The 122,123-nt window shown below is 52.7% G+C and overlaps 7 protein-coding genes across 11 annotated transcripts; 2 read left to right on the top strand and 5 right to left on the bottom strand.

The window, feature by feature from the left end:
- Positions 1 to 3,762: 3,762 nt before the first annotated feature.
- On the bottom strand, positions 3,763 to 21,848 carry KIAA0753 (KIAA0753 ortholog). 3 transcript variants are annotated; one of them, XM_061604754.1, is made up of 17 exons: positions 21,369 to 21,848; positions 21,159 to 21,220; positions 18,419 to 18,567; positions 16,807 to 17,383; positions 15,778 to 15,884; positions 15,570 to 15,632; positions 14,979 to 15,197; positions 13,892 to 14,060; positions 11,867 to 12,084; positions 11,500 to 11,669; positions 10,810 to 10,911; positions 9,686 to 9,773; positions 8,263 to 8,415; positions 7,494 to 7,575; positions 6,818 to 6,953; positions 5,899 to 6,132; positions 3,763 to 4,729 (listed from the first exon to the last, which is right to left on the bottom strand). In XM_061604754.1, exons 3-17 carry the CDS (start codon positions 18,512 to 18,514, stop codon positions 4,612 to 4,614), a joined length of 2,532 nt encoding a protein of 843 aa, XP_061460738.1. In that variant the 5' UTR covers positions 18,515 to 18,567; positions 21,159 to 21,220; positions 21,369 to 21,848; the 3' UTR covers positions 3,763 to 4,611. The 3 variants fall into 3 exon arrangements, with proteins under 3 accessions (XP_061460738.1, XP_061460737.1, XP_061460739.1); XM_061604753.1 differs by lacking the exon at positions 21,159 to 21,220; XM_061604755.1 differs by lacking the exon at positions 10,810 to 10,911 and having other exon boundaries at positions 21,159 to 21,845.
- TXNDC17 (thioredoxin domain containing 17) lies at positions 21,665 to 24,273 on the top strand. Its single transcript, XM_061604756.1, has 4 exons — positions 21,665 to 21,868; positions 22,242 to 22,323; positions 23,302 to 23,377; positions 24,058 to 24,273. Exons 1-4 carry the CDS (start codon positions 21,712 to 21,714, stop codon positions 24,121 to 24,123), a joined length of 381 nt encoding a protein of 126 aa, XP_061460740.1. The 5' UTR covers positions 21,665 to 21,711; the 3' UTR covers positions 24,124 to 24,273.
- A 1,333-nt stretch (positions 24,274 to 25,606) lies between these two features.
- On the bottom strand, positions 25,607 to 33,961 carry MED31 (mediator complex subunit 31). The gene is made up of 5 exons (XM_061605498.1): positions 33,955 to 33,961; positions 33,258 to 33,497; positions 31,312 to 31,389; positions 30,107 to 30,203; positions 25,607 to 26,610 (listed from the first exon to the last, which is right to left on the bottom strand). Exons 1-5 carry the CDS (start codon positions 33,959 to 33,961, stop codon positions 26,409 to 26,411), a joined length of 624 nt encoding a protein of 207 aa, XP_061461482.1. The 3' UTR covers positions 25,607 to 26,408.
- A 14,419-nt stretch (positions 33,962 to 48,380) lies between these two features.
- SLC13A5 (solute carrier family 13 member 5) lies at positions 48,381 to 68,480 on the bottom strand. 2 transcript variants are annotated; one of them, XM_061604658.1, is made up of 12 exons: positions 68,407 to 68,480; positions 63,034 to 63,162; positions 62,363 to 62,499; positions 61,515 to 61,735; positions 58,834 to 59,002; positions 58,400 to 58,522; positions 57,630 to 57,842; positions 56,485 to 56,606; positions 56,054 to 56,172; positions 52,882 to 53,043; positions 51,074 to 51,211; positions 48,381 to 49,263 (listed from the first exon to the last, which is right to left on the bottom strand). In XM_061604658.1, exons 2-12 carry the CDS (start codon positions 63,130 to 63,132, stop codon positions 49,135 to 49,137), a joined length of 1,632 nt encoding a protein of 543 aa, XP_061460642.1. In that variant the 5' UTR covers positions 63,133 to 63,162; positions 68,407 to 68,480; the 3' UTR covers positions 48,381 to 49,134. The 2 variants fall into 2 exon arrangements, with proteins under 2 accessions (XP_061460642.1, XP_061460641.1); XM_061604657.1 differs by lacking the exon at positions 68,407 to 68,480 and adding an exon at positions 67,971 to 68,171.
- Positions 68,481 to 83,455: 14,975 nt separating this feature from the next.
- XAF1 (XIAP associated factor 1) lies at positions 83,456 to 91,768 on the top strand. Of its 2 annotated transcripts, XM_061604866.1 has the most exons (8): positions 83,456 to 83,853; positions 84,368 to 84,503; positions 85,161 to 85,217; positions 87,375 to 87,570; positions 88,060 to 88,127; positions 89,159 to 89,500; positions 90,485 to 90,551; positions 91,592 to 91,768. In XM_061604866.1, the coding sequence occupies exons 1-8, from the start codon at positions 83,471 to 83,473 to the stop codon at positions 91,603 to 91,605; spliced, it is 1,263 nt and encodes a 420-aa protein (XP_061460850.1). In that variant the 5' UTR covers positions 83,456 to 83,470; the 3' UTR covers positions 91,606 to 91,768. The 2 variants fall into 2 exon arrangements, with proteins under 2 accessions (XP_061460850.1, XP_061460851.1); XM_061604867.1 differs by lacking the exon at positions 85,161 to 85,217.
- A 498-nt stretch (positions 91,769 to 92,266) lies between these two features.
- TEKT1 (tektin 1) lies at positions 92,267 to 99,991 on the bottom strand. The gene is made up of 8 exons (XM_061604868.1): positions 99,883 to 99,991; positions 98,720 to 98,927; positions 98,003 to 98,168; positions 97,257 to 97,385; positions 96,216 to 96,359; positions 95,165 to 95,387; positions 93,356 to 93,552; positions 92,267 to 92,546 (listed from the first exon to the last, which is right to left on the bottom strand). The coding sequence occupies exons 2-8, from the start codon at positions 98,907 to 98,909 to the stop codon at positions 92,387 to 92,389; spliced, it is 1,209 nt and encodes a 402-aa protein (XP_061460852.1). The 5' UTR covers positions 98,910 to 98,927; positions 99,883 to 99,991; the 3' UTR covers positions 92,267 to 92,386.
- A 2,886-nt stretch (positions 99,992 to 102,877) lies between these two features.
- Positions 102,878 to 118,859, bottom strand: SMTNL2 (smoothelin like 2). Its single transcript, XM_061604791.1, has 9 exons — positions 118,250 to 118,859; positions 110,273 to 110,363; positions 108,656 to 108,832; positions 107,165 to 107,218; positions 106,415 to 106,478; positions 106,111 to 106,281; positions 105,088 to 105,205; positions 104,795 to 104,946; positions 102,878 to 104,548 (listed from the first exon to the last, which is right to left on the bottom strand). The coding sequence occupies exons 1-9, from the start codon at positions 118,685 to 118,687 to the stop codon at positions 104,422 to 104,424; spliced, it is 1,392 nt and encodes a 463-aa protein (XP_061460775.1). The 5' UTR covers positions 118,688 to 118,859; the 3' UTR covers positions 102,878 to 104,421.
- Between the last annotated feature and the right edge of the window lie 3,264 nt (positions 118,860 to 122,123).

The raw sequence follows: 122,123 nt of genomic DNA, 5'->3' as shown, positions 1-122,123 counted from the left end.
CAGCGGCAGTGGGGCGGCGAGGACCTTAAGGCAGGGTGGGCCAGCGACCCAGGAGGCCGTGGGGCAAGAGTGGGGGCTCCAGGTACCACTTGGCCCAGGTGGCAGCAGATCAGCCACGCCCAGCCCAGGTCCATGGCAGGGGCCTTCGCTGCCCCACCTTCTGATGTAACACTCCCCATGCCTGAAATCCTGGCACAGGCAGGTGTGCTCCTCTGCACCTCTGGGGGGGGGCTGCAAGGCCAGCCCCCCCTGCTGTCACTTCCTTGCTGCCCATCCTCAGGGCTGCTCTCCAGGATGTGGGTTGTTCTCCTGCCAGGCTCGTCAGGGATAAATGCGTGCAAAACAGTCAAACAGCTGCCAAGTTGCAGGCTCCCAGTGGGGCAAGCCTCAGACTGGCTCCAGGCAAGGGCCTGGAGGGGCCCAGCTGGAGCAATGGGGAGCAAAAGCCTTTGGCTTGGGGAGCGCATGGCAGAGGCAGCTCTTGAGGGAGCCGGCTGGGGAGGGAGGTGTCCCCGGCTGGTGAAACGCTCTCTCTGGCGGGTGGGGGCTGCCCACGCATTTCAGGGTGGCAGCAAACACGGGTCTGGCTCCAGCTGCGCGTGCAGGGCGACTCCCAGGATTGCACCTGTAGGAGGAGGTGTGTGGCTCTTGTCCATGCATGATGTCTGGGCCTGGGATGATTTTGCCTACAGCTAAAAAGGGAGTGTGTAAGTTACAAGGTAACTTGTGTAAGTTACAAGCTTCACAAGGTGGAGTCAACATCACAATAGACACAAACACACCCAATAAAGGCCTTTGCCTGGGCACAAGCTGGCATGGGAAGAACTGGTAAACTGGTATTTTCTGTGCAATGATTCACATTTCATCCACACTTGCCTTATGCAGCAACACACAAGACAAGGAGCTGCTTCCACTTTCGACCTGAGTGGATCCCACTGGAAGACTATCAGAACGGAGACCATGCAAGTCCTGGGAAAAAAGGGTTCCTCTTGGAGCCTCCCACTCTCCCCCCATGAGCTGGTGTGGATTGCTGTGCCTCTTCTGACAGCATGGAAGGCCTTCCTCATTCTCTCCTCTTCCTCTCAGAGGGGCCAATCACCCTTTGCCACCCCCCCAATCCCCCCCCCGTGTCCTGCTCAATCACTCCACTGATCCAGCCTCACCACAATGGCTCCTGCCTCTAGCACACCAGGCAAGGTCTGATTGGCACTCGTTTGTTTTGCAATGCAGAAATCCAGGTCTGTTCATTCCAGAGGAGAAATAGACAGGTCGTTTTGAAAGCCTGGCCTCCACGGCTGCATCTCACGCACATTGTCAAAGGCTGAAAGAGGAACCCCCAAAGGTTACGACCTGGAAAGGAGCCACTGACCCCCTTGGGAAGTCCAGGAGCACTCCAGCCCCACAGGGCTAAAACATTTACAAAAGGAGGGCCGGAGGGGGAGAGATTGCCTCCCAACAGCAGAGGGTGGAAGGAATGGCCCCGCCTGGGCAGGGCCTCAGGGCCTGAGTGGGGCAGAGCCCCGGCCTTGCATGCAGAAGGTTCAAGTCCCCAAAGGCATCTCCACAGAGACCCTGCCCAACCCACTCCTGACACCAGCAGTCCACCCTAGGCTTCTCAGATGCAGGGATGGACCGCTGTGGGAAAGAGGCTGCCTGCCTACAGGCCCCCCTCCTGCTTTGGACCAGCTGCAGGCAGGCTCTGCTCGGCTTCAAAGGTCCCCCAAGGGGCAGCTCCCCCACACACCACTCTGCCTTCTCCCTCCCTCCTTCTGCTGGGGATCCCCATTCCAGGCCTGCAGCCTGCACTCTTGCCAGTTCCGGAGTCTACCAGAGTTTGGCACGTGCCCATCTCTGTCAGCCAGCCTGGCTGCTACAGCTCAGCAGGCCAGGAGACCGGATGGGACCACTTGGAGGCCCAGGCGGAGTGGAGGCTTGGATCCCAAGCCGTTTCAGGTACACCTGCTCAGGTGGCTATCAGAGGGCAGAGAGAACTAGCCCCCCCTCGCTCACACGGCCCCTTCTGGCTTGCAGAGCTTCAGCCCGATTTCCAAAAGGCCCACAGGAGCCTTGTCCCCCAGGACAAAGCAGGAGCCCTCAGCCCTCCTCTCCAGAGAAGCAGGAAGCAAGCAGGACTGGCAAAGAGGAAGGTGCCTGCTGTCGCCTTGCGGTTAACGCAGGTCAGTCTGTCTGTCTGCCTCACCTATTTCGGCTGCCACTTTGGGGAGCAAGCCCAACATCGCCTTTGCCTGACTGGTGCCTGCGCAGAAGAGTCACCCCCAAGACCAGCCCACCTCAGCGGCATCTGCAAGTTGGTCCAGCTGGGCGCAGGGGCCGCTCCGCTGGCTCATTACTTACAAGCTTCCCGTATGGATGCCCAGACTGTGATGGGAGCCAGCCAGCACCTCCCACCCGCACCCCTCCCTTCAAAGCTAAAGCTGTCACCACTACAGGGGAGCGGGCAGGCTGCCCCCCCTCTCCTTAGGATGCTGGGCTAACCTCTCATTTTCTCTTCAAAGCCCCATGATGCAACGCACACGGCAACTGAAGTGTTTGTGTTTCATGCCTGGAATGACTGGATGACTCACACCAACTCCTGCAATGGACTCCCCCATTTCATTAAGGGCAGGCAGGATTAGGCTGCAATAGGAGGAATCCCGCCCCGCGCCCAGACAACAGCAAGGCATTCCAAGCCCTCCATTGCCCCACTGACTGACCAAACACTGCCCCAAAGGGGCTTGGTTCTCTTCTTAATGCTCAAATTGTTATATGGATAACTGCCCGTCGTCACCACCTCATGCCAAGCACAGAATACTCATCAGGAATGACTGCTTTAGAGCAGGACAAGATCCAGAAGAGCAGGGCTCCTGGATCAGATGGGGGTTGCGCACAGTCCAAGACCCTGCTTCCCACAGTGGCCAACCAGATCCTTCCAAGAAGCCCACAAGTCCTAGGGCACAAAGGCAACAGCATTTAGAGGGAGACTGCCCCTAAACCTGGAGGTTCCATCTAGCTATCATGGCCTTCCAGAAATTTGCGTAATCCCTTTTAAACCACAATACAAGAATGAAGCAACGAGAGACAGAAGAGCTGCCACAAGATGAAGACCCGTTAAAAAAATAACCAAGTGGGGACTAGTAGCAAAACAGATAGTTGAGTAATACGGGGGACTTGGAAAAGATTGTTCTGAAAGAGGAGCTGGTCTTGAGGGGGAAGGAAAATGCTATGACAGCAACCTTTAAAAGATGGGGCAGTGGGACAGAGAGACTTGAACAGTAAGGACCAGAACAGGAAAGAGAGAGAGCAGCCAAACGCGCATCTCTCAAAGCGTACCCGGAAGGAAGAGTGGAACTGGAGGGGACTCAGACGCACAAGGCCACAACAACTCCTTTGATGGTCTCAGCTGACGCCAGGAGGAGTCGACCCAAACAAGCGGCCAAGGAACCTGCAGACGGGCGACCCAGGAAGGCAGAGCCTCGTTCCCGTCGGCTCAGGCAGCCGTAGCAAGAAGCGCTGCATCTAAAGGAAGAGCGTCAGGACAGGCCCTCCTGCCAGGCCTGCTCAGTGGGAAAACGTCCCAACGAATGATGGCCAAGGCTGCAAAGTTATGAAAGATGTTTATTTAATAAATCCGGTGTTTTTTCACATTTATCATTTTATTAAAATGCACTGGCTGAATGTACAAAACCTGAATGTGTCATAAATAGCATCTTTATACAAAAAGGTGATGTGCAATAACTTGACAAAATCATGCAAGGGTATAACTAAGATTTAATTTTTTACTTTATTTTAAAGAAGTTATTACAGCGAACCAGAATCTTAGCCTGAGAAATGGACCTTGGGGCCCCCAGAGACAGAGAGAGTTCAGAGGGGCGGCTGGTCCTGCAGAGCATCCCCTTTCCTCCTGGATGGCAAGACAGCAGGCAGGCCACAGAGGAGAGGAAGCCAGTCCAATGGGAGGGAGGGAGGGAGGGCCTTCAAGGCCTCCCTCACGGGGATGCCTCTCTCACCCAGAGCCCTGCACATGGCTCACGGGGCAAATGGTACACACCAAGTAAGAGATGCCGAGAGGTTGCTCCATGGCTGAAGCCAGCGCCACGGCAGCACACAGCAGCTGTTGTGTGGCCAGAAAGTGGAGGGCTCCCTGGGCCAACCAGAACATCCCAGGGGAACCCAAACATGATGGGCAAAGGCAGCCCTGCTGTTGAGCAGGTGGAAACCCTGAAGGCGTCACGAACCAGGGAAGACCTGCTGGCCGTGAGGGGACTGTCTGCCATCCCAGGAACCACCTCTGCATTTCAAGGAGGCCATGCCTGGAAGGCGGGTTAAGCAGGGCTGGGAGGAGAGCAAGGAGGGGAGGCAGCCTAGGATGGCTGGTTTCGGCTGGAGTCTCCGCTAATCAGAACACACCCGACATCCTTCACTTCGCTTAGCCTGCATTGCGCTCTCCCCAACCCCCTTCCCCAACATGGCAAGCGCAGCTAGAACAGGCAGACACCATCCCTGGGATGTAACCCACTTTAAGACCCCTCCAGCCCACCCCCACAAAGTCTTTCCTGGGGGGACCTGCTGGCCTGAAGCATGAGCATGAGCAGGAGGAGGCGGCGGCGGTGCTTACTCAGCCGCCTGCAAGAACTCCGAGGTGAAGACGGCTTCCGCATAATCCTCACACAGGCCCTGGAGCTCCGTTGCTACGTCCGCCAGGGCTTCCTCCGTCAGCTCCTCTGCCAGGCTGCAGGGGGAAGGAGGGAGATGTTCACAGGACCTGCTCAGACCCACTGGAGGAGGAGGCCCGTGGCTGGTGGCCAGGCTGGCTGAGGCCAGACCAGCCTTGCTGAAAGGGGAGCGTGAGGGGGGCAGCCTGGCCATGCTGCCGCTGGGACTTCCGTTGGGTGCTCATTCCCCTGCAGCCCCTTGCTGGCCGGCCCAGCTCCTCCAAAGGCAGCACCGGGGCCACAGGAGGCTGGCGGAGCCTCTGCTGTTGGACCCGCTGACTACAGAAGCTCAGAGCCCCAAAGGCACACCCCAAAGCAGCAGCAGCAGCAGCAGCAGCAGCAGCAGCAAAAGAGCAGCTATGGGACGCCTGTGGGCGGGGCTAGCCAGAGCCAGCCTCCCTCCCTCTTGTATTTGGGTTTCTGGCCCTTTCACAGAGAATGAATACCTACATGGCACATCCCCACCCCCACCCCTCCCTCCGTCCCTCTGCTATGCCCCCACAAGTGGCTGCTTCCCCTCTGCCCCACCCACCCCACGTACCTTGAAAGGATCCCACCACACGTGTGTGAAGCGAGTCCAGGAAATGCAACCCCCACCCCACCCCCACGAGGAGCTGGAGAGAGCAGCAGGGAGGGGCAGACACCCCAGATGTCGAAGCCAAGATGGATTGTGACCGCTCACTCTCGCACCCTCTTTGGAACGGGGGGGGGGGGGGGGGAGAAAAATGGCTGGCCTGAATGCCCTGACCCTGGGTGGGGGTAGCAGGCATCCAAAGGAGGAGCCTCTGTTGGGGCTCTGTGAGCCTGAGGGTGCCCCAGAGAAGGGCCAGCTCCCCATCTCTGGAAGTACAAAACCCGTCTCTTGCTCAGGAAACGCACAAGGCTCCTTGGCAGGTGCAGAAGAGGGATGTTCCCACAGGGATTTTTTTTTTCTCACCCTTGCTTTTTTTTTTTTAATTATTATTTTTTAACCATCTAGCACCTGATGAAGACTCCTGGAGAGCTCAAACGCTCGCACACTGTTTTGTGATACTCTGCTTGGTCAAATAAAAGTATTGCATTTTCCTACATGCTGGGCATATTTTGGGATGGTGTGGGGCGCCCCCTGGTGGCGCCACAAGGAATCCCAACAGCCCCAACCCTCCCCTTAAGTCTGTTTCCCAAGTGAAGTGAGCCTTGCCAATACCTCTCCGCGATCTGCCATGGGTTGAAGTTCCCCACCTCCTCGTGGGAAATGCACTTGAGGTGCTGCTCGTAGCGGGTGCCATAATCACGGATGCTTTGGAGCATGCTCTTGGGAACAGAGAGGAAGATGCCAGCCTCCTTCGGGGGGGCAGCGTGCCACGGCGAAGGCTGCTGCGTCCCGTCCCTGGACTCTAGCAGCACCTCCTCAGTCCCCACATCCTCCTCCTCAGCAGCACTGGAAGCACAACGGCACAACATGAGGAGGGGCCCCTTACACTGCAGAGGCTCCAAGCCAGACTCAAAAAGAAGCCAGCGGTCACTGACGGCCCCCTCTGGCCAGCCAGGCTGCCTTCCCTTTGGGCCGGGAAGCCCCTCGTCCACTGACCTTGCCCTGGCTCTTTCACTGCCCCAGCCGGCCGCCCTGCCCTGCAGACACCTGCCTCAACCCGGCCCCACTGGCTCCAGGACCCTCAGCCCTGCTGCCCCCCAGAAAAGGGGAATCTGGCAAGAGGGGGAGGAGGAGACGGCGGGGAGGAGGCAAGTGCAAGGAGCAGCCTCCCTTTCTCTGTCTGTCTGTCTTGTGAGCATCCTGAGGGTCCACTGGGGGGACCCAGAATGCTTCCCAGGCTCTCAGGAGGCCGCTTGTTCTTCTCCCGCAGGGGCCCTTCCCTCTCTGCCCTTCCTCACTCAAGCTTCCCTCCCGGGGGAGCCTCTCCGTCTGCCCCAGAGCCCCAGCCACTGCAGGGGCCACTGAGCTCTCTTCCCTCGCAGATATGGGGCTCCTGATGTCACCTGACCTCTGGAGCATTAGCATGTCTGTGAGTGTCCTCTTGCATCACAGCAGCTCAGCCAGGCAGGAGCCAGGAAGATGCCCGGCATCAATGGCACAGTTGCAGCATGCCCCTCAGTTCCTGACTCACTTGGTGTCCAGGGGTCTTTCCAAGACAATGTCCGCTTGTGGCTCTTTGTGACTCTCCTGCTTGGTCATCTGGATGGGATGGGGAGCCCACCCAGGCCCTTGGCTGCCTGCTGCTGCTCCTGCTGCATTCTCTCTCTCTAGGAGGAAGAGGAGGAGTCATCCTCAGGAAGATCACCGGCCTGTTACTACCACCCGGAGAGCTCTGACACGTTTCCCAAGGAGGGTACATGCCCCCCACCCCATTCTTCGTGCCCCCAACCCTCACTACTTGTTGGAGGCACGGAGCCCCTTGGAGCCCGAAGCCTTGCATGGCTCGTCTCCAGGGCAAAAGAGCTCTGCTCTTAGCCCAGCTCACCCTGAGCACCCCTTTCACTTCAAGGGGATTTGAGTGAGGAAGCCCCCTTTCTTGGGCCCACTCTCATCAAAGGGCCAACTTGTTTACCCCACCCCAAGAAGCTAGTTCCCCTCCCCGCTCCACAGCTGCCAACATACAACCTCTTATATAGGGAACAACAAGAAACTGCAGGAAGCAGAAAGGCTGGCCTGGCCGGGCCACCTCTCCCCGCCTCCACTCCCTTGGCTGTGTTGGCCCCCCTGCCCCGCCCCACCCTGTGCCCGCCACCCTCAACTCCCCTTGCTTCCCACAAGCCCAAGGGCACAAAGAGCCAGAAACTCACCCCATCTCTCTTCCTGGGCCCAGAATTCAGGATCAGAGTAAGTGATCCGGTTGTACCGTCTGCGCACAGCCTCTTGGGAGCGCTTCAACAACACACACCAAAGCCCAATGTCACTCAACGCATCATTCAGGTGGCTTCACCAGGCTGGGGAGCAGCCAAGAGACACACTGGCCAAAGCGGCCTCCTTCGCTCTCCAGCCAGGGCTCACTGAGGTGGGGGTCCCTCCCTTGCAGTAGAGCTGCAGAAGCCTCCCGGGTTGGGCAGGGCTGCTCCAGCACAGCAGAGAGGGCAGCTAGCGGGTACCTTTCAAGAGGGCCTTTCTGGGAGTTGGAGGGGATTTCCCTGTCTGACGCTTAGCTGGGTCACGGAAGGGATGCATGACGGGGACCATCTGAGAAAAGGGGGCTCTTTTCTACGGTGGGAATCAGCCAAACATGCACCACATGGGGGCTCCTCCAGCCAAAGCATCTCCCTGCAAGGTTGGCGTTTTCTGACAAGGGATTGCCCGCTGCAAGGAATCCCCAGAAGGGATGGGGAGAGGCCTTGGGGTGAGGCATAAAGCACAGCCCAGGCTACCCCCGCCCTTACTGGGGACAGGATTCCACTGCTCCTAACAGAAGCACCTTCCAGGCCAGCCAGTCCTTGAGGGCCGTCAGCTCAAAAGGAGGCCTGGGCAGCTCAGCGCCCCCATCAAAGCTTGGCCAGCCAACGAATCAGCGCCAGGGCAGCAGGTGTCAACGAGGGACAAGATGCTGGAGCCCAAACGCACCTCAATTTCCTCCAGCCTTCGCAGCATCGCCTCCAGGTCAGAGTTGCCGGGTGTGGCGAGAGCCTCGCGCTCAAATTCCTTGTGCTGCTGCTCCAGAGCAAAGTCCAACATATCTTTATTTGGGACATCAGCGGCAGCAGCAACAGCGGCAGCCTGAAAATGTACAAAGCAGAGGTTTGGAGCGCATCTTGGGCAGAATTTAGAAGAGACTTTCATTTAAAGGGATGGTTTTGGCCTTCGGGCCAGGCCGTCTGAAGGGCCACCTGCACCCATGTGTACCAGCCTGAGCCTGAAGGTCAGCACCTGAGACGCTGGCTCTGGTCCACCACGGAAGGTGGTTGGACTTGTTGGGTACCAGGGGCAAAGCCATCTCTGTGGTCCCCCAAATCTCTGGAATGCCACCCACCCTATTGGCCTTTAGGAAATCCCCAAAAACTTTATTAATTCCAGTCTGTATATTCAGGTGGCTTTAAGCTTCTTATTATTTAAAAAGAGCATATCTGCTCCACCTGCTACTATTATTTTGGCATTGTTACATTTTTTTTGCTGCTGTTACTTTAAAGCTTGGTATTTTTGTGCTGCATTTTGTTGGTTTCATTGTAACCTGCCTTGGGAGGGCCGGTACCCAAGAAGGTGGTCTGGAAGCCCACGCAGCAGCAGCAGCAGCCCCCCAGGCACCAGGGAGCGATGGGGGCTGAATGAGGGGCCACTTCCCCAGTGAGAGGAGAGAGACCCACATTACAGACAGGATCTCTGCCACCTTCTGGGGATGGAACCCAACAACCGAATGAGGCTGGAAATGCAAGGCGTGTGGGGTGGGGGCAAGGGAAGAAGCCTAACAAACTGCGGGGGGGGGGGAAGAGAGAGAGTTTTACGCATCTCTCTCTGCCCTGTCAGCCACACCCAGCTGCTGCTGCTGCTGCCTCTTCCACCCAACGCTCCTGTGGCATCCCTCACCTCCACTCCCAAGCCTGCCCCAGCATCTCATGCAGGGGTGGGGACCCTGTGGCTGTCCAGGCCCCCCTCACTGTCCCTTGGGGCTCTGCCAGGCCGCCACTCCCCTCACTTGCCTGCATGGCCTGTCCTTGCCTGGACATGAGAGTCGGACTGAGCCAACTGCATACAGAGGAGCGAGTCACGCCTGCTGCTGCCCTCGCTTTTGCCTCTGGCCCCGCCCAGCACTGGCACGCGGCCTCCAGGAGGCTGTCCATGAGGAAATGCGGCCCTTCCCCAAACCTGGTGCCTTGCGGGGGGCAGGAGGGGGGCTGCTCCTGTGTGGCAGGCAACAGTTGGCACACTGTTGGCCCCAAACAACTCTTGGTAGTGAATGTGGTGGGGGGGAGGCTCTCAAGTGCCACATCCAGTTTGTCACTTAAACAGGAAGTGACATCGTTTGGGTCGTCCCCACCCCCCATTGCCCTACCTGTGCTTTTGCCAAGAGGGGCTCCAGCCGCTCCCGGACGGCTTGCTCGACCATCTCCGCTATCGGGGCTGGAGGGGCAGCATCATCCCTGCGGGGGGTCAAAAAGATAACACAGTGGAAGTCTGGTGCTTACTATCATGTTGCTCAAGTGGGCGCCAAAACAGAACACACAGAGGTGAACAGTGCGCCAGACTCTTATCATTCACAATCGGCAGAGAGGAGCTGGATCCAAGAAAGCATCCAGAACGTGTCCCACTACTTAAATGCGACCCTTTGCTTGGGAGCACAAATGGGAGGCCTCAGGCTTTTCGTGCCTCCGGTCCTGGGCCGTGCCTGGAACTGCAAACCTTGTGCGATGCCATCACCCAGGGGGAACTGTTGCCCTTGTCCCAGGGCCTGATTCTCCTCCCTCCACATGCGGGAGTGCGTAGGAGGAGCCATGGCTGGAGATCAGGGCCTCTTCCAGGCCCAACCTCCTAGGAGTAGGAAGCCCTCTGCAGACATGGCCAGCTGACCTGCGCTCCCTTTCAGGCCAGCTCTGGAGATTACATGCAGAAGCACAGCAAAGAGGCGAAGATCATAAAGCCAGATTAGTGAGTAGCTACAGGATCTATTTTGACCTTGAGAACTCCCAGAAGTTATGGAGGAGCCGCTGTGCTGAGGTTTGCAGGCTACAGTGCCAGGAAGGGCACCTGCGGAGCCGCCGGGCTCTCAGGTCAGGCGTCAAACAGCGGCGTTTGCACACTCACTTTCACAGGCGACTCGTGGGGACTCATGAGGAGGGCTGCCTCCTTGTGCCCCCCCCCCGAAGCAGGCAAGGGGTGCCCATTGGGGGAAGAGTTCCCTGTAGTGCAAATTCAGCCTACATATTCACTTCCACGTAGGGTCCAGGTGTGGGCATCAGCACATTTTGGCTTTTAGCTGTGGCTGAGGTCTATCCGCCCCTGCCTAGCCTTCAAAATCAAAGCCAGCACAGACATATTCCCAAGAGAACCATCTAGCATGGCAAAATGAATGACGCTGAGGGCGCAAGGAAGACAGCCCCAGGAGCCAGGAATGAGGCTGAAACGATTCCCCCACCTGCCTGCCCCCAGGAGCGCCCCACAAGCCCCTCCCTTGCCAACCTGAGCACTGCTGCGTTTCCAGGGGCGGCTGGTTTCCCTTCTCCCACAGCTCTCTCCCTCCCTGCCACTGCCTCTCTGCCTCTGGGACTTTTCTCTGGATGCCTGCAAGGAATATTGGGGACAGGGAGAGAGAGAGGCTGCTGTTCTTGCTGCCTTAAAAAGCTGGGCACCGGCTGCATCACACGCTGGCCAATGTCTGGATTCTGCTAGTGGAGGCTTCCCCAGCCTAGTGCCCCCCAGCTGTTTGGGGCAAAGCTTCCACCAGCCCCACCTCGCACAGCTGAAGCAACGCTGGCACGCAGGCGGTCCCAGGCTCTGTCCCTGCTGTGGGGATGGGAGATCCCCATCCTGTGATGCTGCAGAGCCACTTCCAGGCAGTGCGCTCCGGGCCAAGGGCAGGACTCGCAGTGAGTCCGCTTCCTGCGCTCCTGTGGCAGGAGGGAAGAGCCCACGTGGTGCGTGCAGAAGGCCCCACGTTCAGTCCCCATGGGCGGCATCTCCAGGCAGGGCTGGAGCCGTGGAGAGCTGCTGCCAGTCAGTGCAGACAACACTGAGCAAGATGGATGGGGGGGTCTAACGTGGGACGAGGCATCTTCATGTGTTCCAGCAGAGCAGACAGGACTCATCACTGGCCTGACCCATCAGACCCGCTGCCCCAAGACAGGCGCCTCTGCAGGAGTGCCAACGTACCGCTGAGGCGAGGTGAGGGGGGAGGCGAGGCTGGGGGGCATCCACGGGGCCCTGCTCTCTCGAACAGGTGGCTTCGTCTCCTTGAGCCGGAAGGAGATGGTGGGCTCTTGGAAGCGGGCCTGTTTGGCTGGAAGCTGCACAGCTTTTGTTCTGGGAGGTCGACCAGTTCCCTTTAGAGGAATACAAACAGGAAAACAGTGTGCGCTGCCAGGCACCTCGAGCAGTTCCCGTCAAAACACTGCTCACCTTTCATTGCAACAGCTATAATTCTGAAGGCAGACAGGGAAAAGCCCAAGACGTTACCGCATGGGAGAGTCCATGTCTGACAGCACCCAGAATTAAGCGGCTGATGATTATACGTCTGTACCTGTGGTCTGGTGGGAGCCAATACTCCTCTCTTCCGAAGGGCGCCCCCCTCAGGGCCTGGGCCAGCTTTCACGCTCCTGGGTTGCCCCAAGGCTGCCTCCCACTTGGCTTGCACAGTTGCCTCTTGCTCTGGAGCAAGCAGGCCCTCCTGGGCTGTCGTGTTGCAGGAACTGCTGTGCTTGTCTGGTGCCAGGGTCTCATCCAGCTCCGGAGGGTCATCTAAAGGCAATCATCACAACACTGCTTCAGCAGAGAAACCCAAAGGTCTCAGATGCCGCCCTGATAAAAACTGGTGGCCAGAGACAGACAGCACAACCTCCAGCGTGGGTGTCACTTAATTCTCTCTCCTGGGGTTGGAGGCAGAGGGATGGAGAGACTGGATAAGGGCACAGAGGACCATGTTCCTTCCAAAAAGAAAATACAACAGTCTGGGGACCATCTACCATGGATTTTCTCCTGCTCTCTGTCGCACAAAAGTACTAAGCCCACTCTAGCGCTGGAGGATCAGTGAACATCATCATTTTGTTTAGGTGAAACTACCTGGCGGCAAACCCCAACTCAGACCTCCGCAGCCAGACCCCTCAGCGTCTCTGCCACGGAGAAGGCCCTTCACAGAACAGAGATCCAAGTTATTGTTTCCTCTACCTCAGTTCACTGCCCCAAGGCACATGCAGTCCTAACACAACAGATCTGCTAAGGCTATGAGCTAAATCAAGGGGCGAGGGGGTTGAGTTGGTTTGTTGTTGTTGTTGTTGTTATGTGCCTTCAAGTCGATTATGACTTATGGTGACCCTATGAATGAGTGACCTCCAACAGCATCTGTCATGGACCACCCTGTTCAGATCTTGTAAGTTCAGGTCTATGGCTTCCTTTATGGAATCAATCCATCTCTTGTTTGGCCTTCCTCTTTTTCTACTCCCTTCTGTTTTTCCCAGCATTGTCTTTTCTAGTGAATCCTGTCTTCTCGTGATGTATTCAAAGTATGATAACCGCAGTTTCATCATTTTAGCTTCTAGTGATAGTTCTGGTTTAATTTGTTCTAACACCCAATCAGCTGATACTGAAAAGAACTAGTTATCTGAGTCTGGTATTGAGTACTCGCCTGGTGGCAATTTGTGACCAGGCATATCAGGCAGGTAAGTGGGCGACTCCCCTCTGAGGAAGTGGTGGGCAGGCTGGCGAAGGAGGGAGGGGCACAGCACTGCTTCTCCTGGCCAGTCCCCTCGGAAGAAGGAGGAGCTTCACTTCCTCCACGGCCGGGATGGCAACACAGCAGAAACAGCGCGCTCTGCCCTCCTGTGCTATCTGGTTGCCCTTGGCATCTTTATCAGCTTGCTTTTAGCTCATGAGGTGGGCCCATCTTGTGAGTAAGAAGCAGGCTGGCAAAAACCCAACACTTTAGTGGGGGCTCGGTAACAAGGCTGAGCAACCTCTTGATGAAATCTGCACAAGTCACTCTTTTACCAAAGCCATCGTAAGAGAAGTGGCAGCTGGACGAGGCCAAAGGGGGGGGGGCTCTAGTCCAGCGTCCTGTTCTCAGTGGCCAATCAGAGGCCTAACAGGCTCCAACATATTCAGAGGCGTCCTGCCTCCCAGAGCGGAGGGAGAACATAGCCTCATTATCCCCCATGAATCTATCTAACCATCTTTTAGAGCCATCCTGGCTGGTGGCCATCACTGCGTCTTGATGAGAGTGAACTTGGTAGTTTAACTTTGTGTTGGGTGAAGAAGCCCTTCCTTTGATCAGGGAAACAGGACTTTACTTTTTGCAGCTTAGAGTGGCTTCAAGCCTACCTCTGCATTCAGCTTTCCCCTTCTAGACACCCAGGCTGGATCACAGTCGACAGACTATCAGTCACACCAACATGAGGCGGAGCTCACTTGGGAGTCTCTCACCCCACCTCAGCTCACCATAATTACAGGAGAACTGGGCATCTGTGCAGACCGAGATCTCTGATGGGGAGGTCGCTGTGCAGAACATAAGCAAGCATACAAAGCAACCAAACTCAGTGCCCAGCAGACCCACCAGGGAGGAGCCTCCTGGCTACCGGTGGCCTCCATGGCTCCAGTGCACAAGCCTTCTTCTCCCTCTTTGGCAATCTGCTCGCCTCCATCACGAGGGCAGCTTGAGATGCGGAGAGACACTTCTGCCCTCTCTTGGGAGACTCCTTTCTGGACAGCAGAGAGTCCAAATCCTGCCACAACAATTTGCATCTTGGAGTAAACATGCACAATGTACTCGTTTCCACCTCCCGGATGACAAAGCGCAAGTTGGTTCTCTCGTTATCCTCCTCTAAACAGAAAGTTTCTAACTACAGGAGTAATGCAATCTTATCCTCATATTCTCTGTTTGCTGCAAGGTTCAGAAAAGAGAACTTTGGTTAAGCCTCCGGAAGTATTTATTTTATGTATTTATTTGCAGATTCATAAACTGCTTCACAACAAGAAGTTGTGTATAATAAAATAAAGTAAGAAATATAAAATACAAAAGATTTAACAACTCAATAAACAGAAGACCATTTCTACAGTTATAGAGTCATTATTCCATAAAATGGCTGAGTCACACTTGGAAATGCTTTCTCAGACACAAATGTCTCCAACCGTTCCTAAACATCAAGATGCTTGGCACCTGTCTAATTTCACTTGGTAACTGATTCTAGAGGGCTGGAGCTGCAACACTAAAAGTCCAATCTCTAGTGTACTCTAAGCACACCTCCGTGGCATGCAGGGCTCTCAGCAGTGCCCCATCTGAGCAATATATTTGCCAGGCAGGGATATGCGGGGTGATGCATTCCCTTAGGCAACCCATTCTCAAGTTGTTTAAACAACATTTGCACAAATATTTTTTTTTAGAAAAACTGAAACAAATGTCCCTTAGGACAGGCTGCTAGGAGATAATCCCACTTCCTTGTGTCGTTACAATGGGGGTGGCAGCCCTACCACCCTAGTGCCCCAAACCTGAATGCCACCGCAATATGCCCTTACGCTGAGCAGGCTCACCTGCGTGACTCAGATCTCTGCCTGTAGGAGGCAGAGCCTGTGTGTTTCTCTGGCCACAAAGGGCCACTCAGCAGCACCCCCTCTTTACCCCCAGCAGAGGAAAAGCGACTGACCTCCACTTGCAGCAGGAGGTCAATGACGACGTCGGGGATGGAGGAGTCCATCTCAAGCTGGGCAGAGCAGAGGGAGAGCTGCCGGATAAGGTTGCCCAGCTCCTTGCAGTGGGCCGGGATGGGCTGCTGCTCTGGCTGGTCAGCAAAGTGAGTGGCAAACACCTGCAGGGCCCGGATGGCTCCTCTGTGGGCTGCTGCCAGCCTGGCCATGGCTCGCGACTGCATCACAAAGGAAGGAAGGAAGGAGGCATGGACTCAGCTGGGCCTTTGGCAGTCAGCTCTGGGCAGCTGCTGTGAGAAGAGGCTTGCTCTCGGCCAGGGCCCTTCTCCAGGACAGTGTGTCCCTTTGAAGGAGAGACCACAAAGCTGATGCAAGGGCTTCACGGTCATCAGCACAAGGAGGAGCCCAGCACTGCACCGGGGCAGAAGACTCCTTTCAGCTGCGGGAAGGCTGAGCAGCACCCTGGACCCCCTCACAGAGGAGCACCCCGAGGCCACTGGAGACCTTTCAAGGAGGCTCCAGCCCTGATGGAATGGCCTCACCCTAGCCACACGCTTTTTCCTGGCTCTCTGGTGATTTCAACCTCTTACCTTCTTTGTGTGCTTGATTTTACGAGGGCTCAGCTTCTCCAGATCTTCCTGGATTTCTTTTACCTGTTGCAAGAATATTACAAGCTGATTAGCTAGATCAAGCAAGCCCTTGCACAGAAAGGCTTGTATTCATTGCTCAGACTAGAGGCTCAGAAAAGCCTCCATCGGAGGTGGAGCAGCCTCTCCCAGGCCCAGGGCTCGCTCTGACCTGTTGCTGAAGCACGTACAGCATCCGGGCAGAGCGCACAGCCTGCTCCTGCCTGCGGATGCAGACGCGGCGCTCTTCATCGGGATCCAAGATCTCCTCACTCTTCTCTGGAAAAAAACATTGTTCAGCAAACACGAGCGAGGGCTGTGGCCTTAACGCACGGACATGTTGGAGGAGAAAACCTGAATGGCTGGCATGAACCCCCTCCCCGCAGAGAGACACCCCCCAGTTGCACTAAATGCCCCCTCTCGGCTCCTAGCACAAGCAGCCAGGGGGAGGGGAGAGAGAAGGTGGCAGCAGCTGCAGTGCCTTTTCAGGCAGTCTCTCACTGCAAGATGGAGATGTGTGGCATCCAAGGAGGCTCTTGGGATATTTGCAACTAAAACAAACTGCAACCTGCCTTTTCACCCAACGGAGGCCCCAAGTGGTCATCTAGCGGCTCCCCCAGCGGCTTAGAAGGTTTTCCTCTGCGGCAGGGAATGGGTCCCTGGGCTTGGATCTTCCCCACAGAAGGCAGAATGCATAGGGACCCACGGACTGGGACACAGCTTGGGCCAGAAGCCTCCTGAGGCATGGAAGGGGCCAGCGAGGACTAGGCAGATACACAGCCCACTTGCTTTGGAACTAGGGGCCACTTGAGCTCCGTGACCAGCAGCAGCAGAGGAAGGTGTGGGGAGGAACCACCACAGAGGCAGGCAGAGGGGCAGACTCCCCTCAGAGCACTGGAGGCTCACAGCTGCATTCTCCCGGAGAACCTTTCGCCCATTTCCCAGAACCAGCTCCAAGAGGTCTCCTTATGGAAAGTGCATGCACTACGCAACAGCCCAGCCAGGGGAAGCGGGCAGGGAGGCCCCAACCCTGCTCCATCGGAGCCACCCACACCCGCCTTTGGCTCTTCCCGGCTCCTCATGGCATCCCTTCCTCTTCCACGCCACCAGACTCGGTTCTCAGTTTAAACGCAAAGTTCTGACTGGATGGGGGTCCAAGGCGGGGCTCCTGGTCCCAGGGGAACCCCCCTTGTCCCCTTACCTTTTTTTACCAGCTCTTCAATTTTCCGGATGTAGTTCTGAAGCTCCTTTTGCAGACGCCTCACCTCCAGGGTGCTTCTGTCTTCCTCCTTTTTGAGGGCTGGGGCGGGTCCCGGTCCCGGGTCGTGGGTGGGTGGCGAGTCACAGAGAGAAGGCTCCGACTTGACCTGAGATGGTGTATAGAGGTAGACTCTTGCTCCAGAGCCAGTTGTCTCCACCTTGGAGCAGCGGCCCAGCTGGCCTCCATACTTCAGGGAGGATACGGATGTGACTCTGGCAGACTCTTTGCCCCGAGGGCATGTGGCTGGGCCTTTCTCCCTCTCAGAGAGATGCCGCCTCACCCGCTCTTCCAAGTGCTTTCGCTTCACATCCCTTCTGGCCAGCTGAACGGCCAAGTTGAGCTTCTCTTCCGATACAACAGAAAACTCCACAGAGCTTTGCAGGTCAAGGCCGTCACCAGCTCCTTCGTCCCGTTGAGCCTCCGGCTGCACCAGCTTTTCTATGACGATTGGGCGGGGGCTGCAGTATCGGACCACCAAATTATCTGGCAGAGCAGGAGCATGCCGGCTGAAATGGAGCTGTGCCAAGCACCAAACAGCAAAAGGGTCAGCCTGAATCCCTTTACAGCTCACTATAAAGCAGGCTCTTTTGCATCCCCAGCGCACTGTCATCGTGCCCTTGTAGACAACTCCTGTCCTCCCCTCCCCTGGTCAGATCATTGGATTAGCACTGAAGGGGCCCATGTTCAAACGACCCCGCAGCCATGACACTCAAGTGAGCAATCACAGGCCCATCACCCTCTCTCAGCCAAACTATACCTCACGGGGTGGCTGTGAGGAAACGAGGGGCATGTGTGGGAGGAACAGTTCTTGCCACCAGAGGTGCCCTCTGTTATTCCATTTGTTCCTCACCTTTTAACCTCCAAGGAGTTCAAGGCAGTGTAAGTGCTTCTCCCCCTCCCCATTTTATCCTTACAATAACCCTGTCTCTCAATGTCTATATACAAAGCTGTCACACACAGAGAAAGAGAGAGAGAGAGAGAGAGAGAGAGAGATCATTTTACTCTTCAACCCTAGCCATGTCTACTCAGAAATAAGTTCTACTGAATTCAGTGGAGCTTACTCCCAGGCAAGTGGAATTAGGATTGCAGCCTTTGTGCTTTGGTATCCTCCCAACCCAGAGGACACAAAGCAACAGTGTGATGAACCCATCGAGCTGGTCCACTTACATTCACAGTACATTGTCACAAATTCCCATGACCCTCTCATGCCCACTTGGGAGTAAGATCTCCCACTTCAGTGGGACTCATTCCCCAACAAGCACACAGCAAAATGGAAAACTATACACAAACACACCCAGGCAGGACCTTATTTGCTGGATTTAATGGCAACCAGCACCATGTGATTGTTTTCTGGGAAGGAGTGCCCACCTCTCCCTCACTAAATTTCCCCCGATTAAGTTCTAGTGGTACATCTCAAAAACACATGCCAAGCTCATCAGGCCAAAGAGAGATGCCTGTACTGGAAAGTGCCCTGGCATGCTGGCACCCCAAGGGAGTATTCTGAGACAGCCACAAAGCAAACCCAGCAGAAGTAACAGACATTGGGCAGTACCTGCGTCTGGCTCTGAGGAGCCTTCCCATCACTTTTGTCCAGCTGCGGATGGGATTTCAAAGGCATGCCAACCGCAACTGGCTTCCTTGGGCCCATCACACTGGACCAAGTGGAGATCTCCCGTCATCTGTGGGGATGCTGCTGAAATACTGAGAGACAACAAAAACATTAGAACTGCCTCTAACATACACACACTTTTCTAGAGCCTATTCTCTTCCAGTTTACCTGTTGGGCAAAACAAGATCCAGATTTCCTGATCGTGCCTCGATGCACAGTCCAGTTCACCAAAATGCTGCATCAGCACATAAAATGCTCCCAGGAGGAGGGAGAGAGGAGGATGGAAATAAAGTGAGCAGAAAAGAAGAGCCTAAAGAGTCTTGCTGGATCACACCCAGGGGAGCCCAAATGGACAGGCGCCTCTGGGAAAGCCCACCGGGAGGACACAAAGGCACCCCCCCGCTCCCCTGCCTTGTCCCCAGGGTCTGGCATTCAGAGGTAAGGCTGCCTCCTGTACTTTTAATGGGGGGGGGGAGGAACACCACAGCCTCTCCCAACATTTTCTCTTCCATACAATAATTTCAAAAATGTCCAGGAGGCCTGCAGTTTTCCCTTCCCCCCCCGTGCTTACTCTGCATCCACCTCTATGGAAGGACTACTTTGAGGAGAAGTTGGTGCCCATGACCCACAACCTGCTACAGCAGAGGATCCAGAGGAAGGCAAGCTCCAGCCTGCTTCCTCCGTTGGGGGGGGGAGAAGAAATGCCAGCACTTTCTTCCGGGCTCTCCCAGCAAGGGGACAGAGCTCTGCCGCCATCCTCTGACTTGGAAGAGGAGATTCTGCAATGCCTCTGGCTCCCCACCTCACAGAAGCCACAGGCTGCAAAATAAAGGCAAGAGTTCTTTAGCTAGCCAGCCACAGGAGCCTACCACACTGCAGGCTGCTCGGCCTACGTCAGACTTCCCCACAGAGGCAACTTCTCCTGGAGCTGTCCGCAGTTCTGGATGTGCTCTGCTTGACTTGGACTCTTGACTGGACAAGACCAGCTTCCCCTGAGAGTCTCAAGCTCCCACAGAACTAGAGCTGGAAGATGGCAGACCATTCTCCCTCCCCCCCCCATCACAACTACCAATTCTCCACAAGTGTTTGTGCCCCTGAGGAATGCCAATTGGTGGGGGCAGTAGAATTGGCCCAGGGACTACCTGCTTCTATCCTCAGATTACAACAGAGCAGAGCAGGCAGACACAACACCCCATGTGGTTAGCTTGGCAAAACAGAGAGTGTAACACATACATGCGCAGGCTGAGCCTGCAATCCTTTTTATTTGTCCGAAGATTTTTATCATGCTTTTTGACCAGAGTCCCCAAAGAAGCTCAAAATAGTGATAAAATGAAATGGGTCTGTTAAGTTTCTAGCTAAAGCAAAACAAAGAGAGCTGAGTAAAACAACAAGCCAGGCCCCAGATATGGGCTACTTGCTGACTTGCCACCTTCACTGTGCTTAAATAGTTTGAAAACAAGATTAGGCAGATTCGTAGAGGAGAGGTCTGTCTGCAATTATTAATCACAATAACTAAATGGTAAGGGTGCATGTTCAAAGGCAGATTGTCCGGGCAATCAGAACGATCAAAGGGATGGAGCGACTCCCCTGTGAGGAAAGGCTGCAGTATTTGAGGCTCTTCAGTTTAGAGAAAAGGCGGGAGCCGCGGAACAGAGGAGACATGATAGAAGTGTATAAAATTATGCATGGCTTGGAGAACGTGAACAGAGAAAAGTTTTTCTCCCTCTCTCATAACACTAGAACATGGACATTCAATGAAACTGAATATTGGAAGATTCAGGACAGACTAACGGAAGAACTTCTTTACTCAGCGCATAAACTATGGAATTTGCTCCCACAAGAGGCAGTGATGGCCACCAACTTGGATGGCTTTAAAAGAAGATTAGACAAATTCATGGAGAATAAGGCTACCATCAACTGTCCTGTGGGAAGGATCCCAATGACTTTTTAATACGTTAATATTGTTTGTTGTGACTTTTTAAAAGGTGTAGCTTATCATTCCTTTCAATCTGCCTTGGAAGAACATGTATCCTGAAAAGCTGGCTACACGTAATTGGAATAAAATAATATAACTGGAGTCTCCATGTTCAGAAGTCGTCTGCCTCACAGTGCAAAACAAAAGGAAGGAGAAAGCACAGAGGCAGGGTGGCTGGCTGGCCGGCCACCTTCTCTTTCGTGGCTTGCTGCTTGCAGGTCTGTGGAAAGGACACAGGATGGTGAACTTGCCTTTGCTCTGATCTGTCCTTATGAGGCAGCCCTCATGCGCCTGGTGCCCCCCAGACGTCACTGGGCTCCAGCTCCATCAGCCCTAGCCAGCCGCGCAGCCATGGGATGTCAGGGCTGATGGGAGCGGTGGCCAAAGGCATCTGGAGAGTGCCAGGCTGGCAAAGGCCGCCTCTGCAGCGTCTCCATGGCCACCCTGACTATGGGTTGACTTCAGTGGGTCTAGGACTAGCCTTGACAACCACCCTGCTGCTTGGGGGACATCTGGGCCCCCCCTCCAGTTCCCAGCATGGCCACGCAGAGCCAGCCAAGTGCCAGAGGAAGGCAACGAGAACGGCCTTGACGTGCCCTCATGGTGGCTAAGGGGCTCGTACTTCGAGGGGCAAACACCCGCCAGCTGAGTGAGGCTCGCTGGGGTGACCTTTAGGCCGGGCAGTCACTGCCTCTCAGCCTAACCTACCTTACAGGGTCGTTGTGAGGATAAGACGGGGAAGGGGAGCACCACGAAGGTCCTTTGGGCTCCTGGGACGAAAGGCGGGGTGTAAATCCAGCAACAGCGTCTGGAGGGCTGGCGGCGATGGTTGGGGCCAAGCAGAGCCTCCATGCGCAGGAGCAGTCACTCTGCTTGCCTTCGCCGTGCGTCTCTTCCCTTGCTTAGCCCGACACTTACCAGAGAGCTCCGCGGCGAGCCAGCCTGCCTTTCCCCCTCCCCGCGAGGGACGAGGCGGAATCCCCCCGCCGGAGGAAAAGCCCGCTAGAGGAGGAAGACGAGGAGCCGCTTCGGCCTCCTCGTCGCGGTTTCCTTGGCAACCACACACTGCGAAGGACGCCGGGAAACGGACCGCGGAGTACGGGGGCCGGCGGGGTCCAATTCCGTTCGAAGCAGGCTCTGCGCTCCCTTGTCCCCACGCGGCAGCCGTCGCTGGGTGGGCGGGGTGGGGCAGGGCCCGCCCGCTTTCTCCCTCCCTATCTTCCCGCTTCCGCCCTCTCTCGCTCCCCAGCAGACTCTCGCCATGGGCGGCTGGGAGGAGGTCTCCGTGCACGGCTACGCCGAGTTCGAGCGCGCTCTGCGGGAGCGCCAGCGGCAGCGCGGCCGGGTCATCTTCGCCTACTTCAGCGGCACCAAGGACCCGGAGAGCGGCGCCAGCTGGTGCCCGGACTGCGTCGCCGGTGGGTGCCGGCCTGGCCGCCTCGCCGGCATGTATTTGCATGTAGTAGTCTCCAGTCTCGCCTCTCCGGCGGCCTCGGCCTTCCTGTAAAATGGGCGCAACAATACCGGCCTGCTGCACCGATTTCGTGTCATTGCGTTTATCTAACAAGCGTTCATAGCCTGTTTCATATCTAATGATGTCTGAACTCTGAGCAGAGCGGCAGCGTAAAAGCAATCAAACGACGTGATGCCCGCGATGCACTCGGAGGCGCTGAAGGCTCTCGTTGAGGGACCAGCGCCGGCTGGGAGTGGGCTGGTGGCTTCACGGCATGCTAAGTGCACCAAACGCTTGTCCTGCCAAGAGGGTAACACCGCTCTTTTGCTTTGTTTCAGCTGAGCCCATCGTGCGGGCTGAACTGCCGAACCTGCCAGAGGGATCTGTGTTCATTTACTGCCAAGTAGGAGACCGAGCCTAGTAAGTAGCGCAGCTTGAGCAAATTGGGGAGCACGCAGACTGACTTCTGAGCAGGGAACCAAGGCAGCGCTGTATTTCGTTCGTGTAAATACCCTAAAAAAGTATGCTGTACCTGATTTCAGGGATCTTCTTAACAGCTGGTATAGCAGTGGGAGGAGAGACTGGCTTAGAGCCCAAAGTCTGTGAGCTCAAATCCCTGCTGGTATCTCCTGGGTGTCACTACAGTGAGTGGCTCAGGGGTTACCTGCTGGTTTGGCAACAGTGATCCATGCTCTGGTAACCTCCAGGTTGGACTGTTGCAATTAAATGTACCTGGGGCTTTCCAGACTGTACTGTTGCAAAGATGGCCTCCTTCTATACAGGCCAGCCTGAGAATTAAGATCAGCAAGGGAGGCCTTGTTAGCAATTCCATTGCACTTGGAGGTCCATGAGAGGGTCTTCTCTGTGGTGGCCCCCAGACTTTGGAACTACCCCCTTTAGATATGCACCTGGTGCCAACTGTGCTTGTATTTTGAAGACATGCTGACACGTCTTTTTACCCATGCTCGTGAGAATGTTTGAATGATTGTTCCCCGCTTTTAGTCATTTTGTACTTTATGATGGAGCAATTTTAGCTGTTTGATTATTTATGTATTGTATTTTAGAGTGTTAACCTGCTCTCAAACCATCTGGTAAAGGGCAGGTAATAAATGTACCTAATAAAAATGTGTGCTTTATTGATAGCTTTGAGATAAGATGCAATAGGGAGAGACTTTGCCCTCCTGTCTTCATGGAAAAACAAAGACTGTTTCTACTAAGTCAGATGAAATGTAGAGCCTTTTTGCCCAGCCCTCATCTTTCCAAATAGCCAGTTAAGATACAAGACATGAGTGATTTGACTTCACAAAATGCTTATCATGTTTTCCCCCCTCAAAACCTTCATGATCTTGTCTAATCCCCTTTAAAGCTGCTAATACTGATTTTGATTATTATCCACAGTTGGAAAGATCCAAACAATGAATTCCGGAAGAATCTTCACCTGACTGGAGTGCCTACACTACTTAAATGTGGGACTGTAAGTATTTTTAAGTTTTCTGAATGACGGTTTGGAATAGGTATTAATATAGTCAGGGGGCTCTGTGTTGCTTATTCCACTATTGCCCAAATAATTTTAGTGCTTCTTTAGATCTGTGCTTTGCTCTCATTCTTTCTGAAAAGCTCTATGCAAATATTTACAAACCAATGCAGTTATTCGTTAAAAATATTGAATCCAAACCTATGCATGTTTACTCCGCATTAAGTCCCACGGAGTTCAGTGTATCTGACTGGGACTGTCTTCCAAGTAAACAGGACTACATTAGTTTCTTATTACAGCTGAATTACGTTTCAGCAGTTGTAACTGGAGCCATAGTTTATTGATCCAGTGAGGGATTGTTGAGAAATCTGGCTTGAATATAAAGCCTGCTTGAAAATAAAGCCTTGAAAGCCTGCATACCTTAACTTTGGACTCTGCCCTTCAAGCTCCCACACTTGTTAGCCAATGCTTAACTGCTTCATTACTGTTAGCTCCTTCAGTTGCATAGCTGCATATACAGAAATCTATAGAACAACCTTGTAGTAAGTGTGAAATTCAAGCTGTGCAGCTATTCAAACACCTGGCAGTGTGACAAAGCAGTAAGGAATACTTATTTACACATGGATTTTGATTTCCTGGCGCACGTTTGGCATCTCAACCATTTGTAACTTCTCTTTCAGCCTCAGAAGCTGGTGGAGCACGAGTGCTTTAAATCGGACCTTGTGAAGATGCTGTTCACAGAATAAGTTTTTTCTGCTTTAATAAAGAAGGGTGCTGCTATCAACCGATGAACTAGCTGCCTAGAATTACTTGAGAGGGGACCATTATGTTTTAAAGTGCAGGGAGATGAGTGTGCAGCCTGTAAGCCAACTGATTTGAATAAAATCTTCTAAGAACCAGCTTGTATGTCCAATTAAAATGTCTGAGGCTGGATTACATCAGGCTGTGACATCCTTCCCTGGTTCTCCCTGTCAGGTTCCCACCTGCTTGTGGCTACTGCCTTTCATTAGGCACCATCAGGGATACCACCAGTCCGGACCGTCCTTTATATGGTTTCTCACTCCGCTCTAGCACAGATCTCACTAGATCCCCCTGCTAGGCAGCACCACCAGTCACGTCCTATAACCAATACTCCCACAGACTTTGCCTCAGTCTCTCTCTAGCTGGTTACTTTTGTGACTGCGTGCTTATGCTGTTCCCAACCCCCTTGTATCTTTATAGATAACGCATACAACTCTGGGTTGCTCTGGATACTTGAATTGTTATTATTCCTCCCTCCACCGCTGCCACCATTAGATACTGTTTCTGTTCAGCCTTGGTAATTACCTTGCCCTCCCTTCTGGTATGTATATCCCCCAGCCAAGGATCAGGCCTTTGATAAACCAAATAAGTATTTATTAAATATCAGAAATAACAAGATTAGTTTTAGAATGTTTCACAAGCGTATGGTTTCATCCATTCCTGTTTTGTACTTGACTTATTATTAATCAGAACTCCAACTCCCTCTTTCTCCACACTCCTGACCTCCACCCTCAAACACCTCTTTCTCCATACTCCCAACATCCACCACCAAACACCACCTTCTCCACCCTACTAACGTCCACACCACCAAACACCTTCTTCTCCACCCTACTAACATCCACCCAGATTCAACTGTCATTCTTCCATTTATACTCCCAGCCATTCAAACGCTCAGCCAATCATCCAGCATTCTACTGCTCATGTACTCCCCCCTCCTCTTTCACTCCACTTACCATATGTCTTCTATATAAACAGCACTTACCATATTTACACTATAAGCAGGAACATCACACAGGCCACCTAAGAGGTTATCTGGAGAATGTTAAAAGCACAAGCCAAAGTACATTCAACCCCGCTTGAAACGGATCTAGAAAACTGGTCTCATCCAAGAGAGCCTGGATCTAATTAGCAACACACACCCCAACAACCTTGCCCCAAAAGGGGACCTTAGCGACTTAGTATTGCATCAGAGGAACATTAACTGCTGTACAAGACTTAGGGCTCCCTCATTGGACTGATGACTGTTCACCAAGCCACTCAAGGAGTTAATGGGCCACAGTCAACTATGTTCTACTCAGAGTAGACCCACTAAAATTAATGACCTAACTTAGTCATTAACTTCAGTGTGTCTACTCTGTGTAGAACTAGCATCGAATACCACCCAATAGAAATAAAAACCTCCTACCTTAGAAAAGTGCATCACCAAACTGAAGCCAAGGTTTTTATTACTATGTATATACAATTTACATGGTGTGCTAAACACTGTAAGATTTACAGAACTTTAATAAACAAAGACACAGCTCTTTGCCCTCTGAGTTTACAATCAAAGACAACTAGAAGTGAGGATAGGAAGGACTGAGAGCAACTACAATGATACTTCAAGTTGGGAACAAAAATTAAGTCAAAAGCCTCAGAAAAAGGAAGCTTTGAAAGGGGCATGATTGAAGGAGGAAATACGAGAGGGGATTCTGTGTTACACAGAAGGAAGCGGTCCTCTCTGACCAATCACATGCTAAACTTGTGGCCTTTTCCACCCATGAATCTGGCAGGCAAACAGATGGGATTGCTTACGCTGATTTTTTAAAATTATATTCAGGACCTGAGAGCTCTTGTCTAAGGAAGAAGCAGCTCACAGACACAAGGTTTTTATTTTTTCAGTGGACTAATACAAAGCCAGCACAATGTGACAGCTTGGAGTCTCTTTTATTTGCCAGCCTCCTCCTCGAACAGCATACGAAGAAAAAACACTCTTTGTCACCTCCACCTCACGGCGGGGCTAACATACACGCACACGAACCACCCCTGATCACCCACCCTCTAGGGAAACACAGCTGCACCTTTAAATCTGGAGGGACTGGGAGCCTCTTGTCACTTCATTTGACATGTCATACGGCTGTCAAAACGCAAAGCCATCTCCCCGCCGAGTTGCATTTCCGCCAGGCAGCTACTTAACCAGGGCAGCCACATGCTGTGTTGGGTCCAGAGGGCCCCGCCGGGTGCGCCACAGGCCTCACTTGACGGAGGTGCTGTTCTGCTGCTGCTGCTGCTGCTGCTCTGCCAGCGCCTGCTGGAGGCGCATCCGCTTGCGCGAGTAGTGCTGCCAGTGCAGGATCTGCTGCTCATCTATGAACTTGGCACACTGCGCGTTCACCAGCTCCTTGCGGAAGTGCTCGTACTGAAGGAGCTCCAACATGTGCAGGCACTGGGGGTACCTTCACCACAAAAGAAGGGCCAGGGGCAACGTTAGGGGGGGCTTATTGGAACCTTCTCCCTTACCCACCACCAGGGATCTACATTATCAAGACACTTTCCATATATCTAAATCATATTTAGTGAGCAAGCATGCATGTCGGTTCGTTTGGCAGCTAAACACACACTATACCACTGGTGGGGAACCTTTAGTCCTCTGAATGTTGCTGAACTACAACTCCCATCAGCCCCAGCAAGCATGGCCAATGGCCAGGGATAATTACGGGAGTTGTAGTTCAGCAACAGCTGGGGGGCCACAGGTTTCCCACACCTGCTCTAAACAAATAAATGAACACCAAGCAAGAACGAGGCAAAGGCTAGTAGTTACTGGGCAGAAAAGTGTTTGCTGATGCCTGACAGAGCTAATTACTCATGTGTACCACACTACTTGCTGTGCCACCCGGCTAATGCCTGGTCTCAGGAGCCAGCAATTTTTGCCCATGCCATATCCTCTGTCAATGTAAAAGGAGGCTTCAGCTCAGTTTAGGTGATCCTCTAACCTTGGTTTGGAGGACTGAGAACAAGCCAAAGGTGCCCCCTCCTCTGAAAAAAGCTTCACTTTCCCTTTACATTTTTCAGCTAACCATAGGTTGCCAAGATAATAATAATAATAATAAATTTAATTTTTGTGTCACCTATCTGGCCGAAGCCACTCTAGGCGACGTACAAACTAAAATTCAGTAAATTACAATACAATACAGATAAAATACAATAAAATCAGAACGATCATTAATCACAGCAGCATGAAATCAGTTAGGGCGATCAATAGATAATAAAATATCCCAAAAAAGTTAGCCCTCCCCGGAATTCCTGAAGGCCTGTCCAAAAAGCCAAGTTTTTAATGCCCGGCGAAATATATCCAGGGAAGGGGCATGGCGAAGATCGAATGGGAGGGAGTTCCAGAGAGTGGGGGCCGCCACTGAAAATGCCCTCTCTCTAGTCCCTACCAACCTAGCTGTTTTCGTTGGTGGGACTGAGAGAAGGCCCTGTGTGGCTGATCTGGTTGGGCGGCTTAATTTGTGGTACTGGAGGCGCTCCTTCAGATAAACTGGGCCAAGACCGTATAGGGATTTAAAGGTTAATACCAACACCTTGAATTGGGCCCGGAAAACAACTGGCAGCCAATGTAGGTGAAATAATACTGGCGTGATGTGATCACGGCGGCAGCTGTTTGTAAGCAACCGAGCCGCCGCATTCTGCACCAGTTGTAGTTTCCGGACCGTTTTCAAGGGTAACCCCACGTAGAGCGCATTGCAGTAGTCTAATCGAGAGGTGACCAGGGCGTGTACCACCAGTGGGAGCTGGTGAATAGGGAGGTAGGGTTGCAGCCTCCGTATGAGATGTAATTGGTACCAAGCTGCCCGGCTCACTGCCGAAATCTGAGCCTCCATGGACAGCTTGGAATCAAGAACCACCCCGAGGCTGCGGACCTGATCTTTCAGGGGTAAACTCACCCCATTAAACTGTAGGTCAACAGCACCCAACCTCCCCCTGTCACCCACAAGTAGCACCTCGGTCTTATCAGGATTGAGCTTCAGTCTGTTCCTTCCCATCCATCCACTCACGGATTCCAGGCACTTGGACAAGGTCTCCACAGCCATCTCTGGTGAAGATTTAAAGGAGAGATAGAGCTGCGTGTCATCTGCATATTGATGACATCGCAGCCCAAAACTCCTGATGATAGCTCCCAGCGGCTTTACATTGATGTTAAATAGCATGGGAGAGAGGATAGAACCCTGTGGCACTCCGCATGTGAGGGGCCAAGGGTCTGAAACCTCATCTCCCAATGCTACCTGTTGATGCCTGTCAGACAGAAAGGAACGGAACCACTGCAAAACAGTGCCTCCTATTCCCAATCCTTCCAGGCGATCCAACAAGATACCGTGGTCGACGGTATCAAAAGCCGCCGAGAGATCCAGGAGAACAAGAAAGGTGGATTCTCCCCCGTCTAATGCCCTCCTCATATCATCCACCAGAGCGACCAAGGCTGTTTCAGTACTATGTCCAGTCCTGAAACCCGATTGGTATGGATCCAAATAATCCATTTCATCCAAGTGTGCTGCCAACTGGCCAGCCACCACTCGCTCAATGATCTTCCCCAAAAATGGCAGATTTGAAACGGGGCGAAAGTTGTTCAAGACTTTGGGATCCAAGGAGGCCTTTTTCAAAATAGGTTTTATAATTGCCTCCTTGAGGGCTGGTGGCAAAACACCCTCCTTCAAGGATGCATTTACCACCGCCCTGATCTCTTCGCCTAATTTCTCCCTACATTTCATAAGAAACCATGATGGGCAAGGATCAATCAGACAGGTGGTAGGCTTTACCGTTGAAAGCACCTTGTCCACATCCTCAGAAGGGAGAGGCTGGAACCGATCCCACAGAACCGGACTGCAATTGGTCAACTCTGGCTCCCCCACTGCATACACAGCGTACGGAATCGAGTTCTTCAGGTGCTCGACTTTATCAGCAAAGTGCTTTGCCAATTTGTCACAGGAAGCCTTAGAATGTTCCAAGGGTTCCTGAGCAACTGGACCGATCAGGCTTCGGACCACTTGGAACAGCTTCCTGGGACAGCACTCTGCGGATGCAATAGAGGCAGCGAAGAAATCCTTCTTTGTTGCCCTCACTGCCACCTGGTAGGCAGCTATTGCTGCTCTAACCTGTGTCCGAGCATCAAATCCAACTCACCCTCCGTATCAGAACTGGAAGGCACTTATGTGGAGGATCCTCCAAAATTCATCCAGCGAGTCTGATGGTTTTTAACAGATTATATGTGCAGACTTTAGTATGCTTGTGTATACTATATTCAGACTTCATTTTACACCCAAGTTATTTTAAGGGACACTTAATGTAACTGGGTTTTTGAAAATTAAAAATAATCTAAATTTAATTAAAAATCCAATTTTTTAAAAAACAGTTTTTATCTATCCAATGCTAAAGTTAACTATGAATGCAAGGGTCCTTTTCCTCACACATTATGCAAATTTATATGACTTTAGCTGGATGCCTAGAGACTCTCTTATGCACTGGCATAAATACTGTGGGCTGCGTCCTACTCCAAGTAAGACTACTATTGGCTACCACCCTACATGCCCCCCAAAATCCCCAACAAGTATGCCAAACAACTTTTTCAACTTTGTCAAGCCTGAAAAGGGTCAAGCACACATTTATACTTCAGCTGGGTGATGGGTAAACAGAATGGAAAACAACAGGCTTGAGTCTTGCATGCTGTTTGTTAACAACCAAAAACCAGCTCTGAGCATTTACAGAGAAAAGCACATGGTACAGGCCCTCGAAAGACCACGGCCCTTTGGGAAAACATCTTTCCACCCTACGATGCCTCATTCTGAGCCTTCAAAATTTGTGCCCTTCTGGGAGGTCTAAGTCATGGGTTTTTTGCATAGCCAAATGAGCGCGAGGCTAATTTAACAAAGCAAGATACACAATCATAACTCTTACTTCAGGTATTTGGCATATTCTGGTTCCTTCCAGTAGAGCAGGTATTTAAGGTAGTTAACAAATGCTTTGTCTTTGAAGAATCCTCTCTGGGCAAGAACTGGAAGAAAGACACACATTAACTTACTTAAAAAGTGGGTATTCCCTGTTCATCCTCACAGCAATCTGTAAGCAGTCAGTTATTCCCATTTTACAGATGGAGAAAAGAGGCTGCATGACCAGGACAAATAAAACAACACATACACACACCCTCCAACCCTCAGCACATACTTTATCCATGAAGTCACAAAGACCACCAAAGCTGCTACAGAAACTGAGAACAGCTTTGCTGGAACAGACCAAGGGACCATCCAGTCCTGCTGTCCTGTTTCAACAGTTCCAGTAATAACATGCTAACTTCTCGTGTGCATTTGGACCCCAGGTGCACTTTTAATTGTGTCATTTAAACATAAGATGACCTACAAGAAAGTCCTTCTAGGACAATGTCACAAACTGTCATCCCATGCACAGTCCCCAAATTTCAACCAGTTACCACTTACCATTTTCCTTCTGGAAACAAAATACACTGGGGTCCCAATATACTCCAGAGATTGTGTTGTACTCGGCATGCATGGGGAAGGGGCCAAATATACTGCTCAAGAAAATTCTTCCTCCTCTTAATAAGTGTTTTTTGGCTCAAGGTCCTCTGGTATTGTCAAGCACACTTGTGCTAACAACAAAGACAAAAATGGTCTCTGGAGAAGACAAAGTTACCTCACTGGAAAATCTCATTGGGGTACAAATACACTCCAAAGATGACCAGTGTTGTTGTTTTTTGCCAGGTCTTTACGAGGGCTTTAATTTGGGTTTGTCTGTATCTTTTTTACTCTGTAATCTGCCTTGTAGGTCTTGGCCGAATCAAGCAAATAAATAAAATAAAAAGATTCAAGTTAATAACTTCCTTTGACATTAATTTTAAAATATTCTGCATCAGTGTACTTATTTATTTAACAGACAGGAATGGTGAACCTGTGGGCTCCCTCCAGATGTTGCTGGACTACATCTCCCTCATCCCTAACCATTGGCCATGCTGGCCACTGGAGCTAACGGGGGGGGGCAGAGTCCAGCAACCTCAGAAGTCCCCCCACCGGTTCTCAGTCCCTGGCCGAGGAGGCTGGTATATTCATCCAAATCACATCTCAAGCTGCACCTCCAATCTGAGGACTTACAGTTCAGGTAATTGGGGTTTGCCAGGCACTGCACAAACTCCAACTCCAGCTGGAACCGAAGGCGATTGCTGGTATCATCTGAGGCACAAAGAGAAGAAAGGGGCATGGAATTACAGAAGAAAGGCAGCTATAAAACTGAGCAAGGCCAGGCTGGGGGCCACTAGGGACAGAGCTGGAAAAATGTTTGGGATCCCCTAGTGCTACCCCTGCACAGGACTCAAAAGCAGTCAGATGCTTCAGTGCCAGAATTACGGTTTTAGAAGTCCAGGCAGCTACGCACATGGCTTCCAGGGATTGGGTGCACAGCTTAAGTGCTTCTAACCCCCCCCCCCAGCACACAAGGAGCACCTCAGAGCCAATGGGGCCTTCCGCAGGACCAGCCAGCACTACTTAAGTCTCCACAGATGCCTCTCACTAAACACCTCTCTCTCCTTTGGCCATTATCCACACCTGCAGCACAAAGGCTAACCAGGAGTGCCGGATTGCACTGTCCGGCAGGGCCCCAACATCCTGCACATCCTTGGCAGGGCCAGGCTGGAGAGGGAAAATACAGACTGCCTAGCCAACCAAGGACAGCACGGAGACTTTGATGTCGGCTGCCTGGACTAGCAGAGATCAACAGGAGGGTCTTTTTAGATTTCCAGGAAAGCCAAAGAGCTCTTCCGGCAGGTCACAAGCAGCGAAAGAGCCACTCTGTTAATGCACATGTCTGCTGTAATTTATTTATTTATTTAAAATATACATAAACTGCACTTTCCTATAAAATATCAGAAGGTGTTATACAAACTAAAAACATGCTATTACAATAAAAACATTAATCACCTCCATATGAACTGGATGGCAAAGAATCTCAGATCTGAAAGGTCTGTCTGAATAACAGTTTTTCCAAATACGTCTAAAATCAAGCAGGGGTGACTCCCGCCAAACTCCTATTGGCAGGGAGTTCCACAGGGCAGAGCCAGCCACACTAAAGGCTCAGCCAAGGCCTGCCAAACCTCAGGGGCACGGGGGACCACCATCAGAAGACCTCAGCGATCAAGGCAAAGCATCAGGAATCAGATGGTCCTTAAGATACTTTGGGGCGAAGTTATTTAGAGCTATGTTAAATAGCAGAAGGAGGCCAAGGGGCTCAACTCACACAGCAGGCCACGAGAAGTCCAACTGCTCCCACAGAAAACAAGTCACTCTCGCACATCTACTTTTCACAGGTTCTGACCACCGTGCAACATGCTCCGCCCCTGAATTCTAGTTCTCCTGGAAGGGGAGTCCCAAGTTCTCCCCCACCTCCTGTGTCGGAGAATGGGGACCTCCAGGGACCACAAGCATCATATCCTGGGGAACTGCAGCCTAGGAAATGGTTGTGGGGCTGCCCATCTGGGACCCTCCCTCTAACGCCGCATTTGGCCATTCGCATCTGGCACCCTCCCCCAAAAGGGCTTCTGGGGTTAATGGCTCCAAGAACGGCGGCCAGGGAGCAGGCACTGGGGGCAAGGCATGCCTCGCGGGTCCCTTCCCGGGGCGCCCCTTTCCTTTCACGCCCCTCAGCAGCCGGGAAGGGCGACCCAAGTCGGCAGCTCTGCCAGCCCGGACGAGGCCAGTCAGGCGCTCCCGGGAGGCCCGCAGCAGACCTCGGAGGCAAGGTTGGCGCCCCCTCCAAAACCTGGCACTGGGGATAGACTCCCTCGGCACTGGGAGGCTCCGCTCCCGACTCTCAAGGCAGGCGGGGGCGGCCTTTTGGAACCGGGCCCATCCGGACCAGCACCCCCGCCCAGCCTCCGCCTCCACGGCAGTGTCCAAACCGGTCCCCCCACCTGGTGGCAGCGAGTTCCGCGAGTGAACAGGAATGTCCCGGATTTAAATAAACTCATGACCCAACAGCGGACGGGACTCGAGGCGGGGGAGGAGGCTCCGGCTCCCTCCTCGCCCCCGAACCGCTCAGCACTCACCGCTCTCCATGGCGGCGGCAGCAGCGGCCTCCTCGGAGTCTCGGCCACAAGAGCAAGATGGCAGAGCTGCCGCCTGCGCCTGCGCACTAGAGCCCGACCCCAGCGCATTCTGGGAGGCTCTCGGGCGGCGGCGGCGGCCATGTTGCCGTTGCCAAGGTAACGGGGACGCTCTGGGCCCGCAGTGCCCTCCTCTTCCCTTAGGGGACGTTATTGCTGCCTCCCCCGTCGCTGGATCGTCGCCTTGCAGCGGTGAGCGGGCTTGCGTGTTGCAGTGAACCCCGTGAGCCGATGCCGTCGGGAGTCACGTGCTCCCAGCAGGGTCACCCATGGCGGTCAGGTCAAGGGAGAGGAACCAGACAAACAACGATCCAAGAATGTTCTCAACGGCAGAAGAGGCGGAGGATAACAATGTGTGAAGGGGGATGAAGGCTGCAGCAGATAGAAGACTTCTAATCGTCGTGGTACCCATGTCATTGGATCAAAGCCTTTTTCTGTCTAGATTGTGTGTTGATCGTGGTGCGCCGATCTCCCCACGTAAAACGAATTCACGCACAGGCGTCTTCCAACCAAACCAAACCAAACCTCCGATGGCGATCAACAAATGGCGACGGGGGCAGGACTGTGAAATCCAGAAGCCCCTCGTCATGGACCGGCACATGGGCGGTGGATAAGACCTCATCTTGGAAGACAATCTCACTGGCCATGAGCGATTGCCAGTGAAATGAATGATATTGCTGCCTCCGTGCAGCGAGCACAGACCGGCCTGCAGAGTGGCCCAGGGCTGCTTACTCTGAGAAACCATACGCTGCCTCCCCTCCCGCTGCAGCAACAACCACTGCAATGAACACACACCCCCGCCGCCGCCTCTTGTGGCAGGGCATTACCCGAGCCCACTGCGCGCACCCTCCGCCTGAAGGGCTCCCTGGCCCAAGGCCAGAGAAACTGGACAAGGGAGGGCAGGTGGGCCGGGGGGGGACGCCCTGCTACCGCCCCACCAGGAGGTGGCAGGGCTGGGGGCCAGAGGCAGGCTGGGCAGGGGCAAGGAAAGGCAAGTTGGCAGGAGCAGGAGCATCGGCTCCCCTGGCCACACACCTTCCCGCCGCCGTCATGTTTGCATTCGGATGACCGCAGCCAATGGCCAGGGATGATGGGAGTTGTCCTTGTGATGTCCTTATATTTTTATGACTGTAAATATGGTAAGTGCAGGTTTATTAAGGTATATATGGTAAGTGGATTGAGTTAGAGGGGGGAGTACATGGGTTTGAATGGTGAAGAATGCTGTATGATGATTGGCTGAGCGTTTGAGTGGCTGAAGGTATAAATGAGAGGATGACAGTTGGTTCAGGGTTCTGTTTTGGTGGGAGAGTTGAGAGGAGAGTGACTGGGAAGGAGTTGAAGTGGGAGGCAGTTGGGATTGAGTTGACAGAGTTCTGAGGGAGGTTTGGATTCTATTAGGCTGATATTTGGACAGAATATATATAACTGGAAACATAAGAGTGACACTATAGGAAACCATACAGTTGTTAAACATTCCTAAAGTAATCTTGTTATTTCCTAGTGTTATCAAATAAATACTTTTATTGGTTTACCAAAAGCCTGATCCTTGGCTGGGGATATACAGACCAGAAGGGAGGGCAGGGTAATGACCAAGGCTGAAGGGAAACTGTATCAAATAAATGGTGGCAGCAGTGAAGGAAGAAATTGTAACATCGTCAAGAATCCAGAGCAACCCAGGATTGTATACTTTATAGACAAAGATACAGGGGGGTTGTGGACAGCAAGGACACCCAGACACAAAGTAACAAGCCATAGGGAGACTAAGGCGAAGTCTCCAGCAGTATTGTTTACAGGGAGTGGTTGGTGGTGCTGCCTAGCAGTGGGATCTTGAGAGATCTGTGCTAGAGCGGAGTGAGAAAAAATAAAAATGACGATCCTGACTGGTGGGTCCTGAGGTGGTGCCTAGTGAAAGGCGGTAGCCACAAGCAGGTGGGAACCTGACAGGTGGAGGTCTGAGGTGGGATTGTCACATGTGGTGGCTGTAGTGGTGGGATAAGAACAAAAGAGAGTCCCTAAAAAAGTGGTGTGACTGTAAAGGAATAACAAATAAAGATTACTTGTGAGTGTGTGGCAAAGAGTGTGTGAGCTCCAAGAAACATGGCTGAGTTCATGAAGATGAAGGGAGAGGAGCTGGTGGGGAAATGTATAGCGTTTCATTTACCTCATGAGGGTAAAGGGGTGGATGAATTGTGGGTGGCATTAATAACATATACGTCAATCCAAACCAAAGAACCTGTAAGAGAAGAGACCCCAGAAGGGTGCTTAAGTTATCCTGCCTATGTGGAGTATTTAAGAGAGAAGTTAAAGTTGGAGGCTGAAAGGTTGAGAATGGAGGCTGAGGTACAAGTGGAAAGGTTAAAATAAGAAAGAGAGAAGTTTCATTCTGATGAAACAAGGAAAGAGAGAGATGAAACAAAAATAAAAATCACTCCAAAAGACTTTGCTGTATATGAGCCTGGTCAAGATCCACAAATTAACCTCAAAACATTTGAAAAGGCAGCTCAGATGTGGGGGCTACCTGACGATAAATACATGCAGTATTTATCAAATTTAATTAAAGGGGAATTGGCTGAGGTGTATCAGTATTTCCCCTCAGACAGGCCAGTGACATATGCTGAATTCAAAGAAGCAGTGTTTAAAAGATTTAGATTGGGGCCTGATTATTTTAGAAAACTGTTCAGAAACTGCCAGGTACAGACAGGGAGGTCTTTCGTGGATCTGGGAGCAAAACTGATAGACATATTTGGAAAATGGCTGACAAGTGCTAAAGCTCAGTCTGTGGAAGAGGTGAAAAACCTCATGATATTAGATCAGTTGTACCATAAATTGCCGACTGAAATTAGGTTGCTGGTGAAAGATCGTTCCCCTAAATCTGTGCAGGAAGCAGCAGAGCTGGCAGATCATTTTACCTCAAACCAAACTGGTTGGATGGGAAAACCACAAAGAGATTTTAAACCAAGACCAAATAACAATGGCAGAAAAGATGTGGCACCACAGAGAGTAAACCCTCCAATAAAATCAGAAGGGCACAGGATACTTCAGTTTGGGTCTGTGTTTCCTAAAATGGAGGAGAAACTCTGATGCAGATGTGGTAAGCCAGGACATATCTGTTTTCAATGTGAGAATATAAACCCCGTCAGTAATCCTGTTCAAGGAAGAACAGTGAAAAGTGAACTGAGAGAGGGAGAAACGAAGAAAATACAATTCTGTCAAATAAGCTGGTCAAATGTCCAAGATTTTGACTCAAGCTTGAGAGAATAAGTGTGTGTGCAAGGGGCAAAATATTGGGCTTTGCTGGACGCTGGTGCTGCTCAGACCTTACTGAGGCCAGATTTGATAAGATCTGAAGAAATTTTACCTCAGGAAAAGTTGGTAATTCAAGGTGTGAGAGGTGAACCAGAAAGCATTCCCATGGCCCTAATAAAACTGAAATGGAGAGGAAAGGAGGAGACTTATAAAGTGGGTATCAATGCCCAGCAACAAGAACCTGTAATTTTGGGCAGAGATGTTATGAGGGCACAAGGAAAAAATTATGTGGTGACCAGACAACAACTTGGCAAAGCAGCAGAAGCCATTTTATCTGACACTGAACAGAACAGGGTGGAACCTGTAATGGAGCCTGAGGTCGTCATAGCAACCCCTAGTGTGCCTGGAGTGAATGAAACTTTGTTACAAACGTTTTCTACTGCAGAAACACAACAGTTCAGGGATGAGCTGGAAAATGATAGCTGTTTGAAAATAATAAAGGAAAAAGCCCTTCCACAAAGAATCCCCTTTACAGAAACTCTGAGGGATCAAACTGTGTGGGAGAATGGTATACTGTATAGGCTGTGGTTACCTAATGAGAAAGAGAACTACTGTGAACCAGTTAAACAATTGGTTGTACCTAGCAAATTTAGATCCAGATTGCTAGAGGTAGCACATGATGTTCCTTGTTCAGGGCATCTTGGAATAAAAAAGACCAAGAAAAGGGTGGCTGCACATTATTATTAGCCAAACATTTCTAAAGATGTCAAACAATATTGTTCATCATGTATCATATGCCAAAAAGTGGGAAAAGGTGGGGTAAAAACAAAAGCTCCACTGAGATTTCCTATTCCATTGGTGTGCTATGTTGTGAAAGAAACCTCACCCATTTGGCACCTTTATGGGGGGAAGGACTTTGGAAATGCACCACCTACATCTTCAGCTAAAAACTACATTAGTCCTCAGAGTTCTCTTTCTTACACACCCACGAGGCATGGGCGTAATACAGCCTGTGGGGAAAGAAGAAGGAACCCAGATTTCTTGATGGAAATACAATTAAGCATTGTGAAATTCGAGCCTGAGGTATATCCTGGCGAATCAGAGTGTGAGGTCAACTTGTTAGAGCAACCGGTTTCTCGTCAAGTGTTGGTGGTTCAAGATCTTGAGATCAGAGATCGTGACTTCCGGGAAGGGTGACTTCGCTTGTGCCTGCTTTTGAGACGGGCTCCCGCCTCAAAAGAAGCTTATTCAGATATAAATCAGTCAGAACATTTTTTTTTTTGACTGATGAAATTTCTCCCGGGCAGGGAGAAACGTAGAGATCAACCTCAAAAGCCTGTTTTTGTTGGGAGGACTGGATTTCATTAATTTATGAGAAAAGGTCCAGCCAGCAATGCCGGACGGACTTCCGAACAAGCTCTATCTGATTAATGCGATACGTTTATCTTTTCTTCAAAGAGAAAACGGACTAACAGGCAAGCACCCTTCTTTCTATTATTTTTTTTACTTGGTTTAAATTGTTGCAGCAAAAAGAGATTTGTCAAATGAATCAGCTTTAAAGAACTTCTGGGTGAGCTATAACTCTTCTCTGTTATTCACGAAATTAACAGCTTATCTCTGTTTCTATTGCAAAAAGCTGTCCTGGAAGTGCATTCTAAAGATATAAACAGAAGAGGGATTTCTATTCCGAGGAACATTATATTGTCTGGGACTATTCTCTTTTTGGTCTATTTTATTTTGACGAATCTGCTTCTTCACGACGCCACTAACTGTTTTGATGCTGGGAACTAAATTTGTTTTGTATTCTTGAACATAGAGAGATAAGGCAGGCTGCTCTGTTTATACTGTGATGTCATCAAGCCTGGAATATTAACCCAATTGTTGCTGAAATAAGAAGTGGTTCTTCTTTATTTTTGTTTTGTTTTGTTTTCGTGGTTTTAAAAATGGCAATCAAGAAAGTGGCTGAGAATCTGGAAGTAATTATGTTTCAGAAAATAATGGATGATTGAGATAACGAAACAAACCCTGCGACAGGGCAGTAAGGAGCTGAAAATTGAACTGAGCAAAATGACGCAAGAGCTTAAAGAAATAGGGGATCCTGTGAGAGAGGAGAATGAGATCAGAGATGAGAAAAGAAAAAATAAAGGGAAGATACAAGCCCTGGAGATTGGAACAAATGTGGAATTGGAAAAAGATCTGGAGTTTATGGATATTAGAAATAAAATCTACTGTTTGGAATTTAACGTTATCTCTGAAGAAATTAATGAAGATATTAGAGATAAAGTTATCAATGGCTTGGATAATCTTGTGGACTGGAATGACGTGATGGAGCTTGATATAGAGAAAATCTATGGAATTAACTGCAGCCATGTGACAATGGAAAAACTCTCAAGAGATGAGCCAGTGCATTTTGTAAAAAAGAAGAACAGAGATATGACTTTACAACAATATTTCAGCAACTTATTCAGAATTGATGGCAAGAAAATATTTGGGAGAGAGGAAATTCCCATCAGACTCTTATTATATGACTATGGCTATGACAGCAAGATTATTATGGAATACTGATAATGGAAGATTGGACACTGAAATTACTGGACTTAACAGGACTATTGAAGATGGAAGATGGAATTAATATGGATAATGGAATAATGTCTATTGAAATTATTGGACCTAACAGATTTTGATGAGATGGATTAATCGATATGTTTATTTGGACTATGGTTATGACAATAAGATTATTATTATTATTAACGAGATGGATTAATCGACATGTTTATTTGGAGAAAAATTGATAGATATATTTCTTAAAGAATTGAAACCTCTCTTTGACTTTTTGTGGAAAGAATAAAGTAATGTTTATGAGATTTGATGATTAATTAAGATAACTACTGGAGGAAAGTGATTTTATAATATAATTTAAGAGACAGGATTGTTATATATTGTAGACCTATAACTGATTTGATCTGCGACAAATGGGAAGTCAACATTTTATTTTTTTTGTTTAATCATTTTTGTTTTGTTTTGTTTTTTGTCTTTGAATGTTTTATGATTTTGTTTTGTATGTTTTATGAAAATTTGAATAAAAATTATTGTAAAAAAAAAAAAAGATCAGAGATCGCTTGGCTACATCTCAGATGAATAAATTTCTCTACCTTTACTGTAGTATGGAAATGCTTAGAAAGGCACATTCTAATATGCTGACAGTCAAAGTGTTGCATGTGCATCCTGAGTCGGGCAGGTCACAAGAGTGTTGTTTACGAGTGTCATTAATGCCGCTTCGTCTCAATATTGATCAGGATGCCCTGTTTTTCTTGAAGGATTTTTTCACTAGTCTGTCTACAGAAGTAGAAATCCTAATGACTCCAGATTATGAGTTTAAAAAGCCTCCTGGTGCAGACATAACATGTACCTTACCCAAGCATCCCAGTAGTTTAAAGGAGCCAAGCCCAATTATTTCTTTCTCATTACACAAACGAGTGAGTCAGAATGGAAGAGTGCTTGAGGAAATCAGGAAACAAGTGAGAGCATTTGTAGGTATGGCTGGTTTTTATAGAAAGTTTATAAAGGGGTTTGGAGAAATAGCAACCCCACTGCATGAGTTAACAGAGAAAAAGTGTGCTGAGTGTGTGAGATGGGATGAAAGGTGTCAAAAAGCTTTTGACCAACTGAAGCAAGTGCTGTGTCAGGGTCCAATATTGATAGCTCCGGACTTTGAACAACCATTTATAGTGGCAACAGACACATCTGATCTGGCTCTTGGGGTTGTGCTGGTGCAAGAGAGGGAAGGCATCAAGCATCTCATTGGTATAAATGAGAGGATGACAGTTGGTTCAGGGTTCTGTTTTGTGGGAAGTTGAGAGGAGAGTGATTGGAAAGGAGTTGAAGTAGGAGGCAGTTGGGATTGAGTTGACAGAGTTCTGAGGGAGGTTTGGATTCTATTAGGCTGATATTTGGACAGAATATATATAACTGGAAACATAAGAGTGACACTATAGGAAACCATACGCTTGTTAAACATTCCTAAAGTAATCTTGTTATTTCCTAGTGTTATCAAATAAATACTTTTATTGGTTTACCAAAAGTCTGATCCTTGGCTGGGGATATACAGACCAGAAGGGAGGGCAGGGTAATTAGCAAGGCTGAAGGGAAATTGTATCTAATGGTGGCAGCAGTGAAGGGAGAAATGTAACATCGTCAAGAATCCAGCAACCCAGGATTGTATGCTTTATAGACAAAGATACAGGGGGGTTGTGGACAGCAAGGACACCCAGACACAAAGTAACAAGCCATAGGGAGACTAAGGCGAAGTCTCTAGCAGTATTGTTTACAGGGAGTGGCTGGTGGTGCTGCCTAGCAGTGGGATCTTGAGAGATCTGTGCTAGAGCGGAGTGAGAAAAAATAAAAACGACGATCCTGACTGGTGGTGTCCTGAGGTGGTGCCTAGTGAAAGGCGGTAGCCACAAGCAGGTGGGAACCTGACAGGTGGAGGTCTGAGGTGGGATCGTCACAGTCCTCTATCAGCATCTGGGCACCCGAGGTTGAGGAACACTGGCCTGCACTGACTGGCAGAGGTTCTCCAGGGCTTGAGGCAGGACTTCTTTTTCAGTCGTGCCTGGAGATGCTGCCTGCCTGGGTCTGAACCTGGGGCCACCTTTGGCCTGCAAAGCAGTTGCTCTGCCTGTGAGCTCAGACCCTTCAAGGAGGGAGGAGGAGGAGCTCATGGTGGGGGGGGGTTCTCTAGAGCCCGAGGGATTCCTGATGGCAGTCATGTCTTTCCATTTCAGAGACCTGTTTGATCAGAGCTGAGAGAGGAGCCAGAGAAGATGGTGCATGCAGCGTGGGAGGCAATGCTTGTCCTTCCCTCCAGTTGCTCTCAGCTCTTTTTAAAAACTGTCATTGTCTCCAGCCATGAAGAATTTGTTCACATAAAAATTGCCAGAATAGGGCCACCCCGCAGCTTCCTGGCCCCCCTTGGCCTTTCTCTCGGTGTGGGAAATGTCCAGGTCATGGCCCAAGCATTGAATCCCCCTCCTAACATGGGCCGCCTTTGTTTGCCTGGAGGCGGCTCTGCTCATTTCTTATGTGGTCCCTCAACAACGCTACAATCAGGGCCACAGATTTAAATGTGGATCCAGCCCGGTCCTGTGCCTCTTTAATCACAAGGCCAGCACTCAGAGCTCTGTGGCAGGGCACAAGTCCCCAGGCTATGGATGGAAAGGTCTGTCAATTTTGGTTCCAGGGCCGGCTCCAAAGGGCAGCCAGGTGGGGCCCTGGCCTTATGGTGGGGGAGTAGTGCTCCCCTCCTGTGGCAGGCTTCCTGCCATGGATCGCAGGGAGGGAGCTGCCCCCTTACTTGCCCTCCCCCCACCTGCTCACTCGCTCGCCCTCTCCCCCTGCTCGCTCATTTGACCTCCTGCTCATCCACCCGCCTGGTGGGTAGGTAGGTAGGTGGGGCACGCGTGTTAAATCTTAAATTCAGTTCTTCCCATTTCTGCAGCAATTTGCATTTTTTAGAAAAAAAGTCTTCATGAAAATTCTCCAACATTTTACTGCGGATGTCTCCTAATCAACACATTTCTATAAGTAGTTTTAACAAAGGTACACATTTTTACAAGCCACTTCTCATTATCTAATGCATTTTTGCATATTATTTTCACGTATATATTCCTTTTTATGCACACTTTCCTCTCATCTATGCATTTTTGTAATTATTGTTTAGTTGGCAAACTGCATCACAAAATTCTAATAAATGCACATTTCTAAGGATGGCTGTGTTTTGGTGCTTGTACTGATTCGGAAAGTGCGAACGTGATAAATTCTGCTTAAAACACAAACAGTATCAAAATTCTCACCCATCCCTACCCCAGACATGCCTAGGATTGCAGCACTCCTAGGAAGGCACCCAGTGCCTTTCTGGAGGAACTCTTTGCTTGAAAGGCAAGCAAGGCACAAAGCATCACAGGCCCATTTCTGCCCATTTGTAGTGGGAAGGTGGCAGTGGTGGCATGCAAATGGCTGGCCTTGCAGAGCAGAGCATTTCAAACAGCCCTCTTCCATCATCACAGACTGCTTTCGACATGCAAATGTTTCGGATGCAGGGTCTGGGGATCCTACAAAGGATTTCATTTTTACACCAATCACGTTTCCTATTGTGGGCCTTCATTCATGAGTCAGAGCCTCCCTGGGTTCATTTGAATGAAATTTGGTTGCAAGGCGCTCTTCTCCACAAAGGGGTCCAGATGCCTGGCTGCTCCTTGCAGTGTTTCAAGGTGAGAGCCATAAAAGGGACTCTGTGGATGGTTTCCAAAATCTGCCTTGCCTAATGACCCAGATTCTCCCTGTACAAGGAGGCTAAAACAACCCCTGTGGTAACCCACAGTGCTAAACAAGCGAGATTTCACTGGACATTCCTTGGGTCCATTATTTTTAAAACTGCCATTTATGCAGCAGCCTCAAACCACCCATCTGGCCCTTTTTAGAAATGGTTTTGCTATTTTTGTACTGTGAGATATTGTGTCACTGTTTCAGTAGTATCCTATAATCTTACCCATTCCGATAGAACATGTAGGAAATAAGTTAGAAAGGCTTCTTAAGTTGACTTATTCTTAGCTTTTGTTGATATGACATGAGAAGGTATCTCTTACACAGAGCGGTTTTAGCGGTTAAGAAACTATCATCTTCACAAAGAAAGAATGAAGCCCCTCCCTAGTAAACACAGCTTCCGCCAGGCTAAAAGGAGGAGAGAGAAGCCCACCAAAGAAAGCCACAAGCTCACTTGCCCTTCAGATTTCCTTCCCATGTGTGACTTTACGAGGTCAGTGCCCTGGAGAAGGCTTTGGTACATGTGCCAAATAAAACTTCAGCATTTTTTACTCCCAGCCACCAAAGCTGGACCAATTTTTTTAAAGGAAAAATATGGATGACAAAGAGGGCTCAGAAAGCTGTGTCTCTTCTCTAAAACTAGTTCAGCAGAATAGGCTAAATATGCAAGAGAAAGATCTGATTAAATGGAGTGAGGCAGCAAATTTAGGGTGTCATGAAAGAGCAGCAAGCTGTTACTTCTTAATGTATTCTTATTGCAGTTTTACTTCCAGAGCAAGGTGACTGTGGAATGTTCTGGGTGTGAATGTGACATTTGCTGTTAAGAACACCCAAAGCGCCCCTCAGCAGCTGGTTCAGGCCAAAGGGGGCCCACCTAGTCAGTCAAACATCCTCATTTTCACAATGGCCAGCCAGATGCCTCAAGGGGATGCCCCAAAGCAGGGCCTGAGCACAAGAGCAGCTTGTGATTCCTAGCAACTAGCATGGAATAACAGTGTGCTCTTTCACCTCAGGGAGCAAAAATGTTTTGGGCCAGCTCTGAGCTGTGGGTCAAGAGGTCTGGCTGCATCAGGCATGGGAGAAGCTCCTGCAACCCCTATAAGATTTTACTCCTGACCCTATAACTCCACATAGCTCCACTCCACTGTTGTGTGTGTTATGTGCCTTCAAGTCGACTATGACTTAAGTTGACCCTATGAATCAGTGACTTCCAACAGCATTTATTATAAACCACCCTGTTCAGATCTTGTAAGTCCAGGTCCTTGATGGAATCAATCCATCTCTTGTTTGGTCTTCCTCTTTTTCTACTCCCTTCTGTTTTCCCCAGCGTTATTGTCTTTTCTAGTGAATCATGTCTTCTCATTATGTGTCCAGCATAACGCTACTAGTGATAATTCTGGTTTAATTTGTTCTAACACTCAATTATTTGTCTTTTTCACGGTCCATGGTATGCACAAAGCTCTTCTCCAACACCACATTTCATATGAGTTTATTTTTCTCTTATCTGCTTTTTTCACTGTCCAACTTTCACATCCATACACAGAGATCGGGAATACCATGGTGTGAATGATCCTGACTTTAGTGTTCAGTGATACATCTTTGCATTTGAGGACCTTTTCTAGTTCTCTCATAGCTGCCCTCCCCAGTCCCAGCCTTCTTCTAATTTCTTAACTATTGTCTCCATTTTGGTTAATGACTGTGCCGAGATATAGCATGGTGGGCTGTAGCCAAAAGAATCCAGCGTCTCTGTGACTTCCAAAGAAAGCTGGATGAAACCAAAATGTAATTTTGGCCTGCGGGGTCTCTGGACCCACCCCACCCCCATCTTCTGTCTGCATTAAACCTGGGCTGGACTGTTCTCTTGGGCAGCTCTAGAGAGATGCAGCAGCAAGCAGAAGGCTGCCGGGGTGGGGGTAGGCAGGGAACCCACAAAGGGGGGTGTTGAGAAGGCACCATCAGTTTGGTCAGGCCAAAGAACAGCTGGCTACAGTTTCAGGCCTCGGGTTATGAAAGAAGCCAGCCAGTCCAGTCAGAATCAGTCCTTGCAGCCATAGGACTGTGGCAGACTCATCCCACAGAAGGAGGGACCCCGCGATACAGATGGCTCATTGCCTTTGTGGCCACTGACACAACCACAGTGAGGCTATTTTAAGCCCCTGCTGCTTTAAATAACTTCACCCAGTTTGGTGGTCAGTTTTATATAGCAGGTTCTTCCAGCCCCTGGCAATGCAAGTGTGTGCAGTTGTGTACATCTGGTCCCTGTTGACATGGTTGGCAAACTGGAGATTTCAGAGTTAAGGTGCTAGGGGCCTTAACTATAAAGATCATGTAGGACTCTCCAGAGACTCTCCAGCAAATGTCAAGCAGAATTCACAGAGAATCTCGCTTGCAACAGGGCTATAGAAGGATGCTTATTTATAACTAGCCAGGCTGCAGGCTACAATTTCTTCCTCTTCCTCTGTCATTATGTGTCAGCAGTAGCAAGATCACAGGGATCGCTTGCCTGCAAAGGTGCAGAGAAGATGCTTGATTAGAGGCTTGACTGATCCTGCCACCAGTTGTGTTCTGGGGCAGGAGACCAACAGGTGATGCTGCACAGTTCACAAAAGCTCTGTTGTATTAATGCCTTTGATTTGCACACAGGGCTCTGGCAAAATGTGGGACAGGCTTATCCATCAGGCAGGAGAACCCAGTTAATTTCTCCCCACAAATTACAAAGGAGCCCTGAACGTGCTTATAACTTCCCAAAAAGCCACAGGGCTCTGCAGCAGAGAGAGAGAAAAGGGAGGAGCCCACTCACTGCGGCAAGAGCTCAGAGACACCCAGGACGGAGGCTGTTGCCAGAAAAGTTCCCATCATCATCATGCCTCCCCTCCTCCTCAGAAGCAGGCAGGCAGGCAGGCACACAGCTGGGGGTCTTCTGGATCAAGACCTTACTCAGGATGCCCAAGTGGGCTGAACTACCTTTCACCAGCTTAGGTTGATGCACCACCAGCAGGCAGGCTCTCCAGGCCAAAGAGAGCCTGGCCAGTGGCCACAGACATCCATGCTCGGGTCACATGTCCACTCTGATCTGGATGCAGCACTTGAGGCTGTCTCCAGGGAGGGGTCTAGAGCACCATATGATATTGACACAGTGCCTGGAGTGGTTTGGCTGACCTCTTGTTTACTTGACCCTTGCCTATCTGGCCACCTCTGAGAAGAGCCTGGCTGCCTCTGGGTCAGGCCAACAGGGCCCATCTACTCCAGCATCCTGTCCTCACAGTGGCCACCCAGAAGCGCCAAAGGGAAGCCCCCATCCAAGTAGGACATAAGGGCAACAGCCGGGCCTGGCCCAGCTGTGAACCCCAGCAACCGGTACTGAGAGACAAACTGCCTCTAGGAGAGGGGGATTGACAGGGTGGGTCCAAGAGACAATGATATACACTGTCAGTTATGAGGCTGGATTAACACTGCATTTTTTAAATTCAGATGACATTTTCCCCCTAGAAGTTTTTAGGAATGAAACAGACACGTTTATTCAAAGATGTTCTCTGTATCTGGTGATTTGGAACAATGTCTAGGATAAATGGCAAACTTGTGCTTCTTTTCAGCATTCTAATTTATATAAACGTTTTGTTATTCACAACAGTCCTGTCTTTGCTTCCTGTCCCATTTCAGAGCATGGCGAGGAGGTTGCAGGGGAGCGCTTTTGCTGCTGCTATCGCACCCTCGGCTATCGGTCAGCTCCTGATCAGCTCCTTGTCCCCTGGGGCTGGGCAGACCTCCAAGGCCTCTCCCAGGATCTACAACCTCCAGGGTGGACTGGGCACCTGGGCACTGACAGGAGGCAAATGGTGAACCAGCAGGGTTGGGACCAGCAGCCCACAGAGGTGGTGCACTCCTATGGCAACGCCTGGGCAGAGCTCTTGGAGCCGAGTTCAAGGCAGAGATCCGAGGAGCAGCTTCAGCTGTGCGAACTTCAGGCAAACAATTCCGAGAAACAAGAGGGCTGTGAAGTAGCAGGTTACGTTCCATGGACAGACACACACCCCGTCTGTAAATAGTGTTTCAAGGCCTCCCAGTCCTGGCAAAAGTAGCCCACCAAAGCACTCCACTTTGGTACAGTTTGCAACTAAATGTTTTTTTGGGGGGGAATAAGAGCCTGCTCTGGAGGCAGCTTTGGCCAACCTGCCCGTGGCATTGATTATGTGCTTCATTTGCTGCAGCCTGTTCATGATGCTGTTTCTGAAACTCCCTCAGAGGCCTGTCTAAACATACAGCAGGTCCCCTGCTTGAGTGCTGCAAGCGCCTGTCGGGTGGAAATCACAGACTCTGTTACCTGAGATCTCTTCTCAAAGGCCTGACTTTTCCTTATAATAAGAGGGTTTTCAGCCAAGAAGAATATGAAACCACTGAGTTTCAGTTCTGCAACATGGCAAATTTATTCTGGCAAGGATATTTCCCTCTCTGCAGCTTAGCTGGAAACATCCAGAGAGAGATGGCGTCGCGGCAGAGGGCGGATGGCCAGGTGCCAGCCTGAAGGTCTTTCTGAGGACACTCCTTTCCCATTGGGAGCAGGACCACATCTCGCCACCTCCTCTAACTCATCGTGGGGAGGGGGAGTGAGGCTGCCCCATTCACCAGGGATCTGCCTCCCCCTGGCAAATCATGGGCCCTGCTTGTCCCTCTTGGGTGTGCCTGGTGTAATGTTGCTATTGTGCTTTGCTAGCCTTTGTCTTAGGGTTCAGCTCCCTTCCTGGGCTGCTGGGATCACTAAGCAGATGGGCGGATGCATCGGAAGCGGCCTTAGACAGAATCAGGCCATTGGCCCGTCTAGCTCAGTATTTTCTACTCTGACTGGCAGCAGCTCTCCAGGATTTCAGGCAGGGAGTCTCTCCCAGCCCTCCCGGGAGATGCTGCCTTTGGGGACTGAACGTGAGACCTTCCTCGTGCAACGCAGAGGCTCTACCACCCACTGAGCTATGGCCCTTCCCACATCTTGACTTTAGTGCACCTGCAAATAAATGCACACATGTGGATGCTAAAACACCTTAAGGGCCATTAACTGCCAACCTCCAGATTAGGCATCTCCCCTCAAACTTATGCCAATGTTTTGGGCTGTTTGGTGCCACCCTCACTCCATTGTACTGGCATGTCAAATGGGGCCTTATACACAACACCAAAACCCCCAGCATTGTCACATCTTCTGCAGACCTATGGCAAAAAGTGTTGTGCTCATTTTGTGTTGTTTTGTGCCCCACCCAAAAATGTGCAGAGGGCATCCCCAGTGGTGGAAAACCTGCCTGCCATTTCTCCTAAATGTGGGAATCACAGCCGTTGCATGGCTGTCCTGCTGCGGGCTTCCCAGAGGCATCTGGTTGGCCGCTTTGAGAAGAGGGTGCTGGGTTAAATGGGGTCCTTTGGCCTGATCCAGCCACAGGGCTCTTCAGTTGTTCTCACGTTCAAAGGCACTGGGACAAATTAACACGCGCCGTTTGTAAATTTACAAAATGCAAATGGTATTTTATTAATATTTAAGGCAATTAAATAACAATGTCAAATATATTAGGCTACCTGTGTTTAGATTCCGGCTGTCCTGCAACTCCTCCCTCCGCCCATATTCCCCTCTGCCCCCCCTCAACCGCTGCTTCCGGGGGGGAGAGGAGCTGCCCAGCGTGGCCCGCTGCTTTCAGCGCCACACAGCTTCCCCTCCAGGCCACGCTGGGCCTCGGTTTGCATGGGAAGCAGCGTGGCATCCTGCCAAGCAGGCTGTGGTGTGGCCAACGTCCTCCAACAAGCTCCTTGGCCAAGGATTTGTGCCCCGTGTCTCCGTCAGGCAGGAGCTGCCTGTGCAATGGCTACATGGCAGGCCTGTGGCAGGCAGGTGGGGAGGCCGTTGCTCAGCTCCAGGCCGGCTTGGCTGCCCCTTAAGACTGCGAGTCCTTTCCCTCCCTTATGCAAAGGCAGCAGCAGGTTCTTTCTTGTCCCACTGTAAGGCCTTTTTTTAAACAACACCAAACCCGTATTCTGTCCCTAGTTTGCTTGGAAACACCATTGGCCTCATGCTGCTCCCAGGAGAAGATGCCCCCAAATGGTTCCCTCAGAGACCCTTCAGAAAGCCGCAGGGACAGGCCAGGTGAGGCTGAAACAGTCTCAACCCGAAAGAAGAGTGGGCGCCGATGGGCTTGCTAAGGCTGGAGGACAGGCTTGGGGGACGGCGGCCGACCAGGCGGGGAAGGCCCCTGCAGCCACGCCTCTCTGGCCTCTCTCCTCACTTCCCAGCTGTGGTGTTTGCCCACGACGGAAATGTGTCCAGGTGGAACATGGCCCGCCCCCAGCTGTTGATGGCCAGGGTTACGCAAAAAACGCCGATGATGTTCATCACGATGCCAGTCTTCGCCTGGAAGGGAGAGGCAAGGGAAAGGGGAAGTCCAGGAGTGTTGTGGGTCAAGGGCAGCCAGCAAACCTCGCAGGGAGGGGAGGGAGGAGGTTGTCAGAGCCACAGCCCGTCCGTCCCAATCGCAAGAGAACTGCCCCCTTCCCAGAGTGAGCACCTCGTCTGGGAACACAATGTGCAAACTCTCTTTGCTCTGCCTGTTATGCGTTCTAGGAAGTTTTGAAGAGCACATTGAGCAATTTGGAAAGAGGCGCCTTTCAGTGCAATCAGTTGCGGAATCAGAGTCAAGCCTGCTGAGCGTCCGTCATGCCTCCAGGTCAGCCAGTCCCATCTACTCTGATTCTAGCTGAGCCACGGATGCAGCCAGATTCCTTCAAATCAGCAGGAGACAATGAGCCCCACTTCTCCCATTTGGGCCTCCACTTGTCCACTGGGCCTTCCCCCCCACCAGCAGCTCCCTTCCCTGCTAGCAAACAGCCTGTCCTCTCCCTAGGCTGGGGGGGGGAGGGTTCCTTTTACTAATCTCAGTAAATTAGAAGTGTTTGCTGCTTTGCAAGAGGATAGTTGGGACTTGGCAGGGGGATATGTCCTACTTTGGGGCACTTCCAGACTGTCACTATTTTGCAGGTGGGATTTAGTCACATACAAGCAAATCCAGGCTGCACAATTAAAATGGTTTTGGCACTGTTGTGCAACAAACCCCTTCTTTTTTAAAAAACAAACTTTTTTTAGGAAGCAAAGTGATGGGAAAATGCACTGGTAAGTGTGGGGACAACACTTGCTTTGATGCAGCATCATTTAACCTCTCCACAAACAAATCAGGATGAATGTTCAATAAACAGGTCCTCTGGAAACCAGTCTTGGATTTGGCTTTATCAACAACTTTCGTGTGTGTGAATGGCTACTGTTAATAATATAATGATTGTCACTGGCACTTCCTGCATTTCCTTTCCTTCTGACCTCAGTGTTTACAGTCAGGCACACACATCTTAGATTTTATAGATGTAGCACACACACATTCCCACCTCATGCTCATGATAACTCTTCCTGCATAGGATGAAATCCACAACTGCTGTTGCTATCATCAATTGACCACGAGATGCCGTTGGTTTTGCTACAAGGGACTAACAGGACTAAGTAGCTACTGCCCCTCTGGAAACTGTTTTGAAAGTGTCACTTAAAACCCTGTCTTTGTGGAGAGTCCCCCAAGTGGACTAGCAAAGAAAGCAGAGCTCAAGGGCAATTCCTCAAATGTGACTTCATGCAACACAGAGCTTTTTGATGCCAAGTCTATCTTTATGTATCTTCTAGCAGTTCTGCACTACCTCTGGATTGGCTCCAAACTGGCACCCCTACATCTAAACCCAGGGTCTAACTTCACATTCCAAAATGAGGTGGAAACACTAATATTCCTGCTGAAAGGGTCTACTTTGCGCAAGGCACACCTCCCAGGGTCTGCACTGCACCAGAGGAAGTTTCCTCCCTGGCTTTACAAGCACTGCCATCTGCAGAAGTCTATTGGTTGCCTGGGGCAGGGCAAGGTTGGGGGTCAGATCTTAATGACCCCTTGAGGCAGCCGTCCCCAATCTGGGGTCCTCCAGAGATTTTGGATGACAATTCCCATCAGCCCCAGCCAGGACGGCCATATTGCCTCCTTCAGCACAACTGCGCTGGCTGATGGGAGTTGTCGCCCCACACACTTGGAGGGCCCCACATTGGGGAGGGCTGCCTTTGCAGCGCCAGCAGAGAGCAGCCTCTCAGTAGCCGCCAAGGACCAGGCAAGGCCTCGGCAACAGCACGGCTGCCATCTTACCATGTCAGAGACGCGAAGGTGTCCGTAGGAGAAGACGATGGCGTTTGGAGGGGTGGCGACGGGAAGCATGAAGGCAAACGAAGCACTGAGCGTGCAAGGGACCATGATGTAGAGTGGATTGACCTCAATGGACTGTGACTGGAGAGAGAAGACAAGAGACCCTGACTGGAGGGGCCCCGTGGGGCAGTCTGCCCACCCCCTGCACAGGCAGCCAAACCCACGGGAGAACTGCACTGCCACCTGGGAGTGGTGGAGGGAGTGGGCCAAGGGGTTGGCCCTGTTTGGGGAGGCCAGCAAGGGCCTCATGGGTGACGGAGGAGCCTGAAGGGTGCCATAGCACCCCAAATGCCTGGTGCAGGTCCTAAGGACACCAGAAGAGCCTGCTGGATGAGGCCAAAGCAGACCCACCTAGTCCAGCATCCTGTTCTCACAGTGGCCAACCAGAAGCCCCTGGGAAGCCCACAGGCAGGACCTAAGTGTGACAGGAATGATTCAGGAATATGTTGCCTCTGACTGTGGGGGGAGAGCATAGTCATCAGGCCTAGTAGCAATTAATAGCCTTGTTCTCCATGGATCTGTCTCATCTTTTAAAGCCGTCCACGCTGGTGGCCATCACCGCCTTTGGTGGAAGCCAGTTCTGTAGTTTAACTATGTGCTACTAAAGAGGTCCTTCCTTTTGCCTGTCCTGAATCTTCCACATTCAGCTTCATTGGCTGTCCACAAGTTCTAGTGTTACGAGAGAAGGAAAACAAACTTTTCTCTATCTCCATGCCATGCATAATTTTATACACTTCTGTCATGCCACCTCTGACTTGCCTTTTCTCTAAACTAAAAAGCCCCAAATGCTGCATCCTTTCCTTGTAGGGAAGATCCTGCATTCCCCTTGATCATTCTGGGTGCCCTTTTCTGAACCTTTTCCAGCTCTACAATACCCTTTTCAAGGAGAGGCAACTAGGACTCTACACAATATTCCAGATGTGGTCACAACATAGATTTATACAATGGCATAGTTATATTGGCAGTTTTATTTTCCTAATGACCCTTAGCAAGGAGCATGCCTTTTTCGCAGTTGCCACCCACTGGATTGACATGTTCAGAGAGTTCAGAGCAAGTGGCATTCAGAGCCATGCTGCTTCCAATAGTGGAGTAAGAACACAGCCATCATGGCTAGTAGCCATTGGCAAGACATGTTCAAGGCCAGTGACTGCAGGAGGGCGGTTGCCATTACAGGAGTCCAAGAGGTGCAAAAGGGTCCCTCAAATGACTCTGCCCTTTGCAGCCCAGCGTGCCTGGAGCCACCTCCTTGATGCCACCTCTGGCTCCCTTCAGAACTCTGCAAAGCTCTCCTTTTCCCTGAAGCCTTTGTCAAAACAACCTTCTGCCCTGCCCTCCCCAGCCTCATTCCCTACTGAAGCTAAGCCTACGCAGGCAGAGCTGTGGGGAAAGGTTGCCTTCTTCATTCCCTCCTGCCTCCATACACTTCCCCCTCCTCTGTTGAAATTCCTGGTATTGAGTGATTGACTGTACACTCGGTGGGGCAGAGACCCAACATGTTTTCCTTTGCAAAGCAACATTTACACTGGAAAGAACAACAACTTTCACTTGCCAGTTCTGGTCCTTAGATCTTATCAAGGTGGTCCAAACCTGGCCCTCTGAGGAGCACTGGCTGGCCATACGCGTGAGGAGGGCCTGCGTCATCCATGCCCTCGGGGTTTCCCTCATCTTATTCTGAGCTGCTTTGAGGGGAATGGACGGCAGAACAGAGCCACAAAGATAAACAAAGAAATAAGGAAAAAGAAAAATGTTACCAAGGATGCAAAGACGGGCAGGAAGAGAGTCGCTGTGGCCACGTTGCTGGTGCATTCGGTGAAGACGGCGATGACCAGAGAAAGGATAATGGCGATGGCCCAGGGGGGGATGCTGTGCAAGGGGGTCATCTGGTCCCCCAGCCACTTGGACAGTCCTGAAGCCTGGAGAGGGTGTGGAGAGGGAGAAAGAGAAAATCTCTTGGTTCAAAAGCGAAGCATCTCCTAAGACTGAAGCATCTCTCTCTCTCTCTCTCCCCCTCACACACACACACACACACACTTTTCCCTTCACAGGCAAGGAAAAACAGCAACCTGGGAGGGAGAAAGAGGAGCCCTCAAAACTTGCCACCAGATGGTTCACTCCTGGGCAGTGCAGGAGGGTCCCAACAACAGCTCTCGGCCAGCATGGCTAAGTAGAACCTCCATGTTCAGAGACAGGATGTCTGAGCACCAGGTACTGCGGGGCAAACAGCCAAGAATGGGCTGCTGCCTTCCTTCATGACCAGCTTGTGGGCTCTCCAGAAGCACGAAGAGAGAGCCAAGCGAATGACGCTTGAATTGGCTGATCCAGCAAGGCTGCTCCGAAGGGTGAATTGCCAGAGCCTGCTTCCCTCTGAGGCTATCACAGGCTACTTTTTAAAAAAGACAAATAAACAGACCTAAGGCCTTTGACAGTCTATTGTAGTCATTTAGCAGTCAGGGGTCCCTGACCTTTTGGGGCCAAGGGCGCGTTTGGGGACTTGGAAAAACCCATAAAAGGCCGAGCCAGCGATGCCCCAGAGGGTGCAGCCCCAGGGAGGGGGCACACAGTGCTCCTCTCCCACTCCTCATTTCAAAGGGACGTGCACTGGGGAGCTTCCTGGTGAATTGGGCCCTCCCTACCCTAGACTTGGGGTCCAACTGGCCATCCACCAGGAGCCGGCTGCAGAGCCACGGCCGCCTTTGGGCTCTTCCACCTCCCGTTCAGCCAGGATTTGAACAGGCGCAAGCTGAGGAGGGCAACGCCTTGCACTGTGGCGCAGCAGTGGGGCCGAAGAGCCTCCCTCAAGGCACTGATGTGGCCGGTGGGCCGGAGAGAACACAGCGCCCTCTTTGTCTGACTTTGCTGGGCCAGGTTCCTTTGGGGAGGACAAGGGAGGCCTGTTCTAGGGGGGTTACTGACTGTCCCCATTGAAGGGCTGGTAGTTTTGCATTAAACTTGCAGTTTGAAGCTTTGTCAGATGGAATAACCACAGAGCCCAATTAACTATCAGAGGCCAGCTCCCTAACAAGTTAGAATTAGGTCAAGTTCTCCCTTGTCCTGGTGCAACCAGAATGCAAATGGACGCTGCTGGCAGGTTTGAGTTTGGTGCCAAGTGGCAGTGCCGAGGGCACATCCCCCCAAAGGCAGGAAAACAGCACACAGGGAGCACTGAATTAATTGTTTCCATGAGCCGTGGATGGAATGGTGATGGTCACCTTCTGGAAAAGCTGGATCTCTCGGAGGATAGCTCTGGGCTCCAATTTGCATCCTGCCAACATATTCTTGGCTGCAGGGAACAGCCAGCCCCACCAATGCTGTGGTTCATGTGGAGCCACTGCATGTGGCTTCACTGCAGGAGAGCATCGAGCCCCGACATGCATCTGGGGTTTCCAGGGAGACTGCCAGGTTCGGGGTCAGCTCAGCCAGGACCCCTTGAAGCCCCACATGGCTCAGGAACTAAGTCCAGCCTTTTGAACCTTGAAGTGCCTTCACCGCATGGAGATTTTCCCTCTCTCTTTCCTTTTCAAAGATTTCCCAGAAAATGTGGGACACGCCTCTGCTACTAATGGTTTTATTTACTTATTTATTTAACAAAATTTGTACACCACTCGATTGCAATAAAATCTCTAGGTGGTTTAAAGAAAATTAAAATTATCAATAAAACAGATGAAACAAGTAATTGAAAAGATAATAAAAATTAACAGTAAACTAAAAAAGATTAAAACATGTCAATATCTACGTGTCTGGATAGGCTTGCAAAAAATGTTTTACCAGGCACCAAAAAGAGTACAGCAAAGGAGCCTGCCTGTTGTCAACAGGCAGGGAGTTCCAAAGAGTAGGTGCTGCCACACTGACAGACTGATTTCTTACAAGTACTGTGTGGCACCTGTAACAGAGCCAGGTCCACAGACTGAAGTGGTTGAGAGGGCACATATAGGGTCATTCAATCCTGCAAGTCACCTGGTTGCAAGCTGTTAAAGGCTGTATATACCTACAGAAACACCTTGAATATGGCCCAGGAACATATCTGCAGCCAGAGCAGAGCTCTGAGCAGAGGTGTTATATGCTGACAGGGTCTCACTCTGGTCAGCAACTGTACTGCAGCATTCTGCACTAACTGTCATTTCTGGACCAAGGACAAAGGAAGCCTCACATAGGGTGCCTGGTAATAATCCACTCCTGAAGATTATCTTTAATCCAAAAGTTAGAGAGGCCATTATTCATACTTCCTCAGAGATCCAAGACCCTGCTACGACGTACAGTTTCAGAAGTGAATTTCAAATAGACTGGGGCTCACTTAGTTGGAAGGGAACGTGTACTCTGCACATGGCTAGAGTTACTCATTTGCTGTTTTCTTCCATGTCCGAAGGCTGAGCCTTTTCACTGAATGCACAGCTGCCCTGGCTCAGCAGCCATTTGGAAACAGGGTCAGGCCATGCAATCTGCAGGACAACATCCTGCTCCATGAGAAGACGTCACATGGCAACACGTGGCTGGCTCACTGACCCTTCTACCTTCTGCCACCACCACCACAGTTGCACTTGAGATGTCAGGCGGGACTCTGTGCCCACAGAATAATTTGGTGAAGCTAACGATGGGATGAGATGGGAGAACCTGAAGAGTCATTTTTCAAGATTTTGCATGCACAGTTGTATCCCATCCTAGTCTCACTCAGTTACTTACTTACTTGAAAATAATGAACATGACTAACTGGGATTCATTAATTTACATGGGTTTTCTCTGAGTAAAACGTCGTTCAATAATGATGCCATCTTGGAGCGAGCCACGTGTGTGGTGCGCCCCTCCTTTCCTAAACTAGATGGCAAAGTTCATACTTTGCAGGACGCATTTGATGCCCGCTCCCAGCCAGCCTTCCTCCTGCCACCGAGTCCAAATGTCCACCCCTGACAGGCAGCGCAGAGGACCTACGTCGCTTCCGTTGGCCAAAGCAAAGCCTCCTCCGAGCAGCAGAACGATGCTCCAGGGCATCTTCCTCTGGACCACCTTCCAGTCGAGCAGCGGAGCTGGGAAAAAGGGCTCCTTCATAGCTGCAGACAAGCCAAAGAGGAGATGTGACCGGGGGGGGGGGGCAATGCAGCTGGCTCCACGTGCCAAGTACCAGCAGGTGGCTGTTCGAGAAAGAGGTGCCCACTAGGCTGGATGCCACTATGAGAGCCGCAAGATGTTATTCCCAAGCCACCTCATGAAGAAACTGTCTATTCAGGGCAGAATTTGGCCTCAACAGCTGGTGGCAGGACCCTGCCCTCGGACAGAGCCTCCTGCTTGCTATGCCGCTTCTGAGGCGGCCACTCAGCCGGCAAAGGCAGGAGCCACTCTGGCAGCTGCTCCCTTTCCTTTACCTTCCTCAGCCTCTTCCAGATCACAGCTGCTCTGACTGCAGAAGCCGCACCTGGGCCGAGTGGCAGGAAGGATGAACAGGAACAAGGCCACAAAGATGGCCACGGTGGCATCTGTCACATACCTGGAACACGTTTTGGAAGGTGAGGAACGGGGAGCGGAGCAGGCGCCAGCCCAGTCCCCTCCCCCAGCCAAAAAAGGGAGAAGCCAGCTGGTGGAAGAGCATGGCCCTCTGGCCAGGATCCCTGGTGATGTCAGGAAGGCAGAGAGCTCTTGCGAGACAGATCAGGACCCCACACACTTCAAAGGCTGCATATCTCTTTAGGCCTCTGCCAGGGGACCCTTCACAAAGCAACCAGAGCTTGCCTCCATGCATAGAAACATGAAAATGGCAATGGACTGCCTTCAAGTCAATTCCGACTTATGGCGACCCTACAAATAGGGATTTCATGGTAAGCGGTATTCAGAGGAGGTTAACTATTGCCTCCCTCCGATGCTAGTCCTCCCAAGCTGGCTAGGGCCTGCTCAGCTTGCCACAACTGCACAAGTCAGCCCCTTCCTTGTCCACAACTGCCAGCTGGGGGGCAACTGGGCTCCTTGGGACTCTGCAGCTTGCCCATGGCTGCCCAGGTGGCAGGGCACTAACCCCTGAGCCACTCACTGTGGGGTGATCTTTAGCTGGCCCTTGATGCCCAGGAGACACGAGCGGGGATTTGAGCTCACAGACTCTGGACTCCCAGCTCCATCTATGTCTGGAGTGTCAGCACTGACTGGCAGCAGCTGTCCAGGGTTTCAGGCTTAGGGGGGTCTCTCCCAGCCCTACCTGGAGATGCCAGCCGGGACTGAACCTGGGGCCTTCTGCATGCAAAGCACGTGCTCTGCCACCCAGTGTCCAAACACGAACTTTTCAGCACCTCGGACAGCGCCTCGAAAGTTCAGATAACTCTGAGCAGGTCCCACGGACCCACTGACATTGGAGCCCCCCATCTCCACTGGCCTCCGGGCAGCCGCCTTTCCCCACTGCCTGGATTGCACACCACTGGTGCTGAGCCGTGTGCCTGAGGGTCACAGGGCTTGCACCATCGAGGGAGGGCCCCCAGCACCACCAGCTGAATCAGCCAGCAAAGCAGCAGCAACACACACTCACTCCTTGTCCTTGTTGAAGAGGAGAGTGGCCCATCCTGGGACAAAGCCAGGGTCTCTGGTGAACCAGAGGAGGATCAGCAGCGTGAAGACCAGCAGCACGTTGACCTCGGCGAAGGAGACCGGGCCCAGCTTGCGGTGCTCCTCCTTCAGGACATGGAGGGCAGCCTTCTCCTTCTCCGTCCTTTGTGTCCCACACCCCCAGGTCTTCCGGAAGCTGAAGGCAGAAGAGAATGGTCGAGCCAGGGGGCAGAGGCCCCTGGGCAGGAGACAGACTGACCTCTGGCACTAAAGCCAGGGGACTGAGCAGGGAGGAAAAGAGGGGATCTGAACTCTAGTGCACTTCTGCTGGGACACACAATGGGCCCACCTCCCCCCACTGCTGCCTGCAGACTTCACCCCCTTTGAAACAAACACACAGATGGGCTCTCAATGCTCCCAAGCGCCACCGCTCCTTTTGGTCAGGTGAGCTTTGCGCCATCATGGGCTGCTCAGCCAGCCTTTCTTTGTCCTCTCCTGCACTGGGGAGTCCAACCGGAAGGACTTTGTTGATGGGCCCAGGGGGACTTTTTTGGCAAAGTCTTTTGCCTTGTTTGTGTGCCCTCCAACATGGGTAGCCAATGTGGTGCCCTCCAGATGTTGCCAGCAGGCTCTGAACTCCCAGCAGCCTACCAGGCCAAGGGTCGGGGCGATGGCAGCCAGAGTCCAGCAATATCTGAATGAGGGTTTCCAGCCGCAGCTTAAATGTCAGTCATACCCTCTCCCAGCTCTTACTGGAATCCCATGAAGGAAAACTGCAGCCAGAACCAGGCCAGCATCAGCATCAGGAGCATGTTGGGAAAAGCGAAGCCAAACCAGGAGGCAAAATTCAAGATGTCACCGTTCTCAGGGAACAACCTGGCAGGAGGGAGAGGAAAAGGGGAGGGGGGAGCCCCATTGGTTTCCTGACCGGCCACGCCATCAGGAGGTCAGCCGAAGCAGGGAGGCAAGGCCTCCATCCCCACCTGGATTGTTGAGGGTGCCAAAATTCATGGGAGGACCCCTCCTGTCCTTCCACCAAGGAGGATTAAAGGAACACAGCCTCAGTTTCAGGGCCCATGTGAGGATCAGCCCCAAAGACCACAAGGAAAAACTTCCTACGCGCTGGTTTTAAAAGCCACAGCAGTGCCAGGACTTTGCCGTGTCTTGGCAAGGAGGGGGGGACTTACTGGTTCATCTGGCCTTTCAGGACCAGGTTTGGCCCCGTCCCAGTGAGAGTTGCCGTCCCGCCGATACTTGCCGCGTAGCAGACGCAGAGGGTCATCCCCTTGTTGACGCGCTTCTTGGCTTCCCTCTCTTGCTGCTTGGAGTCCTCCGGGATGTGCCCATTGCCCACAACTGAAACAGAGACAGTGGCTTGGCCTTTTAGTGCAAAGGGGCGGGGGAGAGTCCAGAGGGAACCCAAAAGCCTAAGAGCGGCATTGCTGGTCCAGGGGAGAGCCACCTCGCTCAGCATATCAGAGGCCTTGACAAATGTTAATCCTTGGGGCTGGTTTCCATTGGGACCACACTGGCCGAGTAGGAAGAGTTTCAGCCTTCCTTCTGTTCTGCAAATTTGTATAAATGAGCAGAGATCCTGCGTGTGCCAGGCTGTGCATTTGCCTAAGTGGCGGGCTTTTACCCTGCATTGAGATCACTGAGACTTAAGACTTAGTAGAATAAGAAAAGCTACTTTATTTATAGAAATACATAGTAGATAGGAAAGGCATACCTAGTTCTCACTAACTAAGTTGGAGGCGCAATGCCCAGGTTTGGGAGTCGCTCTCACGGCCCAGGAGGGAGAATGCAGAGACAAAGGGATGTGTCCTGTCTCTCGGTCAGTCAAAGAAGAGAAGGAGGAAAGGGCAGAAGGAGGAGGGGCAGGTAAGCTTCCCGAAAGACTTAACAGTCTAGCCACAGAAGGAAGTCAGTCAGAGCATCCCAGGTAAAGGTAGTCAAGCCTCTCCATCTGGAGGACCCTGACTCTGTCTCCCTTCTGGAACATAAACAGAAGAACAAAACAGGAGTTGCTCCTGCCCCACTTCCGACACCCGCACCAGCCGTGAACCTGATGAAAACCAGATGCAGAGAAAGAGAGATCAATAAGTGACAGAATAAAGGCTCCCATTGGCAGAAACAGGAGCTTTTTTCTATCACTAATTGCAGCATGTGGGAGGGGGGAGTTCTAACTGAGATTGTGGCTCATGGTGGGAAAGAAGGGCTAAGCCTCCCCTGGCAGTGTGCTATAGTGGTTTGGGTGTTGGACTAGGATGTGGGAGACCAGGGTTCAAATCCTCACTAGCCCCAGGAATGACCTTGGGCTAGGCACTGCTCCTCACCCTAACCTACCTCACAGGGTTGTTGTGAGAATAAAATGGGGAGGGGGAAAAGAACCATGTACACCACCTTGAGTTCCTTGGAGGAGGAAAGATGCGATATAAATGTACTAGATGATTATGATAAAGATGATAAGTCAGCTCCTCCTGCGGCAAGGATTACATTTTGGAAAAACCTTGTGCTACAAGCCATGAAATTAACATCATGTGTTGTTAGTCCCTTATCAGGAGTAGGGCATGAAAGTCGTCATCACCGCCTGTTGTCTGCTCTCAGTATCTGGTATTGAGAGGTAGACTGCCTCACAACGTGGAGGGTCCATTACATGTCATGACTGATGGCTGTTGATTTGCCGACTCTATAGAAAAGCCATCTAAGCTTGTGGCCATTTTCTCCTCAGACGTAACCCTCACCAAACTAAATGGGTCTTACTCTCTAGCAAACTTGCACAGGATTTCTGCCTAAGAAATGGAGAGACTTTGGTCACATTTTTTTCAGATTTTAATTAAATTTATTTGTTGGCTTTGCTCAAATTCCAGAGAGGCAGGAGCCCGTGTGAACCTGTTGCAGGAAAATCAACAAAGATTCTTGTGGCATCTGAAAGATCAGCAGGTTTATGGTGGAGTCTGATTTGATAGAAGGATCCCTCTCAGTTGGCAACAAGAGGAGATCCTTACGTCAGCAGACAGAGGAAACAAAGGCAAACCCCTGGATCTGAAAGGCCTGGAAATGCAAAACGTATGCCACAGGGCAGTACTTTTTGTATCTCATGGCCTTTACCCTCCCCACACCCAGTGTCCCCTCCCCTGCCCACACTGTGCCATTTTTCTCTGTGTGGTTTGTACCCAATGTTGTGCACATCTCTCTGCCTGCCAAAGACAACCCTTCATTTACCATCCAGGAGCATAGCAGCCTGTTTGCCTTTCAGGTAACATGAGATTCTAAGTGGCAACCACTTCAGCTCTTCCTCCAAGGTTGGTGAGTGTGGCCCTTTCTTCCCTAGAATCAAGATATGCCTGCAGTTTCCCCATGAGCATCCATCCATCCATCCATCCATCCATCTTAAGGGACCACTTTGCCCCATATATCTCTGCCTGGCAACTCCAGAGGAGGTGTGCTTAGGATGCATTAGAGAGTAGGCTTTTAGTGTTGCAGCTCCAGTCCTCTGTCCAACCAAAGTTAGACAGGCAGTAAGTGTCAAATGCTAACTGATGTTTTTTGTTTAAGAAGGCTTTCTCTAAGGTGTGACCCAATCATTTCTGAAATATTAACTGTACATCTGTAGGAAGGGTTTGAACTGTTTTTAGAGTTTGTAGAAATAATTTTCATTGCTTTTAGAATTTGTATCTTTAGCATTTTATTTTATTTTTATTTTGTACAATGCTTTGATGGCCTTAGGCCATGAAGCAGTTTACATGTTTGTAAAAATAAATAAATACTCTGATGCTGAGAATCCCACACAAGGTTCAGAATTGCCTTTAGGACAGCAGCAGCAGCAGCTTCCCCTAGCAGTCTGCCGCCAGCATTGTCCACTTACCCAGCACTGTCGAGAGGCCCGTGGCCACCTTCCCTTCCTGTTCGTTCCTGGGGTTGGTGTGGACAGCAGTGGCCGCTGACTCCGTGATGGCCAGTTCCGGCTCAGAGCTGTTCATCTGGTCTAGAACGGCCTGGACAATGGGCACCATCATGGCGGTGGTGGCCGTGTTGCTGATCCACATGGAGAGGAAGGCCGTCACCCCCATAAAACCCAGCATCAGGCTGCAAGGGCACACAGGCAGGCTCTGAGTCAGCTTGGAGGAGATAGCATACCTGCTGGTCACCTGGGGCAAGCAAAGATCACCTCCAAGTGACCAAGTAGAGGCTTTGCAAGCTTTGGCTCTCATAACACCTCTTTTAGACCAGAAATGACAACACATACAGGTGAAGGTAGACCGGCTGGTAAAAATCCCGCAGATTTAACTGTGAGACCCCAGGGTCAGAAAAGGGCAATCTGGATGGGGGGGGCAGTGGTTGTGTGCTGGATATCCCATTCCGGCAAGGCATGCAGAGCTCAGCTGAAACTGGGCCTCACCTGGAGGAGGGTGCTCAATTCTGGCAGCCCCCATGGCAGGGCTGAAGGTGGGCCTCTAAAGATCCAAACGCCCTGACCCAGATGTCAAGCCCCTAAAACTGGAAGCAGGGCTGGAGGATGGAGACCCCCTGAGCATGTGATGAGTGCAGTTCGTAAGTCCCTCCTGCCCTGACCCTGCACGCCCGGGATGAGACAGAAAAGGGTCTTCAGGCCAGCGAGTGTGGACTTGAAACCCCACCCCACATCTCTGGTGTTTAGAAGGTCACCCCCAGCCCAACCCTGCCAAATTTGGGGAGAGGAGGAGAGTTACTTACAGGGCAGGCTTCACCCCGACGATCAGCAGCACTCTCAGGGCGATCCGCTTGTGTAGGTTCCAGTGCTCCACGGCCACGGCCACAATCAGACCCCCCACGAAGAGCATGTTTGTGTCTTTCAGGTATTGCATGCACACCTGGGAGAGGTGGGGGTGCAGGAGATTCAACTCAGCCCCCGCCAGCTTTTCCTCTGCGCCTGGGACTGGCCACCACCGCCACTTTGCTGGAGCAGCCAGACAGCAGATGCTGTGCTTTCCCAGCCCCTGTTGGATCCCTCCCTCTCTGCTGCAGCACCCCCAACACCATCAGGGTCTGCACTCGCAATGCCTGAAATACCTGAAATGCCCTCTGGCCATGCATAGAATGCATTTGCCTTACTAGGATGGCCACAGCTTGCTTCTGGGCTCTGTTCCTCTCTCTACGGCAATGAAAGATGGCCCAATCCAGTCCACAGCCTCCTCTCTCCATTCAGTCCAATCCAGTGGCTAAAGTGCATATCTATATTTTTATTTTTCCCCCTATCCTTGCTCCCTCCCAGCTTCTGGCTTCCTGGGCTCAATTGTGGACTTTGGCCAGCCTAAAGAGGTCCCTGGTTTCAGTCAGTCTAGGAAGAGAATTTTTTAAAAAAAATTGCAGAAGGGCATTTCTCTTCTGCTGCCCTTGTTCCATACCTTCTTGGACTCCAGAATGCCAAACATCGGGAACAGGATGACGGGCAAGAGAGCCGTGACAGCCAAAGGAATGACCTCCGTGCACCAATACACAGCCATGAGAATGATCACATAACCACACCGGGCCTCCTGCAGGGAACAGAGGGGGGAAACGAAAGGTCAGCCCAGGGAGACGCCCCCTGCAGGACTCTGGATCCATCCGGGGCACAGATCCAGGGATCCTCTTGTCAAACTCCGTGGTTGGCCCCAATGGCCCCAGGAGCAACTGGAAATGGTCGAACTGGTGCTCCACCCTCCAGGAACTGGCCACCCACCTCAGCTGCCCTAATTCACTGGGGACAGGCTTGGCTTTCCATAGGAAATCAATGGCCTTTCTAACTGCCTACCCAGATCTATAGTGGGATTAAGCACTGAGATTTTCCCCCTAAGATATTTTACTGCACGAGACAGAGAGCAAGATTGTGCACACACTCCTCCACATCTAGCAGCTGACCAGGCGGGCAGTACAGAGGCAGGTGCCTTCTACTAAGGATTGGGCCATCCACCTCAATGTTGTCTACACTGACCAGCAGTGACTCTCCAGAGTTTCCGGCAGCCCTACCTAGAGATGGTGGGACTGGCCCCGAGACCACCTGCATGCCAAGCAGGGGCACTACCACTGAGCTCTGCTCTTTCCTTGGGAATAAAGCAAGCTCCCAGTCCTCAGGATTCTGCATACAGAACCAAGGGAAGGCGCCGTCTGCTGAGCAGGACATTGATCCTTCTGGCCAGGAGTCCTTCCCAGCCCTACCTGGAGAGGCTGCCGGGGACCGAACTGGGACCCTTTGAATGCCAAGCAGGGCTCTGCCACTGCACCACAATGGCCCTTCATGACTCTCCCCCACACCCAAGGGCAGGAGGGTAGCTCAGAGGGGGCAGAGGAGGGGCCCCTGCCTCCCCCACAGTTCTGCCTGCTGCTTCCTGGCCCTAGAACCTGCCGCCAGAGGCCCCTCACTCTGCCCAACGGAAGGGCCGTTTGCTAGCACACCTGCGCCAGACAGAGCAAGTTATTGCAGAGTGAATTTGCACCACATACAAGAGTCAGAAAAGATCAGCAGGGGTGGTGATGCGGGAGAAAGACTCATTCCATGATCCCAGCATGAGGGCATGGGTGTTACCCCCCTCCCCTGTTCACATGTGTCTGCAGGAGGATTCATCACTCAGAAGGAGTCTCCGCCAAGCCACAATTATGGTGCCCACAACCCAGACTTTCTGGATTAACGTTGTGCAAACAAGCCAGATTAAACTGCTAATGAGAGACTGCAATCGTCTAGAATTTGTCAAGTCAATTTTCCTGTGGGAAGACACTGCCAATTAACTGCCTGTAAACAGGGGGTCTTGGGTGCAAAGACCTCATGCTGTGCCCAAAATGACTATTTGTCAGAACTTACTTAGGGTAACAAAGGGATCCACCACCTAATACTACTGCTCCCCCCCAAGAAACAGGTGACCAAAGGCAATGGAATTTAACATTGACCCTGACCTGCCTGCTTGCGGGGGGAGGGGCGCTGTTTACTGTATGATAACAAGAGTCTTAATCTGTCCTAAAGGTGCTGCAAAACTGTCTGTTGTCCTTGTTGCTACAGGCTGCTCAACCGTTGCCCTTTCGGTTGCTACTCTGGTCATTCCAGGTTTTATTGTGATCTGATTGCTCTGTCAATGAAAAAAAACCAAAGAGAACAGGCTATCAGGAGCTCCTTTTTAAAAAGAACATTCTCAGAGTCCTCTTACTCAGCAAACAGTTTCTCCTGTGACTTCGGTGTGTAAAACCACTAGAAATAGCAACAGGGAGTCCTACAAACTGTGTGAAGAAGGTGCTTGGGGGCATTCTGGGTCACACCAATTCTAGAAGCATCCTTCATCCTTGGGATCTTCTCAATCGTCCCAGCGTGCTAGATACGGAATAATGGGCTCAAGTGACGGGAAGCCAGATTTCAGCTGAACATCAGGAAAAACATCCTCACTGTTGGAACTGTACGACAATGGACCCAATGACCAATGGAGATGGTGGGCTCTCCAACCCCAGACGCCTTCAAAAGGCAGCTGGACAGCCACCCGTCGGGGATGCTTTAAGTTGGATTCCTGCACTGAGCAGGGGATTGGACTTGTTGGCCTTATAGGCCCCTTCCAACACTTCCATTATTTAAAATATTGTTCTTACGTTTGGGAAGGTTGGATGGGAGAATGTTAATGGGGCCCGAATGGCTGCAAATGTTCCTCAGGGGAGGCAAGTATAACAACATAAAGACATCTTGGCTTCTTAATTATAATAGCAATATTCTTGCACACCTTCAAAAACAAACCCTAGGCATATACAGAACAGATGAGAAGACCAAGGAAGCTTATATGCATCATATGCACATAAACCTTTTGAATCACTCAGGCAGCTGTGATGCCTCCAGTGCTTAGAACGTCTAGCATCAATCATAGAGTTGGAAAGCACCCAGAGGTCATCCAGTCCAACCCTCTGCCAATGAAGGACAGCCTCTGCTACAGCATTCCTGACACCTTTAACCAAGGAGAATCCCCCAACTTTCCAGGCAGACTCAGGAAGTCCTCCTATTGTTCAGTTGAAAGCCCTTCTCGTGTCACTAGGACCCTTTTGTGAGGGGATCCTGTCCTCGTGAGCAACTATGGTTGTTGACACCTCCCAGGCCTGATATCAGGATCTTACTTGGGCAAACAAGCTTTCCTTTCTCTGAATGCAAGCCCAGTGTGACCTTCCGCTTACTCGTTCTGCTTAAAGAAGAACCCTGTGCACCCACAGCCTTGCACCTTTCACCAACACAAATCGATGTCTCCATGCCCACTCGAAGTAAATAATTGATTTAAAGTTCAAAAATACAATTAGGCTTAGAAATTAACACAAGTTGAAGTTGGGGAAACTGAAGAAGAGACACATTGGCTGGTAAAAATAAAAAAATAAGTAAACAAATAGGAAATGGCAGGTCACACAGATCATCAGTCCCCTGCCCTCAGTTGATAATAAAACTGCATCTGTTAATGGGATGGTCAATATTTATAGAGCACTACCAGGGAGTGGGGTGAGGGGGTTATGCAGAAATTGCAGGTGGGTTCAAGGGGCAAAACATCTCACAACTGACACCACAGCAAGAAAGTGCTGGGGGCTGAGCAAATCCAGGCAGAATTTGCTGTTGCGTGCCAAAGGAATCCTGGGCTTGCTTCAGTGGTCATACGGCTTGCAAGGGAGCCTGGCCACATTCCTGTGCAGAACTCAGACTGCATGCTGGACAGGCCTTTGAAGCTGCTGCTGCTGCCTGACCAACCTCCTTGTGCTCCATGTGGTCGAGATCCACCCTCCCAAACTCCCTCTCAACATGCCCATTGGGAGGTGGGCCTCTGCTTGGTTTGACTCTTCTGCCAACACTAATGAGCTTCCTCCCAGCTGAGGGTGCACCATTCAGGGCTGGTGCAGAGCGTTCCCTTTGCAAAAAAAACCACGAATCAAGGGCCCCTTCTCCCTCTCTCCTTCCATACGCCGACCTGGTCTGCTGTTCTCTTTGAATCAGAGGCCTGCCTAAGCATCCTCACAGGACTGGTTTGGAACTACACCAGTCATCACTTGAATCAGAGCATATGTCCAAGGATGAAGAGAACACCCTGGTGCTTACGCAGAGTGCCTGCCCTTCACCACAAGTAACCGCAAGGATTGCTCAGGACCACATTCCATCTCTAGGAGCAGCAGCTGCTGCCACCAGGTGCCTACAAAAGAGACAGCGGTAGACTGCCTCTGAACAGAGAGGTTCCACTTGACTCCTATCCATGAATTGGGCCGAATCCCTTTAAAAGCAATCTAGGGTGGTGTCCATTTGGGGACAGTGAACAGGAGCCCTACCGGAAGGATGGGCTTGGATGGAGAAGGACTTGTTCTTGCCCATCATTAATGGCCAATTGGCTTCAGGGAGTTGACTGCCAGTTTGGGGGAAGGCCCAGAAAGTCTCCAGCACCTTCTCCAGACTAGTAATAGTTTCATCAAAGTATTTTCTCTCTCTCACTTTCTGGGAGGGGGAGGAGGAGGATCCCCCCAGGCTAGCAGGCAGCCCCTCTTCACTCCCCCGCCCAGAAGCCCCTCCCCTCCGTCCCCTGTATCTTCGCGGAGGGAGCCCGGAGGGGTCTCCCCCCCCCAGTCGTCACTGTCCCCAAAGAGGCAGAGGGATTGGAGCGACCCCCGCGGCCGGGGAGGCACCGGGACTGAGCTCTGCTCCCCCTGCGCTAGAGGAATGGCCGTTGCTGCCGATGCCGGGGAGCGGGGTGGGCGGGGCCCAGGGGGCCCAGAGGCCGCCTCCTCCTCTTCCTCCTCCTGCGCTCAGGTCCGGCTCGCTGACGGGATTCCCTTCGGGCCCCGGGTGGGCTCCTGTGAGGGGCCAGCCGGGCGCTGGCTGGGCCAGCAAAGCCCGAAACCCAGGGCCAGGAGGCCGGCCGGGGGGCCCAAAGGGGGCTCCTCCTGGCCCAGCCCTTCTGGGGAGCCCGCCGGCGGGGCTTGGAGGGGGGCTTCCTCCCCTCCCTTCCGGGCCCCGCTGCTTGGGCCCAGCGGCCCCTGCAACTCGGCGGCCTCAGGAGAGGCGCCACCCGGAGCCTCCGCAGGAACTAGCTGGGCCTCCCTGCCGAGCAGGCTGTTGTTCCTGAGCGGTAGACTGCCCCTGTAAGGAGAGGCTCCGCGTGGCTGGCAGCCCTGGAGAAGAGCTGAGGCGCACCGCCTCCCGGGCCCCTTCCTGGGGCTCCCTGCCCCGCCGGCAGAAGAGCGGCAGTGGTGGACGGCCCCCGTCGCAGTTTCCCCTGGCAGCCGCTCGGAGGGGGGAGCACCCTCGGCCCCGGTCCCCCGACGGCCCTTGAACCGGCCCGCGCAGGAAGGGAGGCCGCTCCCGGGCAGGACTCACCTGGGTGGGGACGAGGAGCGGCAGCGGCAGGAGGGCGAGCGGGGTGCCGGCCAGCGTAGCGAGGGCTTTGCAGCGGAGCAGCGAGCGGAAGAGCGGCGGCACCGGGGGAGCCATGGCAACCGAGACGGGGCGGACGGCGAGCGAGCGAGAATGACAGCGCCGCGCTCGCCCGACCGGCCTTTTAAGCAGCGCCCGCCTCGCGCGCCCGGGGCCAGCCCCTCGTTGCGGCTCCCGCCCGCCCCTGTCCAGGACAGGCTGCACCTCTGGCCTCGGCCGCAGGGCGTCTCTGGGCGCGTGCAGAGTGTCCTGGCCACGTCGCCCGGGAGGACAGAGCCCGGCCCCGGCGGCACCAGCTGTCCCTGCCCCCTCGCCCGGGCCGAGGAACCGCTTTCGCTCCTCGTCAAATCCAGGGAAACAGCAGGAGCTGGAAACTTACTCGCCACTCTGCCCGGCAAGGTGGAATTTCCCCGGCTGGCTCCAGGGAGCCTTTCCCCCAGAGCTGGAGAGGCTGCCCTGAGAGCCGAGGGAAGTCAAGGGGGGAGTCGCAGCTGCAAGACCGAGAGACTAAGGGGGGGGGCATCACCTGCCGGCGCAGTTTTCGGGTAGGATGCCATCACACTGCGGCCCCTTCAGGTTGCTCAATGATCATGGATGGGGGTCTTGCGCAACCAACCCCGCACTTCCCAAAAGATCGGGCTCTTCCCGATAAGAAAAGTGACGGGAAAGTGCAGGGGGGGGGGAAGAGAAAGCCGCCTTTGAACCGCCCCCCCCATCCGGGTCACTGCTCATAGAGGCCGCGGCCTCACTTGCACCGGGCGGGAGGGGCCCTGGCACCGCTTCTCTTCGGAGGGCTCCTCCTCCTCGCCTGGTCGCTAGTGTCACAAAATCCTGGGGGCGTCTCTCAGCCCCCTCTCTCTTTACAATATGGGGGGAGAGCCCTGATTCTCTAGCGTTTCTCCCCCCCCCTCCTGAACGGCAGCATTCTCAGTTTCAGTTGCTGAGAGGTGCGCGGGGGGCGCCCACTTTTCCCTGGGCGACTTTTATTACTGCATCGACGAAGGGGGCGCATGGGAGGCAGCTCCGACAGTGCGCCCATGGGAGGCGCGATCCACCCCACGGGCACCCCGTCCGTCTCCAAGGGGCCATTGGGGGGCGCAGTGGGGCCCTTTGGCGGAGGGCCGGGAGGGCCGGCTGGCTCCCGGGGCTGGGCGACGGCAGTCCGAGGGAAGAGAGGCTGGGGGGAGCAGCGACCCTTGCCCTCTCTCTTTTGGGGGATGCGGGCCTCGCTGGCTCCCTGCAGAGCCTGAGGCAGGCGGGCGGGAGGCGCCCTTCCCAGGCTGCCTTGGCCCCTTCCCGCCTGAAAGCGCATTGCACAACCCACCAGCAGAATGGGCAGAGCATCTGCGTGCAGAAGGCCTCAGGGTCAACTCCAGGAGAATATCCCTGCCTGAAACCCTGGAGAGCCGCTGCCGGTCAGTGTATTAAGCTAGGCGGACCAGCGGTCTGATTCAGCTTCTGGCCGCTTCCTATATTTCTGTTTCAATCCTTTATTCAGAACCATGAGGACTAGAATCTTGCTTTATTTTTAGAGGAGGCGCCATAGCTTGGTAGTAGAACAGCTTCGTGTGCAGAAGGTCCCCTGTTCAAGCCCTGAGATCTCCACCTGGGGCTGAGAATGGCCCTTGCTTGAAATCCTGGAGAGCTGCTGCCAGTCAGTGTAGATGATGTTGCACTGGATGGACCCATTGACTGACTCGGTATACGGCAGCTTCCTGTGTCGCTATGAGGCGGGCCGTAGCTCACGGGTACAGTCTGTGCATTTCCATGGAGGTCTGGGAAAAGACTTCTGCCTGAAGCCCTGAAGAGCAGCTGCTGGTCAGTGTCAGCCATACTGAGCTAGCTGGACCAACAATCTGTCTTCGCAAAAGCAGCTCCCCATATTTCTGTGGGAAGATGGGGGTCCTCCAGAGCAAGTCTACATCTGCCTGAGGCCCTGGGGAGCCAATCCCGGTCAGTCCCAGACAAGAGTGACCCAGACAACCCAAGGGCCAGAGAAGAGAGGCTGCTGCTTTGCTCAAGAAGGTCCCCGCTGGCAGCTGCAGTGGAAACGGTGGGGTAGCTGGTGGCTGGAGACAGGGCCCCTTCCCCACCAGAGGCCCTGGAGAGGTGCTGCCTGTCAGAACAGGAGGGCCAGCCATGCCATTAGACAGGTGACAGAGGCAGGACATTCTGTTGGAGACCAGGCCGTGCTGCACAGCAGGCCTGTTGTGCATGCCATGAACCTCTGAACTAGCCCCCCAGCCTCCAGTGCCCTGGGGGATTCTGCACCACAGCCAGTCCTGGCATGAGAGCAAGCTGCCGGTCCAGTCGGCGTCTGTACAGGGAGGGGAGAGGGCACCATCTTGTCCTTTGCCTCAGGCAGCAAAAATATTATACGGCGGATTCCTGTGATCTTAACAGTACATAACAGAGAGCCCATTGCGCCCACAGAACACAAAACTGTTTAATCATTTGGGGAAAAGGAAATACCATCAGTCAGCCCTACGTGACCCCCACAACACAGAGAGAGACAGACATGCACACCAGAAGGAGGCCCTCCTCAGGGGCGCATCTCATGTCTCCCCCCCAAGAGTCAAGTCCTGTGGGAAGCTCAGGGTGTGGGTGTTTGCACCTTGGTGGTGAGTCTTGCAGGCCAGCGGTGGCGCTCCCTGGGGGCCTGCATGTGGGAGTTATCATCAAGGATACAGATATCAAGCAGTGACCAGAAAAACCGCCCTCCCTGCATTGCTGGTGAGGCGCGGATGAGTAACTGTGCCAATCAACACCCTTAATCCGCTGCCCTGATCTCCCCTGGGAGGCTGGCAGAGTGAGAGGAGTCCTCTTCCTCTTCACCTCCAGCTGAACTCCTTCCCACTCCACCGCCAAGAGGCCAGGCCCAGGTGATAATCAGGAAGGAGCCTGGCGCAAGGCCTGCAAAGGAGGTGCAGGTCTAGCCCTCCTGGCTGGCACACACACACACACACACCACACACACACACACACAGAGGGCTCAGGAGAGTTTCCCAGGGAGAGGTCAGGACAGGCCCAGCCAGAGAGCAGGGCAGGGAGGGCGTGGGGTGGGGAGGGTGGAGGGCTGAAGGGCAGGCTTGGAGGTATCCAAGCAGGTTGTCTCTTTGGCTTGTTCTCAGCATTTCTGGGTGGGGAGGGAGCGATTGTATAAGGGTGCTGGACTGAAAATGGGAGATAATGGCTGACACACACAGCAGCCAGTTCTTGGAGTGCTACCAGGCGGCAGGGCCCAGATCCAGCCACCAGATACTGTGTGGCCGAGGAGGCCAGGCAGGCAGGCAGGCAGGCAGCCAAGTGCCTCAGTTTCTCCAGCTGGAAGAGTGAGACAGACACCCCAAGCAGACTCTGTGCATCTGGTCCAGATGACCCACTGCAGCTCTGTGCCTGGGTGGGGTATCCCTGGCACCTGTTTGCAATGGCTATGTGATACATTTTGCATTTTATTACATATGGGCATTGATTTATGCGCATTGGGCACTGTTAGTTGCCCTTTACCTTCACATTGATATTGTCTTGATTATATCATACATTTTGTATTTCATTGTGTATGGGCACTGACTTTTCTTTGTTGGGCATTTTTTATTATTATATTAAAATATTTATAGGGATTTTTATTGATTGTTTACATATATATTAAATGTTTGATATCATTTTATAATTATGTATTTTATGTCTTATAAAAGTTAAGTTATGACCTTAACTTTGGAGCACTGTGTTTGTGTTAAGGTAGATTTTAACTCTACAGTTTTTGTACCTGTTTGCAATGGCCTGCCTCCTCTGTGAGATGTGGGGGGTGACATGGGTGCCATCCCTAGAAGGTGTGAATAAAGAAGCAAGTACTCTGGGGCATGTGCAGAGTGCTTTTGCGGAGTCACTCCCTAATCTTGCAAATTGATACTTCCCCCAATGAAGGCATGCGGGAAATGGAGTCAAGCAAGAATCTGTGCTTTTTAACTTGTTCATCCATGATTTGGACTTAAGGGTGGTCAGAGGCAAGGCAGTCAGTTTTGCCCCTGGCACCATATTGTTCAAGGTGGTAAGACCATTTGCAGCAAAACAGCAAATGTGGGTCAGTGTAAGCAAAGATAAAGGCCCATACACATTGGGGCAAAACCCCCAACTTCACATACACGCTAATGGGGCCTGAACTGTGGTGACTGACCAGGAATGAGACTTTGGGGTCATCACGGCCCAGCATGCGGCAGCTGTGAAAAATGCAGGCTCCGTGCTAGGGATCATTAGGAAAGGAATTGAAAACAAAGCTGCTGGTATGGTAATGCCATTATACAAATGTCTGGTGCAACCGCTGTGTCCCGTTCTGGTCATCTGACTTCTCCAAGGATATTGTAGGGCTGGAAAAGGTTCAGAAAAGGGCAACCAGAATGATGAAGCGGTTGGAGCAATTCCCCTGTGAGAAACGGTTGCAGCATTTGGGGCTTTTTAGCTTAGAGAAAAGGGAGTGCTGTGCATGATAAAGGGGTATAACATTAAGCATGGTGTGGAGAAAGTGGAGGGAGAGAAGTTTTACTTAGACTACGACCTGGGAGACCAGGGTTTGAATCCCCACATAGCCATGAAGCTCAATGGGTGACCTTGGGCCAGTCACTGCCTCTCAGCCTCATGAAAACCCTATTGGTGGGGTCGCCATAAGTCGGAATCGACTTGAAGGCAGTACATTTACATTTAAGAACAGAAGAAGAGCTCTGTACCTGGATCTAGTCCAGGCTCCTGTTCTCCCAGCGGCCAGACAGATGCCCCGATGGGGAAGGTTTCCAGCCACCGGCCCTTGGAAGCCCACTGCCACTGACTGACTGTGTCAGGAGAGCATAAGCTCTCACAAGCCTAGAGCCCAATGATGCTGAACCATGTTGCAGAGTTGCAAAGAAACAACCAGGTGAGCTTTGTGTGCGTTTGAATTTTTGCTAAATGGCACAGCTTCCCTGGAATTAGTCACACTCAGACTTCAGGCTTCAAAATTAGAAAACGCCTTTGTTCAGGAAATTCATCCTTGGACAGGAAAGAGTTCTGCATCAAGCTGCCTAGCTACGTTGGAGATGCAAACACTGACCCTGGTGTGTTTGCCCTCATGCTGTGAGGAGAAAGCCAGGCAGAGAGAACATGTCTTCTCCCTAGATGTGGTCTGTGAGTTCCCCACGCACCCATCCTTGCCTTCCTGCCGCAGATGAGGGGGATGTCTGCCTCTACATACTGTTTAATATACCTTTTGCACATGTACAGAGGCTATGCAACACTTCCCAAACTTATGTGCAATATTTCCACAGGAGTATTTTTTAAACCTTACAGATAGAAATCAGCTCTGATACAAGAGGCCCCTTTGCTGCACCATACTAACTGGGTCTCTCCCTTCCCAGACCAGCCTCCAACCTCCCCAATCCCAACTCCCAGCCCCCAAATAAAAACCAACTCAACTGCCCCAACTGACAACCCCCCCAGAACATTTTGAACACAAACCCGTCTCCTCATTCCCTCCTCCCAACCAGAGAATCCAACGTCCAATCGGAAACACTCGCCAAACCCTCACTCCCCCACATTCCATTTCACCCCTCCCCTTCTGCTGACCAAATAAGGGCATATGCTAGCAAATAAACATCAGCAAAGAAGGATGACACAGTCGAGTAGTCTTGTGATGTCACAGGAAGGAAGCGTCAGCAGGAGATGAAAGGACAGGTACAGCCTAGGAACCAGGAGCTCTCCTCTCTACCGAACTTTTGAACCCATGCAAACCCAACCCGTCAGCTGGAGTTGCAGCACATCTTTGCAACAGGATGTTGGGAGACAGAGGACTGGGAAAAGGACTTCACACAATGCATAGCTGCAATACAGAAGTCGCTCCCATAGGATGGACTGACGGCCACCAACTTGGATGGCTTTAAAAGGGGGTTATGCAAATTTGTGGAGGAGGAGGAGGCTAGCAGTGGCTACTAGGCCACAACGGGTCTCTTCACTTTCGGAGGCAGTAAACCCCCAAAAAACATTTACGGAAGTATCCAAAGGAAAGCTCTGGGGTCCACGGCTTCCAGGGGAGTCCTCCAAGCTAGGAATGCCTAGTTGCCCCCTCCGTTTCTCAGTCCCAGGTGCTTCTAGGCCTGTTGTCTTTATGCCCCAGCACCCCCCCCCAACACACACACTGGCTGAGTGTGGTGGTGGCAGCTCAGGCTTTGGCTCTCACAGCCATTCACGCCAGCAGCAAAGGAATCCCAGGGGCTGTCAGGCGGTGCAGTGTGGCCTGGCTGGGGGACAATGGTGCCGGCCAACCCCACTCTGTGCCCCTCAGTCCCAGTCTCCCAACCTTCCTTTGGATGGGTCTCCACTTTTGGCCACCAATTTTCCCCACAAAGAGGTGAGGGAAGGCCATGCATGTGATGTTCCTATATTAATGTATATATGATAAGTGTTGTTGTTTTAGAAGATACATGGTAAGTGGAGTGAAAGAGGAGGGGGAGTGAATGGGCAGTAGAATGCGAGATGATTGGCTGAGTGTTTAAAATGGCTGAATGTATAAAAGGAAGAGTGAGAGTCGAATGGGGGGGGAAAGAAGAGAAAGAGGTGGATGTTGATAGGTGGATGTGGTGTGAATTTGAGGGGGAAGAAGAGAAAGAGGTGGATGTTGATAGGTGGATGTGGTGTGAATTTGAGAGAGTTGTTTGCCAGGAGAGCGTGAAGAAGGAGGGAGGTGGAGTTCGGATTAGTATTGAGTAAAACCATATGCTTATGTGCCTTAAGAAGAAATCTTGTTAATCTTGTTAGCTTTGTTATCTGTAATAAATACTTAATTTGGTTTACCAAAGGCCTGATCCTTGGCTGGGGTTTCACAGACCAGAAGGGAGGGTCAGGTAATGACCAAGGCTGAAGGGGAACTGTAACAAATGGTGGCAGCGGTGAAGAGAATAACAATACCAGTATTCAGAGTCTCTGGGAATACTAGTATTGGGATGTTACTGGTGGTTGCCTAGCAGGGGGATCTGTTGAGATCTGTGCTAGAGCGGGGAGAGAAACCATAAGAGAGTGCGGTCCGGACTGGTGGAGTCCCTGGTGGTGCCTAGAGACAGGCAGTAACCACGAGCAGGTAGGAACCTGACAGGGAGAGCCAGGGAAGGATGCATCACAATGTACTCTGGGAATTTGGAGTCCTCCCAGCAGCCCCCAAATAGGCAGAGGGGCCCTGCAACCGGCCTGCTGAGAATCCCTCTCAGCAAATGCAGCAGCAGGCTCCAGAAGATAAGAAGAGCCTGCTGGATCAGGCCACAGGGGGCATCCTGTTCCCCCAGTGGCCAACCAGATGCCCCAGTGGGAAGCCCGCAAGCAGGACCGGGCACAGGAGCACTCTCCCCCCACTTGTGATGCCCAGCAATTGGTGGCGGGGGCCTCTGACATGGGAGCGGCACATCGCCATCCCAGCTCGGAGCCTTCAGTAGCCTTCATGGATTTATCTAATCCTCTGTTAAAGCCATCCACGTTGGTGGCCATCACTGTCAGGCATCACTTGATACTTCTATCATGTCTCGTACTCGCCATTTCTCTGAACCAAAAAGCCTTTGTTGCTGAGCCCTTTCCTCGAGGGGGAGTGGCTCCATACCCATGGACCGTTGGGCTTTCTGATTGCTCAGTTTTTAAAATCTGCAAGCCCAGATATGAACACATCTCTCTGGCGGGTAACTTCAGCCCCTCTTTCGCCAGCCCAGCCTGGCAGGAGCCACCCCGAAGCAGCAACTGGTCCCCTTCAGACCTCCCTTGGCTCACAATGCCCAACACAGCCTGTCTTGTTCCGTTCTGTTCTGCACCAAGAAGCTCAGGCAGGGAGGGAGGGAGGGAGAGCGGCTGGCAGCACAGTTCCTTCCCCAGCACCCCTCCTCGTCAGGCCACTGTGTTCCTTCAGGATCTCCTTCAATGGCTCCCTAAGGGGCGGCGGCAGCAGCAGCGGCAGCAACTGAGGCTGGCTTAAAAAAGCCTCTGCAGCCTCTTCTGCACTTCTGTCCGACACCCTCTCTGTCCCACCACTTGCTAACACAAAAGGCCTCTTTGTGACTTTTGGATTAAGGGGGGCGGAGAAGGGCCTCAGCTCCCAGGCCTGCTCAGTGCACCTCCGTCCCTCCGCCAGATGGTGACCCTCCCCATAGCTCCTAGTTTGCTCCAGCATCACCTGTACAAGACGGGCCAAGGGATGTTGCTCATTGCTCTTCTCACCCTCAAGGGTATGTTTGTGAGCCCCCTGAGGGGCACCCCACCCCTACCCTGTACGCGCAGTATACCCCTAACAACCCTTCTTACCCAGATTTTACAGGCACGAACGCAGATTTTTCGCCCCCACCTCCACCTGCCGCTCAACAGACACCGGCTTCATGGGACCAGTACGGCAGACACCCAGTGAACCAGCAATGACTAAATGTGGATAGGGAGCGGCTGGGAGCGGGGCTAATGAATCTTATGTCTCTGGCAGGTTTCTTTCTCTCTCTCTCTCTCCCAATCCAAGAACCCAGACTGTCCTTAAACGTGCAGGGGCAAATGGTGACTTTTCTGGTGGATACTGGAGCCACATACTCCCTGATAAATGTTGCATCCGATAGTTGGTTAAGTAAAGAAGTGAAAATGACAATGGGGGTAGACGGAAACCCCACACCAATGTGCATAACGTTACCATTGCAAGTCAAATACAAGGATAAAATGTTTAACCATGTTTTTCTTTATTCTGCTTCATGCCCTATTTCTTTAATGGGCCGTGATATGTTATGTAAACTGGAGGCTACCTTAACCTGCACCCCTGACGGGGTGGGTTTGTTGATGAGTGTATTGGGGGTGCCTGTGGGGAACACAGTTAAACACAAACATATAGGTCACAGCTTACCAGAAGATCTCGTTGACTTGCCACCCGACTTGTGGGGCACAGAGGATACGGATGTGGGATTGTTGCGATCGGTAAGCCCTGTCAGAATTCAGGTAAAGCCATTCCTCCCGCCACCAAATGTTGCCCAGTATCCTTTGTCATTAGAAGCAAGAGAAGGTATACGTCCCATAATCGAAGGTTTTATTGCAAAAGGAGTCATCCGGCCGCAGCGAACCCCCTGCAACACGCCTATTCTACCTATAAAGAAACCCCCAAAGAAACCCGGAGATCCAGTCCGGTGGAGATTTTGTCAAGACTTGAGGGCGGTAAACAGGTATGTGATCCCTTACACACTGTTGTTCCAGACCCGGTGACAATCATCAGTCAGATTCCATGGGACGCGAAGTGGTTTACCGTCATTGATCTAAAAAATGCCTTTTTCAGCATCCCTCTCCACCCAGATTCGCAGTATTTGTTCGGGTTCAAATGGGACCAGCGCTCTTTTGTTTGGACCCGAATTCCTCAAGGATAGTCCCAGGGTGTTTAGCCAGTGTCTACGGGATGACCTCGAGGGGTACACCCCAAAAGGGGGTTCAGTTCTTGTTTTGTACATTGATGACATCTTGATTGCGAACGGACACCAGGGGGCGCTGCGAGAAGATGGTAAGGCTTTCCTACTATACTTGCATTCAAGGGGTCATAAAATCGACCCGAAGAAAATTCAGTGGCTATCAGAGAAAGTTAAATATTTGGGGTTCATTTTAACGCCAGAGGGGCGACAAATGGATCCCGGGCGCGTTTCCACCATACAGAATTGTCCGCTCCCAAAGACAAAGAGACAGTTAAGAGGGTTCCTGGGACTGATTGGATTTTGCAGACCCTGGCTGCCATCCTGTGGAGAATTGAGCAAACCGCTACACGCGCTTACTGCAAGTAAAGCTCCTGATTTGATACAATGGAGCCGGGACAATGAAAAGGCATTTGAATTACTAAAACAAAGTGTGGCCACGTCTATGTCTCTGAAACCGCCAAATTATGGTAAACCCTTTCATTTGTTTGTCCATGAAAGATCGGGGGTGGCTAGCGGAGTTCTGACACAACTGTATGGTCCCAGTCACTTTCCGGTGGCGTTTTATTCACAGCAAATTGACAATGTGGCTCACGGGACTCCCACATGTACACGCACGCTGACAGCGGCGGCTTTACTCTTGACCAAGGTAAAGGGATTGACCCTCAGTCATTCCACTACTGTCTGGACTTCGCATGCACTTTCAGCTTTATTGCGAAAAGGTACCACGCAAGTGTTTTCAGCGCAGAGACAACAGCTGGAAGCAGAGCTGCTGGAGGATCCTAATGTGCGGTTTGAACGTTGCGGGCCGTTAAACCCAGCTACCCTCCTGCCTGAGTTGCCTCCGCCTTTCCCGGACCATGACTGCGTACAAGTTTTGCAATCCACCTTGCAGATCAGACCGGACCTGTCTGATGAACCGCTACCGGACTCAGATGTCGTTCTCTTCACTGACGGCAGTTCTTACTACCAGGATGGGGTAAGATACACGGGGTTTGCAATCACAACACAATGGGAAGTAATAGAGGCAGCGGCGCTCCCAGGACGATGGGGGGGCACAAGCGGCAGAGATCTACGCTTTAGCCAGAGCATGCCAGTTGTCGGCAGGTAAAAAGGTGACCATCTTCACAGATAGCAGGTATGCTTTTGGGGTCATACATTGTCATATCCATTTGTGGAAGTACAGGGGGTTTACTACTGCGGGGGGCAAACCAATCCAACATCTGGAACTTGTACAAAAGTTGTTACAAACTATTCTTGAACCTTTACAGCTAGCAGTGGTGCATTGTAAAGCACACACCAAGGAACAAGATCCTGTGACACTAGGAAATGCCCTGGCAGATCAAACAGCGCGCCAAGCGGCATTGCTTCCTATAAGTATGCCGACTTTGGCGCTGGCAACCACTGCTTTTGTCCCGCCTGTATCTGTTTCAATACTCCCGCAGGAACTGAAGCGATGGACCGAGCTAGGAGCGATCTTGAAACAGCAGTTATGGACTATGCCTGACGGTCGAGCATGCCTTCCCAGAGCTTTGTACCACACAGCAGCGAAATGGTTCCACGACCACGGGGGTCACTATGGTAAACATCCGCTAGTGGACTCGATCACACGCTTCTGGTATGCTCCCGGAATTCAACCAGTATGTGGTGCAATAGTGAAAGCATGTCACATTTGCCAAGCAAACGGCCCAGCTTTACCAAACAGGGCCCCGCAAGGGGGCAGACCCGTACCGGCTGCACCATTTTTACATCTTCAAATTGACTTTGTTGATCTCCCTAAAGCAGAAGGAAAGAAACATCTTTTGGTCATGGTATGTCCTTTAACAGCATGGATAGAGGCATTCCCAACCACAAATGCCACCGCCACAACGGTGGCCAAATTGCTACTGAAAGAAATAATACCGCGGTTCGGGGTTCCAGAGGTAATAGACTCAGACCAAGGAACACATTTTACAGGACAGGTTTTGACAAAAGTTGAAGAAGGTTTGGGAATCAAACATTTATTCCACACTGTTTATCATCCACAATCGTCCGGGACGACAGAGAGACAGAATCGGGAAATTAAGACTGCATTGGCTAAGTATACTCAGGAAACAGGTTTAAGGTGGCCTCAGGTACTCCCTCTCGTTCTTTTCCATTTGTGCACCCGCCCTACCCGAGCCTTAGGGCTCTCGCCATTTGAATTAATGTATGGCAGGCCTCCCACAAAAGGGGGGAGCTTGCCAAATGTGGATGTTTCACTATTGGGGGGGGATCACATAACTGTATCCCAGTATCTTTCTCTGCAGAATAGACTCCGTGAACTGTGGAAAGCTGCCGGATCCACCAAAACGGTGCCCCTTGAGGACCAGGTGCATCCATACTGTCCTGGGGACTTTGTCTGGGCAAAGAAATTCGTGAGGGGTGATTCTTTGCAGCCAAGATTTACAGGACCACATCAAGTCCTTTTAACTACACAAGCAGCCATCTTCCTGGAAGGACGGAAGTCGTGGATACATCATTCCCACGTAAAGCCTGCTGTGGTAGCGGCACCTCCACCTCCCCAGGTCCCCAAAATACGTTTGCAGAGGAACGAAGAAACCGGTCAGTGGCAGGCGGCTCAACTCCCTTTCCAAGACGCAGACATTGAGTAAACAGCAACGCAGGAATGCTCCGACACGAATGGAGGATTTCTGCCTATTTGTGGGTCGCAGGTGTTTTGATTCACCATGCCTGGCCCTTATGTTGCCTCCCAAATGTGAAAATATGCAGTGACAATGACTATTATTATCTGAAAGATTTTGGACGAACAATTCCGAAAACCCAGGACTGTCCAGATCCCTTCCTGTATGATGTGGACCAGATAAAGGAAGGGATGGTGAAGGCCGACATTGCGGGACGGTTATGTCATAAAGCGGCTGTTATATTGCAACACAATTATACAGGCAGCTGGGTAGTACATTGTATCCGTGTGGAAATTGAATGGCCCATCAGACTCGCACTTCGGTGCAGACAATATCGCCCTATGCCTAACTATGGTTGTCTCCCTAATGTGGATGTAAAGTCCATAAGAGCAGAGTATAACATGCTTACTTTTCAGACACAAGATAATAGAATTACTTTTCAGCTCAGGACAACAGAAAAACAGAAGTTTTGTGTGGGTATCGGTATACCATCTTGCTATGCGTGGCTGAATGATAAACTGAGCGCTCAGAAACCCGTACAGAAGCAGGTAACACAGGCTACACATAACATAAAGACATTAGGTGGGTTTAAACAAAGAAATACTAAAATAGGCGATGGGTGGGACGGAAATACATTTGTTGCCTTAATGGAAGAGACAGCTCCTAAGAAGGGCACTTGTTATGTCTGTGCACACACACCACCACATGGACAGGCTGGAGTCCCCTTGACTGGGGCCCCTTTGCCGTTAAAAGAATATCCTTTGCTTCACATTCCAGCTCACAGGAACTAGAAGGGGGGCTGGTTCTAAGCGGGCCCATCGCCAGATCAGTCTGTGTAGGCAGCGGAAGCCAGCCGACGGGAGGTATGATGTGTGATGGCTTGATTTACTCTACAAACCCGGGTAATTGGACATTTTTAAATGGGACACACAGAGCAGAGGGCTTAACTTGGTTAACTTGGACTTTTGCAGACCATCATCTGGTGCCTTTCCTCACGGATTTAGTGGACCACCAAACCCCAGCTGGACTCTGGTGGCTTTGTGGACACTCAGCGGTAAGGAAACTACCAGCATCAGGCTCTTGGACCTGCACTCTGGGAAGGGTGGTGCCAGGGCTTCGGGTTTCCCCCACTCTGCCCACTCTGTGCCGCCATAACAAGAGAGGCACAGGGGAGGCAGTGCTGAGAGGGTTTTTTCCGATGTATGGCGCAGCTAAAACATACCAGGAACTCATAGAACTTTCTCAAGCCTTTGAACGTTTTATGAATGATTCGGCCATTTCCTTTTCAGACCTTACAAATGAACAAGGACAAATTAGAACTGTAGTTTTGCAAAACCGGCTCGCCTTGGACTTTTTATTGAGCTCTCACGGGGGGGTCTGTTCGTTAATAGGGAGCGAATGTTGTACCCATATTACGGACAGCAAAGCTGACGTCATTAAACACATTAATGATATCGGAAACATTTATCATGAGGTAGAGCGCATTGGGAATTTCTCTTTGTTCTCGGGGTTTTCTGACTGGTTTTCTGCATGGCCTGACTGGCACAAAATTTTATTTTACATTGTTATGGTACTTGCTTTGTTAATTTCTGTTTGCTGTTGTTTGCAATGCATTCCTAATTTGATGCAATTGGCCTCGGTCTGTTTGGGCAAGCTCACACTGTCCCTTTCCCGAAAACCGCAACCGACTTACATGGAAATGGCTTTGAGACCGATTTGGCAACCCAAGCAAGGTAATACAGCTACCTGAGAGACTAGTTAGTCTCTCAGGGCTGAAAGGGGGGACTGTTAGGGATAAATTGAAACCCCCAGTGCTTGTAAAACTATAGTTCACTTGTCCTACCTAAACCAGCTTGGGCTTCACGGGAAATAGAACCAAAGTGGCCTTTATTTGACTTTTGATATAAAATGTCGGTTTATTTCCTGGTGACCTGACCCTTACCTACATTCCAGTGGCTCGCATAATAAAAGCCGGTTTAAGCTGGAAACTTCCCTACTATGCATTTCTGTATCACAGTTATGCTTAAGGCCTTGCTTATTGTTACAAATGCTCCTTGCATAGAAATGTCAAATGCTTTCCAATGTCCCACAAACCTTGACTTGCAATACTCCTTTGATATGTAAGCAAAGTAATATCATGTCTGTCTCCAGTTTAGGGGGCGACCGGTTGCAGCTGGGCCTCCCCTCAATAGTTGCCTTTGTCTGTTGTTGCATAGTGCTTATCTCAAGGACATGCGGAGTATGCAGACATAGAGTCTGAGAGATAGTCTTGATGTTTCCTCTTTTGTCCTTCCCCCTGTACCCCCTTACCTCCTTACATATGCCCCAAAGCTGTAACAGTTAGAAATTGCTTCTTTTGTATTTTATGACGTGAACCCGATATTGTAAACTTCGGGGTAAGCCTATATAAACCCTTGGACACCAATAAACAAGGTTCCCATGCTAGCCTGCTTCGGCTTGTAAGTATTGGGTCCCCTTTGCAAAGGTTTTTGTCTCGTGTTACTTGATCTCTGATAGTGGGTTCATTTGCACTCAGCTCCGCACTCTTCCCGGGTGTAATAAGCGAGTTGGGGTTGACAGGATGACTTGCGTGTTGGGTTTGGACCTAACACACCCAACCGAGATTAGAGGGTGTGAGGGTTTCCCAGCCACAGAGTTGACCTGACCCCTCTCTGAGGAACTGAGAGCCACTGGCAAGCCCCAGAGATGAGCCTCACTTGGGCTCTGCTGCCCCAGTGGATGCTGGGAGCCTGGCCAACCAGAACTCAAAGCCACAATTGGCTGGCTGGACAAAGGCCATTGTTACATGGCCAGAAGGTGGGGTAATGGGCTGCCTGCAAGCCCTCCAGGCTTCTTTGGGGATGGTCCAGCCATCGTAAGTGGCCAAAGCAAATGGTGTCTCCACCCCTGGAGACGCACCCTGGCCACAGCCGCCCAAGAGCTGACAGGTCACGCCAGAGCAAGACGTGAAGCTCCTCTTAGAGCTGCCCTCCCAGGGCCGGTGGGGCGGCCGGCCGAGCAGCCCCAGCGGGCACAGCTAGTTTTAAAGGTACAGGACAGAGCTCCTTCGGGGATCTCACCCCAGTATCTCTCTCCCCAGCCCACTGCAACCTCCACCCGTCCACAATGTGTGGATGGACTGCTCAGCTGTGAGAAACCACTCCCAGTATGAATGGTTCTGTCCACAGTGGCCAGTGGAAAGGTCCTTGCCTCAAGGAGCTCACAAACTAAAATAACATTTTTTGGCATGGGATGGATCCAAACTGGGTGGTGGAACACTGCTTTGGATGCAGAAGGACCCGGGTTCGATCCCTACTGGGCTGGCACCTCTACTGCAAAATGGCCCAGGTAGCCCGTGATGGAGGAAGGCGCCCAGCCCAGGAGCGGGAGAGATGCGCCTGGGGACTCTCGGCCCTGGCGGTCTTTAGTGGCGAGGCGGCGAGGCAAAAGGTGGTCCCCTGCTGCCCTCTTGTGGCCGCCCGGACCCCCTTGCCGGCCGCGGCTGCTCTGCGCACTGGGAGAGCCGCCAGCGGTGTTGCCCCCCGGGCCAAGAGGGGAAGCCGGCGACCCAGGGCTGCGGCGGCCTAGGCAGCTGGCCGGCCGGCTTCCTTCGGGGCCTGAGTTTCGTTTCCCCCCCGGTCCCCGCCCCGCAGACTTGGCAGAAATGAAAGTGAAAGTGAACGAGGGCGCGAGCCCGAGAAGCGAGATGGAGGCGGCGGCGAGGCGCGTCTGCAAGAACTGGTAGGGCGTTCGGGGCGCAGCGGGTCCTGGCTCTCTCCCTCCCCGTGACCCATAAGGTGGATTGGAGGCCGGGGCCCCCCACAGGCCTCCACTGGGTCTTAAAGGAAGAAGCGTGAAGAAGCCCTCTTCCACCCCCAAGAAGGAATGGGAATGAGAGTCTTGCTGGTTTGGCCTCGCATTTTATTATTTATAAAATTTATACGCCCCTCAAGGCAAAAGCAAATCTCGAAGCGGTTTACATAACGTATAATGGGGGGAATCCATATAAAGTCGCATAAAAATACAACAATCAAACTTTTTAAAATTCCCTTCACATTTCACTGGGGGCGAAATATCAGCCCCGGATTGGAATCCGCCGGCCGGGCACAGGCCAAGTCATCCCCTGCGTTGGGGCCCTCATCAGAGGCAGGACTCCTCCCTCTGCCTCCCTCCTGCCCGACTTGTCACTCTGCCTACTGGTGGCCGCCTGTTTTTCCACCGTGCCCACCATGGGCTCTTTTCCTTCCCTTGCCAGCCAGCGGGACGTGGTCGCCTCCAACTTTGCCCTCCACGAGGCTCACTGTGTGCGCTTCCTCTCCATCTGCCCCAAGTGTGAGGAACTGATTGCCTTGAGGGACATGCCGGAGCACCTCGCCAGAGCCCACCAGCAGGTATTGGGGCTGGGGGGGCTCTGCTTCTGACTCCCCTTGTCCACATTGGGAATTCCGGCTCAGGCTCTTAGAGGGCAGCGGGTGCAAGGACAGAGGCTGGCCCTGGCTGAGCTGGCTCATGTATGAGAGTCGGGCAGACAAAGGTCGTCTTCCCCAGCCGGAAAAGGCCGCTTCTGCTGGGCACGTGGAAAGTTGTGCACATTTGGGGATGGTCTGTCTGTTGCCTGGCAGAGCCGCCGAGTGAAAGCCAGCTGCTGGCAGAGTGAGCTGGCTTGGCCAGTTGTTGCCCCAAACCGCCACCCATGCGGAGGAGTCTTGTGCCCTCTCCTGGAGCATTGCTCGCCTCTCTGGCGCCTTCAGGGGCTTGCAGAGGGCCCATGTGGCTCCACGGCAGAGCCCCTCCTGCGCACCCAGAATGGCCCTGGTCCCGTCCCCGGTGCCAGCATCTCCAGACAGGGCTGACAGACAGACCCTGCCTGCCCCTCTGGAGAGCCACTGCCAACCAGTGTGGACAGTACTGAGGTAGGTGGATCGATGTCTGACTCGGCTTCCTCGGTCCCTACAGAGCAATTTCCCTCCTGATCGGGGGGGGGGCTTCTTGTGGCAAAGCAGCTGAGGACTTTCCTTGCCTCTTCTTCCTCTTCCCCCCCCCCCCAGGTCAGGTGCCAGCGCTGTCATCAAGCAATGCAGCAATACCTGCTGGAACACCATGAGGTAAAGGGGGGGGCTGGCCCACATTCCCAGACAGGCCCCTGAGGAACAGGCATGCTCTGCTGAGGCAGCGAGGAGCCCATTTCCATCCTCGCTTATCCTGGGATAACAACCCTGGAACTCAGTTTTGGTTACGCTGTGAAATGAGGTCTGACAGGGAGCCAGCAATCCCCCTCCCTGCACGCCCCACATCTTTGGATTTGGCTCTTTCTCATCCCAGCGTAGGTGGGGGGGCGGTTGTCCCCTTTGATGGGTGTGGATGGACCTCAAGAGCAGTGCATTCCATGTATGCTGAGGCAGGCCTCCCCCAATCTCCGAGCGGTGAGATTTCGGGGGTCCCTGCGCTCCTCCACAGTTTGGTTTCCTTTGGGGAGGAAGGTCAGCGGAGACTGCGGTGTCTTTATGAAATATGGTTTATTTATTTACACACATTCCAACCTGAGCTGAAGGATGGAGGGGTTCAATACATCAGCCGTCTAATGACCAGCTTTTCCATCTGGGTGCAGAGGCATCCTATAGCCATGATGCAGAGAGCCAGCCTCTCTGCCTGCCTGCAGCCCCAGCAATTCTCTGGACACACTCAAACTACAAGCACACACCTTCTGCTAGCTGCCAGGTGTGGGGGGAAGGCTCTCCTGTAGAGTTTAAAATGACAAAAGGGGTCTTCCTGGCCCATTCTCGATTGCTAGGCAACTGATCGGCCCATTATCTTACCTGGCCAATCTACAGTAGGGCCCCGTTAATACGGCAGGTTAGGGACCAGGCCCCTGCCTTAAAGCGGAAATCGCCGTAAAGCGGAACCCCATAGACTATAATGGGCTGCTTCACGCGAAAATGACACGAAAGCGTCGCAAAACATCGCAAAATCGGCTTTAAAGCAGGGAATCTCCCCTGATGGAAAGCTGCCGCATCAGCGGAACGCTGTAAAGCGGGACCCTGCTGTATTTGGTTAACAAAAGACTCATTTGACCAGCAGAGAGTTCCTCATTCCAAGGCACAGGATTCCAAATCAGAGGCTGGAAAGGTGACCCACAGGAATCATCCATTCCAACCCCCATGCTCATAACACTACACCCTTCTCTGAAAAAGGTCTGTCCTAGACCTGCAGACAAACAACAGAATGACAGCTTTCCCTACAAGGAAATAACAGGTACAGGTTAGTCAGACATTGAGATATACATCATTAAAAGCATAGTCATATTACAGTCTCATTTCCACACAAGTACAAAAACAGTCCATTCCCTTGCAGCACATCTTCAATTAACTGCTCTCACTTTAGGGGAAGGCAAACAATGCTGGCTCCCCAAGGACCTGACGAAAGACCTGCCTCCAAGCATGTTTGGTGTCAGCTCTTCACTGAGACAGCAGTGGCGGTGGGGGTGCAGGCAGGGCTGGAGATTCCTTGGTAATTGCCAGGCCATAAGTCCTCAGCCAGCAGCTTGGCTATAAATCTGCCAGGCTAGCAAGGAGGAAGCAAGGGCAGAGGCTGTTCAAAGCTTACATGCCAAGCCAGAAATCCAGAAGAGACGTCAGTGAAGGTCCGGGTCTAGTTTGCCAAGAGATCAGTCCAAGTCAAGGTTCAGGGGATAGGAAGACACACAGTGGTCACGCCTGACATTGTAGTCAGCAACAAGCTGAACCCAAGGTTTGACTTTTAAGGAGCAGGTTTGTCAGCAGGTGTGAGCCCTCAGTGTTTTGGCCTTAAGTGGACAGGCCTGCCCCTCTTCTGCCTGACCTTCTGCTGTCTACGTTCTGCAGGTGAGGGGGGAGTATCCTGTTCACTGTCTGCATCTGGCTGAAGGGCTTCAGCTGTGTCTGGGGTGCTCTGCAGCTGAGGGGGAGAAGGAGCTGGGTTCTCAGGAGTTTCCTCAATTTCTCCTTCTGGGTCTGCTGCTTCTGGGTCTGCTGCTGTTACTCCCGAGTCATCCTCGGCTGATGAGTCCTCTGACAGGCCATGACATTTGGTCTCATTCAGACATGACGTTTTCAGGAGTGCAATCTGAAGAGCCCATCTGGCACTGGCAGCGCCTGCTTTTTTTGGCCCTCCTAAGGAGCTGGGGACCCTCCCTGCCTCGTGAGTGGCTGCCTGAGGTCCTTCTGGTTGCCCAGAGCCCCCTTTTAATGCTGCCCTCTGGGCCCCCTTTCCATCCTCCCCTGCAGGCTGAAGAGTGCCGCGAGCGCCTGGCCGAGTGCCGCTTCTGCGAGCTGGAGATGCCTTTCTGCCGGCTGCAGGCCCACCTGGATGCGTGCGGCAGCCGGACCACCTTGTGCTGGGACTGTGGCAAGTACATCATGTACAAAGCCCTGAAGGAGCACAGACTCGCGTGCCGGCCTTGTGAGAGGCCGACGGGCCCCGGTGAGTCTGACATCTGCACGACCCTACTTGTCCCAGCTTCCACTGAGCCCCCTTCAGCCTGGGGAGCCACATTTTCCATCTGCAAGGGGGTCTTGAATTTAGCCAAGGGGGTCAGCAACTAGAGGCATGGGAGGCAAGAACAGATGCAAAGAGGGTGGGGCCTGTGGTCGCAGGAGGAGCTGTCAGGCTGCCTTCCGGGGGGCTGCCCCCTTCTCACAGGGGCCCTCCTAGAAAAAAAAGTTGCAGGCTTGTGTGTGGGGGGTCATCCTTGCCTTGTGTGGTGATGACATTTCTGAAGCTTTGAGGGCGTCTGCACATGCCCCGAATTACTCTGGGAATGAAAAGCGGTCCCCCATCCCCTTCATCCCAGCAGAGGGTGGGGCAGGTGCTGACCCTGAGAAGGCCTGAGGGGTACGTCTGGAACACCTGTCTCTCTCTCTTCCCCCCCCCATACACAAGTGATGCTTTTCTCCCCCCTCCCATCATTAGGGATCAAAGCCAATTTATGCCAGCGGTGTAAGGGTTGGTTCCCCGATGAGAAGTACCTCCAGCACCTGGTAAGCAGTTTGACTCCATCGTTCACTTCCTCACTGCTGGTGAGCCACCCCAATGGGGTGGCCCCCGGAGGGAGGCACAAAGCCCCCCCCCCGGGATTGGTCAAGCCAGCCTGGTCAGGTCGTCTTGCCTTGTGGTTGCACTGGAACTGGGTGTGTCTGTGTTGCGGGTGATCTGACAGCTGTCAATCACTTGACACAGCACAGAACTCCCACAGGCAAATATTTTAGCCCAGGGATTGGCAAACCTTTTTCAGCTGGAGGTCCACATTCGCACGTGGGCAACCTTCTGGGGTCCGCATGCCCGTGGGGGGTGAAGCCAGAGGCAAAAAAGGGGTGGGGCAACGGATGTGAACCTTTGTACACTCCAACCATGCAAAAGAATCCGGGGGGGGTTCTATACCCTCCCCCCTCCGGCAGCACCCTAGTTCAAGGGCACATTCCAGCCAGCAAGAACAGTTGAGGGCGGAGGAGTGTAGCCTGCAGGGAGTCCCAGGGACCGGATGAAGAAATGTGGAGGGCCACATGTAGTTGCTGGTCCTGAGGCTCCCCCTGCAGCTTTCAGCCCTTGGGCCTGACCAAAGACCGGCCACCTGGCCACCAAAGAAGAAGGAGCCGTGGGGTTGCAGATCCCTTGATTTGCACTCGCCACTGCTGTGGAAAATTGGCTTATGGACATGTGGACCGGCCTTAATGCCAGTCAGGCTCCGGGTCCACCTAGCCCGGGGGGACCTCCTTGCTCCCTGGCAGTGGGCTCCAGAGTTTCAGGTACGTGAGCGGGAGATGCCAGAGGGCTGAGCCTGGGACCTTCTGCGTCCAAAGCAGGTGCTTTGCCACGGAACTAGCCCCCCCTCCTGGTCTGGTAATGTTGCGGGGGTGATGTGGGCTGGATGTTGGCACGGCAAAGACAACATCACTGGCCCACTCACCCGGAGGTGGCCACCAGCTGCCTGCCCCTTTGGGGTTTCTTTGCCGAGTGACTGCTTAAGTAGGCTGGCTCTCTCCTGAACCCCCGTCCTTCCCTTTCATCGCAGGATGAGTGCACGCCCCTCCCTCGGCTCCTGGGAGCTCCTCCCACCCACTCCTCCACAGAGTCCGGCTCCCCTCCGACCCTGGTGGCTCCCTCTTCCCCCACTTTGAGCCCCGCAGCTGAGATGGACGTCCGGCCCAAGAGGAAGGAGAAGGAGCTGGCCTCCACAGGGAGGCCCTCGCTGAAGCCTTCCCGGAGCAAGAAGACTCCGGCCCGCCTGGCCTTCAGCTCCACTGTGCCGCAGGCCATGGAAAACAATGCTGCTGCCGCCACCGCCTATGACCAGCTGGTGACTTGCTCTCAGTGCAACATCCTCCTTCCGAGCCCCACCCTGCAGAAGCACGAGGTTAGCCATGGAACTGGGTGTGCGGTTTACTCCAAAGGAGCAGCCTTTTAACCTGCTGTCAATCTCTGAGACTTCAGACTTGGCTGAGAATGAGAAAAACAACTTTATTCATAGGATAAAGGCAGCCTAACTAACTTATTAACCAAGTTGGAGGCGCAGTGGCCAGGCTGCCGGGGAGGGGGGGAGAGAAGATGCCTTCTCTCCCTTGGCTGGCCAGAGAAGAAGCGGGAAGGAATGGTCAGCTGCCTTGAGGGCGTCAGTTGGCAAAGGAGGGCAGGCAGGTGGGAGAGGCCAGCCAGATGGACAGCCTGGCCGCCTTGGAGGACGCGCTCGCTCGCTGTCTCCCCACTAGCATGCAGAATTCAACCCCTAAATTTGAGTTGCCATCTTCCAGTGTCCAAGGCAGGCTTTTGCGATGGGGTAATGGCCAGCCGAGTGGGACAGGCCCATGTTCAGAAGGGGGCAGGCTCTGAGTGGGGACGATTCTCCACCTGGATCCTCTGCAGCCTCCCAGGGAGGGAGGGAGGGAGGGAGGGAGGAAGAGCTGCCTTGCGGCATCCCCTTTGCCTCTCCTGGCACCCTCCTCCTTGCTGCGCTCTCCGTAGGTGAGCAGCCAGCGTCGTCCAGCCCCTGCATGCTTTGGCTGCCTTGACCTGTGGAGCCCAACTCCCAGCGTCAGCCCTGGGCCTGGAATGCACTGGGCCTGGAATGCAACAACACCCAGAGGGCCACAGACGTTCCTCACCCTGGTCCAAAATTTGCCGTTTCCCCACCACCACCTTTGGTTCCTTGCGAGCCTGCAAAGAGGAGGCGTTGCCTCCTGGCTCCTGCGTGGTGGGAAGGGATTTCCTGCAGATGAACGAACACTGCCAGCTATGTTTCTGCCTGCAGGAACCTTAAGTTAAGAACAAGTGGCAGGCAGAGAGGCTGAATGGCAACCTCAAGAGATGCTCTGCTGCAGTCACGGTATCCTTCCCCTTTCAGAAAAAGTGCAGGCGGGCAGCCTCCCTACAGGCACTGCGGAGGAGTCCTCGTTTCCTGAGAAAAGGAGGTATTTTGGGCAGAATCGTGGGAACACGGTCCCCCCAACTCCCTGTCCCCAAGAATGAGCCCCTTCCCCTGGTCCAAGGAGGCTTTCCTCATCCACCAGCCTCCCAACTCAGTTTCCCCGTTGCTGGAGGGTCAGCTGGGGGGAATAAGCAGCATCTCCTATCCCCCCCTCCCTCCTGCAGCTCACAGGGAAAGTTTTAAGAGCTTTAGTCTGTGGTTGGGGGGCAAAACACCAAAGGAAGACAAATGGCCTCATTTGAGGCGTTTCTGGGCTCAGACTGGCAAGCACTCTACAGGGCACTCTGGTTCTCTTCTGTCCTTTCTTGGATCTGAGATTTTTTTTACGCTGCGATTCCGCCTCCTTTTGCCATCTGAGACGTCATAGGGGGAGGAACTGGCTGCACTGCTTGGTGCGGAGTCTTGCCATGCCAGGAGTCCCTTCTCACAAGCTGTGGCTCTCCTCTCCCTCCCCCAGCAGATGCAGGATGCTGGAAACCACAGGGGGGAGAGTGCTCTTGCGTTCAGATCCTGCTTGCAGGCTTCCCTTGGGGGCACCTGGTTGGCCACTGTGAGAACAGGAGGCTGGACTAGATGGGTCCCCTTTGGCCCGACCCAGCTGCAGCCAGGCGCTTCTGGTGTCCTTATGTTCAAAGGTGGGCTTCTCTGCCCTTCAAGAGGGAGATCTAACAAGACATGCTATGCTCTCCTCCCCCCCACCACCATATAGAGTCCATTCATTTATCGGCTACCCTTCTGAAGACCACCTCCTATGAATCCCACCCAATGGGCCCAGAAGGCAGCTGCCACTCATAAGAGAGGGTGCAAGCTAAAAAAGCTGTCTTACTAACACCAAGGAAGCGGCAACTCTAGCAACCAGGGATTTGTGTGCAAGCTCCTTTGTCTTCTGCCCGGGCCAAGGAGATCTCCCGCTCTTCTCCAGAGCCATTGTTTCAGGAGGGGAAGCGCAGAGCCTGCCCCCTGGCCACCTCTTCCTGCCCGTCAGTTCCAGAACTGAGCTCCTTTGCTTGTCTTCCCTTGCAGAGGAGTCGATGTAGAGCGCCCTCCTGCGGAAAGACCTCTGTTGGCAGCGGCGGCAGCAGCGAGGCTTCCCTGGGGCCCAGTGTGGTCCTTTTCCTCCCAGCAGGGGCAGGTTCAGTAAAGCGCTTTGCAATGCATGGGCCTGATCTGCCTTATTGAGAATAAAAGAGCTACAATTCAGACCCACTGTTTGAGCGCAAGGAGCCCCTTTGGAATTTATGATAGAGCCCCCCCCCCCCGGAAAAGAAACTTATCCCAGCAGCCGCCCTGGCAGGACACGTACAAATCAAGAGCGAACAGGGGACACAGTGTTGTAGGGTGGGCGGGGCCGTCCCCCCCAGCAAGGAAACAAAAAGGGTGGTGGCATTGAGCTGAGCTCCCCTAAAAAGAGCACCTGTGATGGCTAGGACCCCCTGGCCACAGAGCGCCCCACCTTAACAGCCAGCCCAAGACTCAGGAATGTGCAGTCGGCAGCTATTAGAAACCCGAAGGAAGCTGGTCAGACGAACCCGCTCCCTCTCCCTCAGTGCCTGTGATGGGTGGCAAGGCGCCCGCGGCCTCTTTACCAACCAGCAGGTGCCCAGTGGCTGAGGCGGTGCTGACCGTATCCTGCCTGGTACGCACCCCAGAAAAAGGAGGCGCATTGGGAAGTGTCGCTTATGAGGAAGCTTGGTTGCGGGAGTTTCTGCACTTTATTGTCTCATAGAAAGTTTAAAGTAGAGGCAAGCCCTGCGGGAGGGTCGGGGTTATTGGGGGGGGGTGTCCATGCAGGGGGCAGGTTTGGCCAGCCTTGCCACATCAGAAGTTGTTGACAGCGATGGACTCTCTCATCTGCACGCAGAGCACTTCATCAATGTAGAGGCTGTTGGCTTTGACCTCAGTCTCCTCCTCCAGGGAGAGCTGCCGGCGGTTCAGCCCTTTCAGCTCTGCTTGGGCCTGTGCCAGCGTGTCCTTCAGCCTGAGGGAGGAGCAGGAGAGAGGGTGAGGGCCAGTAGCCCATGGCCTCCAGGAGCCTCCAACAGACCCTCCCCTCCCTGTTCCCTCATCTGGCCCCACCATAACTCCTCTGTCTTAACCCCTGACAGCCAGCACTTTTGCCCACAGGTGCTAAGTGGGGGTGTCAAAATAGGATGCTCAAAATTCTGCAGCAGGAAAACTTGGGAATTATGCAAAATGAGGAAGTTTGCAAGAATTTGGCTGCTTTGCATAATGTACTCTATTTGCCCGGAAGTCAGGCAAAGGAACTGCTGCCTCCCCCCCGCCCCCTCTCTAACCACTAGACTCTAGAGGAAGGGAACAGGCCAGTCCCACTGGAGCCCATTTGGGTAGCATTGCCAACGTGTCTGTGAGTTTCCCTTCAAAGCGTCCATGAGAACTATAGCCTTCCTCTTGGAAAGAGCAACGCACTCATTCATCCATTCGTTCTCAGGACATCCAGGCGCCAGACTCCACCCCGCTGGAGCGTGTGCCTGTAAAACTAGTTGCAAAGTGGCATCAAAACATTCCTGGTCCACGGAAGAGCTGTGGTCGCTCCCTCAAGCCGCCACGGAGCAGCTGCTTTGCATGCCAATGAACCCTTTCCCCCCCACCCCTGCGGGGCGCTTCTACCTACGAATCTTCCTTGCTCAGTAGGCAAAACAAAAAGCCCAAAGATGGCCCCCTGGAGGTCCTATGCCGAGCAGCCCCAAGAGCCTTGCAAGGAGTCTTGCAGAGGAGGGGGAGCTCTGGGCTGGGGGAGGCCTGGTGGCCATTTGGCCGGGCACTTGCCTCTGAACGTTGTGGCCGATCTCCTGCACCTCCCGCATGAGCCGGAATTGCACCTGATCCCGGCAGAGCTCCACGTTGGGCCGATGAGTCCGGGTCTCTAGGCGGGTCTGGGCCACCTTGGCTGGCCCCTCCTTGTCCAGGATGGCCTTCTTCAGGGACTCGATATTCTTCTCCTGCGAGCTGACCTCCTCCATCACCTTCAGCCAGAAGCAGAGCAGGAGGATGGGCACGGCGGCGGGTCCCCAAAGACTCGACTCCCAACTGCCTCTCCCCACGGCCCCAGCTAAGGTAGACGCCTGAGCTGCACCAGGAGCGGAGACCCTTTGGCCCTCCGCATGCGGCCAGACAAAACTCCCATCAGCCCCTGCAAGCAGGGCCAATGGCCAAGGATGCTGGCAGCCGCAGTTCAGCCACATCCAGAGGGCCAGACGTCCCTGAAGTGCCTGCGTGGCACCTGCCAAAGGAAGGGAGTCTGCGGCCTTCTGTGCAACCCACTCTGCTGCCCCAAACAGTCTTAGGCTTTGGCAGCATTGCCGATGCCCGCCTGAAAGCAAGGAGAGCCCAGCGGGGCAGCACCCACTTGGCACTGCTGAAGAGCCCCCAGTTCAATCTCCAGCCAGAGGGTCTCGGGCAGCCTGGCTCAGAGAGAGAGAGACTCTGCCTGAGATGCGGAAGAGGGGAGGCCATCCTGGGCTTGAGGGACTTGGGAGGAGGCCACCTCACATGGGCACAAATGGCACCAGGCGTGGATGGCAAGAGAGGGCAGGCCTGGAGGCTGCTCCACAAGGAGGGAGCGTCCTGCTTCCCTTCAGGGGGCTCAGAGCGGGGCAGCAATTCATCCAGCCTAGTAGGTGGGGAGGCTTTTTCCTTATCGGGGGCCACATGCTGCTGGTGGGTGGGGCCAGGCAAAAGTAAGTGGAGCTAGAACAAAAAGTGGGCAGAGTCTGAAGGACTGTGCGTCGTCCCTCCCTCTGTGCCATGCCTTCCATTTGTTACTCCCAGCTGAGCCCCCCCCTGGTTTTCAAGGCTTTCTCCCTCCTTCCTCCCATCACTCTCTCCATTTCCGTTTCCTGCACCCCCCTTGCCTGGGCTTCTCCTGACGGCAACCCTCCACCACAACCCCAGACCACCACACGCCTACTGTGCCGCTTCCTCTCCTGTTCACAAAAAAGACTGCAAAAGAGGAAGCAATTCGGGGGGGGGGTCTGGAGAACAAGAGCACCCCCACGGCATCTGGGGGGCAGGAAGTAATTAGACCACACACCCTGGGGGTGCTGTGGGTTTCAGTCAGATGGTGAATCTCCGCCAGCCACTGAACCTGGGACTTTCTGAGGGTGAATAAGGGCTCTCCCTCTGAGGAAAAGCCCCTCACTCTAAAATCGAAGCCTGGACACCATTATTATTATTTGGATGTATTTGTCTCTTGGAAGGAAAGATGGCTTTGCTTGGATCTGGATGAGGTTAACATAAGAACATAAGAAGAGCCTGCTGGATCAGGCCAGTGGCCCATCTAGTCCAGCATCTTGTTCTCACAGTGGCCAACCAGGTGCCTGGGGGAAGCCCGCAAGCAGGACCCAAGTGCAAGGACACTCTCCCCGCCTGAGGCTTTTGTGAGTTCGAAGTTATGAAGGGCATTGGACACTGGCATTTATTTTGCTTATACCTGGATTGATACCATTTTTTTTTTTGAAAAAAGTCACAACCCACCAAAAAAACTTGATGATGAGAGGGAAACCATTACGAGAAGAGACTGAGGCGCCCCCTCCCGGCTCCCCCTCCCCAAGCCTATTTGCCGCCAGCCCAGTTTACCTTCGCCAGGTGCGCTTCCAGCAGGCTCTTGGCACGCTTGGTCTCTTTCACCCTGTTCCGGAAGGCGACGTTCACCACGTCGTTCTGCTTGCGCACATCACTGGCTGTCTGGGACAGGATGCTGTCAATCAGGGCTCGCAGCGCCAGGGAGTTGTTGCGCTGCCTGTCGGCTTTTTCAACGTTCACGTTTGAGAAATCTACCCATTCTTCAGGGCTCACTGAACTGTCACAGGAAGAAGGCAAAAAGGGAGGTTGCTCCCAGCTGGCCTCCCGAACCCTTTCAGCATTGGGAGGAAGGAGGAGAACGACCCCGGCTTCCCAAACAAGCGGCATGAAAAATAAATGGTATTATTTCTAAAATGGAGAAATGTTAAAGCTGCTGTCACATCTACGGGCTTAGGGCAACGAATACGCGTGTCCTTTCATATGAATTTTGGTTGTTGTACCACAAGAGGATGGAGATGCCCTTCAAATCCTTCCAATTTGGCATTTAGCATTAATAGAAAATCGTACACAAAAGATAAAGATTGCAAAAGGGAGAAACCAAAGAGACACATTTGCCGCAGAATGGTGGAGTTTTATTTCCTACACTAATGAGGCAGGTAGCAATATAAAAGTTCCAAAGGTTTTCTACATGCTGAATTTTGTAAAGGTGATTTTTTTAATGTGTGTACTATATTTTTTCTTTGTATCTCGGTGCAGAAAAATATATACGTACACACACACACACTTTTGTGGATTCTCTGTATGCAGTCAAGATATTTTTAATTTCCTCTTTTTGTATCCCACTGTTTTGGTTGCTTTGTTGTATCTTAAATAATGAAATGAAAACAAAAGAGAACAGCCGGTCTCAGGTCAAAAGCTGGAGGGGGGGGAACGCCCCAGGCATGATGGGGAGAAAAGGGGGGGCAAACCTTTTGGAGGAAGCCGATCAAGGGGCGCCCCCTTGCTGTCTTCTCCCACGTGGAGCAGTTGTCTTCCTATAAAACGCCTCGCTGAGGTGAACAGAGCTGCCCCCACCCGCCCGCCGCCCCCCTTGTGAGAGACTTACCTCTCCTCGACCTTCACAACGTTTTGGGCATATCCGATGTCGGGTGCGTTGTTGGTGAGGCTGGAGCAATAGTTGTCAATTGTCAAGGCGGTGAATTTGTCTTTCAAGTCCTTCTCTAGGTTGTACTTGGCTGAGCGGTTAAGCCTGGAAGAGGAAAAACAGCCCTTGGGGAAGACAGAGGACGGAACAGAAAAGCCAGCGGCCCCACAGCAAAGTGGCCAAGGGTGCAGAATGCAATGCCCATGGGGGGGGGAGGTGTGGCGTGGCGTGGGAGGGTGCGCAAGAGAAACTGCACATGCCAGAAGCCCCTCAGAGCAGCCGGAGAAGGCTCTTGCACAACTGCCTCTCTGTGCTTTGGAAGGAGCACCACAGCCCTCGGCTGCAAGAGTCGAGAGCAAGAAGCTCATCAGAAAGACATTGCAGAAGGCCGGATTGCTCGGGGAATCCGCCAGATCTCTTTCCTCAAGGCTGAGCCTAGGGGCCATCCAAGGAGGGGAGATGGGCCTCCGCTTTGTGCATGGCAGACAGCCACATTCCAGAGCAGAGGGAGGGGGGTCTTGCTCAAGGGCCCCCAGCGAGCCAGTAAGAGAGTCAGAGAAGAAGGATCCAGATCCAGGCCCACAGAATTCATCTGGCTAGCCACAGGGCGATACTAGTGTTGGAAGGTGCTGGTCACGTGAGTCAGACCGCTCGTCCGTCTAATCTAGCCTTCCCCAACCTGGTGCCTTCTGGGTGTTTTGGACTACAACTCCCATCAGCCCCATGCAGCCAGGAGGGCACTAGGTTGGCAAGGGCTGTTTGGTGGCGGCTCTTGCAAGGTTCTCACTCCTTCTGTTGTGGAGGAGATGGCAAACGCCCTGAGATGTTTCACATGCAAAGTAGGTTCTTTGCCACTGAGCTGTGGGGTCCCAGCATATGCGTCCCCCCCAACCCCCTGGATCAGGGCTAGCAGCACCTCTGGGTTTAATTTCTCCCAGCCACAGCTGTTCACAGCCCAGAATCCCCACAAGTTTCTCTTCCATCTCTCTCTGCCCCCTATACCTAATTTGTTCGTTGGCTTGCTCCAGCGTACGCTCAAGCAGAGCTACGACCCCTTGGAGAACCTCCACTTCCTTGATCAGCTCCCGCTCCACTTCATCGTGGACCAGGTCAATCCCGACCCGCCTCTCCCTGTAACAGAAGACTTCATTGCACATTGTATTTTCTTGTATTACAGTCTGAATTCCGTAGAATGCAATAAACTACAATATAAGGGATGAAATAAACAATTAAAAAGACAGTATGAATCAGTATGAATATTTCATGCAATGGATGGGCCACCCTTCGGCCACACCTCTGTAGACACACCGTGGATCTCCTGAAAGATGCTTGCGGACCACACCTTGGGATCCCCTGGTCCATACTGACTGGCCAGTGGCTCTCCAGGATTTCAAGCAGCCCTACCTGGAGACACCCAGGATTGAAGCTGGGCCCTTCTAGGTGCAAAGCAGGTCTCTGCCACTGAGCTACAGCCCTCCCCTAAGGCAGGAAGGGAAGATAAGGAAGAGATGCCTCTAGGCATGTGCAGAGGACTTTTCTCTCCCCACTAAACAACCATGGTGAGGCCACACAACTTCTCAGTCCAAAGAGCATGCTCTAGCCTGGCCTGAGTCTCTTTCCAGTCCTCTGAGCTGGAAACAACGCCTCCCCATCCCACCAAGCAAGCAGGAATTGCAGGCCCGGGTGCACACAGATCCACTTGGGGGCGGGAGAATAATGCCTCCCTCTTGACACATTTCCATTCTCACCGGTTTAGGAGACACTCCTGAGCGATGAAAAGGGGCTCCTTGCAGCCCTCTAGTGCTTTCTCCAGCCTTGTCTTGAACGTCAGAAGCACCTCGGTTTCCTTCACAATCTGGTCAAGCTTGTCATCCAGTTGCTGCTTCCAGAACCTGATCTCCTCAAGTCTCTGTTCTGTGGGACAGAGAGCATCGGGTCATGCCAGGCAGAGAGCTTTGCTCTTTGCACAGCTGGGAGAGCAACTGGGAGGCGTTGTGTTGCCTTAAGGAAAAGCGATCCGCCGGACCTCATGGTTGCAGGGGGAGGGGAGGGGTCACACGCCAGAGGCAGAGCAAAACGCCCACCAGTCCTGCATAGCACATACAGCCAAGCGTGGAGTCTACTCCAGTATCTCACCTCTCAAGTTATTAAGATGGTCTGCTGGATCAGACAAACGGCCCACAAAAGGCAGCATTCTGTCTCCCAGAGCGGACCCCATTAGCCCCTTGCACGCTCTCAGGCTAGCAGATGGAGGCTGAGGCACAGCCAGCCTTGCAGAAGGGACAGAAGCCATCTGCTTTGCATACGGACACTTCCAGGTTCAATCTCCACAACTTCCAGGCAGGCCCCAGACCCAGGAGAGCTGCTGCCGGTCAATGCAGACAACGCTGAGCTCAATGGCTGACTGGGCATAAGGCAGCCCCCACGCAAGGCCAGCCCACCTCAGGCAGATGGACCCCCCCTACCTATCCTCTTGTTGACGTCGCTCTGGGTCCTCTGAGTCGTCCTCTCAATTTCGTCCACCAGGCGCTGGCTCTCATCCACCAGGCGCTCAGAGCGGGACCACTGGGCCTCGGCGCCGCTGTACTGGGCCTTGTTGGCAATGTGCCATTCGGGGGGCAGGAACTTAGGGGGCGCTTGCAGCAGCTTGGCCATCTTCACCTCCGGACAGTCCTGGGAGGGAGCAGGGACCCCACGGGGAGGGCACTCAGCGCCACTGAAGGGGAAGCCCCACTCCCCCCTGCAGAGGTGGCAGAAGGGGAGGCCGGCCCAACTCTGCAGGGCATGGCCCAGCAAGCACCCCTGGGCAAATCCCACACCTATCCGGCACTCTGAAGCCCTCCCTTGGCTGACCCGCTGGGCTCTTCCCCTTTCCTATGGCTGCCACGCGGAATGTGCCGAAACCGGGTGGGGGGAGAGCCACGGCTGGCCTCGGCGGTACTGCCAGGGAGAGGTGCAGGTGGGGCCCCAGAGGGCCACATCGGCTCCTGCTGCAGAAGTGGCTCCCGCTTGCCAAGCCACATTTAAGCAAAACTGCCCTGTGTAGGGCCAGGCCAGGGTTAGGAAGGAAGCCCTGTGTGCCTCGAATACGCAGCCAGTGCCCCACTTTAGGTCAACGGGGGGGGGGGGGGAGGGTGGCTGTGTCCCTTGGGACAGGTATGGCGGAAAGCCAACAGCAGGTGGAGCCAGAGCCAATGCGAGAAGAGTTGAGTTGGAAGGGGCCCGTAAGGCCATCGAGTCCAACCCCTGCTCAGTGCAGGAGTCCGAGTTCCAGCCCACCCCACGGGTGGTTCTCCAGCTGCCCCTGGGGTTGGAGCGCCAATGACAGGCTGCAGAGTCGCCCCATTCTCTGCCCTGCTGAGTTCCACAAGGGTAACTCGGAGACTGAGGGGGAGGGAGCGGCCGGCAGTGCGGGTGGGGCGGCGGGCGGGCAGGGGTTGGCGGCTCCCCGTGAGCTCCAAGGGCCCCGCCTACACTGCAGGGGGCGGCCAGGCGGCACTGGCCTGACAGCAGCAGCGCCTTCTTGCTTTTAACCCCGGAGGGAGGGCGGGAGGGAGGGATCGGCTCTGCGTCTCGGCGCGAGGGGACGAGGAGCAGCCCCGTAACTGCCCCGACCCGTCGCCATCACCTCTCGCGGGACGACGACGCAGCAGCAGCAGCTCCTCGGCGGCCCGCGCCTTCCAAGCAGGAAAGCAACAAACCCGTCGCCATGGGGACGGGTGACGCGGTCTGCCGCAATGGGGGCGGGGCTCCACGACGCCATCGTCATTGGCTGGCAGAACGAACGGAGGAGAGAAGGAATGAATGAAGGAATGAATGAAAGGGCGCGAAGCTGGGACAGCCCCGCCCCCGAGCCAGGGAGGCGGCAATTCATTCGCCTTTGGGCCCGGGAGAGGAGGAGGCGCGCTTGGCACACGCCCAGGGGCCCCCTGGCCGTCCGAGACACGGGGGGGGCTACAGCTGCTGATGCTCGCGGGGGGCTTTTATTTTAGGAGAGGGAAAAGGGGGCGGGGCGTGACAGAGTCGTGTAGACAGGCGCAGAGAGAGGCTACTTTACCCCCGGGGGAGGGGCGGTCCGGCGAGGCCAGTTTATGACCAGTGCAAAGCGTCCCAGGCTATGGTCTGAAGGCACATGAGGCCAGCTCCCCGTTGAACCTAAGCAGGGTCAGTTCTGGTCAGTGGCTGGATGGGAGACCTCTTGGGAACTTTATGTCAGCCGCCTTGGGTTTCTAGCATGAAAAGAAAGGCGGCGTATAAATGTAATAAATAATAAAGACTTCTCTGGTTGCCATTCAAAGCAGGTTTTGAAAACTCATCTATTCAGACAGGCTTTTAATGGTGGCTGCTCTGCAGTTTTTTAAGGTTGATTAATCTAATGCTCCTGTTTTATAATTTGCAGGGTTGTTGATTGTGGATTAGTTATGCTTTTAAAGGTTTAGCTGACTTCTTTTTAGTTGATTTAATTTTGTAAGCTGCTTTGAGTATAAATATTTATAGACAGGAGGGTGTAACTGGCACCCACAAAACGATCAAGGATTGTGAGTCGACATGTTCCACCTGTCTTAAAAGGCAGCTGGGCCATTTCAATAGATGTCCCAGAGCTCATAAAAGTTGAGAGGGGTTAGCTGGATAGCTCACTTTTTTACATCCCATCCCACCGTCCCCTCAGAGTCACCTTCCTGATAACTTGGCAGTGTTAAGCAGGTTTGGTTTTTCTTTGCAAACGAGATGATCTACTCCCTGCATCTTAATTCTAGAATATTCTGAACCACCAGCAACGAGGGAGTCAGGGAGGGGCTCACCCAAAGGGCCTTGTGGAAGCATCTGGGGTTGCTCTTCATGTGGAAAGAGAGCCAAACAGCAGCTGGGCAGGGGCTTGTAGGCTTCGCCCCCCATTCTCTCTCTCTCTTGGGTCTGGAAGCCCAAAAGTCCCAGAGCACTCTGGATTGTGCCTACCAGATCCTGGAAAAGGAGGGCCTTTCAGCATGAGTGAGGCTTATGGCTGCCTTTTTAACAGACTCACCTGTTTCATACCCGAATCTCGCCTTCCCTCCTCATTAGTAATGCAATGGCATTTTGGCCTTACAACCATTCCGCCAGGTAGGCCAGGCCTAGGGCTGTTGACTTCCCCATGGCTGCTCGAGGTTCGTGGCTGAGCAGCAGGTAATCCAGGTCTCCCCCGCCCCACAGCCAAGCCTGCTGTCATCTCCTGCACTGTGCTGCATTGCCGTGGTTGCGCCAGTGGCCTAGCTTAGCATGTGCAGAGTTCTCATGGGCCTGGTGTTAGTTATTCTAAGTACAGCCTTGGAGGCAGAATATTGGGTGGTGCTGGGTGGAGCCACCTCCCTTTCTCTCACTCCACAAATTTAATTTGTCACTCAGTGGCTCTTTGCTCAGCCTCAGTTGAGGGATCTCATATATCATTCACAGAAGATTCCCCAGGTTTTTCTTGCTTTTCCCTGTCACATGCAGCTGTCACCTGGAGCTGCTTACCCGGCGGGCAGGTCACCCATTTTTATTAGTGTAGTTCGTTATTTCTGTCCCTTCCAAGGAGTTAAAGGCAGTATACATGGTTCTCTTGGGGGGAGAACATTTTATCTGTACAGCACTCGTCTCTAGCTGAGAGATGGTAACTGGCCCCCCAGATCGCTCAGTGAGCTTCATGGCTGGAGAGCAGGGCTTGAACCTGGGTCTCCTCAGTCCAGCCATTAGAGTCTCTAGCTATCCGATTCTTGGTTAATTGGTGGGCGGTTGGAGGTGCTAGTTTGTTGGTTATACACGCTTAGGGCTTATGTACAAACATCGTTTTCCAGCTCGGGATTTTCCTTTGCAGATTCTACAAAGGGATGGTTCCCTGCCTGGGCTGTGTGTGTTCGGACGTGGCCATTGTCTTTGTCATTTATGAAGAGACATTTATGGTCAAACTTCTCCACAAGGTCTGGAAAACCATTTGAGGGTTCCAGGGCTATCAGGTAGGCTGCCTTCTCTGTCTGGCCCCCGCAGATGTTTCCTCCGCTTCCTTCCCAGCCACCGGCAGCCTCTGGCACCATTTCTAGGGTCAGGTCAGGGGATGGGTGTGGGGCTGGATTCACCAGTTCCAGGATAGCATCCCATTCCTCTCTTCCTCCTGAGAGAGGTGCAGGTGCTGTACCCTTAGCAGAGGGGGACTAGCTATGCTCTAGTCGATCGCCCAAACATGGTTTCAAGGGCCACAGGGCTTGTATAAACCTATACAGCCAACATCTGCAGGGGCTGCTAGTTCAGCCAAAACCCATAAGGCGTGGGATGGGGGGGGGCAGGAGAGAACACAAAAGCCATCTTTTTGGGTGCCAAGATTTGGGGGGGCTGCTTCTCAGACTTCGGCTCATGGGCCAGCGCCCTTCTGGGGCAGAGTTCAGCTCAGACTTAAAAATGAAACTTTGCTTGGGAAAAGGCCTGCACCTAAACAAAGGCATCTCTGAGAGCAGCGTGGAGAGCTGGACTTACTTCCCTGCACCCATTTGAAGGAAAGCTATAGTTTCTGATGTTTGCACCTTTTCAAGTCTGTCTCTTTTACATTTTCTAACCTTTTGCTGTTATAATGGAATATTCATGAACTTTGCTTTTCAGAATAAAAAAGAAAATCAAACAGAGCTGCCTTTTAATATATACGGTTTAGAAATGGCCATCTGTACAGAACCAGTCATGTTTCATATATATATAGACAGAGATATAAATATCAGCAAGGAAGCCGAGAAGGGCACGTGTGGCTCCTGCTGGCCCGAGCAAGCTGGCAGCTGTGCAGGGAGCACCTTTTTGAGGGAAGAGAAGGTTTGGGGTGCAAGTGGCAGTGCAGGTGTTTGAAGAGGGACATTAGGCACGTCTCTTCTCTCTTCCCCTGCTACATGCACATAAGGCTGGCATAGCATTAGGTAACCTTTCCCAGCAGCCCTCCTCCAACAAAGCTCTTGCACAACAGTTGGAGTAGCCCTTGGGCTGATGGCAGGCATAGCTCTTGCAGTGAGAAGTCTCCCCCCCCCGAAAAAAAGCAGGGCTGGAACTAGGGTGTGTATGTGTGTCCTTCCAAACTGGATGAGGGAGCAGGTGGGTTTGGGGATGGGAACCCTCCAGAAGCAGCGAAAAGCCATTTTGTGCCAGAGGGTGGGTTGGGCAGAATGGCCGCAGGTATGTGTGTGCAGCAGGGCCTCTCGTGCATTCCCGAGCACCTTTGTTCTTCCCAGACCCAACAGAAATAAAGTAGGCCTTGCACAGGAAACTTGTTCAGAATTTGGGGGATTTTTGTTTTAAAGCTGAGGAAGTTTTGCCTAGGAAGGCATCTGAATACAGGGATCCCTGTGCATCGTGTTGTTTCTCTGGAACAAGTTCCTGCTCTGCCCAATTGTGATGCAGGGAGGCCCATGCCCTCTAACCCAGCTTCAGTTGTGTCCAAAGCAGGAAAACTGAGCACCCCCGCACTCGTAGCAGTGCCCCTCCCCCTACACTTTCCCATCTGACTTGCAGCTCCAGTTCCAGACGGGGGGGGGGACTGTTCTGCAGTCAGGCTTACCACATGTGGAAGAGCTGCTTTGGCTAGACAAACGAGGCTCCGGCCAGCCTTAAAAAAGAAACTGAACTGGGTTGCCTCCACAAAGGGGGGATCATTTGGGAACTTGCCAGTGGCACACTATCGGGGAATTGTTGCCTGGCCTTAGTCACCAATCATATCACAAGAAAACGGGGGGGGAGGAGATGTTGGCCATACCTGATGGATCTGGCTTCCAGGCAGGTGACAGCGTTCCCTGCTTTAGCTGGCTGGGGAGGAGATGGAGCATGCCAAAATTCCCCCTCACAGCCATCAGCACCTTCCAGCAGCCAGATGAGCCTGGCTGGCTTGGCGCTATGCCCAGCTGAGTCTGTGCCTGCTTAGGAAAGGGAAACTGCACGGCAAGAGCACCTTCTCCATGCCCAGCTGCCTAGAGAGAGCGAGAAGGGGGAGGGAGGCAGCTGCCCCCCATCCTTGGGGAAAAGAGCCTGCTAGCCCTGCACCCCCTTCATCCCAGCCTCCCCCCGCAACTGCACAAGGACAAGTGGTTGCTGCTGCAGGGTACTCCCATCTGTGCAGGGTCCCAGTCCTCTAGGGGACAGGTGGCGACGGCAGCGGTGGCGGCGGCAGCGCCTTGTCGTGGCATCATTCGAAGTGCCGGAGATGGTTGTAGAGCGACTGCACATAGGTGAAGACGCACATGGGGTCCGGCTTGCGGCCCATCAGCATCATGTCGTCCACTTCGATCAAGCGTTCACAGCTGGCCATTTTCCTGCAAGAGGCAGCAAAGAGTTAAGACTGCAGCCAGCAGGCCCAGAGGGAAACGCGCCTCCCCGGGCAGGAGGTTCAGCGAGTCCCTCTTGCAGAGTCTTTCCTCGGGTGGGGGTGCTTCCCAGTTCCCCAGTGTCAGGCCTGAGCCATATAAGTACGCTACTGCCTTAACCAGAGAGTCTGTCTGTGCCACAAGCCTCCTTTGGCAGCCAGAGCAGCAGAGGGCATCTGCAGTGGCCCCACTTACTCGGCCATTGTGAAGGCCAGTTCAAAGTTCTCCTTGCGCTTGGCAGGGTCCAGCGTCTGGTAATCAAAGGCTTCAGGGAAGAAGGAGTGAACCAGGGCACAAAATGCCATCCCATCATTCCAGCTGGAGGAGAAGTTCTGCAGGTCGATGTGCTGCAGGGAGAGGGGGCAGAAGTGAGAATGCAAGAATTATGTGTACAGCTGTGTTACAGCCCCAAGAGGGGGCAGGGATGGGGGGCAGAGGATGGAGAGCTCCCTGAGAGGAAAACGGGGGGGAGGGGGTTGGCTTCTTACCTTGTAGCCAATGGTTTTAGAACGGCACCACTCGAGGAGGATTTGCTTGATGCTGCTGGCACTGGCCACCCCAAAACTCTGGGATCTCTTCAGCTTGGCCCGTCCCTCACCTTTTGCCCTGGACAGAAAAGGACCCGCAGAGAGAGGACGGTTGGATTCTGAGCCACCTTGTGTGGCGGTGGAGCCCCTCCTGCGTTCTGCTCCTGGCCACTGAAACATGGGTTTCCTCTAGGAAACAAGTTGGCAGAAAGGGTAGCCCAGGGCCACTTTTTGTTTTTCCAGAACGTGGCTGGTTTTAGTCACAGAGAGAGCCAGAGCGGCCTTTGTGTGTATACAGGGACCTGATTTCAAATCCCTGCTCAGGCTTGATGCTTGCTGGGGGACACCTGAGCCACTCCCTCACTTTCTGCCTAACCTACTTCACAGGGTTGCTGTGAGGATGAAGTGGCCGGTTGGGAGAGGGAGGAAACCTGAACTCACAGGAGGAAGACCAGGATAAAAGCGTAAAGACGCCTCCAGCAAGTGTTAGCGCCCCACCCCATCCATCAGTTCCCACCCCAGCCTCAGGCCTTGCTCCTGCAATGGCTTCCATCTCCTCCTTTGCCCTCAAGAGAGGCAAGAGCCTCAGGGGGGCTGCCACTCTCGCTACCTCCAAGAATCGCCCCCCTCACCTTTGTTCCCTCCTCTGCCTGAAGCCCCCACCCAGGCACAAGCCTTTGCATGGACTGTGGGCCCCACAGAAATGGCTGGCAGCCTTCCTTTGCACCAGGCCCGACTCAAGAGAAAGGCCTCTTTCCGTGCATAGTGCAGCCAGTGCAAAAAGGAGTCTGCTGGTCTGGGTCCCGGGCAGGAGGATGGGGAAGGTGAACCAATGCATGATGTGGCTCTGGTGGGGTCTGGAAGCTGCTGCCAGTCAGAGCAGACAGCTCTGGCCTGGAGAGACTGACTGTGCAAGGCAGCTGCCTTCAGAGGTCCTGCATGGCTGGTCTGCCCTGGATTGGGACCACGTCAGGCACAACGTACTTCCCGCTTTCCTGCTCAAACTTCTCAAATAGCGCCTTCCTGGCCTGCGTCCCGGAGGTGCGTGGCAGCGTCTGAGATCGCACAAGCTCCCTCCGCTTTTCCACCTGCCGATGGAGCATAGCAGGTGGGGAGCCTGATTTAGGAGCCGTGTCCCGCTGGCTGTCCACGGTGCTGTCAGAACAGGAGACATAAAAAAAGAAAAGAAAAGAGAGCAGCAAATTATCATTTGGGGGGACAACAGGGGGTGCATTTCTGCATCCTTCAAGCTTCCTGGCCCAAAAGCAGTCACTCAAAGCGGCCTCACCTTTCACTCGCCTGTGCTCCATAGCTTGTGGCTGACATAGACTTTGTCACAGAAGAGAATTTCTCTGCAGATAAAATGAAATAAATCCATTAGTTAGGGCATTTTTGGTGGTGGCTCTCCCTGTTCAAGGTGCTCCTGTCCAGGCAATACTCAGTCTACCCTCCCCCAAACTGGCACATTTAAATCCCAGCTGAAAATGTTCTTGTTTATCCAGGTGATGGCTCTGCAATTTGTTTAATGTTGGGAATGCGCCCTGCTCTTTTTTAGAATTGCTGCTGTGGTGCTGTATTTTTAGTGAAATGTAGTGATGTTATGGTTGTGTTTTAGATGTTCTAATGATAAAATATGTGAGGTTGTCCTGTGCTCCAGAGCCGAGGGACAGGGGCATAGGCATCAAGAAAATAAAATAAAGGTGGCATGGTTGATGTGCTTACTCCATGAATTTACAGAAGGGACTATCTCTATGGCTTGTGGCAATGAGTTCCAGAGGTTAACTAGGTGTCAAACATGTGTATCCTTCCCTTTGCCACCCACGACCATCGCCCTTGATCCTGGGGGAGCCTTGGCACCCCCCAACCAAGGCAGCCTGGCGTTTTGAGTGTCCGGGGGTCCTGGGCAGCCAGTTGGGCCTGTCCGTCCTTCCAGACTGGGGGCTTGGGGCCATCTCCATGCCGTTAAGGGCAGAAATACGTTGTTCTTCCAAAGGCGAGGGAAGGGTATTCCGACAGACGGACGGACAAGCCTTCTGACCTGAGCTCACGGAGGTGCTTGCTGTTCTCACGGTGCTGCCGGTCCAGTTCTTCACTGTAAAGGGGAGGCGTAGAAAGAGCACATTTCAAGTCTGGCATTCATAAAAAGGGAATGAGTTGTGTCTTTGGTATGAAGACACAAGAACGTGTGAAGAGCACCTGACAGATCAGGCTACGGTGGGCTGCCCATGAGTGAATGCGCTCTTGTGGCAGAGCAGGAGGGCTGTGCCAGCCCCCCACCCACCCCCATGGTTCCTCTCCCTCTATGGGGAGACCAAGGGAGGGGCCCTTCTGTAGCCCACTGAGATCCAACAGCTGCCCGTTTGGCCAGGGCTGGGCCCCTTTAAAACAGGATGTGTGTGTCCCAGCCTGAGGTCTGCATTCCTCCTGGGGAGCCTGCCAGGGACCACCTACCAGGGGTAAATTGGGGAAGCAACACATCACTTGAACAGGAGGCGGCATTCCAGCCACAAAAGAATTGGAGGTTTCAACACACGACACCCCCACACACATACCCTCCCCCTGCGTTCTCCACCCAGACAAGCTGAGGCACTGTCATAGTTCCGGCTACCCTCCAGGCGGGCAGCGGCACTCAAGGAGCAGGGCCAGGGAGGGATGTGGCCCTGGGCAGGGGAAAGTCCCAAGGGCCAGATGGGGAGGCTGAAGGGCCACATTTGGCCCCTGGGTCTGAGTTCTCCACCCCTGCTTGAAAACGATGAGCTCTTCCACTCCAGGTCTGGCAGTGCTTTTATGGTGGGGGAACAGCTGATGCTGTAATGCTGCAGGGCTGGGTTAGGGCAACGTCTGCCCCAATTTCTCCAAGCTAAGCACATGTTTAAAGGGGCACCAATGAAGCTCCCTGTTAGCCAAGGTCCCCTGGCAACCCTGCTGGGGACTGCCCCAGCCAAGAGTGATCCGATATATTTCAGCTTGTATTGACTGTAATTGTATTGTACTTCCTTCGGCATTATTCCACCCGCGGCTTTGGAGGCCTTCATAGAATAGTAGAAGGGGCCTACAAGGCCATCCAGTCCAACCTCCTGCCCAAAGCAGGAATCCGAATCAAAGCATTCCCGACAAATGGCTGTCCAGCTGCCTCTTGAAGTCCTCCAGTGTCGGAGAGCCCACTACCTCTCTAGGTCATTGGTTCCATTGTCGTATGGCTCTAATAGGTAGGAACTTTTTCCTGATGTTCAGTCTAAATCTGGCTTCCTGCAACTTTCTTTCCGTGTCTCCTCACAGGGCTTTGTTTCCAGTCCCTGATCATCCTAGTGGCCCCCTCTGAACCTGTTCCAGTTTGTCTGCATCCTTCTTGAAGTGCGGAGACCAGAACTGGATGTGGTACTCAAGATGAGGCCTAACTAGTGCCTTGGCCAGAAAGCAGTATCCAAATAAACCGATGAATGAATTACATTCAAAGGTCACCCTTTGAGGGCTAGAGGGTTAAACGGGGAGGGCATCTCTCCCCCCCCCAACTTATTGCTTTGTTTACCTGCTTGGTTTGACATTTTCGACACAGCCTCACTCTGCTGCCCGCTGGGAATATTCGGCATGGCTGGCGGCCCGACAGTTTCTCCTGAATAGGTTTCCGAGACCCTGGTCACTGCTGTCACTGGGAGGTGTGGCATCCGCAGAGTCACTGCTGGCGCATGGGCCTCGAGGGGAGAATCTGGCCAGGAAAGGGAAGAAGAAGTGGGGGGCTGTTGCCTGGGTGGGGGGCAGGAAGCAGAGGGGGAGTGAGTAAGAAGACCCCCTCTGCCACTTTCTGCATTCACAGTGAATGGTGGAATAGTGTGCTTCGTTTTTAAAATTAAAATTTTTAATAAAAACATTAAAATTTTGTTATCTACTTTGAATGATTCCTCCCTCTCCAGTTTTTCCCCCTTAGACTATTGTCATTTCTGGAAGGTTGCAGCTGCTACAAATGTGCTATTTCTTCAGGGGGGGGAAGTGAGCGGCAACAAGAACGGAGGTGGGGGCAGATGTTGCCCTCCTGGACAGAACGGTTTTGCTTCACCGCTTGACTTTTGCCAACACAGAGATTCACCTCCCTGTTGGAGGAAGCATTTGCCGGTCAGAACAAGTGATGTATTTGCAGCAGGTTAAAAAGAACAAGAAGATCGACAAGCTGTGCGCCCGTTTCCTGACTGTACAAGTTCACATGTTCTGATTGCTGGGTTGGCGGGAGGAGAACGAAGGTCTAATCTCCATTTGTCTATCTCAGTTCTATTACTGTTGTTTATCATTGGAAGTCAGCAGAGTTACACATCAAGACAGCAGTCTGTTAGGACCACTGCGAAAGGTGAGAAAGAAAAGGTAAGGGTTAACATACATATCCATCGATCTGAGTTTGAACTCAGAGAGAGAGAGAGAGAGAGAGAGAGAGAGAGAGAGAGAGAGAGAGAGAGAGAGAGAGATCCTCACACCACGGAGGGAGGGAACAAAGGAGAGACTGTGGCCGGAGGAGAAGCAGGAAGAGCTGCTCAAGCAAACGAAGGAACAAAGGTTGCAAGGTGGTCAGAGAGGAACACAAACATTGCTCTGTCTGCCTAGCCCCCCCTGCAGCTAACTACAAGCGCTTTTGTCTCATTCCAACAGTTATGCCACCCCATGACTTGTAATTTTGTTTACGCTGTCGTAAATAAAAAAACTTTTCAATCAAAATTGTGTTTAAAAATAAACACCTAAACCTGTACTATTTATTAATGACATTTTTATCCCATCTTTATCCTCCAGGGGGGCGGGGGCTGGCTCACAATCACAACTTAAAACAAAAACAACCTAAAAACTTGAAGCACTATTAGCTTTTAAAGGGGTGTTTGTAGATGGCCTTGATTTTCATTCCAAGACAAACATAATAATTTGTTAAAACCTCATTAACCGTACTGATGATTTAGCAAGCCATTCTTTTTGCATCAACACCTCTTCCCGTCTCTATGGAAAAGGGAACATGCATAATGGGGGGGGGGAGAGACAGAGACACCTCCTCCCTTTCCCTTCTTGGCAGACCCATTCTCTGAGTCTGCAGTCCAGAAGGTTTTGCTCCCAAGTCCCCCTTGATGCTGGCTGAGCAAAGCCTGTCATTCTCAGTAGGTAATTTCCTTCTTACCCCCCAAGGGCTGATGGTGCCCGTTCTCAACTGCAGCCGAATCAGGAATTCTCCTTCTCTCAAAGTCATTCCGATCATCAAAGTCCAGGCTCTGCCAAAGGGAAAAGAGAACCCAGAGAGGTCACCGGCAACGAATGTGGGGAGCCAGAGTCCCAAAGGGCACAGCCAGACAGGACTGGGCCCCTGAGCATCCATTAGCTAAAGGAGGGAGGGGGTTCACTATGCAGCCTGGGTAAAGGAATGAAAATAATGCTCCATCTTTCTTTTAAAAACAGAAAAAAACACAGTGCCCAGAGATTCCTGGTCACTTTGGCCTCAAAGCCTTTCAGAATGCGATTAGGAGACCTTGCGAGCATCAAGTGTGCTGATGCGTCACCCACCACAGATGCACTCAGTGTTGTGTGAGCAGCAGGGCCAGCCCAAGGCATCTTGAGGCGAGGGACAAGGGGCAGCCAGCCCGGAGAACATCCTGGGCTGCTCCACACACGGCTGGGCTTGCATAGTGGGGCCACAACAGCGCCAGGAGGCCTGCACAGCTCTGCCCTCATCCGTCAGAGGGGAATGGTGGGCGGGGGGGGCAGAGGAGAAGACAAGTGGGCTGCCCTCCCCCCAGCTTCTGCTGCCTGAGGCAGTTGCCTGTCCTGCCCCCCCCAAGAGAGGAAGAGAGAAAGGGAGTGCGCTTGCATGCCCAGCTATTGCCACTGGTGCCAGAGATTCACCTTCTACCTGTATGCCAGCAAAGCACTTCCAATCCCTGCAAACACACCAGGGCCATTTCCAGGCGGGGGCGGAGGCTCCAAGCACAACTCAGGCCTTGCTCTTCTGCGGTCAGCTGCAAGCAGAATTGCCATGACTTTCCACACACTGAAAAGCCTGGTGGGCTTTTTCTTGGGGTGTCCCCCCATGATCTTCGCTCCACATGCAGCAGCTGCTGCACGCCTTGCTGTGGGTGCCAGTTCATGACCATTAAATATATGCATTTTCAATAAATATGCATTTGATATTTTATTTTTTGCTAAAACAGTTTCCTGCTCTTCCCCCCCCCCCGAACCTGGCCCTTGGGAGAAATTCTGCCTCTGACCATGGAGGTTCAATACAGCTGCCTCTGGACACCCCGCCCCAGAAGGGAAGGAGTCAACCCCCCCTCTTCCCTGCAGTGGGACCAGATGCTTCTGTTGCAGATCCCTCACTCCAGGGTCCAGGGCATCACCATCCTTGCCGGGCTTGCAGAAGGAGAGATTTGAAGCCAGGTGCCCCATTGCCCACCTCTCTACCTGGGAAGCACACTGGCTGAAGGGGTCAACAGGCACCACCTGCACCTCTGACTGGTTCCTGGGGGGGAAGGGGGTGCAGGCACACCAGCAGGGGACAGCAGTGGTGTTCAACAACATGGGTACCGTTGGGCTACGTATGCTGGAGCTCACGCTGGTTGGCATCTGCACTAGAGTCAAGGCATGGATTCAAACCTCTGCTGTTCAGAATGTAGTGGTGTCATTGCCAATTTCCCTTGATCCCCTCTGGCCTGAGAAGCCAGAACGCTGATAATGCTGCTGGCAGAGGTGTTCCTAGGGCGACATGCACGACACATCCAACAGATGACTTCCTGTTCCGTTTGGCAACCTCACCAGACACAAAGCTTGGACAGTCCAACCAGCCTTACAGATCCAGATCTGGGCTTTCTTGCCTGCCAAGATGAAAAACACGGCAGCTGTTTATGGACTGTCCAGCACCCTGAATGATCCAGGCATACCAGGGAAGACAGTCCTCATGGCTTGCAGCTCTCACCAGAGAGCTCAGCCAGACTGGGGCTCCGGAAGAGTCCCTGACAGCACAACATCCCATACATCCGGCTTCTGTTTGACACACAAGACGTAAGAAAGTGCAGGCATGAATGGCACAATGGGTTGAAGGACATTTTCAGGCGGAGGATTCTGTATGCGCTTTACTGGAAAAAAGAGAGACCCATTTCCACACTGAGGTGAGGCAAATACTGTACAAAAAAGGGCAAGTGTGTTTTGTGACAGAAAGCATCAGTGCAACACAGGGGCAGCATCTAAACACACACCAGCTACCAAGGCACTTGCAAAACACACTCTCCTTCACTTAGCTGTGGGCAGGCAATTTCCTCTCCCAGGACAGAGCACAGAAACAACCTCCAGATTGGCTAGTTCACAGAAGAAACTGGTTGTGCACAGCACTGGCTGGCTGGCACCCATGTCGTCACAAATCTCCCTTCCTGAGCATGTCTCTATGAAGCGCTTTTGCTACCTTTTAAAAATGGATTTTAAAGTGACAATAAATGATCAGGCACAGAGGGAAGTACAAGGCAGGTAACTGACAGCAGTGTGATGTGGCTGATAGAAAAGCTAATGCGATCCTAGACTACAATAATAGAACAGTCCTATTTTAATTCGTTTTATTTTACTAGTCAGACCTCGCCTAGAGCTCTGCATCTGGATCAGACCACACTCCTGCCTAGTCCAGCATCCCATTTCCCACAGTGGCCAATCAGGAGCTCCAAGGGGAAGCTCATGAGCAGGACATGAGCACAACAGCAGCACTCTCCCCACCTGCGACCCCCAGCATCTGGTATTCAGAGGCATTCTGCCCTCCAGTGGAGGCAGAATGTAGCCATCAGGGCTAGTAGCCAATTACAGCCTTGGACTGCCTTCAAATCAATTCCGACTTATGGCGACCCTATGAACGGCTGAGAGGCAGTGACTGGCCCAAGGTCACCCAGGGAGCTTCATGGCTGTGTGGGGAGTCGAACCCTGGTCTCCCAGGTCATAGTCCAACACCTTAACCACTATACCACACAGCCTTACCCCTCCATAAATTCGTCTAATCTTCTTTGAAAGCCCTCCAAGGTGGTAACCATCCCTGCCTCTTGTGGGAGCAAATTCCATAGTTTAACTATGTGCTGCGTGAAGAGGTCTGTCCTGAATCGTCCAACTGCTTGGCAGTGGCTCTGCTCCTACTTAGCGGATCGTCGCCAGAAGGTAGTGCTTGGGGAACATTGCTCGACACCCTGGACCCCCCATTGTGGAGTCCCCCAGGGGTCGGTCTCGTCCCCCATGCTCTTTAACATCTACATGCAGCCTCTGGGTGCGGTCATCAGGAGTTTTGGAGTGCGTTGCCATCAGTACGCTGATGACACGCAACTCTACTTCTCCTTTTCACCTTCTTCAGGTGAGGCTGTTGATGTGCTGAACCGTTGCCTGACCGCGATAATGGACTGGATGAGAGCTAATAAACTGAAGCTCAATCCAGACAAGACTGAGATATTGTTGGTGAGCTCTTTACCTGCCCAGATGGTGGATGTTTATCCTGTTCTAGATGGGGTTACACTCCCCTTGAAGGAACAGGTTCGTAGTCTGGGGGTCCTTTTTGACCCTTCCTTGTCGCTTGAGGCTCAAGTGGCCTCGGTGGCTCGGAATGCGTTTTACCATCTTCGTTTAGTAGCCCAACTACGCCCCTATCTGGACAGTGACGATTTCGCCTCAGTTGTTCACACTCTGGTAACCTCTAGATTGGACTACTGTAATGCGCTCTATGTAGGGCTGCCCTTGAAGACCGTTCGGAAACTTCAGCTAGTGCAAAACGCGGCAGCCAGGTTGTTGACAGGGACCCGCTGGTCCGCGCATATAACACCTGTCCTGGCCCATTTGCACTGGCTGCCTATTTGTTTCCGAGCCAGATTCAAGGTGCTGGTTTTGACCTATAAAGCCTTACACGGTGTGGGACCGCAGTACCTTATGGAACGCCTCTCCTGCTATGAACCTACCCGCTCACTTCGTTCAGTATCCAAGGCCCTCCTCCGGGTACCAACTCACCAGGATGCCCGGAGGATTGTTATTAGATCTAGGGCCTTTTCTGTGGTGGCCCCCGAACTATGGAACAGCCTACCTGAGGAGATACGCCTGGCGCCTACGGTACTTTCTTTTAGGCGCCAGGTTAAGACCTGGCTATACTCCCAGGCATTTTAATGTTATTATAATGTTCAATTTTAATGTCAATATGTTCTATTTAATGTTTTTGTTTAATTTGCTGTTGTTCGTCACTGATTTTATTGTATATTGTATTTTAATCCTGTTTTGTTCACCGCCCAGAGAGCTACTCGCTATGGGTGGTTTAAAAATGAAACAAAATAAATAAATAAATAAATAAATAAAATAAACATTCAGCATTGTTGGATGTTTCCCACTAGAGGAAGAAGAATTTGTTTCCATCCATTTTTTCCGTGCCCTGCACTCCTATCATGCCTCCCCCCACCTTTTTTCTGAACCAAAAAGCCTTTCTTTGTCTGTCGTTTTTCTTCATCAGAGAGTTGTTCCAGCCGACAGCAGAGAACCAAAAACAGCTGTACGCGAGGAAAAGACAAGCTAAACAAATCACTATTTTCCTGACACGTTTTTTGAGAAACCAGTATGTTTATCAAGGGACAGAGAGACAGAGAGAGAAAGACAGAGAGAGAGACAAACAGGTGTGGGGAACCTTTGGCCCTCCACTCATTCATTGGTGACCACTCGTGGCCGAGTAAGATTGTCTTCCAAGATAAGGTCTTGACCAGTGGGTCCGTAAGTGACTGTGGAGGCCAATTCTGGATCCACACAGCCTCCCACAGTGAGGACATTGGTTTCCAGAGGGAAGACGGTCACGATGAGGATTTGCTTGACGTGCCCTCCTTCCACTTGGCTCATTGTCCCTTGCATCCTGCACTCATGCGTCTTCAAAGTCCACAGCACCTTTGATAATAGCCGACCTCCAGTTGGGACGTTCATGGGCCAAGACTTCCTAGTTCTTGATGCTCATGTTACATATTTTTAGGTTATCTTTAAGGACATCTTTAAACTTCTTTTGCTGTCCACCGATATTCCGTTTTCCATCCTTAACGTTGGGAGTGAAGTAGCTGCTTTTGCCCTCCAGATGCTGCTGAAGTTCAACTCCCATCACCATCGCTGGCTGGTAGCAGTGCTTGCTGTAGCTTCTGGGAGTTGTAGTTCAGCAACATCTGGAGGGCCACAGATGTTCCCCACCCACTTCTGCTCTAAAGTTACTGTACCAACACTCACAGTTTCACATTCAAGCTAATGACGTTCCCAAATATCAAAGTTAACTTCACACTAGGCAGCCTGCAAGATCCAGGCCCCAAATAGAACAGACAGCACTGTTCCCCCCCCTTGACCCCCACCTGCAGCCAAAATGGAGCTGTCAGGAAGTGAACTGCCACACCTGTTACAAACAGGCCAGAAACTGAGCCACACTGTAAGAAGTTGCCTAGGTTACATAGTTACCCTCTAACGTGCATCCCTGTTCTCGGGGCTTGGCAAGACAGCTTGCTTCAAATCTTGGCACTGAGTACTGATGAGGACAGCATCTCTGAGCATGCACAGAGTGTGTTGTCTTCATTAGCAGAGTAACTACACCCAGCTCTGCCCCCCAACATATCCAGGACAGAGGGCAAAACTCCCAGGCACAGCAATGTGCGGGATCTAGGGAAAGGCAGATGGCCTGTGCCATACCTTCTGTATCCTCAGCCAGGGATGGAGAAAGGGGACTTCTGGGACACAACGGCTGAGCACTCCAGCACCTCCAGCAGGAAACCTCAGGTACCATCTGCTGCTAAGGGTGGAAGGGGGCCCCAGGAGCCTCGCCTCACAGGCCAGCCCTGCAGAGACCTCCTTCCCTAGCTGGTTCACCTTCCCCAAAGAGGCTGCCAGGAGCATGAAAGGAGCATCGCTGCTAAGGAGCACCTGGCCCAGGGCAGCATCGGCTCTGCTCAGGACTGGCTCGGCTGCTACCCCCCCCCCCAGCAGTCCCAGACAGGCTGCAAGCTCCAGCTCACCTGTCCTCTCCAGCACAGGAAAGCTTCCCTCTGGCTGGCCTGGAGACAATGCCTGTGGGCATGTCCTGGGGGCTTCCACGGCACAGGGAGGCTGCAGGCCTGCAGACGGACGTGGGGATCACCCAGCGCGGAGACTGGGGAGAGCCCGAGGCAGACCCCCGAGAAGGCTGCTCTGTCTCCGGCAGGCCCCAGCTGGCAGCCTCCCCACGGCTGGCCTCACGTGCAGCAGCTTCGCTTGCTCCCTGCCAAAGCCATACATCAGGCGATGGAAACAAGGACCCCCCCCCAGTTCCCAGGCACTCCCCCTGCCTGTGCTCTCCCCCTGCCAGCGGCCAGGCTCAGCTCCTCCCAGGGAGACCTCAGGGCAGGTGAGCAAACAGCTGGATTGCCCGGCCTCTGAAGGAGGGAGGAAGCCCCCTGGGCACGGGAGCAGGAGGGCAGCCGGTGAAACTTGGCAAGGAAGGACAGATCAGGGCAGAGCCTAGGAAGTGGCCCCCGAGAGGGACCTTTCAAGAGAGGTGGCCTCCCTGCACTCACAGGCTGCTCAGCCCACACCAGAGGGTTACTCCAGGTCATCCATGGGGGTGCCGAGAGCTGCCTACCCTGCCCCAGCCCTTGAACCCAGGACAGCCCAGAGATATCCCAAGAGGGAGAGTGCCAGGTGGGTTGAACATGTACGTGCGCACTCGTGTGTGTCTGGGCGTGTCCTGCTTCCAACAGGGAAGGCGCACAAGCATTGCTAACCCTTGGTGAATGTGGGAACTCCTTGGCACGAGGCATGAGGATGGCCAGCAGTAGCCGACAAGGATTTGAAAAAAGGATTCGAGTCAGGCGACATCCAGGGAAGGACAAGGTTGGGGCAACCCGTGCCGGCGGGTCGCAAGCCAAATGGGGAGGCCGGAAGGGTTCCCACTGCAGGGTCAGAGAAATGCATGGGGAAAGAGGGGATATGAGAGGCGGCAGCCGGGAAGAAGCTCCCGGTCCAGCAGGAGGAGGATGGCGGATCCGCAGCAGGGCCTCCCAGCGCCGTCCAGCAGCCAGGCTCTTCCTTCCTCCTCACCGAACGGGCTTCGTCTCGAACTGCTGCCGCTCCGGCTCGCTTCCCGCGAAAGGCTGAGCAGAGACGCGAACCCAGCAGGGCGGCCCAGAAAAGCCCTTTGGCAAAACCGAGTTGCCTGAAAGAGCACAGAGTTGCCTGCACTGGGGGGGGGATTTATCGCCCCTGTCCCGTTTCCCATCATGGAGGAATCGGCAGGAGTGCCCCTGCGGACTGGCTCCGCCCCGTATCCAGAGGGAGAAATTGCAAGGCCTCCGCAGGGCGCTGGGCACTCCGCGTCCCAAGCAGGCACTCGCCCTTCTATTTAGGGCCGCTTGGCAAGGCGGGCCAATTCCCACACCAGCACGGACCTGCGCTGCCACGTCTTGAAAGACAACCCGGGCAGCCCTTGGATCTCTTACGGCAGGTGCTCGGCACATGCTCCAGGGCACTCTTTCCACGTCCCAAGCCTGACACTTGTCATAAAAACATCTTGCGGCGCCTTCCATCAGGTGCAAATGGCTGCCGTGCCAAGAAGGGCTGGGCTCAGGCCAGGGCAACCCCCTCTGAACCCGGGCCTCCCTGCCTGGCTCGCGGCTCCTGTCCTCCCCATTTGCCCATCTCCTTCTCGGGGGGGGGGGGAAGGTGACACTCTGGCGACCCGCCTACACCCACCCCTCCAGAAGGAGCCCCCCCTCCAGTCAGCACGCTGGATTCTGCCCGCAACCCGCCCCACCCCGCCCCAGCGAGAAACCCCGGCAGCTCAGCGGCCAGGCTCCTCGGCGCTCCCCGTCCACCTTCCACCCTCGAGAGACTGCCGCGGCTGGAAGAGGCAGATTTTGGGGGGGGGGCTCTCCCTCCGCCCCTCGGCTGGGCGTGGAGGCAGGACCAGAGCCGCTCCGCCAGCGAGGGCAGCCGCTCCATAACTCGCGTCAGGTCCTGGCGGGGGTTCGGATCGGGGCCGCGTGCGCGCGACCTGCTAAAGCCGAGGTGCGGGGGGGGGAGCTCTGGCTGAAAACCGGTCCCGGGCGGCGGCGGCGGCCGGGGACTCCTTCCTCGCGCGATCGCCCTGCGCGTGGCAGAAAGGGCGCCTTACCTGGCTCTTGCCGCACAGGGCGAGCTTGGCGTGGCTGGCGAAGCGGGTGCTGCCGCCACCGCTGCTGCTCCGCCGGGCCGTCGGGGAGGCGGGCTCGGGGCTCCAGGCGCCGGGAAGCCCGGCCGCCCGGCCAAGGGCTTCCACCTGCTGGGCCAAGCGCTCCACCTGCGCCCGCAGCTGCTGGTTCTCCTGCTGGAGCTCGGCCACCGTGTGCGCCAGCGGGCTGGCCAGGCGCAGCACCTCCGCCACTTGCCGGTCCACGCCGCTCTTGAAGGCCTGGATGTCCACGCGGATCTCCTTGACGGCGCCGCGGAGCGTCTCCTCGTAGCAGCCCAGAGCCTCGCACACCGTCTGCGCGTCCTGCCTGGTCAGGTCCGCCGGGTCGACGACGGCGACGCCTCCGCTGCTCGACGACGCCCGCGCCGGGCTCATCTCCATGGCTGGCGGCTCGGGGAAGCGGAGGCACAGAGAGGTGCCGCCGCCTTCGCCGCCTCTCCCACGGGCGCGATCGGGCCCGTCGAAGCTGAACTCGGGCAGCCGCAGCACGGGCGTCCAACAACAGGTCGCCGGAGCCCCGGCCTTGCCTTCGCGTCTCAGGCGGCCGCGCCGGACCCCGCTTTTTATAGGCAGCCCAGGCGGGGGGAGGGGGCAAAAGGAAGGCGTCTGCCGCCGCGCGGGTCGGGGGAGGAGCCAGCTGGGGCGGGGGAGGCTGCCCCGCTGCCACAGACGGGCCCTGGGGGTGGTGGGGGGCAGCGAGGGAGGGCTCCGGGCGGGATGCAGTTGCCGAAGCAAACATTCCCGACCGGGCGCCTGGTGGGGGGCAAAGCGATGGCTCCGGAAGGGGGTGCCTGGGCGCCGGAGGAGGGGTGGCGTCGGTACAGGGCAATCGTTGGCTGTTCTCACCAGCCCACAGGCATCATCGGGTGGCCTTTTTAAATCCCAGTTGTCAGGCGGAGCGAGACAGTCGCCGGAAGGCCGTCGTTTCCAGCTGCACTCTGCCTAGAAAGAGCGGCGGCGGAGGGGAACGGGGGAAACCGGGGGTGAAGTTGTCCACTGTCGCGTGACCCCCTTACTTTCTGGGGACCATGGTTTAAGCAGTGTCCTAATCGGCATGAAAGGGGAGTGTTTTGGCTACCACCTGCTTCCTGTCCTCTCCTGACGGAGTGAAAGGAGGTGAGTCAGTTGCTGAGAAGAGTCTTCTCAGTAGCTAACACACACCTCCCCTTTCATGCTGATTGCCTCCTAGGGTAAGTGAAAAGTAGCCTTCATGACAAAGTACCTCCCAAATCCTAGTCCCACACTTGGCTTCATTTCAGAATTCTTACAATCAAAAGATTTCTGGCAACATTTAGCCCCCAGAGAAAAAACTGGGGAGGTGGGGAGCCTATGCACATGGTAGTTTTATTCCGGTTCTATAGCTCTGTAACTGAGGAAGTGACAGTGAATCCTGGGGGTGTGATGTGACTATTGTGAAGGGGCCCGGTAAGCCTGAATTTGGCACACCACCACTGGGAGAAATGAAGGGAGCTAAAGCAAAAGGGCCCGGGGGCCAAACTGCATCGGAGACCCGTGGAGCGCTTTGCCTCCACTGCCCAGGTCAGGAACTTCAGTCCACTCTGCTCCTTTGGCAACCCAACAAGGCTCCCTTGCCCATTCTGCCTCGCCAAGACCACCCTCCGTGGCAGTATGAAAGGGTCGGAGCCGCTCTGTCAGCAGACCAGAGGACGGAGTTTCCTTCTGTGTGGGGCTGGCGTTATGGCCCATGGAGTCCCACAGAGGGACAGGCTGGATGTCTCCTCAGCAGAGCAGGAGCCTGCAGTCTCCTTGGGGTCATGGCCTGGCTCTCTCCTTTGAGAGATTCACCTTTTCTTCTGGGAATTCCACTCTCATACAAGGCTGTGCAGGCAACAGAGATGCCTCTGCCTCTTTGAGCCATGCAGCAAATGGGCATCCTCCGCCCAACATTCCAACCCCACAGTATTGTTCAAGAAGCATTTTAAGCCCAGCTGGGAATCTTCCCCCCCCCCCAAAAGAAAGCTCTATTCCACCCTCTGCTAACATTGGAAATGAGCCCTCAGGAGGAGGAAGGAACATGGATGGCTGCTGGAGAGAAAGGCAAGGGCCAGCCATGCTGGGCATCCGTTCATCAGACAATGTTGGCTGCTTTTTCTTTGCCACCTTCTTTGCCCCAAGCTCAGGCCGTTGTCCATGCAAATGGCCCAGGAGGGCAATGGGGAAGGGAGCATGATCTGGTGCTGCCCCTCCTTCCCTAGAGTTGTTTGGGAGGAAGCATTGTGGGACACGTGTGTGTGAGCCTTCGACCCCTGCCCTTGCACCCCCTACAACTACTTTGGGGAGGGGGCACCTGCTTATCACATTCATCTACTTCACTGGGTTTAAGAGGAGTGGCGTGTGCACCAGCATTCAGGTGTAATTTTTAGTAGAGTGAATCAAGAGTGTCTGCAGAAATAATAATTTTTTTTGGGGGGGAGAGTCTATGAATTGTTACTATTTAAACCTATTACTATTTTACCATTTAAACTGAGGTGAGGAGCCCACGACGGATCCAGCCCACTCATACTTCCTTCCCATTTCCTGCAGTCTAGACACATCATGAGAAGTCATGATTCATTAGAAAAGACAATAATGCTGTGGAAAACAGAAGGGAGTAGAAAAAGAGGAAGACCAAACAAGAGATGGATTGACTCCATAAAGGAAGTCACAGACCTGACCTTCCAAGATCTGAACAGGGTGGTTTACAACAGATGCTACTGGAGGTCGCTCATTCTTAGGGTCACCATAAGTCAGAATCAACTTGAAGGCACATAACAACAACAAAGTGGTGGTCAATAATACTTCGACATGCGGAGTTGGAAGATGTAGCTGTTGATACAATTTAAAAGTACATACATGAACAACTACAATTATCAAGGATTTCACCAACACAAAGTTAATAAGGACAACAACTTTAGATCAAAAAGAATATATCAGCGGACAAGCCCATACCTTCCCAGCTTTGCACCTCCAACATCTGTCTGTACTGGACAGCACCTTTCCATACAGATGCGGTAGAGTCCAATAGACCTGAAATACAAATTTTTGCAGTTTCAAAGCTAAGGAAACATTCCATATAGATTCTAAAGCAATTGTATATAATGCATTCTAATTCCCCTCTAAGTTTGTTTATTGAACAAAATGTATATACCCCTCAATTGTAAAAAACAACAACTTTTAAGCAGTTTACAAAAAGTTCCTGAACTTCTGTCTTACAAAGATCCATTAAGCACTTATAAACAACAGTTACAGATTTAACTTTCTGAAAGGATCCAATAATTCCCTCCAACAATTTAGGAGGCAATTTATGGACCATCTGCTTTGAGTGCTTCTCCTAAATAATTGTTTCCTATAGAGTAGAACAGCCTGTGCAAAAGATTGGGTCTGTACCATCACAACAGTTTTGATTGGTGTCTGCATGTCCATTTCATCACGTGAACATTTGGTGGAAAGCAAAACGGGTGCATGCAGATATCTCTGGTATACGTGTGGTTTTCATAAGCACAGAAGTAAAATCTGCATAAGAATATTTTATGCACCACTGGAAGTGGGGGAAGGAAATTTGCATTTTAAAATGAAAAACTCCTTGACATTTAAGCTCCCATAGTGAAAATAAACAACTGGAATTTAATGTCACCAAAGTTCATGGGAATTACTATTCCAATAGGATTCAAGTTGCCCTTTGAGTGTGGAAGCAAAAGCTCTTTGTTATGCTAAATGATGTTGCTTTGCCTACAGAGTTTGAAGGGCAAAAGGCCCATTAGATGAAACGGCCTTTACATCCTCCAGAGGAGCGCTAAGTAGAGGCTGGTAGTGGCTC

This window comes from Rhineura floridana, chromosome 21 (assembly GCF_030035675.1).
Source record: "Rhineura floridana isolate rRhiFlo1 chromosome 21, rRhiFlo1.hap2, whole genome shotgun sequence".
NCBI lineage: Eukaryota > Metazoa > Chordata > Lepidosauria > Squamata > Rhineuridae > Rhineura > Rhineura floridana.
This window is presented reverse-complemented; position numbering and strand designations above follow the sequence as displayed.

What these genes read in the sequence shown, in the direction of transcription:
- KIAA0753 (XM_061604754.1), bottom strand. Translation starts at nt 18,514, where the DNA reads ATGGGCCCAAGGAAGCCAGTTGCGGTTGGCATGCCTTTGAAATCCCAT. An exon ending in TGAAGAGCTGGTAAAAAAAG is followed by an intron (nt 15,885 to 16,806) that starts GTAAGGGGACAA and finishes GTTTTTTTCCAG; the next exon opens with AGAAGAGTGAGGAGATCTTG. An exon ending in CCATGGCAGATCGCGGAGAG is followed by an intron (nt 4,730 to 5,898) that starts GTATTGGCAAGG and finishes TTCCCCCTGCAG; the next exon opens with CCTGGCAGAGGAGCTGACGG.
- TXNDC17 (XM_061604756.1), top strand. Translation starts at nt 21,712, where the DNA reads ATGGGCGGCTGGGAGGAGGTCTCCGTGCACGGCTACGCCGAGTTCGAG. An exon ending in GTGCCCGGACTGCGTCGCCG is followed by an intron (nt 21,869 to 22,241) that starts GTGGGTGCCGGC and finishes GCTTTGTTTCAG; the next exon opens with CTGAGCCCATCGTGCGGGCT. An exon ending in CAAGTAGGAGACCGAGCCTA is followed by an intron (nt 22,324 to 23,301) that starts GTAAGTAGCGCA and finishes TATTATCCACAG; the next exon opens with TTGGAAAGATCCAAACAATG.
- MED31 (XM_061605498.1), bottom strand. An exon ending in AAACCCCAATTACCTGAACT is followed by an intron (nt 30,204 to 31,311) that starts GTAAGTCCTCAG and finishes TCTTTCTTCCAG; the next exon opens with TTCTTGCCCAGAGAGGATTC. An exon ending in GAATATGCCAAATACCTGAA is followed by an intron (nt 26,611 to 30,106) that starts GTAAGAGTTATG and finishes TTTGTGGTGAAG; the next exon opens with GTACCCCCAGTGCCTGCACA.
- SLC13A5 (XM_061604657.1), bottom strand. Translation starts at nt 68,084, where the DNA reads ATGGCTCCCCCGGTGCCGCCGCTCTTCCGCTCGCTGCTCCGCTGCAAA. An exon ending in TTTTCCTTCATGGGATTCCA is followed by an intron (nt 57,843 to 58,399) that starts GTAAGAGCTGGG and finishes TTCTGCCTTCAG; the next exon opens with CTTCCGGAAGACCTGGGGGT. An exon ending in TGCCCGTCTTTGCATCCTTG is followed by an intron (nt 51,212 to 52,881) that starts GTAACATTTTTC and finishes TTCTCTCTCCAG; the next exon opens with TCACAGTCCATTGAGGTCAA.
- XAF1 (XM_061604866.1), top strand. Translation starts at nt 83,471, where the DNA reads ATGGAGGAAGGCGCCCAGCCCAGGAGCGGGAGAGATGCGCCTGGGGAC. An exon ending in AGGCGCGTCTGCAAGAACTG is followed by an intron (nt 83,854 to 84,367) that starts GTAGGGCGTTCG and finishes TTCCCTTGCCAG; the next exon opens with CCAGCGGGACGTGGTCGCCT. An exon ending in ACCTGCTGGAACACCATGAG is followed by an intron (nt 85,218 to 87,374) that starts GTAAAGGGGGGG and finishes CCTCCCCTGCAG; the next exon opens with GCTGAAGAGTGCCGCGAGCG.
- TEKT1 (XM_061604868.1), bottom strand. Translation starts at nt 98,909, where the DNA reads ATGGCCAAGCTGCTGCAAGCGCCCCCTAAGTTCCTGCCCCCCGAATGG. An exon ending in TGGAAGCGCACCTGGCGAAG is followed by an intron (nt 93,553 to 95,164) that starts GTAAACTGGGCT and finishes TTCTGGCTGAAG; the next exon opens with GTGATGGAGGAGGTCAGCTC. An exon ending in ATCGGCCACAACGTTCAGAG is followed by an intron (nt 92,547 to 93,355) that starts GCAAGTGCCCGG and finishes CTCCTCCCTCAG; the next exon opens with GCTGAAGGACACGCTGGCAC.
- SMTNL2 (XM_061604791.1), bottom strand. Translation starts at nt 118,687, where the DNA reads ATGGAGATGAGCCCGGCGCGGGCGTCGTCGAGCAGCGGAGGCGTCGCC. An exon ending in GCACCATCAGCCCTTGGGGG is followed by an intron (nt 108,833 to 110,272) that starts GTAAGAAGGAAA and finishes TTTCCTGGCCAG; the next exon opens with ATTCTCCCCTCGAGGCCCAT. An exon ending in AAGCACCTCCGTGAGCTCAG is followed by an intron (nt 106,479 to 107,164) that starts GTCAGAAGGCTT and finishes TTTTATCTGCAG; the next exon opens with AGAAATTCTCTTCTGTGACA.